Source organism: Antechinus flavipes, chromosome 6 (genome assembly GCF_016432865.1).
Source record: "Antechinus flavipes isolate AdamAnt ecotype Samford, QLD, Australia chromosome 6, AdamAnt_v2, whole genome shotgun sequence".
NCBI lineage: Eukaryota > Metazoa > Chordata > Mammalia > Dasyuromorphia > Dasyuridae > Antechinus > Antechinus flavipes.
In genome coordinates, this window is record NC_067403.1 from 87,229,944 (window position 1) to 87,374,122 (window position 144,179).

The 144,179-nt window shown below is 34.2% G+C and overlaps 1 protein-coding gene and 1 pseudogene across 1 annotated transcript; both read left to right on the forward strand.

The window, feature by feature from the left end:
- Nucleotides 1-5,905: 5,905 nt before the first annotated feature.
- On the forward strand, nucleotides 5,906-64,469 carry TMEM144 (transmembrane protein 144). The gene is made up of 12 exons (XM_051966689.1): nucleotides 5,906-6,154; nucleotides 10,358-10,546; nucleotides 21,746-21,868; nucleotides 25,505-25,604; nucleotides 27,136-27,216; nucleotides 41,558-41,639; nucleotides 46,219-46,295; nucleotides 48,176-48,294; nucleotides 52,770-52,889; nucleotides 56,341-56,438; nucleotides 59,201-59,254; nucleotides 64,137-64,469. The coding sequence occupies exons 2-12, from the start codon at nucleotides 10,432-10,434 to the stop codon at nucleotides 64,218-64,220; spliced, it is 1,053 nt and encodes a 350-aa protein (XP_051822649.1). The 5' UTR covers nucleotides 5,906-6,154; nucleotides 10,358-10,431; the 3' UTR covers nucleotides 64,221-64,469.
- Nucleotides 64,470-82,184: 17,715 nt separating this feature from the next.
- LOC127541090 (ribonucleoside-diphosphate reductase large subunit-like) lies at nucleotides 82,185-84,560 on the forward strand (annotated as a pseudogene).
- The last annotated feature ends 59,619 nt before the right edge of the window (nucleotides 84,561-144,179 follow it).

Sequence of the window (144,179 nt, forward strand, 5' to 3'; positions counted from 1 at the left end):
CTAAGGGTTTGTCTATTTTGTTGGTTTTTTCATAGAACCAACTCTTAGTTTTATTAATCAATTCAATAGTTTTTTTACTTTCAATTTTATTGATCTCACCTTTTACTTTTAGAATTTCAAGTTTAGTGTTTGACTGGGGGTTTTTAATTTGTTCCTTTTCTAGCATTTTTAATTGCAAACCCAATTCATTGACCTTCTCTTTCTCTATTTTATACAAATAGGCCTCTAGAGATATGAAATTTTGGGGAACACATTTGATAAAATATATTGAGCCTTTAGATCTAGCTTCCATTTTTTCTGTTTACAAGCTGGATAAATATGATCCAGAGCAGTGCTAAAATGACCCAAGAGACTGATAAGCCAGAGAGTGTCCTGAAAAATATGGATGGTGAAGTACCTTGAGTTCATAGCTGTTAAAAGAAAATAGGGACATTTATTCTGAAGAAGACCTAAAAGATGCAGCTTAAAGTACTTAAATGGATGCCCCTTATGTGAATGGAAGACTAGACTTACTCTATTTGGTATCACAAGTCCAAAAAGAGACTCTGCTATGAAGTTCCGGAAGCTATCATAAATTCATATATTAGGATGGTGCAAATGACTAATTATGACATATACTGACTGAGCCAGAGGTTATAGCAATGTCTAGAGTAGCTGTCTGGGTATCAAGGAGCTAAATTAAGGTTTAGAAGAAATGATTGTCTATTTTATAAATGGAAATGTTCCAATTTTATTGTTGTCCCTCTTCCTTGCTGTCTCATAATCTGTGATCCTCATTCATAAAATAATTTTTTATTTATTATTTATTGTATTACAAATAGTTACAAAGGATTTCTGCCTAGAATGGCCTATAATAATCCGGGCTCCATTTTCTGAAGAGATGATTTCAGGTGCTTGGTTTAAAGTATGATTCTTATAGTAAATGTTCTCTCCCTCTTCAAATGCGATCCCAAGTATAATGATAGCATTTTGATAACTTATTTTTCAATTCCACAATTCACAGCTATACTTTTGCCTATGCATTTCTGTGGTGTTCACTTGATTTAACACATTACTGGTATTTTTAGGGATGCCATCAGCAGTTCAGATGCTTCCCTGTCCTTCTCAAGTGAAGTGGAGTTGGAAAGTTGTTGCCATGGAAATAGCATTCAGCGCCTCTCTGTTACTATCTCACCATAAATGCAATGTGATGAGAAGGACTAATATATTACCTCCTACCTGAGCTTTATGGGTATCAAGATCCATTACCTAGAAAAGCTATAAGTCATTATGGGCCTTGACAGATTGACTTGATGAAGTATGGATTTGACAGCTTGTCTGAATAGATGGATCAGAGCTATCATCTGGAAATCATGCACTGAGCAGACCTGGGAAAATGTTTTACTACTTAAATTGATAAAAAATGCCAAGTCACGAGGAAGATTTTATTTTATGGGGTTTGAGGTGGTGATTTATTTGAGACCCATAATATGGCACAATGAGATAAGAACAGCAACATTTCCCAAAGTGCCATGTGAGAAAAAATCTATTCCCCAAAACATATGTGTAGAATCAAGGGCAAGTCCAATCAGAGCAAGGTAGAAGTGAAAATAGTGAATTCTGGAGGTTGCTGAGACTCAGGCTATAAGTATAGAGCTGGAGAGGGATGTTGATTGAATAAAAAATTAAAGTCTTTATATCTGATTCTGACTTCAGCTCAGAGTTCACAGATGGAAGGGCAGGGAAACCATTATATAGAAAAACTTGAAGTGTTTTTAGAGAACATAAATTTTAAAATGACCTGGGGAGGGGAGGGAAATAACATATAGAGGATGTATGGAAAGGAAGAATAACTGTGAAGAGATCTTTCTCAGGAAGGGAAAGAAAGTTAATGAAGGGAACCTTTCTCCCATATGATAACAGGGCTGAAAGGGACTTCCAGAGCCAACTAGGCCAATCCTGTCATTTTACACATGGCAAGGCTGTTTCCTCTCCTATTTTTAACCTCTTTTCTCTCCTCTCCTCCTAAATGCTTTCATATAGTTGGCAATAAAAGAAACTTTATCTCATCAAACTCATGCCATGTGTTATGAAATAATTCTATCACAGAACAGTATTATAGAATTAAAAAGCTAATGGCATCTTAGAGATCAATTAATCCAATTTTTGCATTTTAGAGATAAACTGAGGTCTAGAAATTTAAACTAATTTGTCCATTGTTATATAAAATATTCATTAAAAAGTGGCCATTTGAAACTGCCTCTCTAGGATCCAATTATTTTGAGGGAGCTGACATTAAAAACAAAGTCTCCTGACTCGCGGTATATTTTCCACTTGCCTTCTCTGGCTCATGACATATAGTCATTTGGAAATTATTCACCCCCAGTAAAAGTATTGCCAGTAATAATAGTAACTCAAAGTCATATACAGCTGTAAGATTTACAAACCACCTAGATAGCCCACCTGCTATTCTCTCTGATTACACCACTGGCTTATCTTCTTTTCAATCAAATCAGCTTTCTCTCTGTTCCTGACAAACATTTGATCTCTCAGATCTGAATCTTTGCCCAGGTTATCCCTCATTTCCGGCACTTGCTCCTTCCTTAAACACCACCAGCACTCCTTCCCCTGTGAATTTCTCTCTTCCTTTAAACTCAAACATCATTTTATGCATGAAAACTGTCTTGATCTCTTAACTATTGCTAGCATCCTCCCTCTTAAATTGTGTTGTATTAATTACTATTATTTGTATTTATTCTTTTTTATATTTGATCTGTATGAACTTATATATGGTCTCATTTCCTCAATTAGACTCTAAGATCCTTATAAGTAGGGGCCTGGCACAGTGCCTGGCATATAGTAATACTTTAATATTTGCAGATTCTATGAAATTTTAGTCTATTCTTATACATAATCATACATAAAATAAAATACAAAAAATAAATACATACAAAAATACAAGATATATAATATAGATTTATGTCCATCATGCATCTCAATATCACCTTTTGACTTTGATTTTGATTCTTCAGAGATTTTGGCAGGCCATGATTCACAACTATAAAGCATCACTGGGTGAATTTGGGTTTGGGAAGGTAACAGATTTGGATCATTGAAAGCAGAAGTCATGAAACTCCTTTTGATTCAGGAGAAAATATTGCATGTAATTAATTGCAACTTTAAAAAAAAGTTTCCAGTGTTCCATATGGACAACAAGCATAATAAAATGGAAATAAAGAAGAGATCCCCTCAATTAGGTAAATAATTTATGGTATATTAATGTAATGGAATATTTGTGTCCTATAAGAAATGACAAATATACTTAATATAGGAACGCAGGGAAGGATAAACTGATACAAAGTGTGTATGTGTGTATACACATAAATACATGCCATTTATATCTATCTTATATGTGTGTATATGTTCATATCATATTATATCCATACATATTATATAATGGATATAGGGTATGTGCGGTTGTATATTGTTGGGGTTCTTGTTTTTCTTTAATATAATATAAGATGATGGTTCTCTCTGGGAGAGAAGGTAGGTTTCTCGGGGGAGGTTTTCTTGGAGGCAGCTTTAGTATCAGTTCAGATCAATAATTATCCCAAATGCAGCCAGCTGGTAAAAATACAAACGTTTATTTTCTCCTTCCAAAGTAGCCTGGTCAATTGAGGCCTCTCTCTCTGCTCGGTTCCAAGAGCTCCCTCCTAATGTCTCCAAATCCAAAGGTTTTGTCCTTCAGCCTCTGCCTCTGCTTTCTTCAGCCTCCAGAGCCAGCACCAAGTTGAATCTGTCTTGCCTCTGAGAGAGCCTTCTCAATCTTCACTGGACTCTCAACTTGTAGCTTCTTCCTCTGAAAACTCTTCTTCCGCCACCAGCCAGCCAAGTGGAAAATATTCGAATGAATCACTCTTCCCTGGCTTATATATGACTCTTCTGAGAGAATGGGATTATGGGTTTTCACCCATAGTGTTCTCTGGCCCTAAGAGCTTCAAGGGAGGTGTGAATTCAGATATCTCATATTAAACCTGAAATTTCCCAAACGTGTGAACTCCAATGAGTAAAGGTGCAAACACAAGCATTGTATCAATTAGTTCTACTTAGTACCTTGTTTCGGGTTCTGGCCCAAAACATCTTCTTGTAAAAGCAGATCAATAATCTATCAACTCTAATGAGTTAGCAGTTTGTAAAGATTCCAACAGTATATCATGTATATGTATATATAAATACAAACCATTTATATTTTGAACATGTTTATATTTTGAACATGTATTTATATGTGTGTACATATTGTCTTATAGCTATATATATATATATATATATATATATATATATATATTTTATGATGTGGTATGTGTGATTATATTGTGTTGTGTATATATACACATATGTATGTGTATATATGTATGTGTGTATATATATATATAATGTTTATATTTATATAACTATATAGATATATTTGTGTCTATATGTATATATCATATTATATCCAAATATATTATATGGTATATATAGTATGTATGGTTGCCTATATGTGTGTATAAATATATACAATTTATATTTTCAATATTATATATAAAATGTGTGTATATGTACATATACCATGTTATATCTGTATATACTATATGATATATATGTGGTATGTGTGGTTGCATTGTATATATATACACACATATACATACCATTTATATTTATATATCTATGTAGTTATGGATGTATGTATATACATGGACATATCCTATTATATCCATATAGTGTATATATGTTATTGTGGTTGCATGCCACATGTATGTATAAATATGTGACATTTGTATTTTGAATGTGTTTATTATATATATACATATGTAAATACAATGTTATATTTATATATATGGAATATGTAGTATGTGTGGTTATACTGTGTGTGTGTGTGTGTGTATATATATATATAATTTACATATAGGTATGTATGTGGGTATGGTATATATACATGTGTACACAACATGATATACATACAAGATATAGATATATATGTATCTTATATGTAGCTTGCCTGTTATTTCACCTAGTTGAATTCAGTGAGCCTCCTGAGAACAAGGGTCTTGTTTTTGCTTTTTTTTTTTTTTTGTATTCATGTATTTAGGACAGGGCCTGACTCATAATAAGTGATTAATAAGTGTTTGCTAATTTGTGTTCTTGACTCTCCTTGTTTCCTGCACAAATACTTTGTCTTAACAAGTCATTGCATGGTCTGGTCCATGGTCTATAAAGAAAGGCTTAGTCACAGCAGGATAATGAACTGTGATGTCATAGAAAAGATCTGTTGAGTGACAACCAAGCGTTTACCAGCAGAAGAGCATGATCCAGAAAGGAGTGGAGTAGTGAGGGGGAAAGGCCTGCATTGGATCTCTCCTACCTCTGGGTGACTGCACAGGCTTTTCTTGTTTATAACAGAGTATGGTTTAATACCGAGCTGTAACCCTAGGAGGGTCGAGTTGGAAACCACTGTACCATCTCATCTGTGAAGCAAGATGTTAAGGCCACAAGCTTTGCAGATGTAATTGGAGGACCCTGACTGGCCTGGGGCAGCAATCAGACTTTAGAGATGCTTCGATCATAAAACAAATACTGAAGCATACAATAGCATTTTACCTTAAGGGGAGAAGGAAAAGCCCCCAGTCTTAGTCAGTGAAAGAAGTCTGGTGGATGATTCACTAAATTAGGACACTTTCAGAAAGAAAGGGGAAGATCAGAAAACCAAGGCTAGCCATTAACAACAGATGAAGGCCAGAAAAAATAATTATTTAATTAAAAAAATTAACAGAGAATGAATCTTTAGAAGAAATTAAGGAAATCAGCTGAAAGGAAAACTAAGTGGGGAGAGTGGCCCAAATCCTTTCAGCTGCAGCGCCTGCTCGCAATGTTAAAGTAGGAAGGGGAAGGCAGCACTGTATGGGTGGGAGGGGGGAACACTCACTTCATCTGGAGTTCAGATCCTGCCTCTGATTTTCTCTGCCCAAGGAGCGTAGACAGACTCTTCCCCTCTAGTTTCTAAGGCATTTTTTTTTAAATTTTAAACAAGGATAGATAGGACTAAATAATGTTGGATATTCCCCTCTAGCTCTATTATGAAGACACTGAGAACTCATTACTGGTGCTGGAAGTCATGGAATGAATTATTCAGTGGAATGTAAGCTGTTGCAGAAATGGGCCTGGTTATTGTTTTTTGTTTGTTTGTTTGTATTTTGTTTTTGCTTTTGCTTTAGTAGTAGTGGTTGTTTTGCCTTTATATCCTTAGTATTCTGCACCTGTGGTTTTTTTGTTTTGTTTTTGTTTTTTTGCTGTTTAAATGCATTCAGGGAAATGAAAGAAACTAATTGGAACCAACCTTTCATATATTAAAGATTTTAATGGTAGGTATTTATATGGCATTATAGAATTTTCAAAGTATTTTATGATACACTTCACAACATGGAATTGTGGGTAGGGAGGTGATAAGTATTCCCTTTTTGCAGAGGAAGAATTGAGGCTCAGAGGGAGATAATCAACAGAGAATCTAATTCTAAACAATGACAAAATTTGTTTTCTGTGATTTAACATTACATTATCAATGATAACCCCAATACATGTTTTTTTAATTTTCTACCAAAAAGCAACCTGCTTACATGAAGCTTTTTTTTAAATCAAATTGTCTTCAGTTTACAAAGGTGTTCCCTCCATGATCAAGAAAAAAAGTTTTAGCTTTCTTTTAGAGAGTAAAAAATTATCCATTGTCAATATACCTCACTTGAAATAGCTTGTGATGTTTCATACCTTTAAATTTGTTTATATCATAATCATTTCTGTAATGTCCCTGAACTATTGGGTAATAGGATTCAAAATATCCTCAGACACTAATCTCAACAAAAATGTGATACTTAACCTTGACTAATGGGCAATAAGTGGTCAGAATTGAGCCCAGGAGCTCTATTCCACTCTTTAAATCAGTTTCTCTAATGCAGAAGTGAATGTTGAGAGTTATTTTGAAATATTATTTATAACTCTACTTTTAGTATTATGCTTACAAAAAGCCTTTGAATTTTCACTGTGACCAAATGATTACTCACTTTAGGCTCTAATATTTTCTTTTCATTTCTTTTCTTTTCTTTTTTTTTTTTTTTTTTTCTTTTCTTTTCTTTTCTTTTCTTTTCTTTTCTTTTTTCTTTTCTTTTCTTTTCTTTTCTTTTCTTTTCTTTTCTTTTCTTTTCTTTTCTTTTCTTTTCTTTTCTTTTCTTTTCTTTTCTTTTCTTTTCTTTTCTTTTCTTTTCTTTTCTTTTCTTTTCTTTTCTTTTCTTTTCTTTTCTTTTCTTTTCTTTTCTTTTCTTTTCTTTTCTTTTCTTTTCTTTTCTTTTCTTTTCTTTTCTTTTCTTTTCTTTTCTTTTCTTTTCTTTTCTTTTCTTTTCTTTTCTTTTCTTTTCTTTTCTTTTCTTTTCTTTTCTTTTCTGCAGTGCAGGGAATGAAAGGTGGGGAGAGAGAGCTGCTGCAGGGCAGACCTGTGATTTCACTGGTGTATGGAATTCTACTTAAGGAAATTTCCTCTAAAAACAATTTTGACTGTTAGAGAGATGACAGAGATAGATAAGAGAAGTTAATTGACTCTTCTCTGACTTATTCAGCTAGTATGTGTCAGAGGAAGAATGTAAAACCAAGTCTTTTTGATTCCAAAACCATCTCTCTATCTTCCCTTTTTGAACGAGGAGGGAAACTGTTTCCTTTACTGAAACTGTTCCCTTTAAGATTATCATTCTGAAACTGTGTTCCTTTTTGATCTGTGATCCCTTTTAGAGTCTTCCCTCCAAATAGGGGATGCCAGACCCTTTGATTCAATTAGAACTCTTGGTCAAAAAGCACCCTTTTGAAGTGTTGTTAATTCCAATAGGAGATGTGGGCCAAATACTGATAATCATCTAGGCCTGGGAACTTTGGCTTCCTGAAGCCTCAAGACTCCTTTTAAAGGCAGTTTCTAAACTCACTCTTTGCAAAAGGTCCAAAGCAGCTTGCTAAGATCCTGCCCATTGGGAAGGCATTCTTTTCTCAGTGTCAGCCTCCATTTCCCTAACAGGACTTTGCCACTAAAGAAGTCAGTCTCTTAGCAGAACTGGCTTCCTGTCCAACAATAAACTTTCATTTCTGCCAATTAATAATGCAGATTTCATGAATTCTTTCATTAAGAACCTCTGTGCCAACCATAAGGGGATTTTAATAACTCTTACTGCCACTCACCTCATCACCATGATATCTTACCTCCATTTCTTATTTATAAAAATATAATGTAAGGCAGAGATGAGAGGTAAGCTGTATGCTCTAAAAGCAGAGGAATTGAAATAGTTTGTTATGTATCTTTTTAGTCTCACGATTGTCATAACTCTCATTTTCCGGATAATTTCCTATAACAGTTTCTACCAGGAGTCTTGCTCACTAAGTCAGGGTAAATCTGAAAGAAACATAAGCAACATTTAAAAATAGAACTGACATTAAAGCCAGCACTTTTCTAAAGGCAAATTATGTTGAGTTTTTAAATATATGTGTTCTGTTTTTTGAATGTATAAATCTATTGTGGCTGATTTTTTTTAAAGATAAATATGTTGCATTCCTGATTTTTTTTTATCTCAACTAGGCCCTTACCACTACACAGTAATAATTATTTTATTCCTGTTGTTTCTCAGTCATGTTTCTCCAAATATCTATTTTTATATACAATATTCACCTCTAGGTGAAGCAAACAGCTTTTTATCCTTAAAAACTTTCATTTCAAGTTTCTAATTAAGTCATTGGCCTAAACTCCCATCTTCCTTTTACTTTTAAACTCCTATAATGACTTATTATTAAATTTCTAAAATGATTTCCTCATTATTCTTTTCATTCCAATCACCTCATTTTCACACTGTTCTAAAACTGCTCTTAATCAAAAATTACCAAAATTTTATTTGAATAATCTTTTTCTGAGCCTTTTTTGAATTTTTTGCTATAGATTTTGGTTCTCTTAACTACTTCCTTATTTTGGAAATTCTTCTACCTGGGATATTGCACTGATGTTTCCTCAATCTCAGCCTACTTACCTTACAACTCCCTTTTAGTATTCTCAGATAAATCAAATAGCTTCCATTCTATAAATAGCGATTTCCCTTAAGGTTATGTCTTGGGCTCTCTTCTCTCTCTAAGCTCCCTCTTCCTTAATGATCTTAACTACTCTAGACGGGTCAGCTCACAAATCAATATATGCTTATCCTACTCTTTTTTTCTCCCTGAATTCCAGTCCAACAAACTTCCTTCTAAATATCTTAAGACCAGGATCTCCCAACACCTTTACTTCAAAATGGAACTCCTACTCTTCCTCCAAATGTCACTATTTCTATTGAGAATACCACTATCATATGAACTGCCTGCCTAGTTTCTTAATTATAAAGTTGTGCTTGGATCTATCTACTTTTTTATCTCTTTTTTAATCAAGATTTTTTATCAGTCCTGTCTGTTGTACCTCCTTAATATTTCTTGCCTCACTCTCATTATCTCCAGTCACACCACTACCTGGAACTAACATATTTAGAGAAGATAGAGATTTCAGTTTCAGATAGTGAGTTTGAGTGCGTTTAGGACTTAGGCAAATTTCTTAATTTAACCCCTTTATTTTTCAGTTGTAGAAACTGAAAGCAGTGGGAATCTTTTTTTTTTTTTTTTTTTTTTTTTTGAAATCTAGTGATTTCATAATGTATCACTAAATCTCTTTGGCCTTGAGTTTCCCAATCTGTAAAATGAGGTTGTTGCCCTCCATGTGCTATGAAGTCAGTATAGGTAGATAAGGAGTTAAAACTAGTGGCAAGGAAATGAGTTCAAATCCATCTATCCACTAGCTATAAGACACCAGACAAGACACTTAACTGCTTTCTGTCTCAGTTTTCTCATCTGTAAAATGGGTATAATTAGATCAAAGACTTCCCAAAGTGATGGTTTGGATCAAATGAGGTAATATTTGTAAATCACTTAACATAGTGCTTGGCACAGAGGAGGCCCTTAATTAATATTTGTTTCCTTCTTAATATTTTGAATAATTAAGCAAAACATGGAAAATTTGAAGTATGATAATAATAATAATTTGGACACTCACATGAATTATCATTGTTTTCTAAGCATCCATTACTGAGTAATATTGCAAAATTTCATAGAAGCTAACCCAATCTCAGACATCAGGGAGAACCATTGGATTAATTCTGACTTGGCTGTTGGACTTCTCTCATTTATTTCTAGATTTAGGATACATGACTCTAGAAAATGTAAAATACTAAATTTCTCTCCGTCACATTCAAGGTGAGATAATGCTTATTCTCTTCCATTTCTTCATTTTTTCTTTTCTCAGAAGAGAAACTACACCAAGCTGAATCTACATCAAACCTCAGTATCTTCGGTTGGCTCCCAGGCAGTATCACCACCATGGAACACAGCAACAATGGAACAGATCTCACTGTCGGCTTCATCTCCTCAGCTGCAGCTGTTATCTTATTTGGGTCCAACTTTGTTCCAGTTAAAAAATTTGATACTGGAGATGGTAATACACACACACACATACACACACACACACACACACACACACACACCCCTACCTGTTTAGCCAGGAGCATTCTGATTATTCTTGGAGATAGAGCTATAATTTATAATTTTGAAAATGACAAATCTCTAAAAATTATCATTGTGTTCCTTCAAGTACTCTTCATATGGTACATTTTTATGTCTTAATACCATTCTAATCACTCTGCTTTGTACTTGATATATTACCATTTCTCAGTATCCTTCCCAAAATATGGCACCTAGAACTGGACATAAAACTCTAGGTGTGGTCATCCTGGAGCAAAGAAAAGGAAAATTATCACGCCCTCATTCCAAATATTTCTACTATTGCAGCCTAAAATCATATTAGTTTTCCTAGCTGCCTTGTGATACATAATGTGAACTCATTTTGAGCTTGCAGACCACTAAAACTTTCTCTTGTTCTTTTTCATCTTAACCAGTTTCTAGCTATACTAATTCCTATCTCTAATCTCGTACATTTTCATTTGATTTTTCAAAATCCTAATGTCAAAATCTAGATGTATTCTTATTCATCATATCAAGCTGTTAAGAACTTACCATATCTTGATTTTTTTGGTATCTAACAATATCAGCCATTTTCCCCATGTTTTGTTATATACAGATTTAATAAAAATGACATCTACATCTTTAGATTTTTTTCTTCCTTATGTCTTCATCCAAATCACAGATTAAAAAAAATCTAACAGAACATAGTAAAGGATAGAGAACCACATAAAACCACTATGAACTTCTATTCAGGCCAACAACAATTAATTAATGGACATTTGGAGTTTAGTAGTTCAGTTCCTAACAATGTTTCCGTCTAATCCTGATTATATTGGCAATGATATCATGAGACAGTTGTTTGATGCCTTACCAAAATGCCGATAGACTGGTCTATGGAGTCTTCTCAATAAAACAATCTAGTAACCCATCCAAAAAAAGAGAATTATGATTAGCTAGGCATGATTTATTTTTGATGATTCTATATGCTGCCTTTGTAATTTTTTTCTTTTCCTTTTTAAGCTATTTCTTCAACAATAGTTTCTCGTATTTTCCCAGAAATTCCCTAATCTACCTTCTTTGCTCTTTAAAAAAATTGAATAATATTTTTCTACTTCTAAGCCCTTGAATCTCTCCTGAATATTCACAGCTAATTTTTAAAGTTCACCTACAGGTCAGCAATTCACTATGCCAGAAGATAAGTCCTAGGGGAAAGATAATGATAATTTGAACTCATGGAGCATACTTAGATGCTCTCTTACCATCTCCTTACTTATCTTCAATTTCTCTTCTCCATAAATCATTTTTATTCTGTCATTCTCAGTTTGAAGCTCATACTCATTATTTGAAGGGGGGGAGAAGTGGAGAATTGGGATTCAGTATTTCTACTTCCTTCTAATATCATCATCTTTCTCAGCCAAATGCAAACAATAGATTTGCCCCTTCTTTTTTAGGACTCTCAATACAACTTGAAAAAAAAAACTTTTATTGTATTCTCAGTATGTATCATAATAACCAATTCAGATCTGACTTTGACTTTCTTAAGGCTGTTGCTTTTGTATTCATTCTCAGTTATTTTTTATTTTTAATTTATGGGATAAAACAAGCACTTCCATAACAAAGTACATTAAAATATAAATTTCTTTTTTTTCTTCCCTCATCTTCCCTCATCTCCCATAAAGATGGCTACCATTAGAAATATATGTGTATGTATGTGTGTCTTTCTAATGGTAAACATATATATGGGTATGTCTTTGTATGAAGCTATATCTACGTGTATATGTATATATGTAGACAAACATATACACATATATGTATATATGTAAAACTGTTCTATACATAGTTATATCAGCTCTTTCTCTGGATACAGATAGAGTCTTTTTTCATATGTCCTTTTGAGTAAATGTGGCAAATAACTAATTTGCTCAGAATTAGTTATTCTTAAACAATATTGCTGTTGCTATATAAGATTTTTCTCTTGGTTCTTGCCTACATATATCACATATGTCATTAAAGATGTAAAATCATCTTTTTTGAGTTCCCTTTGCAGCCAACACTGGTCTCTTTTCACACATCCCTTTTTCCTTCTTCAATGAAATCTGTGATGAGCTGTAAATACTTTATAACTGACTTAGGAGAAAGGGAAGGTAAAGTGGTTTTTAAAAAATCTGCATCATTTGTATTTTCTTCATTACTTTCTTAACTTTAGAGTTCAATAACACAGTAACTCAAGCTCTAATTTGGAGTGTTTGTCCATTTCTAAGATATAAATTCTCATACTGAAAATATGTCTAATCTGATTTAGAGCTTCAACACAGTCCTTACTGGAATCAAATGCAACTGTAATTGAAATATTTCATTCTTGAGTACACAAATTCAAAGCCAATTTCCTTTTTTTTGAAAACACTATAAAATTGGGATTCTACCTTTTTTACTTCTGAACTCTTTAAGATCTGCTTTTCTAAAATCTATGTTTCCTAGCTCACTATCCTTAGCATTTACTTCCTCATCTCAGGTCCAGGGATATCATCTTATGTGCTTTGTCAACCAGTTCTTCTTCATATTTTGAAAGGTGAAATTAGTAGCAAGGCAAGTAGGAGATTTAAAGGGCATTATATAGAAAAAGACATAAGGAGGCTGCCACATATTGCCAGCAATGATTTATGTTCCAAGAACTATGAAATACCATTAAGGATTTTGTATACCTGGAAAAGTAGGTTAGCTAATCACTTTTGGAGAACAAGAGAAGACAAACTAACAGCCTGTGAGGGTCTGGTATTCCTAGAATGTTAAAAAAAAAAAAAGACCCTGACAAATGTCCCCAGAATGTTGAGTTTTTCCTGCGGAGGACATTTAAGGCACAGATAACATTACATAGGATAAGAAGAAGGGCATACATACGTGGGTTGTGATTTCTACCTTTGAAAGCAGTGTTGTTTTTTGTTCAATCACTTCAGTCATTTCTGACTTTCCATGACCCCAAACAGTTTCCTTAGAAAACATACTGGAGTGCTTTTCTATTACTTTATCCACTTTACAGATGAGGAACTGAGGTAAACAGGATTAAGTAACTTATCCAGATTCACATAGCTAATAAGTGTCTAAAAACCACATTTGAACTCAGAAAGGTAAATGAATTTTACAGATGCTAGGGCCAGTGCTCTATCTACTGCACCACCTAATGAAAGGAAGTACTTTAAGAGCAGATATTCACAGAAGCTTTGATGATAAACTATAAAATACTATATAAGCAAGTTTGAATTGTTAAAATGGGAGATAATACTTGTAATGACTAAGTTTACAGATTTCTGAGGATTAAATGAGATAAAGCATTTAAATTACTTAATAATTCTTTAGTTAGATTTCTACACAGCTATATATTATTGATGTATCTTGCTATTTCATTTCCCTCATGTTTAATCCTTACTTTTAAATGAGTATACTCTTTCATTGGCATATTCCAGTGTAATCACATCCTAGTTAAGTCTCAAGACATAATCATCAATCCTTAATTTTTTAAATTTTTATTTGCTATTTTCCCCAGTTACATTTAAAAGAATTTTTTATAATTGTCTTTAAAACTCTGAGTTTTAGATTCTCTCCTTTATGCCCAGTTTCCATTAAGAAAGCACATGTGAAGTTATGTAAAACATTTTCATAAAAGTCATGTTGTTAGAGAAAACATAGATATCCTTGCCTTTAAAAAAGTCAAGAAATTGAAGTTAGAGGAGAGGAAGAGAAGAGGACAGGGAGGGAGGGAGAAAGAGAGGAGGAGGGGGAGGGAGGAAAAGAGGGAGAAGAGGAGGGAAAAAGAGAGGAGGGAGCAAGTGAGAGAGAGATCTTTAATTCGTATTCAGACAATCAGTTCTTTTTCTGAGTATGGATAGAATTTTTCATTATAAGTCCTTCAAAGTAGTCATGGATTATTTTATTGCTGAGAATATCAAAGTCATTCCCAACTGATAATCCCAGAACATTGTTATTAATTTATATACAATACATTTCATTTTGTTTGAGTTTTTGAAGGATTTTCCAAATTTTTCTGAGAGCGTCCTGCTCATCATTCTCATAGCATAATAATATCCCGTCATAATCACATTTTTCCCCTTCCTCAACTGATGGACGTTTCTTCAGTTTCCAATGTTTTTGCCTAGGGAAGAAAGCTGCGATAAATATTTTTTGTACATTTTTTCTTTTGTAAAAAGCTCTTTTGGAATCTGTGCCTGGTATTGGTGGTATTACTCAAAGGATATGCATGATTTTATGGCTCTTTGGCATAGTTCATATCTTTTGATCATTTATCAGTTTGAGCATGGCACTTATTTCTTTTTATAAATTTGATGCAGTTTCCCTTATATTAGAGAAATGAGGCCTTATCAGAGATAATTGCTTCAAAAATCTTTTTCAATTAATATTTTAATTATTCCCCCCATTTATTCTCTCTCTCCTTTCACTCTGTGCCTCCTCAAAACTGTTTTGCTACTTACCATTCCCTTTTGTATATGCCCTTTCATCTATCAACCTCCCTCTTTCCCTTATTCCATTCCTCTCCTACTTTCCTGTAGGGTAAAATAGATTTCTACACCCATATTGAGTGTTATTTTTGTTATTTCTTCTTTAAGTTAGTTCTGAGAGAGTAAGGTTCACTCACTCACCCTAATCTACCCCTTTTCCCCTCCACGGTAAAATTTTTTTCTTACCTATTTTTATGGCAGATAATTTTCACCATTCCACTTCTCTCTTTTCCGTTCTTTTCTCTCACCCCTTAATTTCATCATTTACTGAAAAGTTAGTATCCTTTCATATTCAGTTCACACTATCCCTCTGTCTATATATATTCCTTCTAACTGCCATAATAATGAAAAAGTTCTGAGTTACAAATATTGTCCTTCCATGTAGGAGTGTAAACAGATAAACATTATTAAATCCCTTAGGATATCACTTTTGTGATTATCTCCTTGTGTTTCTCCTGAGTCCTGTATTTGAAAATCAGATTTTCTATTCAGCTCTGATCTTTTCATTACAAATGCTTGAAAATCCTCCATTTCATTGAATGACCACCCTTTCTATGAAAGATTGTGCTCCATATTGTTAGGTCAGTGATTCTTGACTAAAATCCTACCTCCACTGTTCTTCAGAATATCATATTCCAAGCTTTCCAGTCTTTCAATGTAAAAGCTGCTAAACCTGACTGTGGCTCCACTACACTTGAATTGTTTCTTTTTGAATGTTTTCAATATTTTCTCCTTGACCTGGGAGTTCTGGAATTTGGCTATGATATCCATGGGAGGTATTTTATTTGGGGATCTCTTTCAGGAGATGATTGTTGGATTCTTCCAATTTCTATTTTATTATCTGGTTTGAGAATAGTACAGTTTTCCTTAATAATTTCTTGAAAGATGATGTCCAGACTTTTTCTTTTATCATGACTTTCAAGTAGGCCAATAATTTTACAATTATCTCTCCTGTATCTATTTTCTAGGTCAGTTGTTTTTCCAATGAGACATTTAACTTTTTTTTCTAATTCTTTTCATTTGGGGGGTTTTGCTTTATATTGTATTTTATTTTTCATAAAGTTATATATCCAATTCCAATTTTTAAGGGATTATTTTCTTCAATAAGTTTTTGTATCTCCTTTCCCTTTGGAATTTTGCTCTTTAAGGCATTCTGCTTCTCATTAGTTGTTTTTTTTTTTTTTTTTTTGGTGCCACTCTCAATTCTTTTCCTAACTTTTTCCTCTATCTCTCTCACTTGATTTTCAAAATTCCTTTTGAACTCTTCCATAGACTGATTCCAATTCTATTTTTCTTTGAGGCTTTGAATGTAGATAAAAGTTTTGACTTTATCTTCTTCTGAGTGTGTGTTTTGATCTTCCTTATCACCATAGTAACTCTGTATGGTCAGAATATTTTTCTGTTGTCTGCTCATTTTCCTAACCCTATTATTTGACTTTTAACTCTTTGTTGAATTATGGCTCTATTTCCAGGAAGATAGTGCACTGTCCCAAGCTTCAGCTCTTTTGTGCAGCTGTTTTCAGAGATCCTTCTAAGGACCTGAAAAAAAGCATTCTTTTCTGCCTGAAATAATTAGGAGTTACCCTGCCCCACCAAAGCTATAAGATCTAGGATCCCAAAACAACAGAGTCCTTTAGTGCTAATGAGGAGACCTCTTGTGAGTTGAGGCCTTAGGAAGCTGCTACTATCACCTCTGTCCATGTCCACTTGTGGTTTTCCAAGGTCCTCCCATCCTACCGACAAACTTTTCCTGCCAACTTTCCAAGTAGTCTTTAGTGTTTATGGGCTGAGAGGTATCTGTAGTGCTGCTGACTCTGACTAGTTCCTGTTTTCCTGGCATTGGGATTGGGCCAGTGCTACACTGGTGCATCTTGATCTGGAATTGCATACTGAGCTGCCATCCTAGTTCCACAGATCTTTTCTGCTGACCTTCTAAGTTGCCTTTGGATGGAAAAATGTTCTACTCCATTTTTGTGTGTATTGATGCTCTAAAATTTGTTTAGAGTCATTTTTTAAAGGGATTTGGAGCAGTTTGGGGGAAAGATTGGCAATTTCCTGCCTTTCCTCCACCATCTTGGCTCTGCCATCCATAAAAAATTTTTACACATCTACTACATGCCAGCATTTAGCTAAGCACAAGGAATACAAAAAGAGGCAAAAGGCAGTGCCCTGCCATCAAGGAATTTACAGTATAATGATGGAGACAACATGCAAACAAATATATACAAAGCAAACTATATATAATATAAATAGAATATAATTAACAGAGAAAAGGTACTGGGATTACCAATGAGACTATACCTGTTAATACTTCTGGTTCCTTTTCTTACCCCTCTCAACACATTTAGATATAAATATCTGAGATCATATTATCATTTTTGCCCCCTATACAGCTGTCTCTTATAAAATTCCTGAGTTGAATTTCACCTTCCTATATCAGATCTCTGAATCACCTTTGAATCACTTCTCTGACCAAAAGAATTGGCTCATGTTGAATTTCAATGCATCCATTTCTTAATAATCAAATAAAAATTTCTGGGTCTTTGAAAAGTTGTTTTTTTTTTAATGCAAGATTTGACATAATGGGAGATAAAGTTGCTTCCTAGTTTACTTATTCATGTTTCTTTTTAGTGCCATGATCAAGTGTCTTTGATTTTTAAATATTTCTATTATTCTTCTTATTCTACTTACTATCTTAATGGTATCTGATTTCATAGTTATTGGTAGATACTGTTCTGTTACTCCCTTCTGTCTGAGTTTAAAATGTCCTTCAATCAGATCAGCAAATCTCTAAGCAAATATAATCTTTCCCAGTCCTCATTAGATGCACAATTATACTGACCAAAAATCTTCAATTCCTGTATTTTGAGCCATGATCTTAAGCCAAATACCATTCTCTGATCTCATCTTCTTAGTAAATGATTCACTTTCAATACTATGCTTTCTTTTAAGTTCTTACCACCAATCTAATATAATGGTAAAATGCATCTCTGACCCTAAATCCTTGTTTATCATCTACAGCTTTCTTTGTAGGTGCCAAATTGATATTTTTATTCCCAATTGAATAATCAGAAAAGGGTATTGTTTAGAAACTTTGAACAAGTCTCAGAACACAATTCATGATGTGTCAAATTCCTGTGTTATAAGAACATCCTAACTTTTCGTTTTAACCATGGAAGATCAAGATATGCATTCCTAAATAGTGCTGCCAAGATAAGTATCTATTCTCTCTGTGACTAGTAATAGATGATCTCATTTCTGTTGGCCTCTGTGGTACCTATTCATTTTGTGAACATAAAAGCTGTTCCTTTCCCAGGATGTCAAGATCAGCCATGGCAAGGGTAGAAAGAGAAGCTGGAGAGAATCAGAAATCTCATAGGTAGCCTCGAATGTACAGCAGAAATCTCTGTTCCCCCTTCCTCCTCTATATCATTTTTAGAGAAACAGAATTGTATAGTGGAACAAATGATATACTGACCAGTCCATGAAAGGATTGGGTTCAAATGTCTTTTGTCACATTTAGAGGCTGTCTGTTGACAAGTGAACTCATTACTTTGAGCTTCAATTACCCTATTTGTAAAAAAAAAAATTTGAGGGAAGAGGAATAGTAGTATTTTAACAAATATCTCACAGGGGTACTGTTTAGGCCACATGAGAACAACACACAGGATGTCCTGTGTTTAGACAGTTTAAACACTGTCTAAATCATAGAACATTATATGAATATCAGTATTATTTTTTCCACCCTTCAAATTCAAGACCATTGTGGATTTCCTTCTTCCTCCTCCCAGACTTTTTTCACAGAATGTCAGAAGGAGAAGCAACATCAAAAGTTATGTTCCTAACCCCTTCCCAAAAAAGAATTCCCACCAAAACATTTCCAGCAAATAGCCAGCTTTTGCTCAGAAATCCAATTGCAAAGAACCTGCTACCTTTTGAAACAGCTTATTCTATTTTTAGACAGCTATAATTATTAGAAATCTTTTCCTGAAATCAAGCATGAATTTGTCTTTGCAACTCCCCACTAGGATTCCTAGTTCAGCCTTCAGGGACCAAGCAAAACAAATCTATTACTTCTTTCCTATGATAGCTTTTAAAATACTTGAAGACTTCTATCATACTTCCCTTGAATCTTCTCTTTTTTAATCTATCAACTATTACTTCCTTTCACCCTCCTTCCAATGGAATGGATTCAAGACCTTTCTCCATCCAGATGGAAATCCCCTGGATGTTCTGCAGTTTGGCAGCATTCTTTCTAAAATTGGTTACAAAGACTTGAATACAATATATTCCAAATATGATCTGACCCATTGAGTGTAGCACAAATGCTGTAGGCTCATTCCTAAAACTTTGCCTCTCTTAATGCAATGTAATATTGACTTAGCTTTTTTAAGGCATTATGTCTCACTGCTGACTCATATTGAGTTGGCAAGCCACTTTTTAAAACCCCTAATTCTTTTTCAGACAAACTGCTGTCCAATCCTATCTTTCTTGTAAGCATGAAATCTTCTTGAAATCAAATATAAGATGTAACATATATCCTAAGTTCAATTTCCTAGAAAACAACCTAGTGTTTTGTTTGGTCAAACTCTTTCTGAATCTTCTCACATAATGCATCAGCTATCACTTTTGGCTTGATATCTTCTGCAGATTTGATAAGGATTCTGTGTATGACTTTAGACATGCCATTAATGGCATGTTAAATGGCACAACCTTAGATCCTTGGCATATTCTACCAAAGAGAGAAGAAAATAATCATTTATACAGTTTCTTCTATGTGCTAGGTACTATAAGTAAGTGCTTTTTTGCAAATATCTCTTTTGACACTCCAAAAAATACTGCTAGGTAGATTTTATTATTATCACCTTTTTATAGTTGAGGAAACTGAGATTTTGACTTGCCTAGGGTTACACAGATAATAAGTACCTGAGCTGGGTTTGAATTCAGTGTGACACTAGCTGCCTTTAGACAACTAGAAACATCCAGCTTGTTATGGATCATTATATGTTATGGAATCATTAATAACTACTCAGCTTACCTTTCTCCAGTTTCTCCAAAAGAAGAGCATAAGATACTCTGAAAAGTCTTTTTAAATTCTAGGTCTACTGTATTTTTCTAATCGATCAAATATTGCTACTTTTTAAAATGATAGGTTATTGTTTATTCCTTTTCTAGATATATACTAACCATCTATTTAATATATTCTACAAGCTATATAGTCACAGGAAAAAGGAGCTACCTTTACAATTAGACTTAAGATCAAATCTTTTCTCTAACACATACTAATTGTGGAGTCCTGGGAAAGTCCTTTGTCCTCTTAGTGATATGTTATTCAATAAGACTGTAAGTTTGGGACTTGTTAACTACTGGCACTTAGAAGTGAAAATTAATCAGCAAAATATGGCTGCTACACTGATGAAATCACGTCTGGTTTTAAATAATAATAATAAATAATAATAATAATTTTCTAAAATTTTCCCAGAATTGATGTCAAACTCATTGGTTTAGAATTGATAAATTTCATTCTCTAAACATTTTTGGAAATCAAAGCACATATCTTTTCAATTCTCATGATACCCCTTCTGTTCTTAGTTTCCCAACCTATAACATTTCTTACACCTTACTAGGAAAGATGACTTCACATTCCCTGGTAAGATGGCAAGAAAAGAAACCTTTTCATCTCATATAGCAGACAATTGAATTTGTACCCAATAAACACATAAGTTTGTAGCTGAGCTATTTCTGTTCCTTCAACAGGGGATAATCTTGTATAGCTTTCTGGTTTTTTCATATTTTAATGAGAACAACCTCTTTGATTCTCAATACTTCTACTGACCATTCTTTCTGCTAAATTAGGGACAAACTGCCATGTCCCTTTATTGTACTATACCTCTGTCTCTTTTATAATGAACTCTTTAAGTTTTTTCCTACCACATTAACTGATTGATACCTAGATCTAGGGTATGAGTATAAGAGTCCTAATAATTAAAGCCAATGCATACAACAGCCTACAATCAGCCACTGTCATTGTGGTAGTTTTCCACCAATTTCCATCACATTACTTTTCTTCTCTTCTTCCTTCTCAACTAGGCAAATGCTTACATATAAGCAAATTACTTGTTTATAACTCTAGCTTCTCCTTTTTAAGTGAACCTTTTGATTATGTACTTTCTTGCCTCTCTTTAAAGTTGACTTTGATTGTTTTTACCAATAGTGGATGAAATCTAAAGGACTAAGTGAAAACCTGCAGGAGATGCATTCACTTACTTACCCCCACATCACGAAAAGGCCGCTTAGAAATTAGAAAGTATATTTTCACTTACAAGAAGCTAACTCCCAGCTTTTTAAATGTCCCAGCCCACAAGAACTTAAAATAATTCAACTTTCTATGCATTCTTGCCTTAGTAAGAATCATAAAAACATAGGCTTTAGAAAACTGATGTATGAAATAATTCTATATCAATTTTCGTCAGTAAGCAATAGAGACCAGCATAGTACCAAGCTGGAAATGTAGAATCACTCACTAACTTCTAGTTATTAGTGGGAAGAACTCCAGTTTGCTTTGCATAATCAGGACAAATAAGCCCATAAATATTTCTAAGTATACACATGGTAAAATTCAGGTATAAACTATTAATAATAAATTATTGCTTTATTGACAGGAATGTTTCTTCAGTGGATTCTCTGTGCTGCCATATGGACAGTTTCCTTAGTGGTCAATGTGTTACTCCATTGTCCTAAGTTCTGGCCTCTTGCAATGCTTGGGGGTTGTGTTTGGGCCACAGGTAATGTATAGAAAATCTTTTGTTACTAAAAACCTTATTACTAAAATAATGCAAGTTTACATTTTAATGTTATAGATGTATTACCTTTTTTAATGTGTAGTCAAAGATTTAGAATTTGAAGAAACGTTAGAGGTCAAATCCAATCTCCTCACTTTGCAGAGGGAGGATAGTAAGATCCAAGAGATTAAAAGCCACACTTATGGTAATAGACAGAATATTACAGAATCAGAATTTGAACTCAAGTCTTCTAACTTGTGCTACCCTTTCCCCTCTAACACTTAGCCTCTACCCTTTCCCTGGGATCTCTTCAGTTTCCTTTGTGTATGCTAGTCCCAGTAGTGTTTAATGCTTAACACATACTTTCAATCATTTCTTGATATGAATCCTTATTGAATGAAATAAAAACTCAATAATTTAGTGAAGAACATCACAGTACACATTTTGGGCTTTTCTATTTGTCATATATTTGATATAACAAGAAGACTAAAAAGGCACATGTGGGTATCAATAAGTACATATATATATATACATATATATATTAAAAATTTGTGATAAAAACATAGAATAAAGTTATAATACAAGAGTTATATTCCTGACACAGAAAGGATGTTGGTCAGGAAACAAGAGAAACGAATAGGCAGTTAATAAACTTCATTGGTAGCTACACAAAATCAAAGAGGTTCCCAATATGTCAAATACTATCCCAATTACCCACATAGGATTTTGACAAGAGTTGGGAAAAATTGTGAGTGGTTAAAATCCTTCCTAGTAGAGGCAAAAGTGTATACATCAGTGCAATCCTGGACCCATCCAAGTAAGATCATAGAATTAGACCTAGATGTGACCACTGAACACTACCCTTTCATTTATAGACAAGGAAAATGAGACCTAGAGAAATGATTTGTCTTGGGTTACAAAGCTAGTGTCAGAGATGAAATTTTAATTCATAGTCTTTCCAATTCCAAAACTAATGCACTGTCCACTACACTATCAAGGAGGCAATGAATTAGAATCAAAGGACTTGGAGTTAGCATCTTGACCCCAATATTTCCTGCCTATATATATTTTAGGCAAGTAACTTTTCTGAACCATAATTACCTCATCTGCCAGATAAAGTCTAGATAACCTCTCAGATTACAATCTACTATACATTCAAGGCGGAGATACCTCTTATACTCAATTCTTTTGGCAGGAGATATTTCTTAGCATAAATCCATAAAGAATGTGTGAACTACAAAAGTTTATGCTATTTTTAAGACAGAAAGCCAAATTTCCCCAAATCAATGGGTCTATTTGTTTAAAAATGCATTTGTAATATATTTTCAAGTGGTCTTCCATTTTACAAGAAACATATGATTATATTGACTAATCAATCACTCAAACAGTTAATGATTGGGAGGCAGGAGCAATTCCAAAATGTTTATTTAAAAACCTACTTCTATAACAATCAGATATGTCAGGTTTTTGCTTTTTTTCCTACACAGTCAGGAACCATTAGCCCAACATTTTAATAATATTTTAGCAATATTTTTTGGATGAACAAATACATCTAAAAGTGCTGTTAGTCAAAATGGAAAGATGTTTTTTAAGGTTTTGTCAGAGTTAAAATTTTCAGTCCTTGAGCAGAGCTTCCTGGCCAAAGCCATAAAAATGAATTCCACCATATTGTTGCCCAATTCAGTTTAATTAGCATTTATTATTATGACCTCCTAAATACATATTAGGTATTTTCATCTACAACGACTAGCAACAGCAACAGTGACACCACAGATAAAGTGTTGGACTTGGAGTCAATTGGATCTGAGTTCAAATTTGAATTCAGATATTAGTTCTGTGACTCTAAGCAAGGTACCACCTCTGTCTCTCTCAGTTTCCTCCTTTGGAAAATATTCTCTCTCTCAAGGTTGTCATAAAAATAAAATGAGATAATATTTGTAAAGTATCATCTTTGTATTTGTAAAGTGTTTTACAATCCCTAAGTCACTATAAAAATGTGAGCAATTCTTATCATCATTATTCCTGTTCACAAAGAGCTTACATTCTGTTGCTGAGATAACTGAATTATAAATTAGTAAACACAATGTATCTACAAACTATATACAAAATAATTTCATGTTGGGAAGAAGATATCACTCATTACTCCCAATCCCAAGGATTAGGATAAGCCTTGAATATAAGATAATAATAACGATATCTAACACATATATTGTTTACTTTGTGCCCTGGCACTTTACAAGTAGTATTTCATTTGATCCCCATTTTATAGATAAGAAAGTTGAGACTAAAATGACCTGCCTTAGGGATACACAATTGGTAAGTGTCTGAGAACTAAATTTGAACTTAATGTCTTCCTGATTGTAGGTCAGATGTTGTACAGGTGCTATACTATTTGCCTTCCCCAGTTGGAAAGTGAATTAAGTCTAGAAAGGAGTTAAATATTATAAAAAACAGAAATGAGAGAAAGACCATCCCAAACCTGTAGAAATGTCTGCAAATTGGAGGAGGAAAGTCCAATATAAAAAGATCACCTTGGCAATGTCACTTCTTCCATTCTTCCTTTAGTTCTTCACTCTAATACCTCAGGTACTTTTTGTAAAGTAGCTTCCCCACTGGGAAAAAGCTTCCCTTCAGAGCAGGCATCAACAGGTGACAGAATGAAAAGCATCCCATTCCTCCCTCACTACAATACTCACAGGGCTGTTGTGAGAATTGAATGAAAAAAAATATATATGTAAAGTTAATATCTTTTTAAATATCTTTTTTTAAAACTTTGTGGGCCCAACATTAAGATCCCCTACTTTAAGGGCTCCTATAAATTATATTTCAAGTTACTCATTGTACAAATTAGAAAACTAAAAGTGGAAAGATTATAAATGTTTTGTCCAATGTTGGGTCTTTAAGCCTTAGACATTTATCCAGAAATGAAAATCCCATGGCAGATTTTGATAGGAAGAAATATAGAAAGAAAGAGGGATAAAAAAATTTAATTCACTTGTGTATGACTTTTGGTATGGATTTTCCCATGGGTTAGTTTCATCTCTAATAGTTTGCTTCAAGGTCAAATGCCTCAGTTTCCTCAAGTGTGCTATAAGTGGCTTGAACTGAATAGCATTTTAGATCTTTAAAGTCCCTTCCAGATCTAAAACTGTCTTTTGTAGAAACTACTATTCACAATCCAGATAATGACCTGTTTATAACTAACAGTCTTAGAGAATTGCATGACCTTCAGAAAGCTATGTCCAAGGTCAAAGACATTTTTCTGATAATAAATCCAACCCTACAACCTGCTTTACTTTTATGTAACAGCATAGCCAACATAAAACCACTACCATTTTCAGCATTAACAGTACTTTCTAAAAATAGTGTATGCCTGATCAAAGGCATGTACCAAGGCTGGAGAATATTTCTGCACCTTAGTAGTTAACTTTATCCAACATTTTTCTACAATGGGAGTTTTGCTTTTTGGACTTTATAACTTTAAGACGTACACAAAAGAAATAGGCTCTTGTTAATAAATAGGGAGAATCAAAATTATAGGTGTAACATAGGTATTCAATTACTAATGATTTCTTTGCATTTTCTGTACTTTTTATAATAGTAAAGGTGTTTTTTCCCCCTATGACTTTTGTCTTGCAGGTAACATCGCTGTCGTCCCAATTGTTAAAACAATTGGTTTAGGCCTTGGACTTTTAATATGGGGATCATTCAATTCATTAACAGGCTGGGCAAGTTCAAGGTAACGCAATTCAAACAGAATTGTCATGTGCAACCAATCCTCACAGAGCTTCTCCTCTGTGCAAGTCACCAAATTAGGCTTGTTGTTTGTCCTTCATTCTTGAAGAGCACCATGACATCAAAAAGGTGATATCATGACATGCAAGGGGCACTAGGGATGCAAAAGTTTATGAAACATTCTTTGAAAATTTACCTCCAAGGTCTGTTCCAGCTCCAAATCTGATCCTAGGATCCCCTCAGTATTCCCAAACAAGCCTCTTAAGATTTTAAATTGTAGCCTGTACCCAAACCAGTTCTTTCTGGAGAACACTGATCCTATCCTGTTTCTATTCATCTCCTTCTTCCCCAAATTCATGAATCAGAAGAAGGAACAGAATAAGAAAAGCTATGGAGATGGAGAAGCAGACATCCTCAAAACATCTAGCGAGGTTATACTGTTAGTTTGGGATTTAACCTTTCCATATGTTGAGAAAATAAAGAAATAAATTATCCCTCACCTTACTCTCCCCCACCATACACACACGCAAAAAGATTTTACCAGATTAATGACTCTACATGGTTTCAGGACAAATGTCAAATGGGAAGTGCAAAGAGTGATTTAATAAGCCTTAAGAGAAAAAATATTTTAATTAAATTTTCATTATAATTTTTAAAGGAAATTCACTAATAAGGTAATATATTTAAATTTTGGTCAAGCTATGGGAAAGGATTATCTGATCTGTCAGCATTACTTGATAAGATCAAAGCCTTAGTTGAGAACAGGAGGTAGGATATACTTGCTCTTTTGAAGTCGTCATCTAATGTTTAACTGAAAATTTACTTCATAAAACCAGAGCCTCAGTGGGGTGAAAAGGTCAGGTACATCTTCTACACTGAAATCTTCCTCCATTTTCCAGTGGTGGTGTGGAAATAACCCTGGGTTCCCAAAGACTACACTAGTAAAATTTCAGCTTTAGAAGGTCCTATCAATCTGGTCAAATGAATAAAGGTCCAGTAAAAAGAAATTAATCAATTCAAAAATTCTTATAAATTAGATCAGGTTATCACTCATTTTTAATATAAACTTCAAAGTCCTCCCAGCTTCTCTTCATTCTCAATCAGCAAGTAATATGAAATGGCCCCTACTACTAGACATTGGAAGACATAAATACAATGAATGAAATATTCCTTGCCTACAAGGATCTTACATTCCAGTATCACTATTGGAAATAAGGAATGTTTAAAGTGATTTGGGCCAAGCCAAGGACCATAGAGTGAGAAAGGAAATCAGGGTAGATGGATAGGATAGAGATTTTTATCTATATATCTATCCAGTTTTAAAATTCTTTAAACCATTTCAAGCATTGCCCAAGATTTATGTAACCATACTCTTGATTCCTTTTTCTGAGACTCAGAACAAAAGTCCCTTCTGTGACATCTTCTCCACCAACCAAATTGACCATAGAATCTTTCTGTGATTGTAAGAGACAAAATTTCAAAACTCTTGAACTTTTCAGAAAGACCTAATTCCACACATGTTGATTTTTTTTCAGGTTTGGATGGTTTGGAACAGATCCTGAAGATATATCAAGGCCCTTGCTAAATTACTTTGGAGCTGGACTTTCAGTGATAAGGTAGCCAATCATTTCTTTTACCTGCATTTTTAGGTCATCAAATGTTTTCAAAGCAAATAGACAAGGATAGCAGTTCAGGTTCTGGATGCAGAATCAGAAAGACCTGATTTTAAATTTTGCCTCAGAAATTTACTAGGTGTGACTATGGCATGCAAACACAATGGAATATTATTGTACTATAATAAAGCATGAGTTTTACTAAACATGAAAAGTATTTATATGAATTGACACAGAATGACGCAAACAGCAACAAAACAATTTATACAATAACAAAAAAAAATTAAACACAAGAAACTTTGAAAGACTCGAGACCTAGAGGTCTCATTTATGAGATGATTAATCATTTCCAAAGGACTATAATTGTATCATGCTATCCACCTCCTGACACAGATAAGATGGACTCATGGTATAGAATGAGACATATTTCTTTAACATGAACAAAGTGGATTTTGTTTTGCTTGACTAAATTTATTTGTTTCAAGAATTTTGTTGCTCTTTTTAAAATGGAGAGTGGAAAGAAGGAAAAATGATTTAATGGAACATGTAAGATTTGATTTTTAGAAAGTCAAAATAATATTAATGATGATGATAACATCACATACCTCACTGGATTATTGTAAGGATTAAGTGAGATAGCCTATATGCAAATCTCTGTGCAAATATTAGAGTTGGATGAGAGGAAGAAGAGGAAGAGAATGTTGAACTTTCTGGTAAAAAAAAAATCAAGTCCATTTGCCAGAAGTTTGCAAAAATCTGTATGAGATATACAAAAGAGAGAGCTAGCCTTGGAGTCAAATATCTGGATTATCTGTCTGTGAGGCAAATAGGTTCTCGTTCTCTGGTGCGCACTCTCTCGCTCTCTCTCTCTCTCTCTCTCTCTCTCTCTCTCTCTCTCTCTGTGTGTGTGTGTGTGTGTGTGTGTGTGTGTGTATGTGTGTGTATAAAACCTCTCCTTAATTTGTATAGTAAGTGGAGTCCTAGTGTGGGAATGAAAAGAGGTGGGCCATAAATTCAGTTTTTTTTTTCATTTTGTTGCCTGCAGATTCCCCAAAGACATCTCTAGAGCTGAAGTTTCTATATTGAAGAGTATATACCTTTTATGTTCAATGTTATTAACCTGTAATTGGCTTCCTTTGTATTTTATCTTATTCATTTAAATCATTTTTATAAGAATTTCATAGACTTCACTTGAGTGCCAAAGAAAAGTCCAAGAGACACACAACATAAAGTTTAAAAATCCCTATTCTAGATCCTTTTAAAGCTCTGTCTCCCTAGCAATTTATAGAATTTATTTTTGTGCCTAAAACTGAATGAACCAGATTTGGGTTGATATGAAATCATTATTACATAGTTTGAGGAATACTAAGGTTGTAAGTTGAAGAAGTTCAGAGTAGAAAGAGTTGAACTCATTTGATCAGTCTTCTTATAAGTTTTTTTTTCCTTTATTATCTCTATATCACAGATTTTTCTTATGCCCTGCTTTAAAAAATAAATCAACTTTGTAACTCTTTCCCATATACTTCATTTAATATTTGTAAATGAAATGTTTCCGACTATATTTTAGGCAGATTTCTTGGGGAGGCAGTTTTTTTTTCCTTTTTATTTTAAGGGAACATAGGTAACCAAAAAAGGGAGTGGGGTAGTTTTCATGATGAGAGAGGAGTATGTTTAAATGGGAAAAGAAATTAGTAATAAACTAGAAAATAGCAAATACTGACCTATAGTCCTACTTTCCCATTTATTTAAAAGGTTTGTGAGAATAATGTATACCCTTTTCGAGGACATTCTTTTTTAAATAGATTTTTATTGATTTTTTTCACATTACCTAGATTTGTCCTGTATCCCTCCCTCATTCTTTATAAGAGTTTTTAATGAAATAAATAAGAGGAAGAATTTTTTTTAAATCAGCAAAATGTATCAACTCTTTGAAAAGTTGTATATTAAATATAATGTTCTACACCTATAGATCTCTACAAAAGAGTGGGGAAGAGGGATGCTCCTTATATTACTAAGGGCATTATTTTTGAGATTATTAATAGACTATTTGTAAATTATATTATAGCACAGTAGAGCATATCTTCATCACCAATCAGAAATTGAAAGATGTGAATGCAAGATTCACTGGACTTATTTTTTGTTGACTAAGAGATAGCACTTGAATTAGTAGAACTAAACTTTATCCTAAAGGTTCCCATCCAGGGGGAAAAAAGCGGGTTCTATCCATCATTCTTCCTAATAACCAATGATGGGTTTTGATCCTTCAAACCACTCTAAATTCCTTTAAATAATGACTCTAAACAAATTTGAGAGCATCAGGACACCAAAAAGGATGGAATAGAACATTTTCCAATGGAAGACAACTTAGAAGTTCAGCAGAAAAGGTCTACAACACCAGGGTAGAAGTCCTGGGGCAGGACACTCTAGGGTGGTCCCAGATCCAGCCACAGCCTGGCCTGGGCCCAACCTCTGAATCAGAAGCAGTGTTGGAGACTTCTAGACCTCTCAGTCCAGGGACATCAGGGAGGAATCAGAAGGTCAATGGAGACAGTCTGTGGCAAAAGGGTGGGAGTCTGATGTGCAATCCCAATTCATCCCCCATGAGCACACTAGATCTTATAGCTATAGAGGGGTAGGGGATACACATAATAGCGCTGAGGCAGAAAAGAGTGCTTGTGGTCAGACCCTTAAAAGAGCTGCACAAAATCCCTGAAACTTGGGACAATGCACTCTCTACTCTGAAAACAGAGTCTTACTTTAACAAAAAGTTAAAAGCAGAGTAAATGGCTAGGAAAATGAGCAGAAAATTTTTAAAAATTTTGACCACTGGAAGTTATTATGGTGACAAGGAGGATCAAAACATACTCAGAAGATGATAATAAAGTCAAAGCTCCTACAACCAAAGCCTCTAAGAAAAATAAGAATAGCACTCAGGCCATGGAAGAGCTCAAAAAGGACTTTGAAAATCAAGTATGAGAGATGGAGGAAAAATTAGGGAAAGAATTGACAGAAGTGCAAAAGGATATCCAAAAAGTACTGAGGAGAAAATGCCTTTAAAAAGGCTCTCTTCCAAGATAATGTGTTTTATCCCCATATCAAATTTATACAGGTTTTCTTGAAAGATATAATGATCTAATCATCAATATTAAGAGGACCATAAAATTATGACATGTATGCTTGTCAGAGGTATTCACCACCATCATGGAGATCTAACACAAAGTTCAACTTAAAGAGGGAATCCCTTCTAGATGGTAATATTCTTTCAAATATTCCTTATTTACCAAAGATTTCATGATGATGATATCAAGCCAAAAAAATTGAAATGAGAGTAGTTTTCATCATGTGTTCTTTGGAACTGTCATGAATCACTGTAGAGAGTTGCTAAATCCTTTACATTTGATTGTCATTGTAATATTGTGGTTACTGTGTAATTTGGTCTTCTGGTTCTGTTCACTTCACTTTAAATCAGTTCATATAAGTCTTCTCAGCTTTTTCCATCACAACCATATATCACAAATTGTTTAACCATTCCTTAATTTATAGGATAGATGTCCTTTCAGTTTCCAGTTCTTTGCCACCACAAAATCATGTCATTTTTTGGTCTTCTTTGTCAGTTTTATATGAGTGGTACTTCAGCATTGTTTTAATTTGCATTCTCTAATTATTAGTGATTTAAAGTTTTTTTCATATTGATTGTTGAGTATTGATAGCTTTGATTTCTTCAACAAACTATCTGCTTGTATCCTTTGGCCATTTATAAATTGAAATATGAGTCTTATTTCTTTAATTTGATTCAGTTTCCTATACGTTTAAGAAATGAGATGTTTATCAGAGTATCTCTCTTTCTTTTTCTTCCTCTCTCTTTCTCTGTTTTCAAGAACTTTTCTCTTATCCATAGATTTAGTAAATAATTCTTCTATTTTCCCCTAATTTGTTTATAATATCACCCTTTTTGAAATCATATATTCATTGGTAAATGAAGTAAAATGTTGCCTTATACCTAATTTATTCAATGACATACTACTATTCAGTTTCCCCCAAAATTTTTTATCAAATATCCAGTTATTGTTCCAGTATTTTGGATAGTGAAAATGCTATATTATATTTATTTATTTCTATAAATTGTATACCTGTTTCACTGATTAACCACTATATTTTGCATCTAGTACCAGATTGTTCTGATGATTTTTTTGAGATCTGGTACTACTATATGGTCCATTTAAAAACAATATTATTCTACTAGTAGTGTGGTATGCCTGTAGGCTTAGAATATAGTCATCTTTGAAAAATCAAAAATGAACATCAGAAAGAAATCAGTGAAAAAGTGCATGATGAAAATGAGAAGACTGCAATATATCACAAATAAGAAACTCAGAAGAAGTGGAATAAAAAATATCTTCATTGGGAGATTCTATGAGTGGAAAAAAAAATGGTCTGGTTGTGAGACCAAGGGATACTTGATGACAAGTCTAAGCCACTCCAAAAAACATCTTATCAATATCAAAAAATAAGAAAAGCTTCCAGCTGTACAACACTTCCAATATCTTATCTGTGGCAAACTATGAGAAGACTTTGACAAGAGGCACACAAGATGGACCAGCATTAATGATGAATCAGAAATCTATTTTTGTATTTGAAGAGGTTGGAAAAGTGTTCATTCTAGTTAATTTACTTCTGAAAGCATGAGATATGTATATCATCTACTAAAAATGAGCAAAATGGAGAAACTGAGAATTGGTGGAATCTGGAGAAGTTCTTTATCATGTGACAGAATGCTCATGGAAATCCAACAAACAGATAGACACTGAGTAAAAAAAGAAACAGCATGAGTCTATTATGGTTCCTGATTTCTTAGTAAGCAATTATATTTTCTTCAAGCCTAAGAATTAACTTAGGTGCCTCATAAAAATACCCTACATTTATATCTATCTTTCCCCCCAATAACTTCTCTATTTTATATTTGTACAAAGACTTCCTTCAGAAGTGCCCAATTTCTGTTGATTCAAATTCCCATCTAAATACTTAAGAATTCCCACCCCCCTACCCCCACTGGAAAGCTTCCAGATAATCTGATGTCCACATTCTCACTTACAAACATAGTGGTCATAATGTTTCTAGATGAAATTTAATTGAGATAACCATCACCTACAATAATTCTTCATTGGTTTTTCTACCCTTTTATCCTTTACTAATGTTATTTTTTTCATTCCCTTACCTTCCTTGTACAGAAAGTCTTTTTCCATGATGGGGCCTCTGCCCAAGACCTGATTCCATCACTTAGTAGGGTTATGTGATCAACCAGAGGGAAAGAAGGTGGGTTCTATCCATCATTCTTCCTAATAACCAGTGATGGCTTTTGTCTCTAATATAAACCTGATTGCTCTTGTCCAGCATTTGCCACTCCACTTTTTAGCTCTTTTGAGGTAGGTTCTTTCCCTTAGAGCAGAAATAACATCATCACTACCTGGACAACTATGATAATACCTCGAAAGGTAGCATTGCAAAAGTTTTCTCCTCCATGCAAAATACCCATAGCTACCCCTCATCAACTAAAACAAATGCCCCTCATAAATCAGACTCTGCATTACAGGGCAATGTCTAGTAAGAGTCTCAACTCCCACTATTGGAATTTTGGGTGAGATAGAACAAGCAACATAGGATAGTCAGGCATGAATGATTATAACAGATGATAGAGGTTATGTTGACTTGTGGTCCAAAAAATCATCCTTTTTCTGAACCTCCTGTTAATATGAAAGGCTTCACCATCCTTTCAACCTCGATGCCATCTCCAACTATTTGTTGTTTCTACCTTCATTTCTCTTTCACATGTAATCCTTCATTCCAGTCACATTACTCTAGCTTGTCATCATCACATCTGGAGGACTGCTACAGATTCCTAATTAGTCTCCTCTGTCAAGTCCCTTCACTTTTCAGATCTATTCTCAATATAACTTTCAAAATGATTTTTCTAAAGAACAGCCTAACTCTGTCACTCCCCATGCTCACTGAGCTGCACTGGTTTGAAGAAATATAAATTTATCTTCATGTCACTTTTAAAATTTTTTATTTCTATGTTTTTATTACATATACTTATTAGTATAATACTACATGTGCATAAATAAATATACAGATATTGTGGGTAGTCTTTGCTCAAAAACAATTCACAAACATTTATGGATCAATTTAATTATTTTAAATTAATTAATAGGGGTGACAATTAGGTGGTGCAGTGGTTAGAGCTCCAGCACTGAAGTCAGGAGTACCTGAGTTCAAATCTGACCTCAGAATTGTGGTATATGAATGTTATGGAATATTATTGTTCTGTAAGAAATGACCAGCAGGATGAATACAGAGAGGACTGGCGAGACTTACATGAACTGATACTAAGTGAAATGAGCAGAACCAGGAGATCATTATATACCTCAACAATGATACTGTTTGTGGATGTATTCTGATGGAAGTGGATTTCTTTGACAAAGAGACCTAACTCAGTTTCAATTGATCAAAGATGGACAGAAGCAGCTACACCCAAAGAAAAAACACTGGGAAATGAATGTAAACTGCTTGCATTTTTGTTTTCCTTCCTGGGTAATTTATACCTTCTGAATCCAATTCTCCCTGTGCAACAAGAGAACTGTTCGGCTCTGCACAGTTGTATATTGTATCTAGGATATACTGTAACCTATTTAACATGTATAGGACTGCTTGCCATCTAGGGGAGAGGGTGGAAGGAAGGAGGGGAAAAATTGGAGCAGAAGTGAGTGCAAGGGATAATGTTGTAAAAAAATTACCCTGGCATGGGTTCTGTCAATAAAAAGTTATTATAAAATAAATAAATTAATAAAAAAAAAAATCTGGCCTCAGACACTTAACACTTCCTAACTGTGTGATCCTGGGCAAGTCACTTAACCCCAATTGCCTCAGAGAAAAAAAAATGCCACTTCCTCCTCCTTCTCATCTTCCTCCTCTTCCTCTTCTTCCTCCTCTTTCTCCTCTCCTCTTTCCTGTTAAAAGTTTAGAGACCACTTCTCTAAAGATCTCATAGGGAAACTGATTATAATCAGAGTCCCAGAGGGAAGAGGAATACTGGGAATCTGATAGGTAAGGTGAAGTGAGACTTGAGAAAGGTGACTGCCTCATATTCAATAAGTCTCAATTGGGTCAACTTTGAGTAGCAGCTTTTGGGCCCCTATTTAATATGACTCATGGTTCTCAGGGATGTATCTCTAAAGGTGAGGACTTACTGTATTATTTATTATGCCAGAGTCAAATTCTGGAAGTGCTAGATTCCACAGCGCAGTAGTGATCATTCCTCAAAGTCATTTTCCTAGATAAAGATCTTAGTCAACAAAGACTAAGTATCTGTACTAGAGATCATTACTGATCACAAAATAGAAAATTTTTATTATATCAAGTTGAAAAGTTTTTGTACAAACAAAATTAATACAGACAAGATTAGAAGGGAAACAATAAACTGGGAAAACATTTTTACAGTCAAAGGTTCTGATAAAGGCCTCATTTCCAAAATATATAGAGAATTGACTAATTTATAAGAAATCAAGCCATTCTCCAATTGATAAATGGTCAAAGGATATGAACAGACAATTCTCAGACTAAATTGAAACTATTTATAGACATATGAAAATATGCTGCAAATCATTATTAATCAGAGAAATGCAAATTAAGACAACTTTGAGATACCACTACACACCTGTCAGATTGGCTAGAATGACAGGGAAAGATAATGCAGAATGTTGGAGGGGATGTGGGAAAACAGGGACACTGATACATTGTTGGTGGAATTGTGAACACATCCAGCCATTCTGGAGAGCAGTTTGGAACTATGCTCAAAAAGTTATCAAGCTGTGCATACCCTTTGATTCCAGCAGTGTTTCTACTGGGCTTATACCCCAAAGAGATACTAAAGAAGGGAAAGGGACCTGTATGTGCCAAAATGTTTGTGGCAGCCCTGTTTGTAGAGGCTAGAAGCTGGAAAATGAATGGATGCCATCAATTGGAGAGTGATTGAGTAAATTGTGGTATATGAACGTTATGGAATATTATTGTTCTGTAAGAAATGACCAGCAGGATGAATACAGAGAGGACTGGCTAGACTTACATGAACTGATGCTGAGTGAAATGAGCAGAACCAGGAGATCATTATATACCTCAACAATGATACGGTATGAGGATGTATTCTGATGGAAGTGGATTTCTTTGACAAAGAGATCTAACTCAGTTTTAATTGATCAAGGATGGACAGAAGCAGCTTCACCCAAAGAAAGAACACCAGTAAACTGTTTGCATTTTTGTTCCCCCCCCCATATTTTTACCTTCTGAATCCAATTCTTCCTGTGCAACAAGAGAACTGTTTGATTCTGCCCATATATATTCTATCTAGGATATACTGTGTATTTTTTTTTAACATGTATAGGACTGCTTGCCATCTGGGGGAGGGAGTGAAGGGAGGGAGGGGAAAAGTCAGAACATAAGTGAGTGCAAGGGATAATGTTGTAAAAAAATTATCCAGGCGTGGGTTCTGTCAATAAAAAAATTATAATTAAAAAAAAAACTTTTTTAAATAAATAAATAAAATAAAATGATTTCTTTTTGTTTTTAAGAAAAAGAAAAGATCTTAGTTAAATGTAACTGTTTCTTCTTATAGCAGCCATGTCAGATTTTCATGTTCTTCTCCTGCCAAAATTGCTGCTGAATTTTGATTGGTTCTCATATGATCAAAAGGAATATAAAGAGCTCATCCAACTGATCAGTACTCTCCAGGAAAAGGAGAAAGAAGATATTTCTCCTAGGTATTTTTCTCCATAATTCTAGGCATTTTAGACAGATCATTCAAGGGCTCCAGACCCATTTTTACCTGGTCAACTCTCTAATAATTTCAATATAGAAGTCTTTACAAAGACTTTATAGATATTTTATAAAGAGAGGAGCCTGATAATATTTAGGAATTAATAGTTAAAGACTAATAAGTGTTTTTCTTCCAGAGTAGTATAAAAGTTTCATCTAGGTTAAATTCTAAATGCTTTTAATTTTTTTAAATTACCATTCATTTATTTTCTCTATCTCTTGCATCCAAAATGAAAAACAAAAAACAAACACACACATGCTGATATCGATTATACATCATCATATAAAACAAATGCCCACACTAGCCAAAATAATTTCATCATATACATTGAGTCTATAGCCTTCTGTCAGAATGTGGGAAGCATGTATCATCCTCTGGAATCATCATTGCTAACTAGATTGATCAGAGTTCTTAAAATTCTAGAACTATTTGTCTTCATAATGTTGGTGGTATTATATAAATTACTCTCCAGTTTCTGCTTACTTCTTTCTGTATCAGTTGACATGTCTTCCCAGATTTCTCTTGAAAGTATTCCTTTTATTTTTCCTAATAGCACGTATTCCATTATATTAACATACCATGATTTGTTCAGCCATCCCTCAATTGATGGGCACCTTACATGCACTTAGTTTCTAGTTTTTGATGTTTCTAAAAGGAAAAGCATGGAAATTTGTCTATTCCTACAAACCAATGTGCAGAACAACCAATGTGCAGGCAATCATCATATCTAAAAGAGTTTGAGATTATTTAAAACCTCAGTAGACCATAAGAGTACTGTGGGCTTAAAGTTGAAAGTTGGTACAGATATCATGATGCAGCACATAGAATGGAGCAAATCCCCTCCACTCTGCCCTCAGTGAGTATGTGGAATTTTTAAAAGCAAGCTTTCATTCTGGGGACAAGGAAAAGCTGAGGCAAGTGGAAATTGCTGCTGTGGGAACTTCCACTTGAGAAGTGAGGTTAGAGGGAAAGTACTAGAGAAGCTGTTGATGTTCCCACAAGTAGTTTGGTTCCAAATAAGACTGGTCTCTGTGGCATGAAGGAGTTTGATAGTGAGGAGAACACTTAATGCAGATGTTTTTATCTTTTTGGTATAATGGAAGTCTGAGGAAACCTGTGTACAATTTCACAGAATAATATCATAAAATTAATAAAATAAGATGACAAAAAGTCAATTACTTTGAAATGTTTTTTTTTAATTATCACATACTATTGTTTAAGAATAGAAAGTTTAATGTGAATAAGGAGACTTGCAAAGGAGGGTAGAGACTTCCACAAAGATTTTTAACTTGTGGTTCTTTGTGTTATCATTGTGATTTGTGGGGATGTTCTCGGAATTTATAATTAGTTCAGGTCATTCATCTTTTTCCTTTTAGAGCCCATATAGCTTACATGAGGAAAGAAAGAGAGTAAGCAGCAATTAATGTGTGAAATTTGAACCAGTCCATCCTGTTCACCTGAATCATGCCAACTGGGCTCTTTCCATTCCCATCCCTAAAGCTTAGAATCGAATCCTTTGGCTTTCATAACATAAATTGCACATCTAAATTTGCTTTTTTATTCATTGACATGATCATATCACCATTCTTTTTAAAATCCTAACTTTGAAGACTAGGCTCAGCTAATGTCATTTCAGCTATGTTCATAGCTCCCCGCCTCTGTTAATACTCCATATATTGGAAACAGCTGAGTTCACAGATGGTGGGCAAAAGCTGAATGCCAATTTAACAGATTATTACCCCCCAAAGTTTGCTGATTCCTTGAATTAAAATTTGCTGCTTGTCAGTTGTAAGAAGAAAAAAAATCACTTGCTCAAAGCAAGCCCTTTTCAGAATGTCTTTTGCAAGCCTACAGCAGACTGACCAATTTTTGATCAGTTCATAAACCTCTACAATCCCAGCCATCCCTAAAATAGAGCTTAATATTTCAGAAGAACAAGTAAATTTGCAGAGTAAGTAGTGTTAACTTTGTAGAGGATGGTATCAGAAATTAAATGCAAAAAAGCACATCTGTCCTTAGTGAAATCCTTCCATCAATACAAATATTTTAGTATTACCTGCCAGGAACCCATTTCCAGCTTAGTGCTCCCTCTAAACCAAGTCCATTGATTTTACCTTAGGAAACTATATGACCTCTGATAACTGTTCCAAGAGTTTACCTACAAAAACATATACAGAGACATGTACATATACATAAGATATATAAAGTATAGCCCTTCCTGAGTAATGAGTTCTCAGCAAATCCTTGGTCACCAGAATATTTTTTCTTCCATTTTATTTAGGAAAAAACAGGCAAATGCACATAGAGGAATTGTTTTAACATGTAAAGCAATCAACATTTATTTATGAAAATTTTGAGTTCCAAATTTTCTTCTTCCCACCCTGCCCTCACATATTGAGAATGCAAGCAATATGATATTAATTATACCTTGAAGTCATGCAAAACATTTCAATATTGGCTATGTTGCAAAAGAAAACACAAAAATAAGCCAAGTAAAATAAGGTTCAAAAAAGTATGCTTTGGTCTATACTTTGAGTTCATCTAAGTTCTCTCTCTTAAATATGTTTTTATCCTGAACCTTTTGGACTTGTCTTGGGTCATTATTTTGATCAGCTTAATTAGATCTTTTATAGTTGATCATCCTTACAGTATTGTTGTTACTACATACAATGTTCTTCTGTTTCTACTCACTTCACTTTGCATCAGTTCATATGAATCTTCCTCAAATTTGTTTTTTTTTTCTGAAACTATCCTGCTCATCAATTCTCATAACACAATCATATACAACAACTTATTCAAACATTTCCCAATTAGTAGGCATCCCCTCAATTATAATTCTTTGCCACAGCAAAGATAGCTGGTCTACATAGTTTTATACAAATTGGTCTTTTCTTCTCTTTTCTTTGATCTTTTTGGGATACAAACTTAGTAGTGTTGCTGGGTCAAAGTATGCATAGTTTTATAGGCATTTCAGTAGTATTCCAAATTGTTCCAAGAATGGATGGACTGGTTCACAACTCTACCATTGCTGGATTATTATCCCCATTTTTCCACATCCCCTCCAACATTTGTTATTTTCTTTTTCAGTGCTACTATTGGCATTTCATCCATTCATTCATTAGCTCATTCAGTGGGCCATTCGCCACCCCAATTTCACATATCTCTCCTTCCACCCTAACCTTTTATTAGATCTTCTACTTGAGAATTTTATTTGAGGCATTAGTACATGCTCTCAAAGAACTCATACTCTAATGATGAAAATAACAAGAAAACAGGTATATATGAACATGATATATATATATGAAGGATAACTTGAAAATAATACAGAAAAGGGGATGGTATTAAGGGGAATCAGGAAGGGATTTTCATAGAAGATAGAACTTTAGCTGGAGCTTGAAGGAAGCCAAGAGGCAGAGATGAGAAAGTCAAACCACATGTTTTTGTAATTTATCCTAGAAGTGATGTGGCAGGGGGACTGGAGTTGATTGAATATAAAGGAATGAGATTCAGAAAGATTAGTTGATTTATCCATGGTTACTCCACAAAAAGATGCCTGAAATGCAATTCAAAACTGTCTCCTCCAAGTATTTAGTAAATATTCATTAAACTATTCAGAACAATATTCAGTTCAATATTTAGTAAACTATGCTGCTTCTTGTGATATTAAATGCTAAAAATGTACACATTTAAGTGGATTTACACCTTAGAAAGATGGGTTTTTAAGGCTACTCATTAATGCATCACCGGTTACTAATAAATTGACTGGCAAGTGGTGTCAGTCTCATAATTTGTGTCCCAGATTAATTGTAATTAGGAAATGTTTAACAAAATAAATTAAAACATAAAAAGACATAGATAATGCTTATTTGTGATTTTGTAAGTTACTATTTGTCCCCAAAAGTTCTGTTTCTATTTGAGTTTAACAACACTGAGTTGAAGTACTGAATTATATTTTAGAGATTGTGGAATCACTGAAGTAATTTAGAGGAACTCCAACTAAGTAGAGGTGATAGTAATAGCTTTCATTTATAGAATGCTTTAAGGGTTGGCACTTTATATGTGCTAGCTCATTTGAGCCTTACAATAATACTGAGAGTTGGATGCTATTATTATTCCCATTTTATAGCTAAGGATACTTAGGCCAAGAAAGGTTAACTGACTTGCCTAGAGACATACAGATAATTAGTGCTGAGGTATAAGTTAAATTCCTGTTTTACCGACTCCAAGAATAGCACTCTATCCACGATCTAGCTGCTTTAAGTGGCCATCAAGACTCAGGAAAGAGGTAAGACTCAGCTGAACCTTATAAGGACTGAACAAGTTCAGAAAACTTTAAAGGGAGAAGCATACAGGAAATGTGAACAAATGTATTATAGATAGAAAGGAAACATGAGGGTCTATGGAGCAGTAAGGAAACACCCAAATTGTGTATGCAAGTAGGAAATAGCAATAAATAAAGTATGATAGAATTGCTCTGGCCAGATTATCTCCAATTATTTCTATATTCATCCTGTTGGTAGATTGTTGTTTGAATGTTTTCTGCTTCATAAGAATTTGATGTTCTTGTGATCACAGACTCTGTTTTGTCTTTCCCCAAGCTTAGCATAGTACCTGGAATTAGAGTAGGCAAACAATTAATAAATGTTTATTGACTAGCTTAGAAAAGGAAAATAATAAAATTTATTCTTGACCTACTATGTGCCTTCATACATCTTTCTACCTCAACACAATTTGAATCAACATTTGTAGGAATCTTAAAGAAAAAAATTTAAAATGTTACAAAACATGAATCAATATTTTAGAATGATCACTACAATAACTATTTCTCCTTAAGTAATCAAAGGGGACGTTGCAATGATCTTTAAGTAATCTTTCTGAATAGGAAAAAAGGACACTGCTTTGAAGCCAATCAGAGGACAGAAAAGAAAATGATCACAACTAGACAATGTACTTTTTTGTTCTAAATTTGTTTATGACTATGAATCCATCTTCTTGAAACCTTAGATTTCATTCTCAACTCTTTATACATTTCCTAAAACAAAAAAATCTGGAAAGGGTTTTAGACTGGAGAAATATTGTTTCTTTATATTTTCAAAAGGGACCAGAGAGAATGGAACAGCTATAAAAGACATGTCAGTAGAATAGAGTGGATTTACTGACTAGATATGACAGATAAGTCAAAAGTTTGAGTATATGTGACAGTAAAAATAATAGAACCACTAACAGGAAAGTTGGAAAGGAAAGTTCATTTTAGGGAAAAGATGATGAGTATAGTTTGATTCATGGTTAGTCTGTTTTGACTAGGAGACAAAAGAGTAGACAAGAGAAAAAGATAAGACCAGAAGTATGTTGATATTTATCAGCATAAAAGTACAATTTGAAATACCTGCGTGTTAATTTGTGCTTCCCCCATGAATTTTGATAAATATGACTGAATTAGGAGTATAAAATATTATTTAAATGTTTGTTTTCTTACAGTGCTGTCATATTTTTGTTTGTAAAAAGTGAAGTACCAAGTTTAACAAGTTCCTTGGACACTACACCATTATTAATTGAACGTGTAAGTATGGTTTATGTTATTGCCAGATAATACTTCATTTAGAAAGTCACTAGCTGAATGTGTGAGTAGGGTTTATGTTATTGCTAGATAATACTTCATTTATAAAGTCAAATTTAGCCCAAGGGAAAAAAGTATAGATTGAAATTCACAGATTTATTGTAGAGCAGAGTAAATTAAATTTCAGTTTTAGAAAATATTTTTGTATTTATTTGTTATGACTAGAAGCCTGCACAGAAAATCATACAGTTATGAGCAAAATTGATTAATTAGAGCTTTTGCAAGATGTTTTGCTACGAACAAAAAAACCTCTTCTTAGATTTATACTTTTCTGACCTGCAGAATATCAACAGAGAATAGATTCTTTTTACAAGACTTGATCTTCTCATATATATACATAATGGCAATGATAATAGCAAAGCTTAACAGTTATATTTATTTATATAGTTATATTAAATATAGATATTATATAACATGTATAAAGAGCTTTATATACTGAAATATGCTAGTATTAAGAAGTAAGGTCTAAGGATCTCAGAAAGTAGATGAATCTGAAGTTTTGAAGTTTATTGAAGAGTAGCCTTTTTCTTCTTCCATAATTTCCTTCTTTCAAGATGGATCAAGTAAGGATCTTCAAGAGAAAACTCTATTGAAAGAAATAAAATGGGACCACAGATAGACCTTGTGGCATCTAGATGACACAATAGATTAGAGTTTGCTTGGAGTCAGGAAAGTTCATCTTCCCAAATTCAAATCTAGCCTCAGGCACTTACTATGTAAACTTGAGCAAGTCACTTAATCTGGTTTGCCTCTGTTTTCTCATCTGTAAAATGAGCTGGAAGAAGAGAGTGGCAAACCATTCAAGAATCTTTGCAAAGAAAACTCCAGATGAAAAGTAAGAAACAACTGAAAAAGACTGAATAAACAAATAATTGCCATGGTTATTTTCAATTGTGTATTATGAACTTAATCTATTTCACTAATCCACCACTCTTTCTTACCTGGTATCAGATTGTTTTAATGACTACTACTTTGTAATATAGTTTGAAATCTGCTACTTCTAGACTACCTTTCCTTCACATTTTTTCTCTATTGAATTCTTTTATATTTCTGAGTTTTTGTTCTTCCAGATGAATTTTGTTTTTGTTTTTTTCTAGTTCATTAAAATAGCAGTTTAATTCTGAATAAGTAAATTAGTTTATATAGAAGTATCATTTTTATTATATTGGCTCAGTTAAATTATCAGAGTTTAATATTTCTCCAGTTGTTTAGATCCATCTTTATTCATATGAAGTTTTCTGTAAGTATATGATTTGTGTTTATCTTGAAAAGTAGACTCCCAAATATCTTATATTGTTTGCAATTATTTAAATGCAATTTTGGTGATTTATATGACTGTTGAAGGTTCTGATTGTTTTAACTAGTTTTTTAACCAATTCTCTAGCATTCTTTAATATTAGAGATAATACTAAATATCAATTGCAAACAATGATAATTTTGTTTCCTTGTTGCCTATTTTAATTCCTTCGGTGTCTTTTTCTTCTTTTATTGCTATAGCTAGTATTTCTAGTACAATATTGAATCATATAGATTATAATGGGCATTCTTATTTCACATCTGTCTTATTGGGAAGTTTATCCCCATTGCAGATAATGCAGTCACATTTTAGATAGATAATACTTATAATTTTAAGGAAAATTTCATTTATTCCTATGTTTTCTGGTGTTTTTTATAGTAAGGACTGTTAGTAGTAGTATATTTTATCAAAAGCTTTTTCTGTATCTATTGAGATAACTTTATGATTTTTGTTGTTTTGTTTATTGATAATGTTCAATTGTGCTGATCATTTTCTAAATTATTGAAAGAGCATTGCACTCCTGGTATAAATCCCACCTTGTCAGAATGTGTTATCTTTGTTCCTACAATGTCCTTGCTAGTATTTAATTTAAAATTTTTGCATTAATATTCATTAGGGAAATTGAGGTATAGTTTTCTTTGTGTTCTTCTTAGTTTAGGGATCAAAGCTATATTTGTGTCATAAAAGGAATTTGTTAAAACCCCTTTGCCTATTTTTCAAAAATAGTTCATATAAAATTAATTTTCCTTTAAATATTTGATAGTATTCATTTGTAACTCCATTTGATACTAATTTTTTTCTCATGTGATTCATTAATGACCCTTTCAATTTTTTTTCTAAATCAGGATTATTTAAATATTATTATTCATTTTCTGTTAATCTGAACAATTTCTATTTTTTTGTAAATATTCATCCATTTACCTTAGGTAATCAAATTGGACAAAATATCTTCTAATTATTGCTTTAATTTCATCTTTGTTGGTTGATTCATCCTTTTCATTTTTGATATTTTTTAATCAAATTAATGTTTTATTTTATTGGGTTTTTTCATAATAAAACCAGGTCCTAGTTTTGTTAATTAATTCAATGATTTTCTTATTTTCAATTTTATAACCAATCCACATTCCCTGGATGCATTCTAAAAGATCATTTTGGTATATCTCTCTTTCTCATCCCTTAATTTTTTTGAATGGATCATTCCATCTTACTGAATTTATACTTGTGCCATCTATGTATACTTCTTCTAACTGCCCTGATGATGATAAAGTCATCTTCCGACATAGAAATATAAACAGTTTAACCTTGAGTTTCTTACCATTTCTTTTTTATGTTTATATTTTTTATTAATTTCTCTTAAGTCTTGTATCTGAATTCAAATTTTCTATTCATCTCTGGTCTTTTCATTGGAAATGCTTGAAAATCTTGTATTTCATTAAATATCCATTTTTTTTTCCTTAAATGATTATGTACAATTTTGCTGACTAGGTTTTTCTTGTTTGTAAATCTAGTTCCCTCGCCTTCTAGAATATCATCTTCCAAGTCTTCGACTCTTTAATGGGGAATCAGTGAAATTTTGTGTGGTCTTAACTATAACTCTACAATATTTGAATTGTTTCTTCTTTTTTTTTTTTTTTTGCTGTTTTCAGTATTCATCCTTGACATGATAGCTCAGTAATTTGGTTATAATGTCCCTGGAAATGTTCATTTTGATACCTTTTTCCAGGAGGTGGTCATTGGATTCTTTCCATTTTTATTTTACCCTCTGATTCTAGGAAATTAGGGAAGTTTTCTTTGATAATTACTTGAAACATCTAGGCTCTTTGATTATACCTTTCAGATAGTCCAATAATTCTTAATTTCTCTTTCCTGGATAAATTATTTTCCAGGTCAGTTATTTTCCAATGAGATATTTCACATTTTTTCACCTTGTTTTATTGTTTCTTGATGTCTTTTGGAATCATGAACCTCCAATTATCCAATTCTAATTTTTAAAGAATTATTTTTTTCCACTGAGTTATTATGCTGCTTTTTCCAGGGTGATTTCCACATTAAAATTTCCTACCATTTAGCAAACCATTAAATCTAAAAAGACTTTGTCTAAAAAAGATGGATGATTAGAATTAAAAGTAGAAACATAAACTTAGTCCTAACAAATAAATCTGTTGTTATTTATGATTTAATTAATTTATGTAATAATTATGCTGAGTTCATATGCTCCCCCATATATAGTTGGAATTTTCCTTTGACCCTAGTTTTCTAAGTATAATTTGTATTACAATTGAACAAATGAACAAAGAACTACTTTTAATTGATGCTGATATCTCAATTAAAACTTAGCTATACCAAAGAAACTTAGACAAAGAATTTACCAAACCTGTAGATCATTCCCGAATCAACAGCACACCAGAGTTAGTGTGACTAAGGAGGAAATGAAATAAGATTCACGCAATCAAGTCAACAGCATTTATTAAATATATACTTTATGCCAGATATTATGCCTACTTGGAATATAAATGAAATTATAAATAAATACATACATTCCCTACCTTCAAGGAGCTTACATTTGGATGAAGGAAATTAGAATTTTAATAGGAGCTTAAAGAGTTGGACAACATGATGGAAAAGTCTACAGATTATCAGGAGCTGAACAGGGGAAAAGAGGGATACCAAAAGAGGGATATCTGTGATAGCAGCCAATTCATTTAACCACTCTGAACTTTACTTGCTTTGATATCAAATGAGAGATTGGATTCAATTGTCCCTGAGGTCCCTTTCAGTCCTAATAAATGATCCTATATTCACACAATGAGAGTAGAGCATGAAACTAGAACTTTCATATAAATATGTGAGAGGTATTTTTAAAGGAAAGAAAAATTTTGTGTGGTCCTATCTATGTCTACAATATTTGAATTGCTTCTTTTTTTTGCTGTTTGCAGTATATAGTTTCATACTTTCTGCACTGGAAGAAGGAACCTCAGAGGTAATATAGCCTAATCTCTTCCTTTTATCGATAAGGACATTGAGCAAAGAGGTTAATTAATTTGCCTAAAGACAAATTTGAGCTCGCATCCTTTCACTCCAGAACCTGAGTTCATTTCCACTGTATTGTGCTGCTTTTCCATCCCTCCCACCCACCTTCTCATGCTTCCCAAATCCAGGAACTGCCAAACATGAATTTCAAACAGATGGCTATCAAAAATGCTTTTTTGCTTGTCTTTTTGATAGGCAATCAACTGTACTCAGACCAATGGCCTGGATTATTTGTGGACCACAAAGCTTTCTCAATTACAAAACAGAATAATGTAAGGAACTATTTTCATTCTTCATTGTTACACTATGTCACACTTTGAAACATCTAATATGGAATTGCAGAGCGTAAAGAGTGATGGATTTAATAGCCAAGATCTGAACTTCAAATTTTGTCATCATTGATTTCCTACTTGACTTTGAACAAAATTACTTAACCCTTTAAGCCTTAGATTTTCATCCACAAAATAAATGATCTTTCTTTATATTCTGGAAGCAATGCATTCAACCAAAGGGCCCCTGGAGATTTTAAACTGCTGACTCATCTTCTACTCTCCACCAGGATCTCAATGCTAGAATTGGCTTTACCATTGATCAGATCAATCCCCTTGATACTGCAAATGTAGAAATGGGGCCCCCAATATTAAGTGAATTGACCAAAGTCAACTAACTTGTTAGTGACAAAGCTAAAATTGGTTCTAAGGTCTTTGGTCTCACATACTGCAGTAAAATGAGTACTGGATTTGAAGTCAAGAGGATCTGGATAATCTGGCTCTAATATTTATATAATGCCTATGCTTAGTACTTTACAAAGATTATCTCATGAGGTCCTCACAACAACTTTGGAAAATAAATTATCCTCACTCTAAAGATGAGTGAAATGAAACTGAGAGAACATGCAATTTGCCTGGATCATATAAGTATTAAATATCTGAAGATTTTAATTCAGGTTTTCCAAATTCTGTCTATTGTACCACATAGCTGCTTTTTATATTAAAGCTTTTAAAGCTCTAATGCTAATGTTTATAATAATAGTGCAGGGTTTACTTTATATATATTATTCTTATTTTTTATCACAAAAATCATCTAAAGTAGTTGCTATTATTATTTTGATTTTGCAGCTGAGAAAATTAAAATAAATAGATTAAATGATTTGTCCGGAACATATGACTAAAAAATATCTGAGGCCAAATTTGAACTTGTGTCTTCCTGAATCCAGATTCAGTGCTCTGTGTACTTCACCAACTATAAGCCTTTAATCCTGGTGCTTTTATTTAACTACCTGTTTTAACTTGATTAAGTCAAACTCTGAGGGGCTCAATCTTTAATCTATAAAGTAATTATAGAGTTTAGCTCAACGAATAACCACTTCAATAATCTAGGATTCATAATCCAGGGTATCCCAATTCCTAAAATTTAGACCAATTAACTCTAGTGATTAGTGACAATTAATTGATCTTTTTTGAGAGACCTTAATGGAAAATAATAAGGTTGTAGCACTAGCCATAGCCTAGAATAAAAATGTAAATACTATTCCATGGTCCAAACAAAAAATTAATTTTCCATGCCAACAAATTCATAGTTTTGAGCCATTATCATGAGATGAATGGGGAGAAAAACGGAGAGTTTGAGAAAATTAGAGTAAGCAAAGATGAGATATATTGACAGTCTCTGATGGGAGAGAACCATAGAAAGGAAGACAGTTTTACTCCTACCAAAACATAATTTCTTCACCACAATCCTTCCTTGATCAGTTGTGTGAATACTACTTGCTAGTCATTTTGAGACATTGTATCCATCCCCCCTTTCTGAATTACTTGGGGCAAAGAATATAACTGTGAAATATAGTAATAAAACTACAGTTGAATGCATAAGGAACACCTTTTAAGCTTCAAAGAAATTGCCTAATTTTCTGAATTTTTTCCCATTTCCCTAGCTGGTCTTCATAATAGGAAAGGAATGATAATTATCTCTTTCAATATCATGGTGTATCTTTCATATAGCCAGACTTTGTTCTGCCATTCAACGAGCTTGATACAGAGGTTATGATTTCTATTGATTGCTTGTGACTTGTATATTGTAGCATAACTTATTACTCTATATCCATGTATTTCAAAAATGCCATTATATAATATGGATTTTTTCTTTTTTTAAGAGGCTGTGTTCTTGCAGTTGCATCTGGAATACTCTATGGATGCAGTTTTGTGCCAATAATTTATATCAAGGACCATGGCAAAAGGAATGACAGTATATATAAAGGGTCTAGTCAATATGGTAAGATTCCATTAGTTCTATTATTTTACATTTTGAATAAACTGGAGTTTTGTACTCAATAATAGTAAACAAAAATAGCTAATCATAAGAGTAAATCAAACAACACAGATTTTATCTTGCTGCTCAATTTCATTTTTCTTTTTTTTTTTTGTTAAATAACTTTTTATTGACAGAACCCGTGCCAGGGTAATTTTTTACAACATTATCCCTTGCACTCACTTTTGTTCTGATTTTTCCCTTCCCTCCCTCCACCCCCTCCCCCAGATGGCAAGCAGTCCTATATATGTTGAATAGGTTACAGTATATCCTAGATACAATATATGTGTGCAGAACCGAACAATTCTCTTGTTACACAGGGAGAATTGGATTCCAAGGTATAAATAACATGGGAAGAAAAACAAAAATGCAAACAGTTTATATTCATTTCCCAGTGTTCTTTCTTTGGGTGTAGCTGCTTCTGTCCATCCTTGATCAATTGAAACTGAATTAGCTCTCTTTATCAAAGAGATCCACTTCCATCAGAATACATCCTCAAACAGTATCATTGTTGAGGTATATAATGATCTCTTGGTTCTGCTCATTTCACTTAATATCAGTTCATGTAAATCTCACCAGTCCTCTCTGTATTCATCCTGCTGGTCATTTCTTACAGGACAATAATATTCCATAACATTCATATACCACAATTTACTCAATCACTCTCCAATTGATGGGCATCCATTCATTTTCCAGTTTCTAGCCACTACAAACAGGGCTGCCAGAAACATTTTGGCACATACAAGTCCCTTTCCCTTCTTTAGCATCTCTTTGGGGTATAAGCCCAACACTGCTGGATCAAAGGGTATGCACAATTTGATAACTTTTTGTTGCTGCTCAATTTCTCTCTCTTCCTTCTGCTTTTCTTCTCCCTCTCCCTCCCCCACCCCTATCTGTCTGTCTTTCTCAATGAAAAAAGTGTCATGACTTTGAAGGCAATAAAGGACTCCAAGAGTCAGTTCACTATTTGAAATCATGAGAGATCTGGATTCTAATTCTGCCTCCACTAATTAGTGTCTATATAAAAAAGAGGGATGTATAGGATGTTCATGGAGGACTAGCTCCTCTAGTATAAGGTATTCCCAATCCCTTTGAAGAGCTGCTGCTATACCTTTGGTGTGTCCCCTTTCACTCAGCTCTCACTTGTAGCTCTAAGAAGCTGAAGCATGAATAGCAGACATATTTTGGTAAAGCCACCTTAGCTAATGGGCTAAATCAGGTTGAAGATAACTGACAGGTGATGGTGAATTAGGAAAATGTTTACCCCAAGCATCTGAAAACTTTCCCTGGTGGAATGACCAGCCAGATGAGAAAAATTGTTCTATTGGACATAAAGATAGCTAAAACAAGCAGATGGAGTGTTAGAAGTCAATATCAGACATTGAAGACTCCAAGATCAGCCACTGCACCAGGAGCATCACCAATAGTGCTGACTTTTGTCTTGACACTGGACTTGCATAAATTTATGCACTTTTATGTGAAAGAGAGAGTGAGGCTGATGACTTATTGTGGCTTTGCATCTCTTACATCCAATTCTCTCATAAATCAAGACATCACCCATCATGTAATTTATCTTCTTTAAAAACTAAGAACAAAAAAAAACTAAGAACAACAGCAGCAATATGACCAGGACAAGTCACTTATCTTGCTTATTTTCAGTTTTTGAGATATTTGAGATTGAGAGATAATTATCTCATACGATTTACTAAAATGTAATATTCAAGAGGTTTTTTTTTTTAATTTGGGGGGGGAGGAGGAAGGAAGACTTATGATCCTTAGACTCTTTAGCCTTCATCATCTTTGTTTTATATAGCACTTATATGTTCTAATCATATCATCTTTTCATTTTGCTCAATGAATTTTTCTTCTATCTATAATTTTGGAATTCAATTTGATGATTTTCTTTCTCAGAGATTCTACAGTTTTAGAGAGTATCCCTGTTAATAGTTCTACATTCTCTCCTTTTTAGTAAGAGTTTCAATTCTCAAGATCTGTAGTTTCTATCCTTAATTCTTTAATCTGGTCTCAATTCTTTTTGAGGAAATATGGCTTAGTGTAGATTTGGCCCCAGTACCAAAAAGCCATGCAAATCTTTCTCTTATATAGCCTAGATATATGATCCTGGGCATGTCACTTAATTTCTTGGTGTTTCCAGGCAACCTCCTCTAGTCAGGGAAAGTTTTAACATATAGAGAATATTTCCTCATCTAGCAGATGTCTATATTAATGAAATAATAAATTCAGTTCCTTTCTTTAATTCTTCTAAATGATTCTAGGGATTTTTAGAATTGTTTTGTTAGCCCTTTTAATGTCATAGATTCCTTTGGCAATCGAATAAAGCTATAAAATTACAAAAGAAACTAATTATGTTGAAATGCTTATTAATTGTTTTAAGTTCATGGGTACTAGTTTAAGAATCCCTATAATTTCTGGATGTTATGTACAATTTATTATAGTATTTATTCCTTTATCAAAAGTTACTTTGTCAATTTTGCCTACAAAGTATTTGTTTATTGTGTTAGAACTTTTCTTTACTTGTTTGCTCCTTTTACTCCCTTTGTCAGTTTTTATCAGTCGAGGTTGTTTTCTACAAAGTTAATTTTTTCTACTTTCATAATAAATTTTGAAAAAGGTCTATCCTCTTGAATCAGCTCTATACACACAACCTTTGTGCCTGTGTTTGTTTTCCTTTATTTACTAGATTGTGACTCTCAAAGGAAGCAAGACTGACCAACTGGCTCTTTGCTACAAAGACATCAAAGACCTGTTTTCCACCTTTCATGAGTTCTATTCTTCTGGGCTTCACTCTCATGATCTTTTATTTCTTTATATCTTGAAAATGGGCCAGGTTTATAGGCCCCAATTTCCTGAGAAGTGGGAGATCATTCTAGTAAGGACACTGCCATATGGAAATGTTAGATCTTTGAATCTAGGCTTCTTAACCACCTTCCATCTTAAAATAACTTTTCTATGCCTTGGAATTTAGGTCCTGCCCATTCTCAGGCTCCTACTCTTGCAATTGTGTTTTCCGTTTTCATTTTCATGTAGGATAATGAAGATCAGATTTAATTTTTTTTTCTAACTGGGATGCAAGTAAGATAATAGAAAGAATATCCAACTTACTATCCTGTCTCTGATATTAGTTGGACTATGGGAAAATCCCTTCACATTTCTGAATCTGAATAAGTTCATATCTAAAATAGAGGTAGTGATAAATTTTTTGACTTACCTCTTAGGATTATTATAAGCATCAAAGAAATTATGTATGTGAAATGCTTTATTAATCTCAAACCTTACATTTGTTTCCTATTAGTACAGGCAAGACCTCTTTACTAAATCCCTTATGTGACCTTCCAGACTTATCTTTATTTTTATTGGAAAACCTGAATTGTATCTCCTTTTCTCTTCAGCAATTTGGTTAAGCTTGTAAAGTTGATCATATCTGACTATCTTCCATATATTATCAAGTGGACACAATAACACATGCAAAGAAACTGGTTTTCTGATCTGATGTACTGAAATATTCCTTTGGTATACATTCAGGGGTTATTTGGTGGTCATTTGTCAATCAGATTCCATAGTCAACTAATTGACTGACTAATCTGACAGCAAGAATTTACTAAATCCTTCCTTTTTCTCCTTGGATTTTACCATAACTATAAATATCTATACTCCCAAAGAGTTCAATAAAAAGGAGGAATTGGAAGATAACAAAGTATTCTTAGCAGCAGTATTGCTAAGAGCAAAAAGAAAACTATAAATAAATAATGTATCTAGTTATTAGAGAACAAATGAACAAAGAACAGTATGTGGATGTAATGTGATATCATTGGCACCATAAGAAATTTAAAAATGTGAAGAATTCAAAGAAATATCTGATGGAAAGCTGAGAAAATAAACCAAAAGAATAATGTATGTATGTACTATCATAATATTGTAAATGAAGATGGCACTTTAGGGCCACAAAACTCAAATGATCAAACATTCATCCTTCCTTTCCATTAAAACATGTGAACTAGAAAACTGAAAAGTTTTAAAAGAGCAATTACTACTATTTGCAGCAGTTTTTCTTAACAGTTTGTTGTTTTTTAATAGTTCTGTGGTGGATTATTTATTGGGAAGTGATTTTTGTTTCAGAATAAGGTGTATAAATTAAAGAAAAAATTTACATCCTTATATTTATTTCAAATGCAGTATTACAATTGTGTATATATATATATAGTCAATGAGGAAAAGCTCATATATCTATATTTTTGTATTTTAAAAAAGATGTTAAAGTTCACAGTAAGATAGTTAATTTCCCTCTCTCCTTCTTTGACAATCGTCCATTTTCTTCTGGGTCTTTATTATCAAAACTTTTAGCATATTTTACACTCAGTTATTATATTGTAGTTACTTAAATGTAACATTTTTATGCTTTTAATATTTGAATTTTTCAGATTTGGACTATGTCTTTTCATACTTCAGTGGTATATTTGTTACAAGCACTATCTACTTCCTGGCCTACTGCATAATCATGAAAAATAATCCCAAAGTTTATCCTCAACTAATATTACCAGGTATGACTATTTAGTCCAGGGTTTCAAGTGTGTGTATGAGATGAGAGTGTCGGTGTATACATATGCATAAACTTTGTCTAATTATTTTAGCTTAGATGTCTTTTACTTCAAACAAAAGCAGCCTTTGATAGTCTGCTTTCCTTTGAGAATATGCTTCTTTTCATGTTTTGATGATCTAAAACTTGACATAATATGCTAAAAACTTTGAAAACTAGCATTTAATGATGTGAAATGGAAGTCCTATTTATAAATTTTATCAGGCTGTTTCATTAATGGCTCTGGGAAAAGAATACTTCTTTATGAGACTTCTGTGATTATTAACATTGAACTACTTATTTATTACCATTTTTATAATAAGATTAATAGGAACAAGCAATTTTTCTTTAACACACCCTTGAATATTTAGAGAATTGATTTAAAAAATTTCCTTGCTTACTACATGGCTGTCACAGAATGTCTGAGTTAGAAGGAACCCCAGAGATTTTCTAGCCTAACCTACACCTGAATAAAAATTTGCACTACCATATATCCCCAAAGCAATCAGTCAGTTTTTTTGATGTTACCTCCCTTGACATTTCATTCTTCTTTTGGATAGCCCTAATTATTAGGAAGTTTTTACTCTATCAATCCATTGCAACTAATTCTGTCCCCTGGGATCCAGGCAGCATCAGTATAACCACTCTTCCATGTAAGAAGCCCTCAAGAAGATAGCACTCAAGTGTCCCCTAAATCTTCTCTAATCAAAATATCCACCTAGTAGCTTCAAGCTATCATTCTATGGAATGTTCCTCTGTCTCCTCCCATTATTCTGGTCATGGCTCTCTACATATAGTATATTCTAATCTGTAAAGACTTTTTGCAGCCCACTTCTGGTAGTTATTCCTTTCAGTTTTGCTTTATCTATAAGTTTATTAATAAGTATAATCATCTGCATTTTTATCCAAGCCAGTGATTTTAAATAACAAATACCAGAGGACCATGCTCCCTAGGAGAATATTTTTCCAAAAGCCTTCCAAAATGATATCTGACCAGTAATAACTCCAAAAATAGAATTATTCCCTCAGCTCCAAATCTGCCTAATTATCTATGGAAAGAAATGTCTAGCCCATTATTTTATCATAATAAGATCTGTGATAAAAAGAAACTAAGCACAGATTTCTGAGTGGGATCAATTTATTAGCAAGGTTAGCAATTGCCAAAAAAAAGGATCTAAGATACTTCAGTAGCAAAAGACCAACTGAAGGGTTTACAGAAAGCATAAAATCAATAAAGAGGAACTAATTAAAATATATATGCATTAGATTAATATATATTCATGATATGTATGCATAATCATAGGAAATAAGGAATTATTGCAAGAATAGGGAAATAGGTCAATTTGTAACATTAAGGTTATTTGCATTCCCAATTCCATGTGATTTAAAATTAAAGCTTACTTTATCATTGATTCTGATGTCTGTGATTCATGAAGCAACTCATTGATAAACTATAAGAGAGCATCATGGAGTGTTTGATAAATTTTCATGAGCCTGAATGAGAAATTAACTTATGTACCAAAAGAGGGCCTTAAACAGAAAAGGGGATGTCTTACAAAATATGGAACTTAGGCTCACAAGAGTGGAAAAGTTAAATTCTAACAACTTACTCATAAAAGCTTCGAGTATAATCGTTCATATTCAAAGAACAAAAAAACAATTTACAAGAAAGTACAGAAAAATGGACATTCATGAATATAATTTCGTCAACTAACAAACTTTCTAGAACTGGTAATTCATTGTTATATATTTTGAATCCTCTCTAATGTTCTGCTGGGCACATGACAATGTTCTCTTTTGTTTTGTTTCATTTTGTTTTGCATTCTTTTTCTGTTTTTCTTTTTTGTTATTCTTTTTTTTAGATAAAATTTAAATCAGACTAAAAATTAAGTCTGATTATATTGATTGAATGCAGTTTTCAACTTCCTCTTCCTTTTCTCAGTTTCCCCGTTTTATCAATAAGGACAACTTGAAAAAATTTATCAAACTCTTTACTAAAATCTAGGTTAAACCATATTTATGTTTTTTCTAAGGTTCTAGTTCTAAAATTCCATAATTGTATTTATTTAATAATTTCCATTTTAAAAAATCAAGAGCATGTCAAATATAAGGCAAGTTCTAAAATTCCATAATTTTGCTTTAAAATTTCCTATAAAAATATAAAATCTAGAACATATTGAAATGCATTAGAGTAAAATAAAAAGATGGGATGATGAAGACATTTTTTTTCATTGGTCATATGCTTGGGAAAACAACATTTATTTCAGATTTAAAGTCAGAAGTCCAATCCCTGCCTGCTACATAGGACAAAAATGAGTCCTACAGTAGTTGTAGCTTAAAGTTCTACAGGTAAAAAAATGACAGAACCAGGATTAGAATCTAGATCCTCACTATTTTCTCTATACAATGTTGCTTCATTTTAAGAAGCAACAAAAAGAATAGGAAACAGAAATACAAACAGATAAAAATTCCAAGGGAGTGTTCCATTCATTTTGGCAAAAGCTCTTTAGCTGTATGATTTTGCCCCGTTAACATGGATACCAAAGTCACTTTGGCCAGGAATTTTAAGTGTTAGAATATTATGGCTGAGAAACAACATGGCACCAGAAGATAGCAGACTGACTCAAGTTCTGGGAAATCTGAGTTTCTCTGGCTTTTGACATACTGGCTGTAAGATCTCTTAATACCCCAGGCAATTCACTTAAACTATGATTTTCCAAGTCAGAAGTGGCAAACTCACAACACCATTTAATGTGAACCAGATTTAAATACAATTGGGAAATGTTTAATAAAATATAAGAATATTATATGAGATATATTATGTGGTATTTTAAAATTGTCAACATGAAGTCTAGAAGAATCCTGAAGTATACATATGGATTAATGGCTCCCTTTTGAGTATGACACCATTGCTCTAAGTCTCCAATGAGAGTTGGTGATCTCTATCAGTGGGATGGTGAGCTTTCAAATCAAGAAATCCCCATATTGCTAAAATTACAGTTCCAGATCAAATAAATAAATATTATGGTCCCAGGCTTTTTTTGGCTTTAACATACTTCTTCTGAAATTGCCCTAATACTTTATTTTTTGATAATATTCACAGTTCCCACTAAAAGCAGACAAGATTTTATAGATAATTAAATAATTCTCCAATAATAATATTCAATATTTAAATAATTTCCAATAATTTTCCTTCCTTTTAGAATCCAGTAATTCAATCTGATGCCAATCAGAATAGCTGAGAATTATACCCTCATTCAGCTGGTAAAAGAGTAGAGAAGCAGATTCATTTGCATTCCCAAAGAACTATAAATTCTGGCTCAAAAATCGACCGAATGGTACTGACAACAAATAAAATGATAGATATGAAGGCAGAGGTACAGTATAATAATTTCTATTTTCTTGTTACATTTCAGGGTTTTTTTCTGGAGTGCTTTGGGCAATAGCTAGTTGCTGCTGGTTCATAGCTAATCATTCTCTAAGTGCTGTGATCAGTTTTCCAATAATCACTGCAGTAAGTAAATTTATTTTCCCTCCTGAAGTTTTATTTTAAAACTGTCTTAATTTTTGCTGCAAATGTTATTCAAATAAATTGTGGTGATGCCATTTAGCTTTACAAATCTAGTAAATATCACCCTAATCAGGCTTATAATTTGCCTTTTTCTGAATATATCTAATTTCATTTGAGTAAGGCTATTTTTCTGTATCTCTTCAAGGAAAAATCTTCTCCTTTCTCCCTCTAAAACATCTCTTACATCTATAACCTAATCTCCATTCACATGTGACATACTATAATTCAAGCTCTCATCACCTCCCTTTCCAATTACGGTGGTAGTATTCTAACTGTACTCCTTGTTTCTCATCTCCAAAATCATTCTCCACACAACTAACAAAATAATCTCCCAAAAACATGGGCTGGACCTTATCTCAGCTCAATAAGTTAAAGTAGGACTTCATTGCCTGGAGAATAAAATACAAATGCCTTTGCTTAATATATAAAATATCTCAATTTAGCTCCAGCATACTTGTTATTTTTTTCCTTATTGCTTCCTCTTCATACATTCTACATTTTGTATCAACTAGCCCATTACTATTCCTTATACACAATGTTCTAACTTATCCCCATCCCCATTATTTCCCCTCCCCAATCTATCCCTCTTCCAATCACCTAAGTTCATAACCTCAATCCTTCAATGTCACCCTACATGTGCAATAACTTGTGAGATCTTGTGATCTATATTTCTCCAGCAAGCCTACTGTATATAACCCCTTTTCTTTTTGAAGATCCTAGTTCAGGTCTTCAGCACTTTTGACTGAATTAACATAATAGCCTTGTAATTGATCTTCCTGCCCCAAATTTCTCCCCTTCTCCAATCTTCCCTCCATCCAGCTGCCAAAATAAGCCTTAAATACAGGCTTTACCAGATCACCATACTGTTCTCCATTATCTCCAGAATCAAATATAACTTCCTCTATCAGGTACGCAAAGCTTATTATAAGCTAAATTCCTACTGATCTTCCCAGTTTCCTATTGTTTTTTATAGGGCTAGATAGGTACTATTTGATTAAGATCCTTCTTCTCCCCTCTTGGTTTACCAAGGATTCAGCTCAATAGAAAGATAGATTTTTTTTTTTAAATAGGAAAGCAATTTTCCTAATTCTCACACTGAAGTCCTCTGCATTCAAATCTGTTGCAAATACTCTGGGGGCAATTCTGTTTGAGTGCTCTGGAGTTTCTGCTTCTCTAATTCATGGAGTTAAGGCAAGCCCAGAAGTTCTTCTCAACAGACTGATAAGAGCTTAGAATCAAGATGCTCCGAGTCCTAAGAGTAACCTTCTACCTTCTTCCTTCTTCCCTGTCTTCATCTGAAGATCACCAAGCTTTAGGCTCTTTTGTGACATCTATGATTGTATCCCTTCCTTTCCTTGATCCCCCTCTCCTCTTTAGAAAGGGAGTTGTCAAGCAGGTTGTTTTATTTCAGAGATGTCATCCCCTATTAATCACCAGAGGGTTGATTAATACCTAAAATGTTTCTTTTATTCCCTATGCCTCTCTTCTCTTTGCAAAATGGCAGGTAAAAGAAAGGAGAGAGGGAGAACTACAAAACAATATCCAGCACATGATATGAATTACTATCATATAAATAGTCAGCAGTAAAGTGTTTCTGTGGTTAGCATCCCCAAAATAGAGTCAGGAAGACTTAAAAATCAAATCTTAACACAAACACTGTGACCCTGGGCCCCAATTAATTCAGCCCTAATTATCCTAATCAGCAAATTGAGGATAATAATATAATTTACCTTACAAGATTGTTGTGAAGCTAACATGAGATTATTTTTAAAGTACTATGATGAATATAAGACAGCTTGTTTTATTTCCACATTAACCAATATTTAGAAACTCAGATTTTAGGCAGGTTATAGACTTATAAAGTTGTGGGAAGATGTGAATTTAAATTCCACTTCTGAGCGATACTGTTTGATCCTGGTCAGATCACTTCATTCCATGGTCCCTCCAAACAATTCTCTAGGACAGTAATTTGCAGAGAAGCTCCCAGCCTGGACCTGTAATGGCAGATGGAATTTTCCCCCTAGGGAATTTTTTATTAACCAGAGAAGCTACAGATCTGCTCCCTCCCTTTGTCTCTATCTGGTACTTTTCATATCACAGGCTCATTCTTTGTCTTGTTTCATTCTTTATCCTATAGACTTTCTTCATTCTTTCCTTGCTATGTTCATTTTTCCTCCTCTATTTTCATCTCTAATTTTTCATACTGGGATGTACCTCTAATTTACCTGATTTCACTCACCTTAGCACAATGCCTAGCATATTGTTGTTGTTGTTAGCTAAGATATTGGAACAGTTTTCCATTTCCTTCTCCAACTCATTTTACATATGAGGGACTGAGACAGATAGGATTGAGTGACTTGCCCAGTGTCATACAGCTAACATCTGACAACAGATTTGAATGCAGTAGATGGATTCCTGACTTCAAGCCTGACAGCTCTATTCACTATGCTAGTTAGCTGCCCATATAAATGTTTATTGAATTGAATTGAAGCAATGTCATAGATCAACTTCAGCTGTCCAAGAACCCTAAAAGCGTACCTACAAAGTGAAATGCAGAAATGAGCCACTTGTCTAAATGATATCAACAAAAGAATGGCTACTTCCTTCAAATATCTAAATATTTGGAATATCACTTCGGTTGCCTCTGTATGTCTCAACCCAGCCTTAAGAAATGAACCTAATGTTCATATTTATCCTTCTTTCAGGGCCCAGGACTTATAGCTGCAATGTGGGGTATCTTTGTATTTAAAGAAATAAAGGTAAGAAGAAGAAATGGTAAGACTTAGGAAAAGGAATATTCAGAGAGGAGCTATAATGGGGCAGATAGATATTGCCATGCATAAAGCACCAGTACTAGGGTCAGGAAATTTTGTCTCAGTGGCTTAGTAGCTGGGTAACATAAGGCAAGTCACTTTACCTCTATTTGCTTCAGTTTACTCATCTGTAACATAGGAATAATAATACCTCGCAGAGTTATTGTGAGGATCAAATGATAGACTAATTGTGAAATGGCATATAGTAGGTACTATACAAATATGATCTCTCATTTACTAGAGTTATAATTTAGTATTGATTTTTAGAGACTTACACATAGCAATGAATGTTAGCAGAGATGATCTTCTAAATTATATATTCAAAATCTTACCTCTCTATAAATGAGAAGATATGAATCTTTTGTTTTATAGCAGTGGGGAGAATCACTGATGAGCTTCCATTCTTTTGAAGTGTCTTTAGGGGCCATATGTTTTTTTTAAAAAGGAAGAAAAAATTCTTTAGAAGGTTGTTGTACATTATGAGAGCAATATTTTGGCCTCCCAAAAGAAAATTTCATGAGGCAAGCTGATAACTGAGTGTAAAATAACATGTTTGGGACCTTATTGCTTGTACTTCCATCAACAGTTTTTTTCATTATTATAGATTCATAAAAATCCTAGTAATGGGTGTCTAATAGACCTGGAAGGGCCAGAAGACAAGAGAGGGAGTAGAAGTGCTTTACTAAATACTGGTTCAGAGACTACTTTTTATCTTGTTTTATACACAAGAAGAATGGGTAGAATGAGTCAGGAAGACATGTTCATATCCTAGTAGTTCTGTGAGCACAGGCAAATTCACAACCTTGCTGAAGCTCAGATAGTTCTAAGACCAAAACTTAAAGACAGACTGCCATCTTTGTTGTGGAAGGAGTTTCCCACACTGGAAAAATTATAGATCTTTCTCAAGTAGAGCTATTACCATACTTCAAAATAGCAATGCTAGAAATAAAAGTGGAGCCCATTTTGGAACTATTTGTTCCCCATTTATCCTAATCTTTAATTAAAAGGAGAAAAAAAAAACTTTCAAAACCTCTGGGTACTGTTTCAGAGTAGGGTTATAGAATACAACATAAATGCAAAATTGTTTTACCAAAAATCAATAGCCATAATATTTTCTCCTTAATATGAAGCTGTAATACAAAACCTTGCCTGGTTTTAATAAGTACTGATGCTATCTCTTTGTTCTGGGAGCTGTAAAGTGAATTTGTAGAACTGGCCGATCCTCAACATGATAAATCACTTCAAGGCTTTTTAAGAAATCATTTCATTCCTGCTAAATGAGAAGAAATAGAGTTAACAAGTCACGCTTTGCTAATATGGGCAAGATTCTTGGGTTTAAATAAACAAAAGAAGCCATTATTAAGAAAACTCTTTGGAGCACAATCCAATTTTTTAAGTACACAGAAATATGCTAATAGGATTTCAGACTCAAGGTCCTTTCTTGCACATGGTTCTTATTTCTTAGTTAGAATTACCTCACAAAGTAACTCCATGCCCCAAATCAGTTGCAAAGCTATGAGAGTGGGATCTGTCTACCTTACAGGGAATAATGGTTCCTATTAAAGTATGTGGTACCTAATAGCCCTTGAGAAGGTGTTAAAGACCTTAGAAAGACATGGGAAAGTGAGATATTAGAACCATGCACAAAGGTATAGCTAAAGAGTAAAGGTTGCAAAGACATTTTAAAATTAGTTTGGTCATAAGTGCATTTAAATCATCTGCACCAGGTGCCAAAGACATAACTTGAGAACTGGGTACTGCTTAAAAATTAGACTTAATAAGGGGTCCTGCATGCACAGAAATACAATTTATTTGTACATTGAGGGCTTCAAAAAGTTGAAATCATTTGTGGAGAGATGCCAGAGCAAAGATGGGATACTTATTCTGTTCATTGTTTACTGTGCAAAATTTAGGTTGGCTATAAGAAACAATTTCCTGAAAGAGTATTAGAAAACATTAAAATTGGTTACCTATAATTCTTAAAAAAAAAAAAAAATTCATGGAGCCAATGGGAGACACTATGGTGTAGTGGATAGAGAGCTGGCCTTAAACACTTGAAGATTTGAGTTCAAATCCTACCCTATGACACACACTGGGCAAATCAGTTAACTTTTCATAGCTCCAGGACAGTAGTGTCAAAATTACATAGAAAAGGAAGCCAATAAACCAAATAAGACTCCCTGGGGTTACATGTTGACTTAAAAAAACTATATATTAACATTATCTATGTTCTATTATGTTTTATTTCCTTTGGTAAATATTTCCTTTATATTTTCATCTGTTTCCAAATCCTGTCTCCCTGTTCATCTCCTCTTTTATAGGCTCTAGGCAACTCTTTTAAGACTTTAAGTTGCACAGAAGGTACTAGCCTGCATTAGAAGAGGGACTTTCCTCACCTGGGAGTTCCCTATGCCAATAAAATCACAAGTCCCTTTCTTTATCCAGAGAAAATTAAAGAGTAGGTCTCCCTGAAAGCTGAAGAATATACTAAAATGATCTCTCAGGACCCTCAAAAAATTTTAACTCTCTGATTGGATAAGTTAGCTGCTGGTGATTTCCAAGCAGCACTCTTTATTCTAATGCAAAAGTGCCTAACAGGTTACAGAAATATTTCAAATACTTCACATGCCAGTCAGGTTAAACACAGATACACAAATACAAGAGTCAAAGCACTAAGTCCAATAGGGCTCCTAAGGAAATTTATCACTATCAACAAATACATCATAGTTAGTAAGAGCCAGTGTAAACTTATTAAGGGAGCAATGGCTTGGCAAAGCCTGAAGTCTTCCTCTGACACAGACTAGCTCCCAATCAAGAAAAAATCCATATTCCTTCTCTATTCCCCTCCACATAACTCTCAAAGTCTGAAAGTCTCAAAGATTGAAGTTATAGATTTGTTGTTGCCCTGCCTCAGTGGGGAGAGTTTATCCACTTCAGGAGTTTCCTATACCCATAAAGCCACAGACTTAGACACAAACAAAAACTACTTATAAATCTTAGCTTTCACCTCTGGCTGTGGACTTCATGAAGAAATATATCTGTCCATCTAAATGTTCCTTAGGCTCTAAGCTATTTTGCAATAGTGTTCTTTGAAGCAAACTTTGAAGTAGCTGGTCTACCATAAAAGATAGAGAGGCTTCCATCTCCGATCAAACCACATGGATTTAAAAGCAGAATAGGTTTTCTTTATATTTGATGGTGCCTGGAAAATAAATTTATTTATTCATTAAACACATACTGCACATTTTATCTGTTTTTATTCCAGGAAGTTTGCTTTGAAATTTTACATTTGACAACTTTGAAACCAGATATAATTGGTTGGTTTGTATTTTTGAAAAGAATGTTTGTCAACTTATTTAGGGGAGTGACTTTTAAGCCCTAAAGTTCTATTAGGATAATGCTTCCAACCTAATTTTTCTTTGCCTGTGTAGAGAAAAGTACTGAATGATCAGGTAGCAAAAATCTGCTCGGGCACAAGTGGCCAATAGAAAAATACCAAAAACGGAACCTGCCACAGTTAGCTACCAAAAGCTATTTGTGGGATGTTAGAAGTTTTTGGAGGTGGATTAAAGTGAGCTGTTCTGCCCTGGATATCTACTTCCTACATCTGTTTTTCTTATATTGAGTTCTTATTTCACTTCTTTAATATAAAAAAATCCTTTATCAGTTTCCTAGTATTCAGAAAATAAGGTTCAAACTCATTAGCTTGGCATTCAGAGGATCATAGCTTTATATCCGAAAATAACTTTCAGAATCCCTGAAACACAAATAAAAAGCGACTCACAAAGAATTTAAGATCTTGCCCCAGTATCGCACAGTTAGTAAGTATCTAAGGTAGAGTTTGAATTCAGGTCTTCCTGACTCAATGGTCACTTCCCAATCTACTCTACTACACTGCCTACGTTCAGGATTTTCTGTAATCTGGCAATGTTCTCCCTTTTCAGATTTATTTCATACAAATTCCTACTATAGGCTCTACCTGTCATCCAAACTGGATCAACTCATAGTCTTTTCCATTCATCTAGCACTTTGTTTTATCTTTAGGTTTGCATATTTCATACTTTGTACCTTAAATCTACTCTATCCATCCCATCATTTCCTTTTAAAATCCTATCTATCTTTAAAGGCCTGACTTATAGATCATCTCCTCCAGGAGAACTTCTCTCACTCCTTTGATCAAAAGGATCTTTTCTTAATATAATCTTGTATATAGTTTGTATAACTCACATGTAGGAGCCTGTTTTTGCAATTTTTCTGCAGTATATAGTGTATTTATTGTGTAGCACTATATCTTTCTTTGAATATCATTTTCCCTACCTCTGATGGATTATAAGCCCCAAAAGAAAAAGAGCCCATCTTCTATATTATTTTGTATCTTCCCAAAATCCTAATCTTTGCATATAAGATTATTGAATAAATTTATTTATTTTTTCAAAAACCATTTCATAGGTTTTTCTATGAATTAGAAGGAAATTCAAAGACCAAATAGTTCAAACTCTTTGTGTTAGAGATGATGAAAACAATAATTTGAACTCATTACCTTTGGCTCCCAAACCAGTGCCCTCACTAACTTATTAAGTAGTTACTATGTACAAAGCTCTGTGCTAACTTCTAAGACAGATATTAGCTTTTATAAGTCAGGATCCTTGCCCTCATTGAGTTTACAATCTAATAAAAGGATAAGGTAGACTTTATTCACATGACAGATGGTCTGGCCTAAAAAATCAAAATCTTTGACCCAGATTTTTAATATTAAGTTGTATAGGAGGAAACCTTCCTTTTATGGGGTGGTTTGTATTAATATCTTTTTCTCATTTCTTTGCCACAGGGTATTAAAAATTATATATTAATTACGCTTGCATTTTGTATCATATTAGCTGGAGCCTTCGCCACTGCCTTTTCTAAAGTTTAAATGAGTCACCAGCAGATGGCAGCAGTAATTAATCAAAGTCCCATGATGTGGCAGTGCTAGAAAGACTTGATATTTTTAAAGAAGAAACAGAAGTTAATTTTCTTTACACAAGAAGAAATAAACTGCTGCTCTCTGTGACTGTAATTATAAAACTTTTTTTTCTACTTGTTTCAAGAACATGGGAAGGAAGAAAGTCACTTTGTGTGAAATGTTTATGAACAAAAGAAAAAGTCATCTGACCCACCAAATGGAAAGAACATCTGTAGGGCTTTAATGAATGTCCAAAAGATTATTTTCTGGATTATTTTCAGAAGCTTTAGTCATTTATTTTTCTCAGGGATGGATAGCCCAAATATGGATTCTCTTATCCTTATGTCCATTTGGAGGGAGGGGGGGAGAGGAGGGAGGGAATGGTAATTCAACAGTGTGGAACCATGATGTGGTTCTATATATTGTTAAGTCTCAACTCTGTCCATAATCAGAGAGTTTATAGTTTGAACTATCTCAACTCAATAACTTAGAATTTATTATTTTCTTTTTTTTCAAATGAGGTAACAATATATTAGGGTGACTAAAATTTGTCAAAGAATACGCTGGGATTTGGTTTTAGAAATAGATTGCAGGACTTCCGGTTAAGATGGCGGAGAGGAGGCTCACAGCTGCATAAGCTCCGCGCTTTCTCTCACTATCCACTTCATTACAAGCCTCTGAATCAATGCTTGACTGAAAAAAACCCACAAATAGTTACCAAGAGAAGCCATCCTTGAGATCCGCCAAGAAAGGTCTGTCTTTACTGGAGGGCTGGGGCGGTTTTAGATCGGGCGCAGGCGGCGGGCAGCGGCAGTGAAAGCACGGGAGCAGACTGGAGAGGGGGTGGGGAGTGATCGTAGCCATTTCTGCGGGGAGAGCTTCGCTACAGGTTTGGATACTTTCCTCTGGCAGCAAGTCAACAGCCCAGCAGAGAAGCTAAAAACACCGGGGCTGAAGAATACAACCCCAAACAGCTGGAGTCTCTCAGGACCTGGCCGCCCCCCCCTTCCCCCCCCTCAGTGACTCAGCACGCTCTGGGATCTCAGAGCGCAGGCGCAGCACAGTCCTGCTAGTGCCTCACTGCTGCCCCCTGCAGTCTGTAGAGGAAGCTCGATAACACACCCAGCCCCCCCCCAAAGAAAGACTCCAGTTTTTTCTGTTTTTCTTTGGTAGTTTGTCCCTGATTAATAGACAGAATGAGCAAGAAGCTGAAGAGGACTTTAACCCTTGACAGCTTCTACACAGATAGAGAGCAGACTCTAAATCCTGAGGAGACTAAAAACAGGCAGTCCCCAGGTGATTCCCCAAAGGAGGAGATTGTCTGTTCCTCAGCACAGATGAACCTCATAGAAGTGATTAAAAAGGCTCTCACAAGGGAGCTAGAAGAAAAATGGGGAAAGCAGAGTGAGGCTTGGCAAAAGGAGAGAGAAGCTTGGGAAAAGGAGAGGGAGGCTTGGCAAAAGAGCCTGGAGAAAGTTAAAGAGAGAGTGGATAAAGAAGTAAAATCCTTGAAAAATAGGATTAGTGAACTGGAAACAGAAAATAGCTCTCTAAAAAACAAAATTGGCGAAATGGAAAAAAATTCCACAGAACAAAAGAACTCAATGGGACAATTAGAGAAAGATTTTAAAAAAGTGAGTGAAGAGAATACTTCACTGAAAATCAGAATTGAACAAGTGGAATTGAATGACTCGAGGAGACAAGAAGAATCAGTCAAGCAAATCCAAAAAAATCAAACAATGGAGAAAAATGTGAAATACCTTCTGGGGAAGACAACAGACCTGGAAAACAGATCCAGGAGAGACAATCTGAGAATCATTGGACTCCCAGAAAAACATGATGAAAAAAAGAGCCTGGACACTGTCTTCCAGGAAATTATCAAAGAGAACTGCCCAGAAGTCATAGGAACAGAGGAAAAAATAAACATTGAAAGGATTCATCGATCACCCACTGAAAGGGATCCTAAAATCAAAACACCAAGGAATATAGTGGCCAAATGCCAGAACCCTCAGATGAAAGAAAAAATATTGCAAGCGGCTAGAAAAACCCAATTCAAGTATCAAGGAGCCACAATAAGGATCACCCAGGATCTGGCAGCATCCACATTAAAAGATCGAAGGGCCTGGAATATGATATTCCAAAAGGCTAAGGAACTTGGTATGCAACCAAAAATAACTTACCCAGCGAGAATGAGCATCTTTTTCCAGGGAAGAAGATGGACATTCAACGAAGTAAGCGAATTTCATCTATTTCTGATGAAAAAACCAGAACTTAACAAAAAGTTTGATCTACAAATATAGAACTCAAGAGAAATCTAAAAAGGTAAAGATTAATCTTGGGAACTATATTTTGACTATATAGATGTATAAAGAATACATGTATACCTTGTTCTAGAAATTGATGTGGAAAGGACATTGTACCAGAAAAAGGGTAAAGTGGGGGTAGTACATCTCATGAAGAGGCATAGGAAACCTATTATATCTGAGAGAAAGAATGGAGGGGGATGAATATAGTGGGTATCTTACTGCCTTCAGAATTGGCTTTAAGTGAAAAATCTTAAGACATATTCAATCTATGGTGAAACTTCTCCCATCTCATTGAAAAGTGAGAAGGGAAAAGTGGAAAGGGAAGGAATAAGCTAAGCGGAAGGGAATACGGGAACTGGGAGGGAAAGGGGTAAGATAGGGGGAGGAACTCTAAGGCGGGGGGAGGGACACTAAAAAGGGAGGGCTGTGAGAAGCAAGGGGTGCTCACAAGCTTAATACTTGGAAGGGGGGGAAAGGGGAAAGAAGGGAGGAAAGCATAAACCGGGGTTAACAAGATGGCAAGTAATACAGAATTGGTCATTCTAACCATAAACGTGAACGGGGTAAACTCCCTCATAAAGAGGAAGCGGTTAGCAGAATGGATTAAAAGCCAGAATCCTACAATATGTTGTTTACAGGAAACACACCTGAAGCGGGGAGATACATGCAGGTTAAAGGTAAAAGGTTGGAGCAAAATCTACTATGCTTCAGGTGAAGCCAAAAAAGCAGGGGTAGCCATCCTGATCTCAGATCAAGCTAAAGCAAAAATTGACCTAATTAAAAGAGATAAGGAAGGACACTATATCTTGCTAAAGGGTAGCATGGATAATGAAGCACTATCTATATTAAACATATATGCACCAAGTGGGGTAGCATCTAAATTCTTAAAAGAGAAACTAAGAGAGCTGCAAGAAGAAATAGACAGTAAAACTATAATAGTGGGAGATCTTAACCTTGCACTCTCAGAATTAGATAAATCAAACCACAAAATAAATAAGAAAGAAGTCAAAGAGGTAAATAGAATACTAGAAAAGTTAGATATGATAGATCTCTGGAGAAAATGTAATGGAGACAGAAAGGAATACACTTTCTTTTCAGCAGTTCATGGAACCTATACAAAAATTGACCATATATTAGGACATAAAAACCTCAAACTCAAATGTAGTAAGGCAGAAATAGTAAATGCATCCTTTTCAGACCACGATGCAATGAAAATTACATTCAACAAAAAAGCAGGGGGAAGTAGACCAAAAAATAATTGGAAACTAAATAATCTCATACTAAAGAATGATTGGGTGAAACAGCAAATCATAGACATAATTAATAACTTCACCCAAGAAAACGATAATAATGAGACATCATACCAAAATGTATGGGATGCAGCCAAAGCGGTAATAAGGGGAAATTTCATATCTCTAGAGGCCTATTTGTATAAAATAGAGAAAGAGAAGGTCAATGAATTGGGTTTGCAATTAAAAATGCTAGAAAAGGAACAAATTAAAAACCCCCAGTCAAACACTAAACTTGAAATTCTAAAAGTAAAAGGTGAGATCAATAAAATTGAAAGTAAAAAAACTATTGAATTGATTAATAAAACTAAGAGTTGGTTCTATGAAAAAACCAACAAAATAGACAAACCCTTAGTAAATCTGATTAAAAAAAGGAAAGAGGAAAATCAAATTGTTAGTCTTAAAAATGAAAAGGGAGAACTCACCACTAACGAAGAGGAAATTAGAGCAATAATTAGGAGTTACTTTGCCCAACTTTATGCCAATAAATTCGACAACTTAAATGAAATAGAAAAATACCTCCAAAAATACAGCTTGCCCAAACTAACAGAGGAAGAAGTAAATATCCTAAACAGTCCCATCTCAGAAAAAGAAATAGAACAAACTATCAATCAACTCCCTAAGAAAAAATCCCCAGGACCAGATGGATTTACATGTGAATTCTACCAAACATTTAAAGAACAATTAACTCCAATGTTATATAAACTATTTGAAAAAATAGGGATTGAAGGAGTCCTACCAAACTCCTTTTATGACACAGATATGGTACTGATACCTAAACCAGGTAGGCTGAAAACAGAGAAAGAAAATTATAGACCAATCTCCCTAATGAATATTGATGCTAAAATCTTAAATAAAATATTAGCAAAAAGATTACAGAAAATTGTCACCAGGATAATACACTATGACCAAGTAGGATTTATACCAGGAATGCAGGGCTGGTTCAATATTAGGAAAACTATTAGCGTAATTGACTATATCAATAACCAAACAAACAAAAACCACATGATCATCTCAATAGATGCAGAAAAAGCATTTGATAAAATCCAACATCCATTCCTAATAAAAACACTTGAGAGCATAGGAATAAATGGACTTTTCCTTAAAATAGTCAGGAGCATATATTTAAAACCATCAGTAAGCATCATATGCAATGGGGAAAAACTGGAACCTTTCCCAGTAAGATCTGGAGTGAAGCAAGGCTGCCCACTATCACCATTATTATTTAATATCGTATTAGAAACACTAGCCTCGGCAATAAGAGTCGAGAAAGATATAAAAGGAATTAGAGTAGGCAATGAGGAAACCAAACTATCACTCTTTGCAGATGATATGATGGTATACCTAGAGAACCCCAGAGATTCTACCAAAAAGCTATTGGAAATAATTCATAATTTTAGCAAAGTAGCTGCCTACAAAATAAATCCCCATAAATCCTCAGCATTTTTATACATCACCAACAAAACCCAACAGCAAGAGATACAAAGAGAAATTCCATTCAGAATAACTGTTGATACCATAAAATATTTGGGAATCTATCTACCAAAGGAAAGTCAGGAATTATATGAGCAAAATTATAAAAAAGTCTCCACACAAATAAAGTCAGACTTAAATAATTGGAAAAATATTAAGTGCTCTTGGATCGGCCGAGCGAACATAATAAAGATGACAATACTCCCTAAACTAATCTATTTATTTAGTGCTATACCAATCAGACTTCCAAGAAAATATTTTATTGATCTAGAAAAAATAACAACAAAATTCATATGGAACAATAAAAAGTCGAGAATCTCAAGGGAATTAATGAAAAAAAAATCAAATGAAGGTGGCCTAGCTGTACCTGATCTAAAATTATATTATAAAGCAGCAGTCACCAAAACCATTTGGTATTGGCTAAGAAATAGATTAGTGGATCAGTGGAAAAGGCTAGGCTCACAAGACAGAATAGTCAATTATAGCAATCTAGTGTTTGACAAACCCAAAGCCCCTAACTTCTGGGAAAAGAATTCATTATTTGATAAAAACTGCTGGGATAATTGGAAATTAGTATGGCAGAAATTAGGCATGGACCCACACTTAACACCATATACCAAGATAAGATCAAAATGGGTCTATGACCTAGGCATAAAGAACGAGACTATAAATAAATTAGAGGAACATAGAATAGTTTATCTCTCAGACTTGTGGAGGAGAAAGAAATTTGTGACCAAAGATGAACTAGAGACCATTACTGATCACAGAATAGAAAATTTTGATTACATCAAATTAAAAAGCTTTTGTACAAATAAAACTAATGCAAACAAGATTAGAAGGGAAGCAACAAACTGGGAAAACATTTTCACAGTTAAAGGTTCTGATAAAGGCCTCATTTCCAAAATATATAGAGAACTGACTCAAATTTATAAGAAATCAAGCCATTCTCCAATTGATAAATGGTCAAAGGATATGAACAGACAATTTTCAGAGGATGAGATTGAAACTATTACCACTCATATGAAAGAGTGTTCCAAATCATTATTGATCAGAGAAATGCAAATTAAGACAACTCTGAGATACCACTACACACCTGTCAGATTGGCTAAGATGACAGGAAAAAATAATGATGAATGTTGGAGGGGATGCGGGAAAACTGGGACACTAATGCATTGTTGGTGGAGTTGTGAACGAATCCAACCATTCTGGAGAGCAATCTGGAATTATGCCCAAAAAATTATCAAATTGTGCATACCCTTTGATCCAGCAGTGTTTCTATTGGGCTTATATCCCAAAGAAATACTAAAGAAGGGAAAGGGACCTGTATGTGCCAAAATGTTTGTAGCAGCCCTGTTTGTAGTGGCTAGAAACTGGAAAATGAATGGATGCCCATCAATTGGAGAATGGCTGGGTAAATTGTGGTATATGAATGTTATGGAATATTATTGTTCTGTAAGAAATGACCAGCAGGATGAATACAGAGAGGACTGGCGAGACTTACATGAACTGATGCTAAGTGAAATGAGCAGAACCAGGAGATCATTATACACTTCGACAACGATATTGTATGAGGACATATTTTGATGGAAGTGGATTTCTTTGACAAAGAGACCTGAGTTTCAATTGATAAATGACGGACAAAAGCAGCTACACCCAAAGAAAGAACACTGGGAAACGAATGTAAACTATCTGCATTTTTGTTTTTTTTCCCGGATTATTTATACCTTCTGAATCCAATTCTCCCTACGCAACAAGAGAACTGTTCGGTTCTGCAAACATATATTGTATCTAGGATATACTGCAACATATCCAACATATAAAGGACTGCTTGCCATCTAGGGGAGGGGGTGGAGGGAGGGAGGGGGAAAAAAATCGGAACAGAAACGAGTGTCAATATAATGTAATTATTAAATAAAAAATTTAAAAAAAAAAAAAAAGAAATAGATTGCAAAGGTGTCCAGATTCTTTTCTAGATAAAATATTGTGTTAGCAAGTGAATTTATTTTATTATTTTCAAATGTATAAGCTCTATTATGTATCAACAAAAACATAAATACCAAAACTTATATTTCTAAGTGAATATAGTCCTTCAAAGTAGTTCGCTTCTGAGTCTGTACATTTATTCTAATGAAGCTGCAATCACTTAAAATATTTTTGAAGCTCTTATTTTGGAATTTTCTTCAAAGACAGTTGATGTATTCATACAAGAAATTGTCCAACCTAATCACCTACCTCATCTGCTAGCAATAATTCCAAATTCATATTTCTAACATTCAAAAACTTCAAAAGATAAGAATTTGACATCATTGAAAATATTTAAAAGAATGTACCATTTTTCTCTTAAGAAAATTCTAAAAGAGGTCTTCTTGAAAATTTTCAAGTACCATTGAAATCATTGAACTTTTCAACATAATTCCCATTATAGTCATATGAATAAATTCTAATAGTTTTCTTAAAATGTTCATTTCATGTAATAATCAGATTTCATAATCTTTAACTTACTAATTTCTGCTGCAGAAAAATGGGATGGGCATATATTGTCTTAAAATTTATATATGAGCTTGAAATAGTAAAAAGATAAAAGCTATGTTCGAATAAGAATAGTTGATATCTATATTCAAATATTTTAAATTCACATCTTACTGTAAATTAGAACTGTGATAATGAATTCTTTTGTGTTTTTGCAAGTTTAAATTAAATATGTTGATGATCTGTGAAGACAGTATTTTAACTTAGAATGCCATGAAAATGATCAAAATATCTTTTTCCTATTTTGTCAGCTTATTCAAGGTAATCTTCTTATTTATATATTATTCAAAACTGTCTATTTGACAGGTATGGTAATATAATAAATGTTCTGTTCTTGCAGACTCTTTAAATGGTCACATTGTTTATCTTTGCTGTTGCTTATCCTAAATTGTTGTATGACCACCACCCTTCTATTGTTCCCTCCCTCCCTCCTTCTCTCTCTCTCTCTCTCTCTCTCGCTCTCTCTCTCTCTCTCTCTCTCTCTCGCTCTCGCTCTCTCTCGCTCTCGCTCTCGCTCTCGCTCTCTCACTCTCCCTCTCTCTTGCTTTCTCTCTCTCTCTCTCTCTCTCTCTCTCTCTCTCTCTCTCTCTCTCTCTCTCTCTCTCTCTCTGAATGGAGGATTGCTGCTAATGAAAATAATATCAAGTACTTTTCAAAATGATTAGAAAGCTAAAAAGCTGCCTAACTACAGTGATCAAATTAACTGTGCAATTGTAAAACCTGTACTTTGTTCCTTGAAGAGAGATTTATTCAGGTACCAAACAATACAATCTATAATTCTTATAACCTACTGGTATAAAAGTTCTCTTGCTCATGACCCAGTCATAAATAGAAAATTTTTACCTTCGGGACAAGTGGCAGAAAAAGTACATTCATTTACACATACAGAATTACGAAGGAGTTCATCCCAAGATATCATCAGCACTAAAGTGTTTAACAATTAGCTCACTCAAGGGGAAAGAAAAAATTTTAGTTTAAAACACATTATTATTTTCTCCATCACTTTCTTAAGTCTGGACAGTGAGAATATCAATAAATCAAGCTGTAGTTTGTCCTTTGCCTATTTCTGAGGCATAAATTTGTTCACTGAAATTTGTACTGAAAATTTAATAATCACCTCTCACAAGACAGTTCAAACTGGCTCCAGCATACTCTTGATGGACATACCTGATAACTTTCTATTTAAAGTGACTGCTGTTGTTAACGAAATACTAAACTCTGTTGTTTCTATACTACAGAAAGACCACAGGTGATGTCAATGATCATCCAACATCACTATAATCCAAAATCCCAATCAAGCCAGCCTAATTACAGCTTTACTTGTGACCCTATATAGCTATAGTCCTCTATTTTTAAAAGTAATTTCCATTAGACTACTAATCCACTTTTAACAATTGGTAGCTGAAAAGTATTTCAAAACAATAATGAGAGTAACAAGGAGTTATTACTGAACTTGATCAACTTGGGTGTAATAAGACAAACAGCTTTAAAAATATATTTTAGTCTTTCCCACAAATCTAGATTGAGGTTTGAATGTCATTTTTGAAATAATTTATGCTAATGGAAGGGAGAGGCACTTATCATTCAAATGGTAGATAATCTTTTTTTGTGATTGGAGGAGGGGATTGTGAGTGGATACCTGGGAGTCTAGCAGTAAAGCATCAGAATCTAGCAGGGGGATAACAAAGACAACTATACATTTCAGTTCAATTTTTTTTTCCTTGCTCCACTCTTCAATGCTCCCTCTGGTGGAGAATGAAAACATCACTTGAAAAACTAATGAATAGTATTTCCATCCAAATTACAAAGTCAATGTCACTTTATAAACGTCTATATTTGTGGTTCAGATCTTTAATAGTATAGAGAAGTTATTTAAGTGTTTTGATTCAGAAGTCTTTCTATCTAATTCTTTGTGAAATGCAAAAAATTGAGTAAAGCAATTATTTTGGTTTACAAATGAATTTAAATAAAATAGATTGATTGGATCAAAAAAATTTTGAAAGCATGATTTTTCAGAAATAAGATAACAAAAGTAGTTTCATAACCAATAGTCAAAATAGATATTTTAATGTTTCTAAAATACTCAAATCCTTTTGAAAAATAAAATGAAATTACATCCTACAAAATGACTCAATCACATCAAATTTCCTTATTCCTAAAATGAGCGGATTGGACTATTTGACTTCTAAGATTCTTTCTAGCTCTTAATGGAGAATATATTATAGACCAAAGATAAATGATATAAATGAATACATTATATCATGAACCCCTATGGTATTCTGGTAAAGCCTATGGTTCCATTCTTAGACTAATATATTTGTTGGGAGAATAGAATTAATTCATTATTAAATTAAACTACATTTCAATTATAATTAGTGAAGATACATATAAATTTTTCCCATCCAATTTCATGGACTACTTCATCTATCTAGATACCCCTTTTCCTTTGAAATCTATGGAACCTAAATTAAGAACTTCTCTTCTATAGTGGCTAGTTGGTTGGTTGTCTATTAGGAAAGTGTGGGAGAAGAAAGATATTAGATCGACTACCAAAATGAAGATCAATAAATCCATTGCACTCGAAGAGGACCAAAATGACATCACTATTTTAGAGTCAAGTTACAGCTGTGACTATGAGTTTGGAATGCTCTGCCACAAGTTAGACACAAAAAGTCCCTGTAAACATTTGGGATGGACTCTTTAATTTTGCACATCTCACATTTCTTTTAAGCTAATTAAATTCTGCTTTGCTAGTAAAGCACAGCACCTTCTTTGATGGTGGGCATATCATGCTGGACAGTTCTGTACTAATATATTATTCCAATGTCATAAAATAGATTCTAATGTTCTTAAGAGAGATCTTGAGAGTGTCTTTGTATCTATTTTTCTGACCATCTTATGAGCACTTGCCCTGTATGAGTTCTCCACAAAATAGTTTTTTTCTTTTGTTTTGGCAAGCGTACATTTGGCATTTGAACAATGTGGCCAACCCAGCAGAGTTGTGCTCTTCTTGGCAGTTAAGTTTGAGGAGAAAGGACCTCAGTGTCTGATACCTTATCCTGCCAGTGATTTTCAGAATCTTCCTAAGACAATTCAAATGGAAGCAACTAAGTTTCCTGACATGGCACTGGTACCTTGACCAGGTTTTACAGGTATACAACAATGAGGTCAGCACAATGGATTTATTGACTTTCATTTTGGTAATCAATCTAATACCTCTCTTTTCCCACACTTTCCCAATAGACTATATAAAACTATGCATGATCTTTAATCTCCTCAGTGTCACTACAGAATCTGTATCCTAAAGAGATCATAAAAGAGGGGAAAAGATACACAATGTGCAAAAAGGTTTGTAGCAGCCTTTTCTGAGGTGGCAAAAAATTTGGAAATTGAGGGGATGCCCAATAGTTGGAGAATGGCTGAATAAGTTATGGTATGTGAATGTAATATAATATTATTGTTTTATAAGAAATGATTTCAGGCTGATTTCAGAAAATCCTGGAAAGACTTACACGAACTGATTAACAATAAGTTGTGTTGATCAACTATGATAGATTTAGCTCTTCTCAGCAATATATTGATCCAAGACAAGTCCAATTGACTTGAGATGGAAAATTCCATCTGCATCCGAGAGAGAACTATGGAGACTGAATGAGATCGAAGTATACTATTTTCACTTTTTTGTTGTTTTTTTTTTCTTATGGTGTTTTTTCTTTTTGTTCTGACTTTTTTCACAACATCACTAATGTAGAAATATGTTCAAAATGATTGTGCATATATAATCTATGTTAGATTGGTTCATTCTTGAGGAAGGGTGAAGGAAGGGAAGAAGAGGAAAAAAAATTGGAACTCAAAACCTTACAAAAATGAATGTTGAAAATTATCTTTACATGTTATTGAAAAAATAAAATATTATTAAAAGAATGCTATGAAGAAATAAATAAAAAGAATTTTCATTCGATTTCTTTTCCAGGTGGTATGCACCATCTATTTTGAAGGGGAAAGTAATTATCTTTGTTTTAGTCCTATTTAGTTCAATCTAATGGGAGAGAGAACATATAAACAATTAGAGATATACAAGTCATATAAAGAGTAGATGAAAGGTAACTGTAGAGGAAGAGATTAGTACCTGGGGATAAGGCAACTCTTCTTGTCAATACCTAATACTTCTTGCTTCAAAATCCATCTCAAAAGTTACTTTCTCTAGGAAAACGCCCCTGATTCTCCAAAAAAGAAATGACTACTCTATAAATAATGCATAGCTCTCTGACTTTTTAACATACATTTATCCCATTCTAACTTTTTTACTCTTTTTAATATAAACAATGAACACAAATATTTCAATATACAAAACATACCAATATATAATAGAAGTCTCTCCATTGTACTTTTATTTCATATTGTTGGGATTCTCCTAGAAATAGCCTAGCCTCTTCCATTGCAGAAGTAGCATCAAAGGTGCTTTGTACATGTGTCACTCCATCATTACAATTGTGTTCATAATTACATATTTTGTAAATCTTAAAATAGACAATTTTAAAAGTCAGAGATAAGGATGAAATTATATTTAATCATATAATCATAAGGAGCCCCTAAAGTTTATTGAGTAGGTACTGACACATTTAGACTTATATTGTAAGTAACACTAATCTTAGTCTGCATGCATCAGAGATGTAGTGTTGGCCCACAAAATTCCCAAGTGCTATTTGAACCACCAGAGTTTCATGGATTTCTTCATCTCTGTTCAACAGCACATAAATAAAGTGAAGCATGTAGATGAAGGGGGAAAAAAAAGATTGGGTAGCACAAACTTGAGTGGATCCATCCTTAATTTGGTTGTGAGAACCTAAAAAAAATTCTTTGGGTAAATCTAAGACATGGGAGAACTAAAATAGCCATCCCCAGCTTTCCAGGGGAGTTACTGTGTCAAGAGATATTCTGGGTGCAATCTTTACTCACATATGGTTAGATTTAAATAGTATGATTTTTTCCCTTAACAATAAAATAAGTATCCCTATATATGTCAAGTCACAGATAGGTAGAGTGGATCTGAAACTCAGGACCAACTGTTACTAAGTTCAGGGATCTTTCTTTCCACTATACCATACTGCTATATAAGAATATATTTATTTTAAATAGCTTTCTAGTACAACCAAGTAATCAATCATAATTCCCTCATGGAGTTCTGATAATGGATTTTGAGAGGACAATATGGTTTAGTGGAAAGATCACATAATTTCAGGAGACTTGTGAGAAGAAATAGACAGCACAACTATAATAGTGGGAGATCTCAATCTTGCACTCTCAGATTTAGAGAAATCAATTCACAAAATAAATAAGAAAGAAATTAAAGAGGTAAATAGAATATTAGAAAAATTAAGTATGATAGATCTCTGGAGAAAACTGAATGGTGACAGAAAGGAGTATACTTTCTTCTCAGAAGTTCATGGAACCTACACAAAAATTGACCATATATTAGGACATAAAGACCTCAAAATTAAATGTGGGAAGGCAGAAATAGTAAATGCTTTCTTTTCAGATCACAATGCAATAAAAACTACATTCAACAAAAAGTCAGGTGTAAATAGACCAAAAAGTAATTGGAAACTAAATAATCTCATTTTACAGAATGATTGCGTGAAACAGAAAATTATAGACACAATAATTTCACTCAAGATAATGACAACAGTGAGACATCATACCAAAATTTATGGGATGTAGCCAAAGCGGTAATAAGGGGAAATTTTATATCCTTAGAGGCTTACTTGAATAAAATAGAGAAAGAGAAGATCAATGAATTGGGCCTGCAATTTAAAAAGCTAGAAAAAGACCAAATTAAAAAACCCCAATCAATTACTAAACTTGAAATTCTAAAATTAAAAGGAGAAATTAATAATATAGAAAGTAAAAAAAAAAAAACTATTGAACTAATAAATAAAACTAAGAGTTGGTTTTATGAAAAAAACAATAAAATTGATAAACCTTTGGTAAATCTGATTAGAAAAACGAGAGAAGAAAATCAAGTTAGTACTCTTAAAAATGAAAAGGGAGAACTTTCCACCAATGAAGAGGAAATTAAATAAATAATAAGGGGTTACTTTGCCCAACTTTATGCCAATAAATTTGATAACCTAAGTGAAATGGATGACTACCTCCAAAAATATAGGCTTCCCAGATTATCAGAGGAGGAATTAAATTGCTTAAATAGTCCCATCTCAGAAAAAGAAATAGAACAAGCTATTAATCAACTCACTAAAAAAAAAAAAAAAATCCCTGGGACCAGATGGATTTACATGTGAATTCTACTAAACATTCAAAGAATAATTAGCCCCAATGCTTTATAAACTATTTGGAAAAAATAGGGAAAGAAGGAGTCCTACCAAATTCCTTTTATGACATAGACATGGTATTGATACCTAAATCAGGTAGGTTGAAAACAGAGAAAGAAAATTATAGACCAATCTCCCTAATGAATATTGATGCTAAAATCTTACATAAGATATTAGCAAAAAGACTACAGAAAATCATCCCCAGGATAATATACCACAATCAAGTAAGATTTATACCAGGAATGCAGGGCTGGTTCAATATTAGGAAAACTATCAGTATAATTGGCCATATTAATAACCAAATTAACAAAAACCATATGATCATCTCAATAGATGCAGAAAAAGCATGTGATAAAATCCAACATCCATTCCTATTAAAAACTCTTGAGAGTATAGGAATAAATGGACTTTTCCTTAAAATAATCAGTAGCATCTATTTAAAACCAGCAGTAAGCATCATATGACACAGGGACAAACTGCAACCATTCCCAATAAGATCAGGAGTGAAACAAGGCTGCCCACTATCACTATTACTATTTAATATTGTATTAGAAGTGCTAGCTTGGCAATAAGAGTTGAGAAAGAGATTAAAGAAAGAAGAATAGGCAATGAGGAAACCAAATTATCACTCTTTGCTGATGATATGATGGTACACTTAGAGAACCCCAGAGATTCTATGAAAAAGTTATTAGAAACAACCCACACCTTTAGCAAAGTTGCAGGATACAAAATAAATCCACATAAGTCATCAGCATTCTTATATACCACTAACAAAATCCAACAGTTAGAGTTATAAAGAGAAATTCCATTTAAAGTAACTACTGATTGTATAAAATATTTAGGACTCTATCTGCCAAGGGAAAATCAGAAACTTTATGAGCAAAACTACAAAACACTTTCCACATAAATTAAGTCTGATCTAACCAACTGGAAAAATATTAAATGCTCTTGGAGTGGGTGAGCAAATATAATAAAGATGATAATACTACCTAAACTAATCTATTTAGTTAGTGCTATACCAATCAGACTCGCAAAAAAACTATTTTGATGACCTAGAAAAAAATAACAAAGTTCCTATGGAAAAACAAAAGGTCAAGAATTTTAAGGGAATTAATGAAAAAAAAATCAAATGAAGGTGGCCTAGCTGTACCAGATCTAAAATTATATTATAAAGCAGCAGTTATTAAAATCATCTGATATTGGCTAAGAAATAGACTAATTGATCAATGGAATAGGTTAAGTTCAAAGGACAAAACAGCTAATAACTTTAATAACCTAGTTTTTGACAAACCCAAAAACCCCAGTTTTGGGGATAAGAATGCATTATTTGACAAAAATTGCTGGGAAAATTGGAAATTAGTATGACAGAAACTAGGCATTGACCCACACTTAACACCGTACACCAAGATAAGGTCAAAATGGGTTCATGACCTAGGCATAAAGAATGAGATTATAAATAAATTGGATGAGCATAGGATAGTTTACCTCTCAGACCTATGGAAGAGGAAGGAATTTATGACCAAAGAAGAACTAGAGATCACTATTGACCACAAAATAGAAAATTTTGATTATATCAAATTGAAAAGTTTTTGTACAAACAAAACAAATGCAGACAAGATTAGAAGGGAAACAATAAACTGGGAAAACATTTTTACAGTCAAAGGTTCTGATAAAGGCCTCATTTACAAAATATATAGAAAATTGACTCTAATTTATAAGAAATCAAGCCATTCTCCAATTGATAAATGGTCAAAGGATATGAAACAGACAATTCTCAGACGAAGAAATTAAAACTATTTATAGCCATATGAAAATATGCTCCAAATCATTATTAATCAGAGAAATGCAAATTAAGACAACTCTGAGATAATACTGCACACCTGTCAGATTGGCTAGAATGACAGGGAAAGATAATGCAGAATGTTGGAGGGGATGTGGGAAAACAGGGACACTGATACATTGTTGGTGGAATTGTGAACACATCCAGCCATTCTGGAGAGCACAGGGAAAGATAATGCGGAATGTTGGAGGGGATGTGGGAAAACAGGGACACTGATAAATTGTTGGTGGAATTGTGAACACATCCAGTCATTCTGGAGAGCAATTTGGAACTATGTTCAAAAAGTTATCAAACTGTGCATACCCTTTGATCCAGCAGCGTTTCTACTGGGCTTATACCCCAAAGAGATACTAAAGAAGGGAAAGGAACCTGTATGTGCTGAAATGTTTGTGGCAGCCCTGTTTGTAGTGGCTAGAAGCTGGAAACTGAGTGGATGCCCATCAATTGGAGAATGGCTGAATAAATTGTGGTATATGAATGTTATGGAATGATATTGTTCTGTAAAAAATGACCAACAGGATGAATACAGAGAGGACTGGTGAGACTTATATAAACTGATGCTAAGTGAAATGAGCAGAACCAGGAGATCATTATATACCTCAACAACGATACTGTATGAGGATATATTCTGATGGAAGTGGATCTCTTCGATAAAGAGAGCTAATTCAGTTTCAATTGATCAAGGATGGACAGAAGCAGCTACACCCAAAGAAAGAACACTGGGAAATGAATATAAACTGTTTGCATTTTTGTTTTTCTTCCTGTGTTATTTATACCTTCTAAATCCAATTCTTCCTGTGTAACAAGAGAACTGTTCGGTACTGCACACATATATTGTATCTAGGATATACTGTAACCTATTTAACATGTGACTGCTTGCCATCTGGGGGAGGGGGTGGAGGGAGGGAGAGGAAAAATAGGAACAGAAGTGAGTGCAAGGGATAATATTGTAAAAAAAATTACCCTGGCATGGGTTCTGTCAATAAAAAGTTATTAAATTTTTTCCTTCTCTGATTTAATTTTTGAATCAACAGGAATAATTCTTTGAAAATCAAAGGTAGCTATATTATAAAAAGACAGAGCAAGAAATGTATGCTGAATCAAGAAAAAGTAAAATTGACTTTTCTAAAATTCAAACATTATTCATAACTTGTTGAAGAATTTAATATGTCATGTTAAAGTTCTATATTTTTTTCACTTTGCCACCATTACAGGACATGTAATCACTATCTTTTAGAACTCATCTATTGAAGTGTTTTTTTTAATCTGCCTTATGCTCAATAAAGTAAGATCAAAACACCTTTAAAGCACAACAATGTTTCAAAGGTCAGTTTTTAAATGTTCTTTTAGCAAAACTCCTTGTTTAATGAATTGAACTAGGTTTCTTATAATAATAGCTTACTTGTACATATCACACCACTGTTTGTAGAGTACTTACTACATATATATGACTCACTATGTGAGATATTGTAAGTACTATTATCTCCATTTTATAGAGATAGAGATAGAGAATCAGTGTTCAATGAAAACTACAAGAGTAAAAAATGGTAGATGTAGGATGGGCAAATGGGGTTTCCTTACTCCAAGTATCCATTGTCTTTCTAATCGGTGTCACTACTGCCTATATATACACCATTGCAGTTCCTATCAATAAAAATTTAAAGAAATCCAAGTTTAAACATTTGACTAAATTATTCACTAAATTACTTTTTAGGAATTACTATATTTTATAGCCTAAAATTAAAATTTGGTGAAAACAAGATATATTCATTGCAAACTTGTGAATTGTTTCTATATCCTGTGGAACTCCAATCTGAATGATATTTTTATTTTATGTTAATTTTGATTTAATTGAATCCTGTTGATTTCAAATGGCCATAGAAAAAACAAAATTTTGTGAGAATTTTATGACACTTTCCAACAAATGTAGGAAAAAAGAGGACTATTTTAGAGAAGTATTATATTTCTGGTTCTTGGCTCTAAGAGAGGATGCGTAGTAAATTAGGAAAATGGGAATTTGAGGCTTCTGTTGTATTCTGAGCTTACAGTTGTTTCAGCCCAGAGCTTAGGTCCCAGCCCAGCCCTGTAGCCCAGCTGTGCACTCCATTCTTTGGACTTAACAATCCAAGATTCCAACCCTCAACCATTACTGGATCCCAGCAGCTATAATGCACTTCATTAAATGAGATGGCCATCAGGAGTAGGTCATGTTTGACAAGATTACTTCTAGGATACAGAAACTCTACTATGGACTCAACATGGAATTTGTTGATCATGTTCAAATCACCATGAAACTTATGCAAGGATTATATAGTGGGGTGACCACAGTAGAATTAGATACCTTGGCTGTAGAAATAACTGCAACCTTGACCACCAAACACCCAGATTATGCCATTTTAGCAGCCAGGATTGTTGTTTATAATTTGCTTAAAGAAACAAAGAAAGTGTTCAGTAATGTGATGGAGGATCTTTATAACTAAATAAATCCTTCTAGTGTCAGGCTTTCTCCAATAATGGCCAAATCAACCCTAGATGTCATTTCAGCCAATAACGTTTGGCTCAAATCTGCTATTTATTTTTATGAGCCAATTGAGATTGTGACTTGCCCAGAGTCCCACAGCTAGGAAGTGTTAAGTGTCTGAGGCCAGACTGAACTCAGGTTCTCCTGACTTCAGGACTGATGTTCTATCCACTGCACCATCTAGCTGCCCCTCTCTAATTATTTATGATCAAGAATTTTCTTATAATTACTTTAGCTTTAAGATCATAGAATGTTCCTATTTTTTGAAGATCAATGGAAAGGTGGCTGAATGATGTCTGTGGGGAGAACATTGACACTGCTATTGAAACCTAAAACTTCTCTCTGAGAGATGAGTTACTCATGCTTCCCCCACCTTCTTTAGAGCAGGTTCCAACCATCCCCAGCTTTCTAGTTGTTTCCTTCTGAGTATAAATGATAGTGTTGAAAGTATTTATGTTATACTAAAGCTTGATTTCCAAGTCAGCTGGTGGCACTGGAGTTGCTGTGAGTTGTATCAAACCTACAGGAAGTTACATTGCTAGGACAAATGGCCATTATAATGGCTCACTATGTGAATCAAAGGAGTAACAAGTGGCCAGGGGCATTTGCCATCTACTTGGAATCCTGGCTCTTCGACATCTTTGAATTCCTTGATTTAAAGAAAAACATTGGAAAAGAAGAGCAGTGAGCCAGAGATATTTTCTTTATCCTTTGGATCCCAAATCTCTTTATCAAACATTTGGAAAATAATCAGATTGCTCCCTGATGTGTCCTAATGAGTGATCTGGTCTGGATGTTTGGGGAGAAAAATTTGAGATGTCAATGAAAATTATGAGAAACAAGATCATGTCTGTAAAGTTGTAAAAGCCCAGTAACTGGGCTATCATTGAATATGCTATCATTGAGTCCCAGACAGAGACAGGGATTCCTTATATTTTCTACAAAGACAGCTGTAATTGGAAAAGCAATCAGCAAAACCTGGAGGCCATCAAATGCAACAATTTATGCACAGAAATAATAGAGTATTATTAGAAAAGAAGAGGTTGCAGTCTGTAACTTGGTTTCTTTGGTCCTGATTATGTTTGTCATGTTGGAGCACATATATGCTTCCAGAAACTGGCTGAGGGTACCAAAGTCATTGTTCACAACTTAAATAAAATTATTGACATCACTATTAACTAGCCCTAGAGACAAGTTTGTCAAATAAATGTCATCACCCCATTTGTATTAGAGTTCAGGGTCTAGTTGATGCTTTTATCCTGATGAGAGGCCCAGTTGCTAAATAAACAGATCTTTGAAACCATGTATTGTGGTGACTGGGAAGCCAGCTGTGATTTGGCCAAGGAGCATAGCCCATATGAAATATATGAAGGCTCTCCAGTTTGCAAAGGAATTCTTCAATATGATATGTGGAATGTCACTCCTATAGAACTGTGGAATTGGAAAATTCTCACAAATATTGCAAAATATGGCATCAGAACCAGTTTGCTGCTTGCCCCAATGCCAATTGCCTCTCAGATTTTAGAGAATAATCAGTCCACAGAACCTTACACCAGCAATATTTATACTCACAAAGTCCTATTGGGAGAAGTTCACTTGCTGGAAGATCTGATAGAGGAAGGACTATGGAATGAAGAGATAAAAACCAGATAATTGCATGTAATGGCTCTATTCAGACTATGCCTGAAATTCCTGAAGGCAGTTGTATGTGTTGGAAATCGCACACAATATGGTGGCTGATAGAGGGATGTTCATTGATCAAAATCAGTCTTTGAATACCCACATTGCTGAGCCCAATTAAAGAAAAATCACCAACATCCACTTCTATGGTAGGACACAGAGTCTGAACCCTGGAATGTATTATTTGAGGACAAGACCAGCAACTAACCCCATTCAGTTTTCTCTGAAGAAGGGAAAACTTAAAGAGAAGGAGAAAGTGTTGAAGGATGAAGAAAAGGAGAACACAGCAGACATGGTTTGCTCTTTAGAAAACAAAGATAAATGCCTGATGTGTGGCTCCTGAGAAGGAAGAAATCAAAGAGGAGCCCAGCACTTCTTTGGAAGCCATGCTGTATCTTTGGTTGTAGTAAATTTGCTTGAAGAGTTGAAGTTTTGCTGGACTTAGTGTAGGAAATGATCCATTCATCTCACGTATTATTTCAGTGCAGAATGAAAATATTTTTTCTGCTGATATCTGTCATGGTGTGACCTTGAGTCTTCAGTCATTTGACTCTCCTGGGCTTTCCTCTTCCCTAGGCTTTCAGAATTGAACTGGATAGCCTCTGAGATCCTTCCCAATTCTTAAAGTAGCCTCTGATTACTTTTTGCAACTCATGGCCACATCTTCTTATCTAGTGCGGCTTTTCTTATTTTTTTTAAATTCATAAATCATCCATGGAAAATCTTTATAACTCATTGGGTTTATCTTCAAATTAGTTTTTGGATATATTTTAGGTTGAATAAATGATGCCCAAACACATTCCCATTTTCCAGCTTAAGATTTCAAATCTATTACTGTCCATGGCTGCCCATGGCTCTAAGATCACAAGATTTAAAGCGTTGACATTCTTACAAGTTCTCTACTAAAAGCCCTTTGCTCTGTACATGAGGAAAAAGGTCTAGAGAAGTGATGGTATTTGCTCAGGATTATGGAGTTATGAAGTAAACAGTTAAATCAACTTCTCTGATTCCATATTTCCTTTTAAATAGAATTCTGTTTCTAAAGTTTTTCCAATTACCTTCATTTTGCAATAATAATATTAATGCTATTAGATATCCCCAAAAAAGAGTCTTAAGGACATTTTCTTCCTTGCTTCAATGAGCGCAGTGACTGATTCATAGTCTTTATCAATATCCTATTTCCTGCCCACATACTACAAGGCTTCAACATTCATATCTATGCTCTCCTTATCCTTTTAACTTCCTAGGTCCTTAATCTATCCAGTTCCCACAGCCTTCTTTTCTTCTGCCTAGAGAGTTCACTCACAAGAGATGACCTTGATCACTCACAAGTGTTCTATTTCCATGTACATAAACTCTAAATACCATTATCTAATTATGAGCAATATTATTTCCTTATGTTTTACAATTGCTAATCTGTTCTTAATTATCATTGTGCCCTCCAATCCTTCCACTGCTCAATTTTTTCCCAGGCCATCACTTCTACATTATCTACAAACTTACTTCCCTATTTTGATTGCTTGACTAACTCAATTCTACCCTATTTCCTACCATCAAATACCTTTTTGACTATCCTATCACCAATCATGTGAAATACCAATCCTGAATTACTCTCATCATTTATCTCCTTCACTCTTTTGCATATGCTATTGAATAGAAATGGAGAAATCCATGAAACTGTGCTGATTGATCAAATTACAAATTGATTTTATCTTATCTCCATTGGGTCACCAAGTCAGAAAGTATTTCTTCATAACTGAGTCTCTAGTCCACTCACCTAATTCAGATAACCATTGTTTCTGAACAAACCTTTTCATCTCTTTTCCAGCCTTCTACTGTATGTATCCTCCCACCCCACCCTCTTCTCAGCCCCCAAATCACAACCTACTTCATATTTTACTTAAAAATTGAGAATATTCACTCAGAACTTGTTGTCCTTCCTTTTTCCTTAGAGCACGTCACCATGATGTCTCTCCCATCATCTCCTCTTCAGTTTTCAATGAAGGCCTTCTCCTTCCCAAGACCAACCCCACTATAGGTCCCTTTATCTCAGTTCTTTTCTCTTTTGCCTTCTCTAGCAGATTGCTTCCCCAATCATCGCCATTCTCTTCTCCAAGAGAATAAGAAAGGAGTCAAATGGTTTTAAATATGATAATTTAGTTGAGTTTGTAAAACAGTAATCATTGCCCTGCTCTTGGTATACTCTGCAAATAAGAACTCAGAAAGCTTTAGGCATCAGATAATATAGTACTGGCAAATGGAAACAGATCTTTGAAGATAGTATGTTGTATTGCTTTTTCATTTTGCTAAATATTTTCCAATTATTTTTCATCTGGTTCAGGTAGCACTTGGGAAATTTACGGGACAAAATTGATACCTCTGATACAGAAGACTTTCTTAATGTTACATAAAAAAATAAGTCTAAATATGTTAGTACACTACTCAATAAACTTTAGGGAATCCATATAGACTCTACTATTAAATATCATTTCATTCTTATCTCTGCCTTTTAAAATAGTCTTTTTCAATATTTATAATATATAATTATGAATAAAGTTGTAATGATGGAGTGACACATGTACAAAGTCCTTCCCATGCTACTTCTGCAATGGAAAAGGCTGGAAGAATCTCAGTGATGTTTGATAGGTAAAATCAATTCTGAAATGATCCCATGTTTTAACCTTGCTTGAGTTTGGCTACCTGCAAAAGAGTCCACTAATGGTATCTCCAATCCCATCTCCTAGTAATGAATACCTAGCAGATAACCAGTAAGTGATGACAAATGTGCCTTCTCACTCTATCTTCTCATTGAAAGTGTACAAATCCAAATTCATAGGGAAAAGCTGAAGTGGCACTTATCGCATTTCCTCATGGAAATGTGAATGAATCAGGATTGTTTCTCCCTTATATGAGAATTGTTTACTCTTGTCTATAAAAAACCAAGTTCTCTGAATTACAGCTGGCCCATCCAATGCTTACTGCTTTGGCTGCTGAATAAAATCTTTTTAACTTTCTCTTCTGGAGTCATCTTATTAGTCAAGGTAAAGCCTGAAAAATTACTTTTAACAGTGCCATGAAGAGATTTCTATTATATATTGACATTTTGAAAATAGTTCTATTTTACTAATCTTTTTGATGGATGGCAGCCTCTTTAATTCCAGAATGAACATTGAAAATAGCTTGCCCATTGTTTTGGGGTCACTCCCTTGACATATCTGTGCTCCTGGGGTGACTCCTTCACTGCTATTACCTGGTGAGAGAAAATACTATAAGGGGGAGATTCTGATCCCTCTCTTTCTGAAGCTAACATGTAGCCCCAAGGAAAAAGTCCTTTGGTTTTTTGTTTCACTGTCTGTTTTTTCATTTTAAGTGAAGGAGATTAATGTGAAGACTGCAGTCATGTGAGCTTCAAAGGATCCTGTTATGTGCCAGAAACAAGGATTTTTACAAGATGCTAAGTGGGATTGATAAAACAATGGTTATCTAGTTTAGCATGGTGATTAATAGTTCTGTAGTTCAGTACATGAACTTAGTACTGATTATATATCTACAAGATTCACATCTACAATGATGTAATTATAATAGAGTATATAAGCCGGGACAAACTCAGCCAGATTCATTTCATCTCCCACCTTTGTGGTGGCTGGAGGCTGGAGCACAAGTTCTCGGACTGAGACAGACTTCAAGACAGAGACTGTGGTGATGGTCCTTCTGCCTCCCCTACAGAAACCAAGACACATTCCAGAGGACCTCAAGAGAGCTGACCCAGGCCCTAGGCAAGGAAACTAGACTGTGAAGGAAATAATAAATAATTTGGACTTTATCCCTGGCTATTCTCCTGGTGATTATTCAGCTGAAACGAAGGCTGGTCCAGAGACCTCCAGAAAACCAACCAGAACACTACAGGATTCAGAGAGCAAATCTCAAGGACTTGAGTCCATGATCTTCAGCCAGGTCAACATCAAGCTTGGAAGATTAAGGATTGATCTTCAGAACTCATTTCAGCAATAGCTGAGACTGACTCATCTGACAGTAATACTACATATAGACATGAACTTCATGGAACTAATGCTATGCAAAAATTGTTTCAGGTTAATTCTTCTTAAATCAGGGTGAAATAAGATACATCTCCAAAGTACTACATGGAAATGTTTGTACCTTTGTTCTTGCTATCTTTTAAGTAAATATCTCTTTCTAAAAGCTAATTGATTGGGACACAAATTATGAAGTTTTAAACTGATGATATGAGTGTAAAACCCCAATCCCTCAGAATACTCCTAGAACATTGAAATGGAGATCTTTGTAGTCTCATTCAGGGATAATGGATCAAAGCTTGTTTGCTCCATAGCACTACACAAATATGATTTATAAATAAGCAAATACATGTATATTGGGAAGTGATCAAAATACTTTAACAAAAGTGATATCAGAGTCAAGATCTTATTTCAAGGCTTACATATATTGGCTGTGTAAACCTGAACAAATCATTTAACTCCTTGGTGCCCCTGAGCAACTCCTCTTATACCATAAATTGCAGAGACACTACCTTGATAATAGTAGTTCTGCATCCTCAATGAAATCAAAGATCTAGATTGAATCACAGCAAGCAAAAACTATCCGCTTTTGGTTCTACAGACATCCGACAATCCTATAACTTCAGCATTCCACAAGGGACTTCTTGCCTTAGTTTTAGGACAAGACAAAGGTCATTGTTGGCAAACACTACTTGGAATTGGGGATTTGTAGGTAATGTAGAAAACTTGGATAACAAAAGAGAATAAACAATCTGGATTATCATATCATCCTATATACAACTCCATTTCTTTCCTTAAGAAATAACCATTTTGTTTAACTCATCTAATTTTGCATTCCATTCTACTTGCCAGCCTTGAGAAAATGCTTGTTAAAAAATAAATGCCAATTCCATTTCTGAGTAACCAGTTATAAGCAGCAATACACAGAAATAGATTTTTTAATTTCATTTTCATCCATTTTATGTTAGAGTTAAAAAAGAAATATCAAGCAAGATAAATTTATATTCTATATTTAACCCTTTGACACTATCATTGGGAAATACTGATCAAAGATCATTTTGATCAAAGGTATTTGCCTCTGTCACTATGTATGTGTGTGTATATATATATATATAATATATATATATACACACACACACATATATATATATATTGCTTTTAGTCTAATTCTTTATCTAGAATATAATGCTACCTTATGGCTTATAAGACAGCATTGTATTCTAGATAAAGAATTAGACTAAAACTAAGCAGACCTAGTCTTAGGTTTTACTTCTGACAAAAACTATCCATGTGGCCCAGTTTTCTAGGCAACTAAAAGTGCCCAAGAAGATGCAAGCCTAGAGTTTTTTTTCCTAGGAGAAGATACACTAATATCAATGAAAAAAATCTATTTCCCATCCTTATGTTACATATATATATGGATATGTGTGCATGTGTATTTTTAAATGTGATTTAATGTTTTTCAGTTAACAAATATTTGTTTATAACAAGTTATTTTGTGGTGATTAAGAAGTGGGAATCAAAAGGATACCCATCAATTAGACAATGGCTGAACAAGCTGTGGTTTATGATAGTAATAGAAAATAATTGTGCTACAAGAAGTGACAAGTAGAAAGATTTTTTTAAAAACTGGAAATGTTTACATGAACTGATACAAAAAAGTAAGCAGAACCAGAAGAATGTTGTACACAGTGACAGCATTATTATATGATGAATAGCTGTGAATGACTTAACTATTCTCAGCAATATAATGATCCAAGGCAATCTCAAAGTACTCATGAAACATGATTTCCTCCTCCAGAGAATGAACTGATATTGTCTGGGTACAGATGGAAGCATACTATTTTCTCTTTCTTTCTTTTTCTTTGAGGTCTAGTACAAAATGATTAATGTGCAAATGTTTTATATGATCACATGTATATAATATCAAAGTTCTTGCCATCTTAGGGAGGAGGGAAGGGAGAGAGAGAAGCACAGAATTTGGAATTCTAAACTTTAAAAAATGTTTTAAAATAGTTTAACATGTAATTGTGGGAAAATAAAATATTTTAAAAAGAGTAAAGAAAAATTATTTGTTTTTCTTCTTAACACCTTTTGTCCTCCTCCAATAAAAAAGAGAAAAAGACATATTAACTTTAAATGTGTGTGGAGAGACATGACCAATGAAGAAATGTTAATGGCTTGATTAGTCATATTTGCAACAAGGATTTTCTTTTTTCTTTTTCTTTTTCTCTTTTTCAGTTGAGGAGAGGGAAAAGCTGGAAGGGGAAAACAAGTATTTCTTATTATAAAAAGAGTAAATTAAAATTTAAAAATATATCTATTCTGTTGGTGGTAAGAAGAAAGAAGATGCATCAGGAAAACTGGTTCCATCACAAAGATCATTTAGTCCAACCTCCTTATTTACAAATCAAAAAACTGAATACCACAGGGGTTATCGAATTCAAACAATACTATTTCTTCCACTTCGCTAAAATGAGATGAGTTTTTTCCACTTTCTTTAAATAGGCAATTTAAATGGGCAAATGAACAATTAAACAGTGTTTTTCTATCCTCAGTAATTGTCATGGAAAATAATTTAGGATGTTTGAACTGAGTCATGAAGGGTGGGGCACATTAAAATTTCAACGTTTTAGCTTTAAAAAAAAAACACATCTCTTCTATTTTCCTAAAGTTTGTGGTCAGAGTAATAGTGAGATTTTCCTTCATGTTCTCAGACTGCATTACTATTTACAGGATGGCTTTTTGAAATAGACCAAATCACCTCTTACATACCCTTACTGAAAATCTGCTTTATCCAGATTAGTTCCCTAGTGGAAAGTCCCTATGCAATAGCAGCCAAAAAAAGAAAGGCCTTCAGTTTGAGGAAGACAATTGACTGAAGGAAAATCATTAAACTTCAAGATCAAAGAATACTAAGAAGATGCAATATGTGTCATTGTATCCTTTATAGCAGGGAAAGACTAATCTGTATTCCTCATTTTTAAAATTGACTGAGACATGTGACCAAAACATTTTCCCCTCATGTTATATCAAAGTGACATATGTGGTAGAAAAATATATTTTTAAATTATTTTATGGCTTTATGGTTAAGTATCCATTATTCACTGAGAATTAAATTAGTTTTTCTTTCTGAGTTCCATTGTAGTTTTTTTTTTTCCAATTGATAATCTTCATCAAGCCTCAGTGAAATTCTGAGAAAACATTCTTTTTCCCATGCCATAGTTACACTTTTCTTCTCCCCTAGCATTTTTGTTATTTTGTTTATTTAATTTTCCCCAGTTATATTCAAAACAATTTTTTTTACATTTTTTAATTTATTTTTTATTTACAAAGCATATGCATGGGTAATTTTTTCAACATTGACTCTTGCAAAACCTTTTGTTCCAAATTTTCCCCTCCTTCCCTCCACCCTCTCCCCTAGCAGTCAGGTAGTTCAATACATGTTAAATATGTTGAAATACATGTTAAATCCAAAATATGTATACATATTTATATAGTTATCTTGCTGCACAAGAAAAATCAGATCAAAAAGGAAAAGAAAAACTGATAAAGAAAACAAAATGCACACAAAAAACAAGGGAGAGGGTGAGAATGCTATGTTGTGTTCCACACTGTTCCCACAGTTCTCTCTATGGGTGTAGATGGCTCTCTTCATCAATGAACAAGTGTAACTAGTTTGAATCATCTCATTGTTGAAGAGGGCCATGTCCATCAGAACTGATCATCATATAGTCTTATTGTTGCCATGTACAATGATCTCTTGGTTCTGCTTGTTTCACTTAGCATCAGTTCATATAGGCCTCTCCAAACCTCTCTGAAGTCATCTTGCTGGTTGTTTCTTATAGAGCAATAGTATTCCATAGCATTCATATACCACGATTTATTCAACCATTCTTCAATTGATGGGCATCCACTCAGTTTTTACTTTCTAGCCATTATGAAAAGGACTACCACAAACATTTTTGCACATGTCATTTTCCCTCCTTTAAGATCTCTTCAGGATATAATCCCAGTAGAAACACTATTGGGTAAAGGGTGCACAGTTTGATAATTTTTTGAGCATAGTTCTGAAGTTGCTTTCCAGAATGGTTGGATTCATTAACAACTCCACTAACAATGCCTCAGTGTCCCAGTTTTCTCATATCCCCTCTAACATTTGTCATTATCTTTTCCTGTCATCTTAGCCAATCTGACAAGTGTATAGTGGTATCTCAGAGTTGTCTTAATTTGCATTTCTCTGATCAATAGTGATTTGTAGCACTTTTTATATGACTAGAAATAGTTTCAATTTTTTCATCTGAAAATTGTCTGTTCATATCCTTTGACCATTTATCAATTGGAGAATGGCTCGAACTATTATAAATCTGAGTCAGTTCTCTATATTTTTTTAGAAATGAGGCCTTTATCAGATCCTTTGGATGTAAAAATGTTTTCCAAGTTTATTGCTTCCCTTCTAATCTTGTCTGCATTAATTTTGTTTGTACAAAAACTTTTATACATAATATAATCAAAGTTATCTATTTTGTGATCAATAATGATCTCTAGTTATGCTTTGGTCACAAACCCTTCCTCCTCCACAAATCTGAAAAGTAAACTATCCTATGTTCTTCTAATTTGTTTATAATATCATTCTTTATGTTTAGATCATGAAACAATTTCAACCTTATCTTGTTATACAGTGTTAGGTGTGGGACTTTGCCTACTTTATGCCACACTAGTATCCAATTTTCCCAGCAGTTTTTGTCAAATAGTGAATTCTTATCCCAAAAGCTGGGGCCTTTAGGTTTGTTAAGTACTGGATTGCTATAGTCATTAACTATTTTGTTATTTGAACCTAACCTATTCCACTGATCAACTTCTCTATTTCTTAGCCTGTACAAAATGGTTTTGATGACCCCTGTTCTGTTACATAGTTTTAGATATGGTACAGCTAGCCCACCTTCATTTGCTTTTCTCTTCATTAATTTCTTTGAAATTCTTGACATTTTGTTCTTCCTGATGAATTTTGTTGTTATTTTTTTCTAGTTCAATAAAATAGTTTTTTGGGAGTGTGATTGGTAAAGCACTAAATAAATAGATTAGTTTAGGGAGTATTGACATCTTTATTATATTTTCTCGACCTATTCACGAGTACTTGATATTTTTTCCAGTTGCTTAAATTTGACTTTGTGTGTAAAATGTTTTAGATTCCCAAATATTTTATACTATTGACAATTATTTTAAATAGAATTTCTCTTTGTATCTCTTGGTGTTGGATTTTCTTAGTGATATATATAAAATACTGATGATTTATGTGCATTTATTTTGTATCCTGTAACTTTGCTAAAGGTGTGGATTATTTCTAATAGTTTTTAGTTGATTCTCTAGGGTTTTCTAAGTATATCATCATATCAACTGCAATGAGTGATAATTTGGTTTCCTCATTACCTACTCTAATTCCTTTACTCTTTTTTTCTTCTCTTATTGCCAAAGCTAGCATATAATGCTAATACAATGTTGAATAGTAATAGTGATAATGGGCAATCTGATTTCATCCCTGATCTTATTGGGAATAGTTCCAGTTTATTCCCATTATGTATGATGCTTGTTGATGGTTTTAAATAGATGCTACTGACTGTTTTAAGGAAAGGTCCATTTCCTATATTCTCTAATGTGATGGGTGTTGGATTTTATCAAATGCTTTTTCTGCATCTATTGAGATAATCATATGTTTTTGTTACTTTGGCTATTGATATAGTCAATTATGCTAATAATTTTCCTAATATGAAACCAGCCCTGCATTCCTGGTATAAATCCTACTTGGTCATGGTATATTATCCTGGGAATGATTTTCTGCAATCTCTTTGCTAATATTTTATTTAAGATTTTTGCATCAATATTCATTAGGGATATTGGTATATAATTTTCTTTCTCTGTTTTGGTCCTACTTGGTTTAGGGATCAGTACCATATCTGTGCCATAAAAGGAATTAGGTAGGAATCCTTCTTTCCCTATTTTTTTCAAATAGTTTATACAGTATTGTAGTTAATTGTTCTTTAAATGTTTGGTAGAATTCACATGTAAATCTATCTGATCCTGGGGATTGTTTTAGGAAATTGATTAATAGTTTGTTCTATTTCTTTTTCTAAAGTGGGACTATTTAAGTGATTTATTTTCTCTTCTGTTAATCTGGGCAAATCTACATTTTGTAGGTATTCATCCATTTCACTTAGGTTGTCAAATTTATTGGCATAAAGTTGGGCAAAGTAACTCCTAATAATTGCTATAATTTCCTCTTCATTAGTGAATAGTTCTCCCTTTTCATTTTTGAAACTAACAATTTGATTTTCCTCTTTCCTTTTTCTAATCAAATTAACTAAAGGTTAATCTATTTTGTTTTTGTTTTTTTTTTTTCATAAAACCAACTCTTAGTTTTATTTATTAATGCAATGTTTTTTAGTTTCAATTTTATTGATCTCTCCTTTTATTTTTAGAATTTCAAGTTTGGCATTTGATTGGGGGGTTTTAATTTCTTCTTTTTCTAGCTTTTTTAGTTGCAAGTCCAATTCATTGATTATCTCTTTATTTTATGCAAGTAAGTATATAGAGATATACAATTTCCCCTTATTACTTCTTTGGCTGAATCCCATAAATTTTGGTATATTGTCTCATTATTGTCATTTTCTTGGATGAAATTATTGATTGTATCTATGATTTGCTGTTTCACCCATTCATTCTTTAGAATGACATTATTTTGTTTCCAAATACTTTTGGGTCTATTTTCCCCTGACCTTTTATTGAATGTAATTTTTATTGCATCATGATCTGAAAAATGCATTTATTATTTCTGCCTTTCTGCATTTGATTTTGAAATCATTATGTCCTAATATATGATAAATTTTTGTATAAGTTCCATGAACTACCAAGAAGAAAGTGTACTCCTTTCTGTCTCCATTCAATTTTCTCCAAAGATCTATCATATCTAGCTTTTCTAGATTCTATTTACCTCTTTAACTTTTTTCATATTTTGTGATTTGATTTATTTAGTTCTGAGAGAGCAAGGCTGTGATCTCTCACTGTTATGATTTTGCTGTCTATTTCTTCTTGAAACTCTCTTAACTTCTCATTTAGAAATTTAGATGCTACACCACTTGGTACATATATTTTTAATATTGATATTGCTTCATTATCTATGGTACCCTTTAGCAAGATATAGTTTCCTTCCTTATCTCTTTTAATTAGAACTATTTTTGCTTTCATTTGATCTGAGATCAGGATGGCCACACCTGCTTTTTTTTTTTTTTTTTTACTTCACCTGAAGCATAATAGATTCTGCTCTAGCCTTTTACTTTACCCTGTGTGTATTGCTCTGCTTTAAATGTGTTTTTTGTAAACAACATATTGTAGGATTCTGGTTCTTAATCCAGTCTGCTATCTGCTTACATTTTATGGGAAAATTCATCCCATTCACATTTACAGTTAACACTACTAATTCTGTATTTCCTGCCATCTTATTAACCCCAAATTATATTTTTCTCTTTCCTTTTCCCCTTTTTCTTCTCCCCAGTATTTTACTAATGAGCATTACTTGTCTCAAGCAGTCCTCCCCCTTTAGAGACCTTCCCCTTCTTTATATCTTTCCTCTACTATTTCTGTTTTCCCTTCTATTTTGCCTACTTCTTCCCTTTTTCCCTTTCCTCTCCCACTTTTCTATAAGGTGAGAGAAGATTAATGGTGAAACCAAATATATCTAATATTCTTTATTTGAGCCAAATCTGAAGATTCACACAATATTCATCACCCTTTTTTCTTTCCCTCAATTATACTAGGTTTTCTTTGCCTCTTCCTGAGATGTAATTTCCTTCATTTTATCTCCACTTTCCCCTTTTTTTCCTGTTACAATCCCCTTTCCAACATCTAGTTTCTTTTTTATATTATAACAGTAAATTCAGATTATATATATATATATATATATATATATATATATATATATATATATATATATATATATATCCTCTATGTATTCCCATAACAGAAATAGTTCTCAAGATTTTTTTTTTTTTACCTTTTTATGCTTCTCTTGAGTTCTATATTTGAAGGTCAAATTTTTTTGTTTATCTCTGGTCTTTTTATCAAAAATAATTGGAATTTACCAGTTTCATCGAATCTCCATCTTCTTCCCTGAAAGAAAATGTTCAATTTACAAGGTAATTTATTCTTGGCTCCATTCCAAGTTCCTTCATCTTTTGGAATATCAGATTCCAGGCTCTTCAATCATTTAAAGTGGAAGCTGCTAGGTCCTGAGTAATCCTTATTGTAGTTCCTCGGTATTTGAATTGTTCTTTCTGACGGCTTGTAATATTGGTCCAATAGTTCTGAAATTTAGCCACAATATTCCTTGATTTTTTTAATTTGGGGGTCTCTTTCAGGAAGTGTTCAGTGAATTCTTGCAATGGTCATTTTGCCTTCTGATTCTATGACACCTGGGCAGTTCTCTTTGATGATTTCCTGAAAAATAGTGTCTAGGCTCTTTTTTGAATCATGGGTTTCAGGGAGTCCAATAATTCTTACATTGTCTCTCCTAGATATATTTTCTAGGTCAGTTGTTTTCCCAATTAGGTATTTTACTTTTTTTCCTATTTTTTCTTTCTTTTTTTTTTTGTTTTGCTTGACTGATTATTATTGTCTCATTAAATCATTCATTTCCATTTGTTTAGTTCTGAATTTTAGTGAATTATTTTCTTCATTTACTTTTTTTCCTTCTTTTTGTATTTGTCCAATTGAATTTTTAAATGAGTTGTTTTGTTCTATGGAATTACAAATTCTATTTTTAATGAATTACTTTCTTTTTCCATTTCGCAAATTCTGTTTTTAAGGAATTATTTTCTTTTTCTATTTCACAAATTGTTTTTCTGGGAGCTCTTTTCTCTTTTTCATTTTATCAAATGTATCTTTTAATAAGTTATACACCTTTTCCAAACCTCTTGCAAAGTTTTCATTTTATTTCCCCATTTTTCTTCTAAATCTCTTTTAAGATCCTTTTTAATATCTTCTAAGAGAACTTTGTGTTATTTGAACAAGGTTATATCACCTTTTAGGGCTCCATTTGGAAACAATCTGTCGCTATCTATCATCAGAGTCCTCTTTATTTTTTTACTCATTTTTTTTTTAAAATGAAGGCCTGCTTTTAGGGCAGGGAAGGTTTTTCAAGCTTCCTCTGCAAGCAATGGCTTCCTCTATAAGTGGCTGTGACTGCTCAGGGTCATTGCTGATTCACTCTCTGTGCTGGGTGGATGTGGCCAGGTCCCCTGAGATTCTGGCATTTCAGGTTTCACTATATATCTTTTGGGTTTGTGTTGGATGTTTTCTAACTTCTCTACTAATCTACTGGCTTGCAGCCAGGGCAGAGTAGCCAGCACTGGTGCTGTAAATTGCTCTCTGTAGATTCTCCCCCACAGAGTCTGCACCTCCCCACAGAGTCCACACAGCCTGTGGAGTCTGCACTGCATAGGGACTCAGCACTGTCTGTGCTGACATTTGTGCTCAGCTGCTTGTGCTGGCTGCCTTCCTCCCATTTCCAATTGAAATAGACTTTTCTAGCGATTTTTGAAATTATCTTCTGCTGGTAATTTGTTGCACTCCCAATATTTGTAGGTTCTGCTGGTCCAGAGCTAATCCAGAGACTGGATTTGCTAATTAGTTTAAGGGTTGTAGGAGAAAGTCAGAAAGAAATGCGTGTCATTTCTGCCATATTGGCTTCACCCCTCCATTTATTTTTTTTAATTTTTGAGTTCCAGGTTTTGTCCCTTATCCCCACCCACAATAAGAAATCACATGTGAAATTATGCAAAACATTTCCATAAAAATCAAGTTGTGAAAGAAAATATAGATCTCCCATTCTAATGAAAATAAAAATCCTCAAGAAAAATTAAGTTAAAGAGAGAGAAAGCGAGATTCAGACAGAGAGAGAAAGAATGCTTCAATCTATATTCAGAAACAATCCGTTTCTCCTTTAGGTATAGAAAGGATTTTACATCATAAGTCCTTCAAAGTAGGTGTGGATGATTGTACTACTGAGAATAGCAAAGTAATTTGTAGCTGGAAAATGTTGATTGAATTTAATTCCCACTGAATGTTCAATATGATGAAGAACTTACCATGGCATTCAAGTAATATTTTTGTCCATTAAATTGTATTTCCAGTTTGTTCATCTAGTTTGTAAGGGATTTCTTACACCTGATTTAGGGAACTCATGGATGCCATTCAAAACGGTGTCAACATTGTGCAAAGATTTGCTAAATTCCCTTCACTGAATTGTGCTGAATTTCTCTTTCTGGTCTCATTAGGAGGATATATAAAAATGAGAATGTGCCTTGAGGGCTGAAATGACCTTGGAGACAGCACAGTGCACTGGAAAGAACACTAACTAAAGAATCTAAGGAATTGAATTCAACATTTACCTTTTATAATTTTACTCCTGCCAATTTGGGCAATCTATTTAATCTCCCTTGATCTTGGTTTCATCATCTCTAAAAGGAAGAGATTGGAATTAATGACCTTCAGTCTGTTACATTCTAGATCTTAACCTCAGTTCAATTTCCTCATCTGTAAAATAGAAATAGTAATGATATCTACCTCCAATGTCATATTGGAGTTGGCAATGTTCTCTTCTCTAAAATATAACTTTTAGCACTTTGTAAGAATCCTAACAAGAGTCAAATGGGATAATAGTTGGAAATTGCTTACTACAGTGCCTAGAACATAGCAAACACAATGATGTTGAAAATGCTGATGATGACAATGATGATTACAACAACAATGTTAATGTTGATGATAATTTTGATGCTATGCTCTGGGAGTTCCAGAAGGACCTATTACTATATATACACTCTTTTAAATGGATGGATTTGTTTCATTGACTATGAATATTTGTTGCAAAGGTTCTGTTATTTTTTTTTTCATTTTTTAGGGGAGAAGGAAGGAGAGAAAATTAAATACTTGTTAATTGGAAAAAACTTAACTGGATGGCGATATTCTGTGTCCCATAATCAGAATCTCAGAGTAAGAAAGAACTTCAGAGACCTTTTAGTCCAACATATACTGAGGAAGTATTCAATATAAATATCCAGGCTTTGCTTGAAATCTAGAATGATTAAAAATCTCTTAAATTAATTTCATTATACATTTTAAAAATTCTGACTAAAGAGTAAATCTACCTCAGCCCAACTTCCACCCATAGTTCTGTCCTCTAAGGGTCTCTTTGATGTAATCAAATCCTTCACATTTTCCTACTTCTCCCTAATATCTCTTTTTTTTTTTCAGATTAAACATACCTTCAACTAATGCTTAACTCACATAATTTTTGAGGACATTCACCACATTGGCTACTCTGCTCTGTACACTCTCAATATTATTTCAATAACGTGGCAGCCATAATGGAACAGAATATTTTAGATGAGTTGTCACACACACAAAATATAATAGGAACTATCACTTCCCTAATCCTACACAATTCACTTTTCATAATTCAATTTTGCATAAATCTTCTGGCTGTCATAACACACTGTAATGGGATGGCAATTCAGCAAAACCTCTAGTATTCCTCAAATGAACTGTTGTTTAACCACACTTTTCCTGTCTTTTATTTGTAAAATTGACTTTCAGAATCCATTTTTTAAATTTTCAATAGTATTTTATTTTCCAAACACATGTAAAAATAGTCTTCAACATTCACCCCACAAGACTTTGTGTCCCAAATTTTTTCTCCCTTCCTCCCCATCTCCCCATCTCTCCAAGACAGCAAACAATCTGACACAACTTAAATATGTGCAATTCCTCCAAACATATTTTCATATTTATCATGTCATGCAAGAAAAACCAGACCAGTTTTTTTTTCCTCTGCTAAATTTTGTTTCATTAGGTTTGACCCAATGTTCTATCTTTTCTAATTCTTCCTAAGTCTTATCTCTGCCATTTAACTATCTCTAGCTTTTTGTCATCTATCAATTTAGAAATTTTAGAAATTTTCTTCTCTCTCTTGAAAATTAAACTAACAACTTTCTATTTACAATTCTGCAGTCCCTGTAAGCTTAAGCTACCATTTCTCTCATTACCCTGAGAGGTATTTCTTCCATGCCTGTTGACTTGACTTTATCAAGGAAAGTGAGATGTTCTCTTATTACCACCCTACTTACCTTGGGTTTAAACTCCATATTAGTCCTTCTATCCTATGTTTTTTCCAACCCATATGTTTTCCTTCTTGCAAAAGAAGAGAGAAAAAAAGTTAAAGTTATATAGTTTACTTTACCTCTGTCATTTATTGTCATCATTCCGTTTACCCCAAGCCACTACTATCCTTATTTCTCTCTTTTTTCCAATATAGAAAAAGCTAAACTCAGTCCATTCTGAGCTTTATTTCTCTATATGCTATTTTTAAATGACTATACCATGCTTCATTTTAGAATTCATCTTTTTTACACACAACCCAAACTTCTATTCTGGGCTCTCTTTTCTTTTCTTTCCATGGCCTTTCAATTGTCTTCCTCATCAGCTTCCAAGGATTCAACTATCAGCTCTGTGTTAAATGACCACCAGAGTCATAAATAGACTCTCTCCAGAGGTTCAGTCCTACATAAATAATAGCTTATTGGTAGACTCAGGATGGAAATGCCATCCACATCCAGAGAAAGAACTATGAAGAATGAACATGGATTGAAGTATAGTATTTGTTATTTTTTCTTTCTTATGTTTTTTCCCCTTTGGTCTGATTTTTCTTGCAAGATATGATAAATATGAAAATATGTTTGGAAGAATTGCATATATTTAACCTGGGTCAGATTGCTTGCTGTCTTGGGGAGGGGGAGGAAAGAAGGAGAGAAAAATTTAGGACACAAAGTCTTGCAGGGGTAAATGTTGAAGACAATATTTACATGTATTGGGAAAATAAAATACTGTTGAAATTTTTTTAAAAGAAAAAGTTTAAAATAATAATTGCTTATTGGGCTTTTTGAACCAGATATCCTTATATACCTTTTTAACTCAGCATGTTCAGAAGAAACTAATTTTCTTCCCTCTGAAATCCATTCTTCTTATAAATTTTCCTATTACTATCAAGGTCTTTGTTTCCCTACTAGTAATCCAAATTTGCATCTTTGATGGCATATTTGATTTCATGTTCCAATTCACTCCACACAACTCCAGACAATCAAAATAGGAAAGTATTTATAATATTTTATTTTATGGTGCAAATAGCTGATATTTCCTGATTTTACTTCATTTATCTGAGCCACTAAAGCAATAAGTTGGGTCTAGAAAGAATAAGGATATATAGTAGGTCCTCCTGAAAGGACTGAATAGCATAGTGAATAGAATATAAGGTTTCCAGATTTGAGAAGATTCGAGTTTGAATCCCATTTCAAATCATTTAAACTAAAACTTATTTTCTTCAATTGTAATACTAATAATATCTAATATTTCTTCTATGTGCCATCCTATACTACGCACTTTTCAAATATCTCACAACAACCCTGAAAGTAGATATTATTATCACCTTTATTTTACGTATGAGAAAACTGAGGTAAACAGAAATTATTTGACTTGCTCAGGATCATACATCAAATTAGCACACTAGATTTGAAGTCATGGAAAATAAATAAAATTACGGAACTGAAGTAGATGACTTCTGAAGTCCCTTTTATCTCCAGTTTTCTGATCCTACGTAAACCTTAGCAAAGTTTTATTGATTTTTTTTTGTAATTCAGACTTGTAATTTGACAGGTATGATGAACTCAGTACATGCATAGGATGGACTGCAGATCTGTCCAAGTCATTTATTGATATTTTATCATATTATATATGAATATGTCTATTATGTATGTGTAGCTGTAGAGGTATCTATTGACATTTTTAAATTCCCAAGTCTGAGCACAAGAGGGCAGTGCAGGTTTGCTCACTACAATCCTTTCTAAAGATATTTTTAACATTACAAGTCTTTTTCCTTTTTGTTTTCCCTTCCAAAATAACTAAATTTGAAGATTTCATCTACATAATTGTGAAGCAAATAATTTAAGATCCTATATATTTCTAATTGCTTTTGTTTTGTTTGTTTTTACTTTTAGATGGTTTATTTTTATTACCTATCTCATCGTTCTTGACTTTTTTTTGTTGTTGTTTGTTTGTCAAGTACTCTTCAGCAGCATGGTGCAGCCTGTGGACCCCTTATCAGAATAATGTTTTTAAATACATATGATTAAATACATAAGACTATATATAATTAATAGGAATGTTATTGTCCCCTAAATATAATTATCAAAACTTATTTGTCTAATAAAACTCACAGACCCCAGGTTAAGAAACCCTTCTCTAGTAAAACTTGGTTCTTTGAGTTTTATCATTTAGTCATATCCTTTCATTATCATTTTAGATGAGCCAAGGAGAAACTATCAGCAGGCACAGAGCATCTTGGGCAGCTACTTTGCACAATTCTATAGTGCATCTAGACCTGGAGGCAGAAAAAAACTTCCAAAAACAAATCTAGTAAATACTTATTAGCTACGTGACCCTAGGTAAGTTCTTTAACCCTGTAAAATGAGTTAGAAAAGGAAATAGCAAACCACTGGTATCTCTGCCAAAAAAATCCTAAATGGGTTCACGAAAAGTCAGACACAACTGAAAAAAAAAAAAAAAAAAAAAAAAAAACCTGAACAGTAATGATGTATCTTCTAGCAGGGGGAATGTGCTCATTGTCTTAAGCAAATCAGTGAAATTAGTGGCAGTAAGAATATTTAGAAATCTCCAAAGGAAGAAGTGTTATTATTCATTAAACTATCAGAAAAGACAGGCTTGCTAACATTAAGAGTGAGAGCAACCACTAAAACACCCCTGCTCCTTGCCCCAGAGATAACACTGTTAGGGATCAATGATAGAAAAGTCTCATCTAAATCAAAGTTGTTATAGAAGAAATTGTTGTAGTAGCCAAAAATTATTAACAAAGAGCATACGTTTCCAGAACTTATGGGAATGGCTAAACAAGCCATAAGTACATGAACATAATAAGAGTTTTAATGGGCTTTAAGAAATGGTGTATATAACAAAGCATGGGAAAACAGGTGAATTGATGCAATAAGAAACAAGCAGTACCAGAAAAACAATATATACAATGATTGCAACAACATAAATGGAAATGTAACAATTTACATTAAATATTGTGAAATGATAATGACTAATTTTAGTCTAAAAGAAGAAATATAAGATGGTACCTTCCTCTCTTACTAATAAAAGTAGGAGATTGTAAAGGGAGGACACAGGAAATGTCAGACATTTTCAATGAATAAGTTTTACCAGAGGGTTTTTCCTCTTCTATTTTATTCCTGGTTATAAGTAATAGATGGTTGATTAATATGTAGAATAGGAAACAGATTTTTTGATATAACCATTGTGAGAATTTGTTTTGCTTGACTTTTATCATTTAGTATTTCCATTTTTATTACAGGTGGCCAAAGAGAAACTATCAGCTAGCACCTAACATCTTGGATAGCTACTTGGCAAATTGGATAGAGAAACATGTAGTTCTTCCTGAATTCAAATATAGCTTCATACACTTACTGACTGTGTGACCCTGGGCGTTGAACACTGTTTACCTCAGTTTTTGTCTGCAAAAATGACACAGAGAAGAAAATGTCAAACCACTCCAGAGTCTTTGCCAAGTAAACTCCATATTGTTCCATGAAGATTCAGTCGTGACTGAACAACAACCAATTTTTTTATACTCTTTTCCCACCTAGATTCCATTCAGGAAACCTAATGTACTGGATTACAAATAACTTACATAAAATTCCTATCGGTAAAATTCTGCTGAATATGTACAGTTCTGAATGTTTCAGCACCTAGGTTTTACACATTTGGTCCTTCCTCCTTACTAATCATCCATTATAGACTAATTCAGATATCTGACTATAAAGAAAAACCATTGTTTGTTTCATAGCCCACATTTTCTTCTTTTGTTTGTCTTCTCCAGATATGATTTTATTACTGTGGGAACTTATGCTGAGAAAACTCTCCACCTTATATATATGTTAATTATTTGGCAAATTCCATTCTTAAAGTTTGACTCTCTAAATGTACCTTTAATATACATAAAGAAAGTTTACAATGGTATAAACAGAATATCATTAGAAAAGAACATCATATTCATGTCTAAAAGGCTCAAATAATAATAGACATATTTTTCCAAAAGGCCAATTAATAAACCAAAAGTCAGTGAATCTCTACATTTACTGAAGATCATACCATATGGTAAGAACTGAAGATACAGATGAAACAAGACAAAACCTTGTTCAGTATTTATCCTCATATATACATTAGTGCAATTTTGGTAACTTGCCTCCTGCCACTTTTTTAATCTTCAGGTGTCTAGAATAATATTAAGATCAATATTCAAAATTACATTTCATATGTAACTGGCAATATAATCAGCCATCAACTTTAATAAGGGAGTTGAATACCAGACTGGCCTCCATTTTTATGACATGTTTTTCACAACATTCTAAGTCATTAAGAAGTTTCCCCCCCCCCAACCTCCCCCCCATCCTTGACACATATCTCTGACCAGTCTTTTCCTTATACAAAAACTTTGTCCCAGAAAAACTCTCTCTTTCGACAGTCACACCTCCATTGAGAACTTTGGCCCAGTACCAGCAAACAAGGGTCAATAGGGGAACCTCTCTCTTCTCAGGAAATGTTCTCTTATGCCAGAAAACTATCACAAGATAGTAGGCTATTCAAGAAGATAATCAGCTCTTCTTGCTCCTTATGTTGGTGGAAATTCTGTCCTGAAAGATCAGACCAAGTAATTCAATCTTGAATTTATGATGTGTTAGGACCATGGAAAAGGAGAGGTAATGAGAACTGAGACTCTAGTTCACCTCACTCCAGAGTTGTTCTAATAAGTTGCTTGCCATATTTAGATTTTGTCTTTAATTCTTCCTTTGTGACGTTTTGATTAAAGAAATACTGGAATAATCTATCATTTGTATCTAGAAATTATGGGTGAAAGGAAGTGGAAGGTGAGGAAGTAGAGAATAAGATTCATTATTATTTTGAAAAAAAAAAAGAGAAAATAACTGTAAACATATATCTTCTTGGAAGAGAGATGATAGATTATAGGTGAAGAGGCCTGTAGTTGACAGCAACAAATTGGTTTGTTTTGCTTAAATTACACTTATTTGTTCTACAGAATGTCTGTCTTGGAACCAAGATGGGAAAAGTCAGTATGCAATGAGAGAAATATGAAAAAGTATCAATTGGATATTTCTTTTAAAAATAAAACAATGGCATCAATGTACTTTTTTGCTACTAAGATCGATTAATGTGCACTTTTAATAGATTGCAAATTAAATCACTTTTATACTTTTTCTCATAAATAATAGGAACTGATATATAAAAAGAAATCTACCAAGTAGAGAGGGCCATGTTCCTTTATTATAGAACCCTGACTAAAAGTAATATATGAGTGTGAAAGTAGGTATAACACAAATATGAATATATGTATAGGTGTAAATGTAGTAGTAGTTTTTAGTGTAGTAGGTTTTATTGATGCCTTCAAAACCTCCCTTATAACACAGAAGAAAAAAAAAAAGATAGGCAAAATCTATCAACACAATGACTGCTTCTGGAGCATATGTAACTTTCTTTATCAGTAGTCCCCCACCTCTCTATCCAGACTAAGAAAATATGTTTCATCATCTTTCTTTTGCAACCAAAATTGATAATGCAATTAATAAAAGTTTTCATTAACATTCCTATAGTCATTGTATGTACAAAGTGTCCCAAAAGTCTTAAAGCAATTTAATTCAGGACACATTATATTGTTTTTATTTATGCTTATTCTATTCTACATCACTTTAAACAAGCCTTCCCCTGCTTCTCTGAATTCTTCATAACTGTTGTATTTTACAGCACAATAATATTCAATTATATTACTATAAATTCTAAATTATATTTAGCTAAAGTTACTTGTATGAAAGATCCATTTGGTGTGAAATACAAACAAAAAAGGAAAATCAGTGAGGGAATATTTGGTATTTAGAAAAGGCAATTAATTCCAGATACTAGTTTTTTCATCATTAATTTCTGTTTTTATGAATCTACTTAAAAAACACTAAACTTGAAATATCTAAACACATGTTGAAGAAATGGAAGTATGGAGGGAAAAAAAAGAATGAAAAGTACTGAGTTGGAACTAAAAGGAAGACCTGGAGTTTCTGCTGGGATAACTGGAAATTAGTATGGCAGAAATTAGGCATGGACCCACACTTAACACCATATACCAAGATAAGATCAAAATGGGTCCATGACCTAGGCATAAAGAAGGAGATTATAAATAAATTAGAGGAACATAGAATAGTTTATCTCTCAGACTTGTGGAGGAGAAAGAAATTTGTGACCAAAGATGAACTAGAGACCATGACTGATCACAAAATAGAAAATTTTGATTATATCAAATTAAAAAACCTTTGTACAAACAAAACTAATGCAAACAAGATTAGAAGGGAAGCAACAAACTGGGAAAACATCTTCACAGTTAAAGGTTCTGATAAAGGCCTCATTTCCAAAATATGTAGAGAACTGGTTCAAATTTATAAGAAATCAAGCCATTCTCCAATTGATAAATGGTCAAAGGATATGAACAGACAATTTTCAGATGATGAAATTGAAACTATTACCACTCACATGAAAGAGTGTTCCAAATCACTATTGATCAGAGAAATGCAAATTAAGACAACCCAGATACCACTACACACCTGTCAGATTGGCTAAGATGACAGGAAAAAATAATGATGAATGTTGGAGGGGATGTGGGAAAACTGAGATACTGATGCAATGTTGGTGGAGTTGTGAATAAATCCAATCGACTTCCGGGGGCGGAGCCAAGATGGCGGAGCAGGCACACAAGACTCTCTAAGCTCCTCTCATCCCCCTCATAACCAACTATTTAATGCAGCCTCAAAAATAACTCTTCACTACTTAAATTCATGAAGATTAGAAGCACTACAATTTACCAGCCAATCCGGAAGATCACCAGGAAAGGTTTGTCCTAAGGGGCCGAGAACAGACTAGCACAGGTAGTGAGAAGCTAACATCGTGAGCAGACCTGGGGCGGGGGTGATCTCTGTGGCTAGAGAAGTTATAGGGACCATCGTGCTATAGGCTAACTGCTCTGCCTTAATTACAAAGCAGTAAACTGGCAGAGAATTAAAGCCAAAAACAGAGGGTCCTCTAAAAAACACCAGAACCTAACGAGATCTGGCTGTAACCCCTCAAACCCGGAAGTGACTCAGGCAGACTTTACTGCAGCCCTGCGGCCACATCCGGCAGTTCGGGGCTTTTGCAGGGGCAGTTACTAATCTGCACGGCAAGGGGGCACAGCCTGGGCAGCCTCTGATCGGCAGAGTGGGGGCCTCAGCTTTGGGTAATAGAACCTCCCCAGCTGACTGTGCTTCCCAGGCAGACACTTCCTATTCACTGCTCAATTGCTAGCACCCACAGCCCCAGGGCAGGATTTGGCTTGGGAAGTGAAACTCTCACTGCTCAGCGTCTAGCCCCAGGGCAGTCTTTATCTCACACAGCCTGGGTTCTTTGAAGGGCACTTTCCCAGCCCGGCCCTGCAGGCCTGAGTTACTTTCGGGTGGGGAACTCTTTCCCAGAGCACTCCAGTATCTTGCTGCTTTTTGTAGCAGGTTGGCAGGACAGCTGCCCATCCATATATCTTTCACTGCTCTGCAGAGGAAGCTGGTAGCCTCCTGGCTAAGGTTTTTGTTAAAACCTTACAGGCTTTAACAAAATGAGTTAAAAAATCAAAAGAACGATTGATAGTTTCTACACAGAAAGAGAAAAGCTTTTCAACCCTGAAAAGACTAATAGCAGACAGGCTCCAGACGACTGTTGGTCTCCAATACAAAAGGCTCTCCTAGAAGAGACTATTAAAAACCTTAAAAGAGAGCTAGAAGAGAAATGGGGAAAGGCACATAACTCACTAAAAGAAAAATTTGATAAAGTGGAAAAAGAAAACAACTTCCTGAAATGTGAATTGGAAAAGGTAAAAAACTCCCAAGAAGTGTAGGGAAACAGAATTTGTCAATTGGAAAAAGAAAATGACTCACTAAAAAAAAAAAAAAAAAATAGTGAAATGGAAAAAAATTTCATAGAGCAAAACAACTCAATTGGACATATACAAAAAGAAGAAAAAAAAGCTAATGAAGAAAATAACTCACTAAAATTCAGAACTGAACAAATAGCAATGAATGATTCATTGAGACATCAAGAATCAGTCAAGCAAAACCAAAAAAATGAAAGATTGGAAAAAAATGTCAAATATTTACTTGGAAAAACAATAGACCTGGAAAATAGATCTAGGAGAGATAACCTGAGGATCATCGGACTACCAGAAAATTATAATGAAACAAAGAGCCTAGATACTATTTTACAGGAAATCATCAAAGAGAACTGTCCAGAAGTAATAGAACTGAAAGGGAAAATAGGCGTTGAAAGAATTCATCGAACACCTTCTGAAAAAGACCCTAAAATAAAGACTCCAAGGAATATTGTGACCAAACTTCAGAATTTTCAGATTAAAGAAAAAATTTTACAAGCAGCCAGGAAAAAACAGTTCAAATACCGAGATGCCACAATAAGGGTCACGCAAGATCTGGCTGCCTCAACATTAAAGGATCAAAGGGCCTGGAATCCGATATTCTGAAAGGCAAAAGAACTTGGGATGCAGCCAAGAATAAACTACCCAGCTAAGCTGAGTATTTTTTTCCATGGAAGAAGATGGACATTTAATGAAATAGAGGAATTCCATCTGTTTCTAAGGAAAAAACCAGACTCAAACAAAAAATTTGATCTCCAACAACAGAAATCAAGAGAAGTAGAAAAAGGTAAAAGGAACTCTTGAGAACTGTATTTCTGTTGTGGACATACATAAAAACCATACGTATAATTTGATTTTGCTGACATAACATAAAAAAGGGAAGTAGAAATGGAAAGGGGATAGTGTCAGAAAAAGGGAAGAGGGGAGATAAAAAGAGGGAAACGACATGTGACAGTGAGGCAAAGGAAATCTATCATATCTGAGGGAACTTAGAGAGGGGGAGGAACATTGTGTGAAACCTACTCTCATCAGAGTTGGCTCAAAGAGGAAACAATTTACATTTTGTTTTACAGAGATTCTTCTCTCACTTCATTAAAAAGTGAGAGAGGAAAAGGGAGAAGGAAAAAGAGTAATAAGGGAAGGGTACAAGAAAGGGGAAGGGATTCAAAGGGAGGAGGGAGGGAAACTAAAGAGGGAGAGCTGTGTAACGTTAGTGGGACCAATAAGTTTAATACTAGGGAAGAAGGGAAGGAGGGCAAGAAAAAGAAAAGTATAATCTGGGGATATTAGGATGGCAGGAAATATAGAATTGGTTATTTTAACTGTAAATGTGAATGGGATGAACTCTCCCATAAAGAGAAGGCGGATAGCAGACTGGATCAAAAGTCAGAACCCTACTATCTGTTGTTTACAGGAAACACATTTAAAACAGGGAGATACATACAGAGTAAAGGTAAAAGGATGGAGTAGAATCTATTATGCTTCAGGTGAAGTCAAAAAAGCAGGGGTAGCCATCCTTATCTCAGATCAAGCAAAAGCAAAGATTGATCTAATTAAAAGAGATAAGGAAGGAAACTATATCTTGCTTAAGGGTACTATAGACAATGAAGCAATATCAGTATTAAACATATGCACCAAGTGGTATAGCATCTAACTTCCTTAAAGAGAAGTTAAGAGAGTTGCGAGAAGAAATAGACAGCAAAACTATAATAGTGGGAGATCTCAACCTTGCACTCTCAGATTTAGATAAATCAAATCACAAACCAAATAAGAAAGAAATTAAAGAGGTAAATAGAATATTAGAAAAATTAGGTATGATAGATCTCTGGAGAAAACTGAATGGTGACAGAAAGGAGTATACTTTCTTCTCAGCAGTTCATGGAACCTACACAAAAATTGACCATATATTAGGACATAAAGACCTCAAAATTAAATGCAGGAAGGCAGAAATAGTAAATGCTTTCTTTTTAGATCACAATGCAATAAAAATTACATTCAACAAAAAGTTAGGTGTAAATAGACCAAAAAGTCATTGGAAACTAAATAATCTCATCTTAAAGAATGATTGGGTGAAACAGAAAATTATAGACACAATTAATAATTTCACTCAAGATAATGACAATGGTGAGACATCATATCAAAATTTATGGGATGCAGCCAAAGCAGTAATAAGGGGAAATTTTATATCCTTAGAGGCTTACTTGAATAAAATAGAAAAAGAGAAGATCAATGAATTGGGCCTGTAACTTAAAAAGTTAGAAAAAGACCAAATTTAAAACCCCCAATCAATTACTAAACTTGAAATTCTAAAATTAAAAGGAGAAATTAATAATATAGAAAGTAAAAATACTATTGAACTAATAAATAAAACTAAGAGTTGGTTTTATGAAAAAACCAATAAAATTGATAAACCTTTGGTAAATCTGATTAGAAAAAGGAGAGAGGGAAATCAAATTAGCAGTCTTAAAAATGAAAAAGGAGAACTTTCCACTGATGAAGAGAAAATTAAAGAAATAATAAGGGGTTATTTTGCCAACTTTATGCCAATAAATTTGATAACCTAAGTGAAATGGATGACTACCTCCAAAAATATAGGCTTCCCAGATTATCAGAGGAGGAAGTAAATTGCTTAAATAGTCCCATTTCAGAAAAAGAAATAGAACAAGCTATTAATCAACTCTCTAAAAAAACATCCCTGGGACCAGATGGATTTACATGTGAATTCTACCAAACATTCAAAGAACAATTAGCCCCAATGCTTTATAAACTATTTGAAAAAATAGGGAATGAAGGAGTCCTACCAAATACCTTTTGTGACACAGACATGGTACTGATACCTAAACCAGGTAGGTTGAAAACAGAGAAAGAAAATTATAGACCAATCTCCCTAATGAATATTGATGCTAAAATCTTAAATAAGATATTAGCAAAAAGACTACAGAAAATCATCCCCAGGATAATACACCACGATCAAGTAGGATTTATACCAGGAATGCAGGGCTGGTTCAATATTAGGAAAACTATCAGTATAATTGGCCATATTAATAATCAAATTAACAAAAATCATATGATCATCTCAATAGATGCAGAAAAAGCATTTGATAAAATCCAACATCCATTCCTATTAAAAACTCTTGAGAGTATAGGAATAAATGGACTTTTCCTTAAAATAATCAGTAGCATCTATTTAAAACCAACAGTAAGCATCATATGTAATGGGGACAAACTACAACCATTCCCAATAAGATCAGGAGTGAAACAAGGTTGCCCACTATCACCATTACTATTTAATATTGTATTTAAAATGTTAGCTTTGGCAATAAGAGTTGAGAAAGAGATTAAAGGAATAAGAATAGGCAATGAGGAAACCAAATTATCACTCTTTGCTGATGATATTATGGTATACTTAGAGAACCCCAGAGACTCTACTAAAAAGTTATTAGAAACAATCCACACCTTCAGCAAAGTTGCAGGGTATAAAATAAACCCACATAAGTCATCAGCATTCTTATATATCACTGACAAAACCCAACAGTTAGAGATACAAAAAGAAATTCCATTTAAAGTAACTACTGATTGTATAAAATATTTAGGAATGTATCTGCCAAGGGAAAATCAGAAACTTTATGAGCAAAACTACAAAACACTTTCCACACAAAGTAAGACTGATCCAACCAACTGGAAAAATATTAAATGCTCTTGGATTGGGCGAGCAAATATAATAAAGATGACAATACTACCTAAATTAATCTACTTATTTAGCACTATACCAATCAGACTCCCAAAAAACTACTTTGATGAACTAGAAAAAATAACAACAAAGTTCCTATGGAAAAACAAAAGGTCAAGAATTTCAAGGGAATTAATGAAAAAAAAATCAAATGAAGGTGACCTAGCTGTACCAGATCTAAAATTATATTATAAAGCAGCAGTTACTAAAACCATCTGGTATTGGCTAAGAAATAGACTAGTTGATCAATGGAATAGATTAGGTTCAAAGGACAAAACAGCCAATAACTTTAATAATATAGTGTTTGACAAACCCAAAGACCCCAGTTTCTGGGATAAGAATGCACTATTTGACAAAAATTGCTGGGAAAATTGGAAATTAGTATGGCAGAACTAGGCATTGACCCACACTTAACACTGTACACCAAGATAAGGTCAAAATGGGTTCATGGCCTAGGCATAAAGAATGAGATTATAAATAAATTGGAAGAGCATAGGATAGTTTACCTCTCACACCTGTGGAAGAGGGAGGAATTTATGACCAAAGAAGAACTAGAGATCACTATTGACCACAAAATAGAAAATTTTGATTATATCAAATTGAAAAGTTTTTGTACAAACAAAACAAATGCAGACAAGATTAGAAGGGAAACAATAAACTGGGAAAACATTTTTACAGTCAAAGGTTCTGATAAAGGCCTCATTTCCAAAATATATAGAGAATTGACTCTAATTTATAAGAAATCAAACCATTCTCCAATTGATAAATGGTCAAAGGATATGAACAGACAATTCTCAGACGAAGAAATTGAAACTATTTATAGACATATGAAAATATGCTCCAAATCATTATTAATCAGAGAAATGCAAATTAAGACAACTCTGAGATACCACTACACATCTGTCAGATTGGCTAGAGTGACAGGGAAAGATAATGTGGAATGTTGGAGGGGATGTGGGAAAACAGGGACACTGATACATTGTTGGTGGAATTGTGAACACATCCAGCCATTCTGGAGAGCAATTTGGAACTATGCTCAAAAAGTTATCAAACTGTTCATACCCTTTGATCCAGCAGTGTCTCTACTGGGCTTATACCCCAAAATATATAAATAAATAAATAAATTTAAAAATTAAAAAATAAAAATAAAAATAAATTCATACAAAAAAAGAAAAAAAAAGACCTGGAGTTTCAAGGAAATGAGACTTTGCTTCTTTGGTTATCCAAAAGAAAAAGAAAGAAAGATCTTGTATTCCAAATACTGGTCAACTCAAAGATGGAACTAAGAAATGGCTCTAAAAGCTAAATTATTATATTAAACTCTCTTATTAAAGTTGATGGCTGATTATATTATCATTTACATATGAAATCTGGCATTTAGATTACAAAACTTCTTTCTTTCATCAGAGGAAAAAATGAATCATCTTTGAGGGATCACTGTCCTTCACACTGTAAGTTATTAGTTCATTTTTTGCTAAGAGCTCCAAGGACTAAACTTCCAAAAACCTCAGCACCCACTCCAAGCGCCCAGATCATATAATGACTAAGGGACAACAGAAGAAATATCCAGAAATTCCTTCTCTACCTCAGCCTATAATAACAGAAAGAGCACTGAATCCTGCTATATACCTTAAGTAATACTTTTCCTTTCTTTTGGCATTAGTTGAGAAGCATCCTGATAGTGTAAATAAGATATTGATCTTAGAATCAGAAAAATCTAGGTTCAAATAATGCTATAGAAACTTACTTGCTAGGTGACCCTGCACTCTCTGTGCCTCAATTTTTTCATATTTATAAATGTGAAAATCTGTGGAAAGCTAGATTCTCCTGCTGGGTAGATTCATTTTCAGTTTCCTATTATTTCCCCTCCAGACACTCTCTCAAATGAAAACCTTGTCTCCTATTTTATAGGGGAAAAAATGAGGTCATTCACTGTGAGCTCCCTCTTTTCCTCTCTTGCTTATCTCATACCACTCAAATGCTTTCTGCCACTATCTTCTCCTTCATCCCTGTCTTCCACAAAGAAAAAAGTCTTACCAAAGGATAGTTTGTCAAAGTCTTTCTCCAGCAAAATCAATCTCATTCCATCCCATCTTCTTCAATAAATGGCTGCCTCTGTCATCTTCACACTTATTTTCAATTTTTCCCAGTGAATTGGATCTTTCCCTACCGCCATTGAACATGCTTTTGTTTCTCCTCACCACACACACAAAAAATTCTCACATCATCCTTCTATCTCTGCTAACTATAGTCCTATATCTCTTCTGCCTTCTGTAGCTAAGCTCCTTGAAAATTCTATAATTTCTACAATAGATGCCTCCACTTTCTCTCTTCTTACTTCTTAACCCTTTATAATCTAGTTTCTGATCTAATCATTCCAACCAAACCACTCTCTCCAGTTACTGTTGAACTCTTAATTTCCAGACTCATGGTTTTTTCTCAGTTCTCATCCTCTCTGCTGATATTGATATTGTTGATCACCTTTTTTTCCTTGGTACTGTAATGCCGGAGAAACTGAGGCAGAAGAGAGATTAGAGAGTTTTAATATTTTATTAATGGGAGAGTAAGATTGACTGGACAAGACTCTCATTTGGAATTATCCAGTCAGACAGAGATAAAGATATACTGGCACCAAGGAATCCATGTTGGTCCCAGGGCTGGAGGAGACTGCCATCCCAAAGAATCCAGCATCCAGCATCCAGTTGCCAGCCGCCACCAGCCTCCAGCAATGAATGGAGGAACCCCAATTTCTTAAATACCTTTTCTCTAAACAAAGGAAGGGGTAAGAAGTGAGGGAAAACCTCTATCAGGATAGGGAGGCCATAAATCCTAGAAACCCAGAGACAGGATGTCTGAATACAAAAGAAGTAAAGATCTCAATGAGATATCTTGGAATATTTTAGAGGGATATTGTAAATCCTTGAGGATAGAAAAGAGTCGGGGGGTCTACTCTCTTGTTTATCTTGCTAATTTATAACCTTTGAACAACTAGTCCCCAGTCTTACTGGGTCAGAGGGGGATTTACAACTAAAGAGACTGAGACAGAACAGTTAAGGAAACTGAGACAAGAGAAACTTGTACAGGGAAACTGAGTCAGGACAGTTAAAGAGAACTGTAGCATAACGGGATGTTGGTAGGCATTTGAAGTAAGCCAGGAAAGTCAGTAAGTGGAGATGAAGAAGGTGGAAACACTCCAGATTGAGGGAAGGAGGATGGTCAGAGAAAATGCCCAGAAACAAGAAATAAAGTGTCTTGTTTGAGGAACAACAAGAAGTGCATTGAAGAGTAAAATATAAGAAGACTAGAAAGAGAAAGGTGAGCTCTACAGGTAAAGAAATGCTTTGAATGCCAAATGAAAGATTTTATGTTTGAGTCTGAACGTCATAGGAAGCCACTAGAATTCATTGATTTGGTTGAGGAAATGATGGCTGGAACTGTGTTTTAGGAAGACCATGTTAGTGGTAAAGGAAGGATGGATTTTAGGGGGAAAGATAAGACAGATAGATCCAATGACAGGCTGTTAGTCTAGGGGTAAGTTGATGATGGTCTGCACCAGGTTGATAGCAGGATCTGAGAAGAGATATGAGAGTATTTGAGAAATGTTGCAAAGATGTAACAACAAAGCAACAGACTTTGGCAACAGATTGGTTATAGAGAGATAAGAGATAGTTTGAAGTCAAGAATGACATCTAACTAATGAGTGGGAGGTAGTAGGAGAATGGAGGTGCCCTGAATAGTAATTAGAAAGTTAGAAATAAGAGGAAGGTTTTTGAGGAAAGATAGTGAGTTTAATTTTGAACATGATGAATTAAGGTGTTTACTGGAAATCCAGTGGAGATGTATGAAAATCAGTTGGAGATGCAAGATTCAAGGTCAGTAGAGAGGTTACGGCAGGATAGATAGGTTGAGAAGCATCAACATAGCGTAATTAAAATTCATGGAAGCTGATGAGATCATCAAGTGAAGTAGTATAGAGGGAGAAGAGAAGAGAGCTTAGGACAGAACTCTGTGGGAAGCCTGTGGTTTCACAGCATGAATCAGGAAAAGGATTCTTCTAAGGAAACGGAGAAAGAATGATCTGATAGGTAAGAGGAGAACTTGAGGTGTTGTTCTGAAAACCAAAGAGATAAGTATTGTTATGCCACAGTTCTCTTTATCTGTCCTGACTCAGTTTCCCTGTACGAGTTTCCCTTGTCTCAGTTTCCTTAATTGTTCTGTCTCAGTCTCTTTAGTTGTAAATCCCCCTCAGACTCAGTAAGACTGAGGACTATTTGTTCAAAGGTTATAAATTAGCAAGATAAACAAGAGAGTAGACCTCCTGACTCTTTTCTGTCCTCAAGGATTTACAATATCCCTCTAAAATATTCCAAGATATCTCATTGATATCTTTACTTCTTTTGTATTCAGACATCCTGTCTCTGGGTTTCTAGGATTTATGGCCTCCTTATCCTGATAGAGGTTTTCCCTCACTTCTTACCCCTTCCTTTGTTTAGAGAAAAGGTATTTAAGAAATTGGGGTTCCTCCATTCATTGCTGGAGGGTGGCAGCTGGCAGCTGTATGCTGGACGCTGGATTCTTTGGGATGGCAGTCTCCTCCAGCCCTGGGACCAACATGGATTCCTTGGTCCCAGTATATCTTTATCTCTGTCTGAGTGGATAAATTCCAAAAAGTCTTGTCCAGTCAATCTTACTCTCCCATTAACAAAATATTAAAACTCTAATCTCTCTCCTGACTCAGTTTCTCCGGCATTACATTTTGGAGGTCCCCCCAAGATAATAGAAACTGAGAACTGGATTAGAGATTAGAGACCTCTCTGTCTCCACCTAGGCCGGAGGATTTTGGTCTATTCCTTAGGAAAAGATCAGCACTCTGGATAGAAAAGGAAGCAGTTTTTCAGCCTCAGTCTGGCCTACAGTGGACAACGAAATCGATTCGGCATTTGGGAGAGTAAGTCTGTCTGGGTACCTTTTGGGGTACCATCTGGTTCTGGTTCTGGTCTGGTCTGTTGCTAGCAACCTGTGGTCTCAGAATAAATACTGATGGGTTTAAAAGTTCTGAGACGGGTATTTTCTGGGACGCTGGAAAATATCCTCTGGGTATGTGTTATACGTTTGTTTAATGTTGTAATTGTGTAAGTCTGTTCTATGTTCTGTGTGATTTGTCTGTTGGTTGAAAAATTTTTAAGAACAATGTTGCAACTGTGCTTAGTAAAATGGAGCTCCACGTGTGTCTGTGTATGTCTGTGTTAAAAGTTAGCAAGCTTGTAAGAGATAAGTATTCAGCCTCTGTGTTGCAGGCTTAGAAAATATCAAGAAGTTTGAGAAAAATCTTTCTCTCTCCCTCTCTCTGTCTCTGGATGACTGCAGCAGCCTGTGAGAAAAAGGGAGAAAAGGGAGAGAAAGGAAGAAATAAAAAAAAAAAAAATAGATTGAAAGGGATTTGAAAGTTTGGGAAAGTTAAATATATATAGAAGAGCAGTATGCTAACATTTAAAGGAAAGAAGTTTGAATGGAATATCTAGGCATTCTCTGTCAAGGCAGAGAAAAGCACTGAACGAGCTTGGAAGTTCACAGAAGCCTCTTTGGATTCTGGAATGGGAAAAGGGAATTCAAGGTGAAACAAACTTCTCTCTGGGGGTGAAGGTCCTGGAAACAGCCCCTAGTCTGTTTGCTGATTTAAGAGCTTTGTTAAGTTTTAAGAACAATGATTAAAGAAAATTTGCTTGTGATTTTAATTTTTTTTTTTTTAAGGAAAAGCCTACTAGAGTAAAGAGCAATAAACTTCAAGCTTAGCCTGGCCTGGGCAATAATAAGCTTGGAGAGAAGATGCTAATATCTGTTAGAAGAAAAGTGGTGGAAAAGAAAAGAAAGAAAAAAAAAACTTTTAAAGACAGCTGTATTTAGTTTGATTCAGTTTGTTACCTTCTGAAATATATTGATTTATTTGTTAACATAAGTTATACTTTAAATCCAGCTCTGCTGAACAATCTGCCTTTGATCATCTCAGGACCGCCCTTACTAAGGCCCCCACCCTAGCTCTTCCCGGTGTCATAAAGCCCTTTCATCTTTTTGTGGCAGAAGCTAGAGGTGTTGCGAAAGGTGTTCTAACTCAAACACTTGGCCCCTGGCGTCATCCTGTTGCTTATCTCTCTAAGTGCTTGGATTCGGTAGCTGCTGGGTAGCCCTCCTGCCTTAGGGCCATAGCTGCAACTGCTCTCCTGGTAAAGGAAGCTGACAAGCTTTCCTTGGGCCAGTCTCTCTCTATCTCTGCCCTCACTCTGTTGAGGCTCTGCTCAGGTCTGCCCCTGACAAGTGGCTCTCTAATGCTCACATTACCCATTATCAGACCCTTCTTCTCCTCCTGGGTCTCACTCCTGCCATTAGCATTACTGAGGAGTAGATGCACTCCTAACAAATTAGAACTAACTCCCTTTGAGATTCTGTTCGGGAGACCCCCTCCAATTCTGCCCTTGGTCAGGGAAGACTTGATGCCTGAAATTTCTAACTCTTCCCTTATCAAGTTTTTACAGGCCTTGCAGAAAATTCAGAAAGACATCTCACACCTCTTCTGTGAGGTCCTTCCCGTCCCTCTCACTGACCCTGTGCATCCATTCCAGCCTGGAAATGCAGTCCTAGATAAAATTTTCTACCCCCAGCCTGGAGCCCAGGTGGAAAGGACCATATACTGTGATCCTCACCACGCCTACTGTTGTAAAAGTTGAATCAATCCCTGCCTGGATTCACCACAGCAGAGTGAAACCAGCTGTCACCACTGAATGGAAAGCAGAGATCGGTGAAGATCCCCTGAAACTGAGACTGATTTGTTCCTCTGGTCCTTGATTTCCCCTAAAAGACACTGGATGGGAAAATCCTGGGGAGTTCAATCCTTGTATTTACTTTGTTACTGTTTGTGATTACCCTAATCTGTTTGCATAGTCTCCCCTAAAAGTCCCTTTCCCCTTCTCCGTTCCTCCTACTGTATTGTCATTATGGGATTTTCCTTAGTCCTTCTCCTCCTCCCTATGCTTTCTAAGGCTTTGGGAAACCCATATGCCCCAAAGACCATATGGACAATGACCTTTAGGAATCTTGAGGGGGGGGTCCCACTCTTTCTGCCACTTATTATTCAGGTTTAGAACCCTCTATGACAATAGATTCCTCCCTAGCTCCCTGTTTCTACTTTAGGGCCCTGATAGAACCTCCAGCCCGACTGTGCCCTAATGCCTGGTGGTGCTCCCTCCCTGACGATTCCTTTAGGCTGACTATCCAAACCTTTGATCAGCAGACCCAGACCTCACTGGATCCCCCCCGAATTATCCTACAATCCAGGAACCGTCCCACCAGAAGTGGAAGCAGTCCCGAGCTTTCACCCTTTGGTCCTGGATAGATAGCGGTCTTCAATTCAGCCACTACCTCACAGTTCAGTGTAAAGATCCACCCCACTCCAAGCCTGTGGGACCTCTGACTGCTTTACTAGTCCCACCTAGACCACCAGTCCTGGCCGATCCTATCCTGCCACCATCATTCCTGGCACCACAGGACCTTGTCATGACCCCCTATTCTTCCTGACCCATTAGTGCCAATTGATAGCCCCTCTGAATCTTCTGCTTCTCCCTCTATGCTTGAACTGTTGCCAGTAGTGCACTCCTATTTGAACTCCACAAATCCCCAGCTGGGCCGAGATTGCTGGCTCTGCTTTAACTCTGAACCCCCTTATTTTGTTGGGATTGCCCTGACAGACTCGGTTCCTGGAACCACCTCTCAGTCTACCTGTTCCTGGGAACAACCTAAAATCACTCTTGGAAATATCCAAGATCTAGGCACCTGCCTGGTGACTGCCTCCACGAATCTCTCTGACCCTCTCCTCCAGTTCTGTAACCCCAATTCTTTGATTAACATCTCAGCTTCCTCATCAGACGTTGCAGTCTGGTATCAAGCCCCTGAAGGTTCATGGTTTGCCTGTAGAGATGGACTGACCAAGTGTGCCTATTCTAGTACCCTCCTCAGAAGGATGGATTCATTCTGTGTCCTAATAGCAGTGTTTCCCAGCCTGTCTGTGCTTCCAGGTGGGGAGGGATGGGCCTCTTCCAGTCCCATTTCTCTCCCTTGAAGATTACTAGACAGAAACGGGTTCTGCCGTTCCTTCCCCTCATAGCAGGGCTCGGGCTGGCAGGGACTACCGCCCTCAGCACTGCAGCCCTCCTGAAGGGCGATTCTGGGTATGCTGAGTTAAGTGCACAAATGACCACAGACCTGACTCAGATCGAGTCATCCATCTCAAAACTGGAAAGCCAGGTTGACTCCCTGGCTGAGATGGTACTCCAAAACCGAAGGGGACTTGACCTGCTATTTCTGCAACAGGGAGGCCTGTGTGCTGCCCTAAACGAGGAATGCTGTTTTTATGCTAATAACTCTGGGGTGATCAGGGAAAGTCTGGCCCTGGTTCGTAAGAATCTTGAGTCTAGACGACTGGAGCAGGGGCAAGGAAGGAACTAGTACCAGTCACTGTTTAATTCTTCCCCGTGGCTGACAACCCTTGTTACATCCCTCATGGGACCCTTGATTCTCCTTCTCCTGGCCCTTGCCATAGGTCCTTGCATCTTCTCTAATCTTGTCCATTGTATCCGCTCCCAGGTGGAGTCCGCCAAAATTATGGTGCTAAGACCACCTGGGTATCAAGAGGAAGTTGTTTCAAAGATTTGAATATTTAGGAGAGAGAGTATGGAATGTTATACCACAGTTCTCTTTAACTGTCCTGACTCAGTTTCCTTGTACGAGTTTCCCTTGTCTCAGTTTCCTTGTACGAGTTTCCCTTGTCTCAGTTTCCTTAACTGTTCTGTCTCAGTCTCTTTAGTTGTAAATCCCCCTCGGACCCAGTAAGACTGAGGACTATTTGTTCAAAGGTTATAAATTAGCAAGATAAACAAGAGAGTAGACCTCCTGACTCTTTTCTGTCCTCAAAGATTTACAATATTCCTCTAAAATATTCCAAGATATCTCATTGATATCTTTACTTCTTTTGTATACAGACATCCTGTCTCTGGGTTTCTAGGATTTATGGCCTCCCTATTCTGATAGAGGTTTTCCCTCACTTCTTACCCCTTCCTTTGTTTAAAGAAAAGGTATTTAAGAAGTTGGGGTTGCTCCATTCCTTGCTGGAGGCTGGTGGCTGGCAGCTGTATGCTGGACGCTGGATTCTTTGGGATGGCAGTCTCCTCCAGCCCTGGGACCAACATGGATTCCTTGGTCCCAGTATATCTTTATCTCTGTCTGACTGGATAATTCCAAATGAGAGTCTTGTCCAGTCAATCTTACTCTCCCATTAATAAAATATTAAAAACTCTCTAATCTCTCTCCTGCCTTAGTTTCTCCAGCATTACAATCCCATCTTCTATCTTGTACTTTCCCCAACTCCTCTTAATTATAATACTTTCCCACTTTTTTCTAAATTTTCCCTATATATAGTTTCTTGGCATATTATGTTTTCTTGCTCTTTCTTCTAAGCTTGTGAGCTTCTTGAAGGGAAAAACTATCTTTTGCTTTTTTTGTATCCCTAATACTTAGCACAATGCCTGGAACAGAGCAGTAAATTAATAAATATTTGTTGACTAACTCTAAAACCATTTATTAACCATTTTCTATGTACCAAGCACAGAAGAAACAAATTTAAAAGATAAAAATAAAGATAGTTCCTTACCTCAGGGAGCTTAGATTCAATAGAAGGATATAGGCACATTGGGGGTTAATGGTCATGGAAAATTATATTAATGGTGAGAGGGGCTATAGGATAGTAATGATAGAATTAATTTACTCATGGTTCCACAACTAGAGATTGGGGATCATAGAGATTCCAAAATATACTTATAGTGGCAAGACAAATGGTAAGAAGATGTCAAAGAAATAGGGAGCAAAGTGAAATACAGTTGTGTCCTACTTGAAGTAGTAAATCAGGTCAAGCAGTCACCAAGGAGGACAATGGCTATAAGTGTAAAAGTTATAGAGTAATAGTAAAGAGATATGAATAATTTATATACATCAATGGAGAATGGACTACTCCCTGCATAGATTAAATCATAGATATGGCTCCAGACTCAATCCTAACCAATTTTAACATTCTCACTGATTTTGTCTTACATAATTGTGAGCAATTCACATCATGAACCTTAAATACTACATAAATGTGAATGGCTTATTAACATTTTTATAGTCTACTATTAGTAAAGAGAATGTTTTGCTCTTATAAGTGATTTTAGTGTTCTAGAAGGGGCAATGGATTCAAATCCAGATCTTGTCACTTATTTCCTCTATGGAAGTATAGAATTACATTACCTCCTGGATATATTCCAGCTTTAATCAATGATCCTAGGAACTATTTCAAAAGAAGCTATAAAAGCAAAGCTTGGCATCTGCTCTGGAAGGATATTCAAAAGTCATGAGAAATAACTGATAAGAATATAAGTGATCTTGGGAAAATTTTAGAAGATTGAATTGATAACTTGCCAAAATAGCAAAACTATTCAGTACTCCTTAATTATATGGGGAAATTATATTGCCTTAAGTGTTTGATTTACAACCAAGGAGGTGTAGGATTCCTGGAAAACTTGTGCTTTTGAAATGTTTCCTTATCACTTATATTAGTCTTACAGTTGCCATTTAAAAAACTCATTTGAGGTTGATATTAACTAGAATATAACATCATTAGGGCTATTAGGTAAGGTCATGTTAAGCAAATAAGCAAATTTGTCACAACTATACAAGGGTAGTCATCAAAGAGAGTTCACTGCATGTGTTACGAGTAAACCTGACCAATATTTTTTTCTAAAGCGGCTTAAAGTATTTTAAAAGAAATAAAACATCTTTCATTTGCATATGTGTCAATAACTATTATACAAAATAGAATATGGTAAGTGCATAAGAGAATTACAATGTCATAAGGGAATTAAGAGAAAAAAATCAATTTCATCTGAGGAAATCAGCAATGACTTTATGAAGAAGGCATTTCAATTTCAGCCAGCTCCAAAATTTTTGTTATGAATTGGAAAAGGCAGATCTAAAAGAAAGGAAAGGAGAAAAGGAAAGAGAAAAGGAGGAAGGACCTTATGGTTTTCCCACTTGACTAAGCCTGGGAAACATTTATTATTAAACTCCAAGGCAAGTTAGAAATCTCAAAAAATGTTTTCATTTCACATGGTTAAACTGAAACTGATAGGTGTAAAAATGAAAAAGGTCTCATTCCTTTTGGCTCCTTATATAAATTCCTTTCTGCTTTCTTTCACTTTGAAATGAAACTAATAATAAAAGGTCACAATATTCTATAGTGAGCATTGTAAAGTAGTCACAATGATTGATTATATCCAAGCAAAATAGTGTGTCTATTGTCTTTAAGCTTATGCTAGGACAAAGATATTTGAATGCACTGTTGGGCAATGGCTAATATATTATGTAGCCCTGCTCAACTAGATTAAGGAATCCAAAACTTAAATGGCATCCCCGCCCTTTCCAGGAAACAAGTACCTAGAACATAACATATTTTCAGAGGTACTGAGAAGTCAGCTTGACTAGGAGTGGAAGATGGGGGTTGGGACTGGAGAGTCAAGTATGATGTGTTTTTATCATTTGATGGACAAAAGTGATCTGATCCTGGTCCTCCATTGCTTAGAGAAAGTAAACTGGGTTTCAACAAGTAATTGGTCAAAAAATATGATCAGAGAGTACCCAAGAGAAGAAAGGTAAGCCATTGAAAACCACATAAAACAATGTTTCAAATCATTAATAAAAAGAAATGCAAATAAAGATAATTCTGAAATTCCACCTCACATTTGTAAGATTGACCAAAAAAAGGAACAAAAAAAGGAAAATGGCAGTTATTGGAGAAGCTATGGAAAAAAAAATTATTTTCATTGTTAAATTTCTATACTATCACACTTTAGAGGTGAAACTGACAGGCACTGGCAACAAATTAAAAATAGGAATGAGCAAAAATGTTTGTAGCAGCCCTTTTTGTAGCGGCAAAAGACTGGAAACTGAGTAGATGCCCATCAGTTGGAGAATGGCTGAATAAGTTATGGTATATGCATGTTATGGAATATTATTAATAAATAAATAAATATTATTAAAATAGCGTGTTGCTCAGTCTTTGTGTCACAAGTCTCTTCCCATTGCAGTTCATTCTATCAAAGTGATCTTCCTAAAGAGCAAGTGTGACATTGCCATAATCTATTCAATAAATTCCAGTGCCTAGTCATTATCTCCAAAAGCAAATATAAAATTCTATTTTCCATTTAAAGTCTTGCATAATCTGTTCTCCCACCTCCAACTTTCCAGTCTTCTTATACTTTACATACTCCCTACCAATGATACTGACCTCCTTGATATTCCTTCATGAGATATTCCATCTCCCTCATTTTCTCCAGCTATCCACCATGCATAAAAACCTCTCATCCTCATCTCTATCTCCTCGATCCATTGGCTTCCTTCAAGTCCCACAGGAAGTTTTTTTCAATCTCTCTTAATTCCAATGCTTTCCTCCTATGGATTATTTCCCTTTTATCCTACATATAGCTTGTCTGTAAATAGTTGTTTTCATGTTGCCTCTTTCATTAGATTGTGAGGTTCTTGAGGAAAGGATAGACTTTTGCCTTTCTTTGTATTCCTGACACTTAGTATAATGCCTGGGATATAGTTATCAATAGAAGGTTGCCTACAGCACTGAGAAGTTAAGTAATTTCCCAAGAGTCTTGCACCTAGTATATATGTTAAAGGAACTTCCTAATTCCAACAACAGTTCTCTATCCACTATGCCATGTTGCCTCTGAGAACATGGGAAATCTTTTTTATTTTATTATAACTTTTTATTGACAAAACATATGCATGGGCAATTTTTCAACATTAACCCTTGCAAAAACTTTTGTTTCAACTTTTCCCCTCCTTCCCCCACCCCCTCCCCTAGATGGCAGGTGGTCCCATGCATGTTAACTATGTTAAAGTATATGTTAAATACAATATATGTATGCATATGTATATAGTTGTCTTGCTGCACAAGAAAAATCAGATTTAGAAAGAAGATAAAAATAACCTGGGAAGAAAAACAAAAATGTAAGCAAACAATAACAGGAGTGTAAATGCTATGTTGTGGTCCACATCATTTCCCAGTGTTCTTTCTCTGGGTGCAGCTGGTTCTGTTCATTATTGATCCATTGGAACTGATTTGGATTCTCTCATTGTTGAAAATAGACACATCTATCAGAATTGATCCTCATACAGTATTGTTGTTGAAGTATATAATGATCTCCTGGCTCTGCTCATTTCACTTAGCCTCAGAATATGTAAGTCTCTCTAAGCCTTTCTGTAGTCATCCTGTTAGTCATTGGGTTGTGGGCAAGGATAATATATATCACTTCTTTTAAATATTATTGGTCATGGGGGTGTAACTCTTTAAGGTTCAAGCCAGATTCTTGTTCACAATTAATGGGGAAAGGGAATCCCAAACTTTATCCAAGGTCTGATTGATTTAACACATAGCAAATAGCAAAGAAATACATTTATCTGAGACATTAGAAAAACAGAAATCCAAGAAATTATACATAGGAGAATACACATTAGAAGATACATATTGATTGTACTATGCTTAGCATTGGGAATACAAAAAAAAAAGCAGAAGATACTTATTGTTCTTAAGGAGCTTACAATCTAATAAGGAGGAAATATAAAACTAACTATGTATAAACAAGCTGTATACAGGATAAATTAAAAATAATTAGCAGAGGGAAGGTACTAGAATTAAAAGGAATTGGTCAAGATTTCCTGTAGAAAGTGGGGTTTTAGCTAGGAGTCCCAGACAGAAGCTCTCCAAGCATTTATAAAACTCCAGCAACTATGTGCCAGAGACTCAGTCACTGTTCACAATGGCTTCTCCTGTGTCCATGATATCTGGACTCATTTCTGGACTTTAGGTCAGATATCTTGAAAACAGCAGATCCTCGAGTTACAAAAAAAAAAAAAAAAAAACCCACCAGAAAACTGGACTTTACTCCTCAAGTAAATAAAGAAGAGATTTAGTAAGGATTGAGACCTAGTTTTTAGTAGCAGGAACTAAAGAAAATCACTTCATCTCTCCTGGCCTTAGTTTCTTAATGTATTAAAATTGTGTGATTATGTGAATAATTTCAAGTTCTTTATCTTATTAGAAGATATTGATCAAAAGTATAATTTACAATTCTTCTAGTAGCATCTTATTAAGATAAATCCCTATTCAGACAAGAAAGCTGCAAAGGATTTAAGTTAGCTTTTTTTTTTTTTCTTGTTCCTTTTCCTCTAATCAAGTAATAAAATGTTGGACTAAATAAAGAATTCACCTCAGAATCAAGTCAACATAGGCTGAAGTCTTGTCCCTGACACATATTGGTTATGTGATCTTGGGAAACCATTTAATTTCTCAGTGCTCTATACAGCTCTCTATATAAGTTCCAGAAAAATCATTGACCTAAATTGGTAGTAAATTATCAATTAATGTTTATTAAGTGCCAACTGTGTACCTGGTACTATGCACTTAGCACTATGCTAAGACAGAAGATACAAATAAGAAAACAAAAGATAGTCTTAGCCCTTAAACAATTCATAAATCTTCTAGGGGATGAAAATACACAAATAGAAGATGAAAAACTGAAAAAAGAAAGGACAAAGACTATCATAAAGTACATGTGGTTGGATGAAGATTAGAGAAAAATGATGATGAAGTCTATTTTTTCTCAGTAATATTTTATTTTTCCAATTACATGCAAAGATCATATTCAAGATTCATTTTTGTAAGATTCTGATAGCAAATTTTTCTCCTTCCTTCCCCTACTTGCCCTTTTTCCAAGACAGCAAGCAATCTGATGTAGCTTATACATCTACAATCATTTTAAAGATAATTCCCTATTTATCATGTTGTAAAAGAAAAATCAGAACAAAAGGTTAAAAAAACAGAAGAAAGAAAAAACAAACAAAAAAGAGTGAAAATAGTATGTTTGATCTGCATTCAATCTCTACAGTTCTCCCTTGGGAGTCCTAATCTATTGGAATTGTCTTGGATCATTGCATTACTGAGAAGATCTAAATCCATCATAGTTGGTCATCATACAATCTTGTTGATGTATACAATCTTGTTGATCTCTTTGGGATACAGACCCAGGGTATCCACAGTTTTATAGCATAGTTCCAAATTGTTCTTCAAAATGATTGCACTATTTCACAACTCCACCATTAGTGTCCCAGTTTTCCCATATTCCCTCCAACATTTATCATGATCTTTTTGCATCATCTTAGCCACTCTAATAGGTATGAAGTGGTATTTCAGAGTACTTTTAATTTGCATTTCTCTCCTCAATAGTGCTTTAGAACTTTTTTTTTTCATATGACTCTAAATAACTTTAATTTTTACATTGAAAAGTTGTCTGTCTCCTTTGACTATCAATTTGGGGAATGACTTGTATTCTTAACGATTTGACTCCATTCACTATACATTTTAGAAATTAGGCCTTAATCAGAAATATTAATTGTGAAAATTACTTTCTGACATGTCTTACAAAAATAAATGTTGAAAACTATCTTTACATGTATTTGGAAAATAAAATACTACTGAAAATTTAAAAGAAATAAAAACTAAATTAAAAATTACTTTTCAGCTTTCTGCTTCCTTTCTGTTAACTGCATCATTTTGTTTGTGCAAAAACTTTTAAATTTAATGTAATATGACACAGTCTAAACCAGGCAGAACATCTGATGGAAAATGAAAATTACTTTGAATATTCTGAGTTTTCTAGAAAAAGAGGCTTTAGGGAGAGTCTATTGTTCCCCCAAGAGATGGTGCAAGAAGTTTTCTCACTTTGGAGTTCCCTAGACTAGTGGATTCATAGGCCTATTTTCTCTTCCTACAATTATTAGGGTGGCTAATTATGCCATCCAGTCTCATGGGTCCCAGTTTCCATCTTGATACCATGAGCGGTTGACTTTTCCTGTTCCATAAAGTTTTGATCATCATGATGTAAAAAGATTTCATGGCACTTTTTCCTCTATTTTTCTACTATAGCTTCTGAGTCCACAAGAAGTAGGCAAGGTCTAGCTAATGATTATTATACATGATAGGGTTTGTTTGCTTGTTATCTTGATGTAAGAAAAGCCGTATTCCTTAAAGTAAGAGTAATGTTTGAAACTGATCTATTAAGACTAAGTAATGATCTCCATTCTTTCCTTCAAATGTAAGAGAGCATGTATTTAGCTTTCTAGGCACTCTGAAAAAAGAAAAGTAACCACAGTTGCTGGAGAACATTCTTGGCTTGAAAAATAATTAGGAATAGAAAATTGTGAAAAGGCAGGAAATTACCTATTTCTCTTAAATTCCCTTTGAAATAACTTAAAATGGATTTTAGAGTGGAAGAAATAATAAAAAGTCATACAGTAGTCTAATCCAAGATAACTTGGGAGGACATTAAGAAATATCTAACCTCACAGGGTAGTGGCTTGGCCCACAATTACATATAGACATTTATCACAAAGAGCAAAGTTTAAGAATAACTGTGTCTGTGGCAGTTATGACTTTGAGAACTTTTGCCCCTTTGGGGCAAAATTTGGGGCAGGACTGTGTTCACTGACTAGTTGCTGCCAGGTTAAGACTACAAGTGAGAAGGGGTGAGCATTCTATCCTGTTTGGGTAGAAAGGACTAGTTTTGATCACTTGCAGAAAATCAGAGTACCTAGTTTTGGTTCCAGAGGGCAGGAGGGTTAATGAATGCTTGTGGCTGGAGAAGAATATAGACTGGTGGTAAGTTTCTGGAATCTTGGAGAGTCAGAACATTTTTGTGGCAATAATGCAGGACATAAAACAGTGGCCATGTGTGGCTTTGTACCATAGCATATTGAAATAACCAAAAATCAAAAATCCCAAGATGGACCTCTGAAAAGAACAACAGGAAAAATCTGAAACCTGAGATATTTTCCCCAAAACTCCAGGTACAGGACAAAATTCTCATATAAATTTAATAGCTAAGAAATTGATCATTTTTAAGAATGAGTAAATAACAGTAAAAGAACTTGACCATAGATTATTACTATGGTGACAGAGAAGATCAGGTTCAAATTCAGAAGACAATGAAGTCAAAATAGTTACTTGTAAAGCTTCAGAGAAAAATGTAAAATTGTCACAAGTCCAAAATAAAAACTTTTAAAAGAGTTTTAAAGAGACTAAAAATGAAATAAGAGTTAGTGGGGAAATGGGAAAATAATAAAAGTAGTATAATAAAATCATGAAAAGAATGTCAACCAATTGGAAAAAGGTATTCAAAAATTTATCAAGAGCATCATCCCTTAAAAATCAGAAGTATGTAAGGAGAAGTTAATAACTTTTTAAAACATCAAGAAATGAAAAAAACAAAATCAAAAGAATGAAAATATAGAAAAGAATATGAAATATCTCATCAGAAGAACAATTGACCTTGTAAATATATTGAGAAGAAATAATATTAAAATTATTTGGATACCTAAAGGTCATGATTAAAAAATCGTGATTGTACTTCAAGAAATTATGAAGGAAAATTGCCCTGAAGTTTTAAAGCTAGAGAATAAAATAGTAATTTTAAACGTCACTTATAACCACCTGAAAGAGATGCCAAAATGAAAACTTACAGGAAGATTATAGCTAAGTATCAAAACTCCAAGTCAAGAAGAAAATATTACAAGCAACCTGAAAGAAACAATTCAAATATTATGAAATGACAGTCAGGATAAAACAAGATTTAGCAGCTTCTACATAAAAGAGATTGAAGGGCATAAAATATGATATTCCAAAGAGCAAATAAGCCTAGTTTGGAACCAAGAATAATCTGTCCAGGAAAACTGGATATAATTCTACAAAGGAAAAAAGAGATATTTAATGAATTGAAAAACTTTTAGACATTTTTAGAGAAAAATCAGAACTCAATAAAAATTTGATTTTAATTACAAAAATCAAGAGAAGTTTAAGAAGATAAACATGAAAGACTTTAATAAGATTAAATTTTTTACTGTCTTAGATGAGAAAATATTTGTAACAAGAATTTTATTATTAGTGTAGTTTAAAAAGTATATATTAAAAGAGAGTTTGGGTTTAAGTAGAATACAATGGGATGCTGCTTGAAAATTAAATTGGTTTAGGGAGAGATTAAAATGTAGCAAATGCAAAAGGCACAAAATACAGCTTCATACAAAGGAGGCACAGATTTCCAATGGAGGGAAAGATAGGGTAGAAGACAGGAATCATACCAACACTATTCAATTTCTTTATCTGAATTTGTTTGCCACTTAAAATTATTAAAAGTTACTTATCTAATTGTTGGAAATTATGAGCATATTTATCGATGATTATTGTTAGCTTGTAAAAGTTATCTCATAAAATTTTAGTGTCCTTATCTACAAAATTAAGGGTTTGGACTAGATACCTAAAATTCCTTCTGACTTCATTTGTTAAATGATTTATAGATCAGTTCACTTTTGATGTCAAGAAAATGTTAACTTCTAATTAGCTACCATTTAGGAATTTAGATATTAATACCTGAAAATAAATATTTTATTTATTATTAAGTGTCAGGTTACATATTTCCATTTGTTTCAACAGAAACATACCTTTCTCCTTTAATATTCATTTTTGTTAACTTTTCAGTTCCTGGTTGATTCCCCTCGCTGTATCTCAGATATATATATATATATATATATATATATATATATATATATATATATATCCATATATATGGAACCGTACAATATATACTTTCATATATCAGTTCTTTCTCTGGAGGGGGAAACCATCTTCCTTCATCAGTCCTTTGTAGTTGATGTGAAAGTTCATATACTCAGAATACCTATCATTCAATTATTAATTGAAGAACTTGAACAATACAATATTCTCATGTTTTTGCTCATTTTATTATGTATTTTTTCACACATTTTTCCATGTTAATTTTTAAATCAAATTTCTCATAATTTTTAATATAGCCATACACCACAACCTATTTATTCATCCATTTCCCAACTGATGGCATACTCTCACTTTCCAGGTCTTTGACACCACAAAGGGAGGAGTTATAAATTTAGAACATAGGGATTCTTTTTCTTTTCCCCTGATCATGTTGGTAAATATAACTAATAGTGGTATTGCTAGAGCAAAGGATACACAGAATTTTAAAACTCTTTGGGCATAATTCCAAAATGTTCTCCAAAATGGTCAGATTAACTTACAATTCCACTAGTGTACTGATGCCCCAATTTTTTCATATCATCTCCAATATTTGTCATTTTCCCCTCTTTTATTTTAGCCAGTCTGATAGGTATGAGATGGTACTTCAAAATGTGCATTAAGAATAGGGCAGTTTTAACAACTATATATACATACATACATACATACACACAGCTTTAATTTCTTCTTTCAAAAACTGCCATTCATATTTTTGACCAACCATTTATCAGTTGGGGAGTGATTCATATTCTTATGAATTTAACTTCTCTATATATTTGAGAAATGAGGTTTTTATTTGAGAAACTGTCTATACAAATTCTTCCCCAATTTTCTGTTTTCCTTTCAATTTTGGTTACCTTAATTTTATTTGTGAAAAAGCTTTTCAATTTAATTTAAAATATTCATCTTTCATTCCACAATGCTCTCTATTTCTTGTTTACTTATAAGTTATCATTTTATTCACAAATCTGATAGATATTTTCTTCTGATTTAGTAATATATCCTTTTTTTCCCTAAGTGATGTATTCATTTTGACCTTATCTTGGTAGGTGTAAAATATTGGCAGTCCCCTAGTTTCGCCCAGACTGCTTTGCAGGTTTTTCAAAAATTTTTACCAAATAGCTAATTCTTATTTCATAAACTTAGATCTTTGAGTTTGTCAAACATAATGTTACTATAATCATTGAATAGTCCAAATTGAATACTGCTCTAGTCCACTGAGCCATTCTATTTCTTAGCCAGTACCTTATAATCCTAAATATTACCATATTGTAATACTGTTTAAGATCTGGTACTGCTAAACCTCTTTCCTTTACATTTTTTCATTAATTCCTTTAACATTCTTCTCAATGAATTTTATTGTTTTCTTTGATTTTGATAATGATATATCATTTTCCAACAAAATTTCCTTGGGTACAACAAACCCAACACACTCACTCCAAAAATATTATGGAAGACAAATGGTAAAGGCTACAGATAAGAAGTGGTTCTAATGTTTGCAAAGAGACCACTGTGGGAGAAACAGCCATGTATTTTTCATTTGATTCTCAGCTATTTGAGTAAAAGCCAAATTGTGCATCCACATTTACTTAGGCCAAGGGAGTCATCAATACCAAATGCAATTGTGCTTTACTGTAATGGAGCACAAAATAGATGGGGAGCAGAGTTTCTATCTCTATTTAGTAATGATTAGGCTGCTCAATGGGCTTTTGCCAAAAGTAAAGTCTGGTATTAAAGGATTATCCTCTGACTATAAAATTTGGTATCTTAATGAAGGTATGTACAAATTCTGTATTATCTTAGAAGAACAAAACCAAAAGTAAACCTATACTTTCTCCTTAATATTGTCAAACTTAATCATTTAAAATTCTGCTATATTTCTAGCTATTGAAGCATACTATCCCATTTTGTCCGAAATATTAAGCCAATATACACAAAATACCTTAAATTATCTTTCTAAGAGCTTGGCATCTACCAACTATATCAACAAAAAAATCACGTAATTATGTATTTTCCTTTTTAAAATAATTTCATTATTATTTTCTTGATTTCCATGAAGTTTAATTTTAATTTAATATTATCTTGGGTGATGCAGTGGATTTAGTGCCAGACCTGAATTTAAAAAAGCTAAATTCAAAGTGTGCCCCATAATTACTAGCTGTATAACTCAGCATAAGGCATTTGATCTTCTATAAAATGAGAGGATCATATTCAATAATCTCTAAAAATTTTTCTAATTCTAAATCTATAGATTTATAAATTTATAAATGAGAGTTGGTTGTAAGGAATGAACTTTCTAAAGATTGAATATATGTAGATAAAACTTAATTAAAACCTTCTTGAGAGCAGAAACTGCTCCATTCTTTATGTTTGAAAGTCCATTATCTACTATAGTACTTGGTACCTAGCAGTTGTTTAATAAATACTCCTTAATTTGTTTATTATTTCAATGACTATACAAAAAATTTAATAATCAATAGGTAATAGCTACTTAGCACTATTTTCCATTTTCTCTTGTGATGACATGTAGTCTTTATTGGTTTTGTTACTTAACTAACTGTATGACTTTGGTCAGGTCATAAACTCTCTGAACTTCAATTATATGATCTATAAAAAGAGATGAACTTGTGATCTCTTTTATTTTGCATTTTTTTCAAATTCAAGAAATTTAATTTGAAGTTGGAAAGATTAAATACATAGAATTTAATTCTGTAACTTGAGGCAGCATGATATAATAGATAACTACCATTGAAGACAAGACGAGTCCAAATTTTGTCTGTGCTACATACTATATTATTTATGAAGCAGGGCAAGGCACTTAACTAGTCAGTACCCCCAGGCAATTCTGTACAACTCTTAAATTATAAGAAGGTGCTTTGGTAGAAGTTTCTCCACTGGCTATTCCCTATCTCATTCAAATAACAGATAAAGGTCTTAATTAAATGAAAGATATTTCAATAGCATTCAAAACTTGAAAGTTCCAAAATAAAGAACATGAAACTTAAGCCATCAAGAGATTAGGAAAAGATGGAAACACTAGTGAGTAGCAGGAAAAACCTATTAAAGTAGAGCAGTTTTCAAAAGCCTTTCAAGGACCCCAAGGGCAAAAAGCAAATGATCCATGGTTTTCTCAGAGGTGGCTGTCCTGAGGAACTAGATCCAAAGAGGAAGCAGCAATTATGACCCCAAATGACCAATGAGGATTCCTACAATCAAGGTCCCATAGTATCAAATCAAGTCTTGGTCAGCAGATCTAGGTATAATTCTAAGGTTAGCTCTGACAAGATTAAGTTGATAATTCACAGATCTCAATTGCCTTTACTTTAAAGATTTTCTCTCCTTGAATCTTCACAATAATCCTGTAAAGTAAATAATGCAAGTATTAAAATGAAACACTGAAATCCCACTACTCTGACTCTAAGACAAGGCTTCTTTATAGTGCACCATATGTGAGAGTAATAAGAGTGATAAATAAATAATGGTTAGATGGGTGGGAGGGAAAGAGGTAATAAATGATTAACAATTACCTAAGGGGATAGATAATTAAGGGTTTTTCATACTTTAAGCCAATATGATTTAAATCAAATGTCTGGGAGGCTGTCAGAAGTTTGGTTAAATAACCATTTAAGCTGGTCAGCATGGTACATTATAATCCTTAGGTCTTAAAAGGATATTTCCTTTCAATTAAATGTAAATTGAGGCAATTAATATTTAATATAGTAATTTAAAAGATAGTTTAATATTTGATAATATTTCCATTCACATAACTTAAAAGTTTATATATATATATATATATATATATAAAATCTCATTTGATCTTCACAATTATTCAATGGGATGAGTAAGACAAATATTATTGTTCCCATTAAATGGATAGATCAAGAAACATAAAATGAGCTGGGGAAGGAAATAGCAAACAACTTCAGCATCTTTGCCAAGAAAACCCCAAATGGAGGCACAAAGAGTCATCTGAGACCACTGAACAACAATAATAAAAGAAGGGTGAATAACCTCACCATTATTATTTGAACTAGAACCCCAAACTAGGTATTTCGAATCCATGTGCAGGCTCTTTCCACTACAGTACAACTCATACTGCAATTTTAATAAATTTACATATCTTATATTTAAGACTGCTTTGAGGTAAGTAGAATAGATAGAATACTAGGCCTTGAGGCAGGAAGATCTGAGTTCAAATCCAACCTGGGACACTTACTGGCTATGTGACCTTAAGATTCCTCAACTGTAAAAATGAAGATAATAATAGTATCCTACCTCCTGTAAGTATTCTAAGGATCAGATGAAATGATATTTGTAAAGTACTTAATCCAATGTCTGGTACATAATCAGTTCTATACAAATGCTAGCTGTTATTGTTATTATTACAGAAAATAAGCATTCAAAATTGAAGATACTCTACTCTACATAGTTTCCTAATTGACCTCCTTCTTCTAGTCTCTGTTCTCTTTTGAACTCTTTTGAACTCTTTAAGTTTCTTTTGAAGATTATTATGCAAATAATCTTCTTCCCAAGGTACAAATATAGTAATGTTATCTCTCTGGATAAAAATCTTCAATGTCTCCCTATGGCTTTTAATATAAATTGCAAAATCCTTACCTTACATTTAAGACTTTTTGTAGCCTCTATCTCTAGCCGCATTTCATACTATTTTCCTTTACATATTCCATGTCTTAGCCAAATTAACAGTTTCCCAAATATGACATTCTAAATCTCATTGCTGTATTTTCATGTATACCCCATTCCTTTATCCCTGAACTTCTTAGGATTATCTTCCTTTAAGGCTCAACTCAGGTGTTCCTTCATCTTTGAAATTTCTCTTCATCTCTACTTGCCAATTTTTAAGTTACTATTTCTCTCTACCTCTTAAATATTTTTGTGATATTTTATCTATTTGTACTTGCCCCCTTTATTATCTCTCTTGTATCATTAAACTTTTCCATGTACATGTCCTATTCTTCCTCTATCACGAAGTAAGTTTGAAGCTTGTTGAAGGTAAAGACCTATAATGCTGACCTTTTATCTCCAGGACCTAGAACATAATTTTTCAAATAGAAAGTGCTCAATAAAAGGTTAAGAAGAATTTGATAGTTTGTTATAGTATCAAGAAGACCAAAATTGGAATCCAAAAAATAGGGTTAAAATTTCATTTTCAGCATTTCCTAACCATGGGACAGGGTCATTTTTTACATCTTTCTTTTTCTTTCCACTCATAATCAATACTCTAATTCAGGACCTTGTGACTTGTTACCTGATCAATTGAAATAGATTACTAATTGTTCTGTTTGCTTCTATTCTCTTCCTTTCTTAGTCATTCTTCCATACAGATGTCAAAAATACCTTTTAAAATTCTATCATGTAACTACTCCCTTATTCAAACAATTTTCAATAGCTCCCTATTGTCTCCAGGATAAAATATTAATTTTTTATTCTTAGTTCTAAATTGCTCTATGATCTGATTACAATCTAATGCTCTAACCTTTCTCTGTTCTTTACCTTCTATGTCCAATTAAAAAAAAAAAAGCTTACTTGCTGTTCCCTTCGCTCTGTATTCCATTTCCTGCTATACTCTTCATGCTTATAATTCATGCTCTTTACCCTCCGCTTCTTAAAATTTGCACCAATATTCAACTCATTTATAGCTCCTAATCACAGGTTTTGTCAATCTTTGCCCCCCCCCCCCAAATCATTCTACTTCTTGTTAAATGTTTGAATAGAAAAACACAACAGATTATTATGGTTAAATTCTTACTGTGAGGGAGGTAGAAGACCCTTACCCAAAATGACTACTCAGAGATCATTCACTAAAAAAGCAGAAAAGCTGTTTATTGAAAACCTCCTGAGGATGAGCCATCCCATAGCGAGATAAGAAAAAGAAAGCTCAAGGTGGGAGGGCTAAAGAAGTAGTAAAGATACATAGCTTTTATACAAGAAATTACATCACAAGTAAGAGAGCACTGAGAAGGGGGAAGGGGAGGCATCTAATTGGTTGTTGCTATTTGGAGCGATTGGAATGAAAGGTTTCTGTTTCCCTGAAATCTCCTGATTTCACGAAACAGAAAATCAGGCCTTCAGGCTTAATCAAGCAGACAGTGGTTCAGCTAATAGACTAAATATCAATAAATGTCAAATACCAATAAATGTCATCAGCTCAGGTTAAGTAAATATGTTTCTAGCAGGCCAAGGCTCAAGTAAATATGAGCCTGCACATATTATACAGGTCATAGGGGAAACACAGAAGTAATGAAAATAAAATACAGAAAAAGAATTCATACTTCCTGTAAGTTCTTCACCTTCTCTCTCTCTCTATTCCATACATTTCAATTGTGTCAAACCCTTTATGATTTCATTTTTTTGGCAGATATTTTGATATTTTCTTCTTCGATTCATTTACTAGATGAGAAACTAAGGAAAAAAGCATGAAGTGATATACTCAGGGTTTTGTGGATCATAATTGTCTGAGGTCAGATTTGAACTCAGCTCTTCCTGAGTCTAGGCCTGACTCTATATATATTGACTCACCTAGTTACCCCTTCACTTTGACATCCAATTTCAATTCACAAACAAAAAGTAAGAAATTCTCCCTCCTTACATGACCTTATTTTTGCTTAACCACCCTGATTCTCATTGGCCACCAATAGGTCCCAAACCAAGCTCCATTTCATAATTGTTTGGATCAGATTGACTCAGATTGAATGTAAATAACAGTCATTTCTGTTTTGGCCAGAAACCCTGAGGATCTTCCCCTCCCTGATTTATTGATTTAGATTTTTTTTAACTAGGTGAAAGAGGAGATTATTTGCCTTAATTGCTACCTTGCCTAACTCACTGGGTGGGTGTGTTTCAGTCAAAATGAGATCTGTTGAACCTTAGCTTTAAAAGGCCAAGGTCTCCCATTGTAATCAGGGCCATCTCCAGTCATCCTGATCTGTATCTGTCCATTGGACCCAGATGGCTCAGGAGGGGAAAGTGAGGCAGGTAACCTTGCACAGCCCTCCCTTACTTAAATCCAATTCACTTGCATGTCATGGCATCCTCTCCCTGATGTCATGGTCCTCTTCAAGAAGGAAGGAGGAATAACAATAAAATCTAAATCCTAATCTCCCCATACTAATGACAGATGCTAATTCCCCAAGGTAGTTAAATTTACTCAATTCCCGAATGCTACCCTGAAGATCAAATACAAATTTCTCTAACCAAATATATCTAATGATAGGCCAAGACTGACATCCAATCCAGACATACCACAGAAAACCAGGGTCCATTCAGGCATTTGGCCATAGTCATAACCATCTTTTCCAGTTCTTACTCAGAGAACAATAATCAAACTAATACTATCATTTCTACATAAAAATTCAATAATTACTGTTTGCTCCAGTATATGAAGAAGACCCTAAATGGGATAATGAAGAATTAGACCCAAATGAAAATCAGCAATAACAAATTAGAATGAACTTTCCTTGAAGGAATGGCATTTTTACTTTTATATTTGTTTCACAATATCTAGCACAATAGTTGGTACAAATTTAACAAATATGTTTTTAATTCATTAAGAATGGATTTTTAAAAAAATTACCCAGTCATGGGATCTGTCAATAAAAAGTTATAATTATGAAAAAAAGAAAAGAATGGATTTTTAGAGTACACTATAAGCTCCTTGACAGAGGGACTTTAGTTTTTATATAGGTAACTAGCTCCTAATACACTGTCTTGAAGTATCAGGAACTAAGTTGAGCAAGTCAGTTCTCAAAGTATCAGTTTCATCATCTGTAAAAGAGAAATAAAAATATTTACACTATTTGCAGCCATCCAGCAGAAAGCATTTTTAATAAACTGTAACATCCTTTATACAATAAATAGAATATGTTATTTAACTGATGACCATACTTGGGAAGAGAGCCTAGTCATGACTCATTTACCATCTGTCAAAAGGTGATAGCTGGTGGAATTACAAGTAGAGATAATTGAAAGCAATATAATGGTAATATAATCTCTCTGTGCCTCAGTTTCTTCATCTGTAAATAAGGAGGCTAAGATGTTCTCTAAAATTTCTTCTACCTTAAACATTCTCTGATTATAGTTTTACAGTATTTCTCTTTATGTAATTGCTTTATTGAATCTTACTACTATTTGAGTTGTGTGCCTTTGAGTAAGTCACTCTCTGAGGCTTATTTTTTGGATCCCATAAAATGAAGAGATCCTTGAAAATCTATGAGTAACTGTTGAGTTCTTTATACTAAATTATAATTTCATTACAAATATAATAAAGTTGTCAGGATTACTATGAAATTTCATTTTCTGGAAGACAATTTAATATGCAATATAGTCTAATTAGCTATTGTCAATGGCAACCATTGGAGTAAAAAATGTTTTTACTTTCCACTAAACATAAAGTACATATTTAAAGAATATGCTAACATTTAAAGCTAGATTAACAGAATAGAAGCTAATGTGAGATTCCCACAAGTCATCCAGAAAACTGTTCAACAATGCCAAAAGTTATTCTGAAGATTAGTTATAGATTCAAATTCTATATCAAAAGAAATTTACTATTTTTTTAGGTCTCACTAAAGGTTAAGTTTTGTAGTCATAAGGTTTGACTTAATTTCCATAAAATTTGGTTGGAGGCTTTGGCTAAAACCAACATGCCTCTGCTAACTGCCAGTCCTGAGACAGAGAAAGTGTTACTTTATCCCAGATGGTACTAACTACCTGTTGATGTTTGGGGTGCGAATATAATGCCTAACACTATGGAATGGAAACCTGGAAGAACTTTTAGAGGTTTAGAGGTTTTAGAAGAATTTTTCCAAGTCCCATGGAATGTTATAGTGAGGTTCTGGTGCTTGTGCAGACCCTAATAATTTTTTTCTGATTGGTATCTTCACATAATGCTTAGGAAACTGATTCCAGGAAAATCATGATGATATATAAAGGAAATAAATACCCTTATGCAATGCAGAGGCTGAAACTTGCATGGGCATTCTATAATTCATTCTGGTTTTCCTGCCATATGATTAGAAAGAGCCTTTTTCTATTGGCTAAATAACTGAAACTCTTGGAATCTTCAAAAATGCCTCAGCTTCAGCCACCTTTTGGATGGTCTTCCTTTGATTGTCTTCAGGTACACTCTAGAGATGTGACTTCTTGTGAAAAACTCATTCAACAAGGAGAAACGCATTAGAGAAACCATGTGGCCTCTGAGAAACAGGGCCTCCTTAGTCTTTGATCATTCTTTCCCATGCAGAGAATGGAGTTTCTAATCTGGATCAAGAGCATGTTAGGGAATCTGGAAGTTAGTTATCTGTTTTATCTGATTGAGTTGTGTTACAACTGAGGATTCTACTGGGAAGAAGGGAAGGGAGCCTTCTGAAGGAATAGTGATATAAAAATGAACCAGCATCAAAAACTTTTTAATGGAGGATGCTCTAGAATTTAGTTTTGTCATCAAAACTCAAAAGCTTATTAGAAAATACAATCATTTTATAGTAGTAAAAAAAAAAATTGGCAGTAGCTACGATAGTGACAATGGTAGAACTCAGTATGTTGTCTCACACTATTTTGTTGGTACAAACTACCAAGAGGCCAGAAAACCAAACTTATGCTTATTATGAATTGGTGAATGAATGCATGGAAGGAGTATGTAAAATGTATAAAGACATATGAAGAAAATTGATTCCAAAAATTCCTCTATCACATATGACAGCAATCAGATTTCTTTAAGTCAACTAGTTGACTTGTATTGTAACATGGAGGTTAGCTCATCTGATCTACAATGAAAACAAACCACACAGTTTCAAGAATTTTTCCAGCAGCACTCAGGGCCTGTGAAGTATAGAGAAGCATAGAGTACTTATTGGTGATTCAAGATTGAGCATTATCTGGAAAAAATTCAAGAATTAGTATCTGACCAAGAACACAGGAGTGTCCAGGTTAAAGATTAGTTTTTGGAGTCCAGAGATTTCAGGTTAAGTTCTATCACAGCAACTAATATGCCTGTGATTTCATGAAATTCATTTCTGGATGGATCCCAGGTTCTTGATAATAATAGGAATAATATTTTAGTGTTTTAAGATTTACAAAGCACACTACATGTCTTATTTGATCTTTACAAAACTTTGTGAGGTAAATCTGGTATTGAAGAAGGGACCCCAAAACTCTTAAAACTCCTTGAAGAAGAAAATCTCCTTCAACTCTGCTTCAGTGAGGGACCCCACCCGAGGGTAACAAGATAAACAGCTTCATTCTGTTATCTAGGTGGGGTTGGTTCAGTCCTGAGCTAAAAGAATTCCAATCCTATTCAATTAAAGAAACTCATTCAATTCTATTCAAATTCCAGCTCAAGCTGAAACCCAGCTAATAGATGATTCAACTTGGAACTCCACCCACTAGTCCCCTTCAGCTTGTAGCCAAAGCTCCTATTATAAAAGAGCCAATCTAAAATCCTCTCTTTGCAGAGATTCTAAACATGCCATGCTATGCCATGCTATGCCAAGGAAGCCTCTGCTTTTTTTCCAGTGCTATCCTCTCTTTATCCTCACCTATTTCCTTAATAACTTTATGCCTCTCTGTCAACATTTCTAACCTTTACTTCCCAATCCCTATAATAAACCTCTTTTATCAATCTAGGTTTGGGGGCTTGTAAATTCCTTTACAGAGAATCTCTGTGCCACCAAAAGGGGGTTCCCCCAAACTCCCTATCTTTGCACTGAATCCCAGGGGGGCTCAGGGGAGTCAAACCTCTCCATTTGGTTCCCTGAACCCTGAACTTGCCACTAGACCTCATTATTTAACTCCCTGACCACCAGAAAACCTAATCTCATTTTGATTTCCTAAATCTATTTGGTTCCCTATAAAAGAGGACCCTAAAACTTAAACCTCATCATATTTTTGCTTCCCTGAAAGGGAATCTCCAAAACTAGACTTCACCTTGATGAGGACAATACAGCCTCTGCATTCCCTGGGAAAGAATTTCTTCCCACATATTATGCACCTTTTGGATGCAAAACCTACATTCCCTGGGAAAGACTCTTTTCTCACACCCTATCTCAGGTATGTTCCTTTTGGATGCAAAACCCAAATTGTTTTGTTTCTGTATAAAAGTAAGCCCTGAGAAAATGTCTCTTGGCAATTCTTTGACATTGCCCACCAAGAGAACATCTTGGTGTCTCTCTCTTTAACAAAGTGCCTTTTCTTATCACAACCTTTTGTGTAGCGTTTCTCGCTGCAAATCTGCCCTAACTTGGTGTTCGGGAGAACTAGGAGACCAACCCACATTCCTGCCATGATCCATACCTCATCAACCTCATCATATTTTTGGTTCCCATATCGGGAACTCTGAAAACTAGACTTCACCTCATCAGTATTATCTATATCACACCATTTCTCTGTCTTTGACCTCTTTGATGTATATACCTTGCTATGCTATCTCTGCAAAAGGAACAAGAAGCATTTTAGGATGTATGAGGAAATTTGGGCTCATAGAGGTAAACGATTTGCTGAAGGCACCCAGGAAATATCATAGAAAAAGTATTCAAATTCAAAATTCTGTTGTCCCTAAGGCTAGAACTTATTTCAGTACCTAACAATACCCTCTTCTGCAAAACCATACCTTTGAGCTAAGTGATCTGTAAGACAATAAGGTCAGGTTCAAAGAACTAGGGCCATGAGATGGTACATAAAGAACCCTCTGAACCACATGTTGATTTGGAAAAAAAAAAAACCATACCAATATTATCCATGTTTTATTCATATTTTCAGTTATAGCATTAAATATTTCTCAACTACATTTTAATCCAGCTCCGGCCACATTTGGAAATGTTGCAAGACCTTAGTGTTGTATGTTTGACATCTCTGTCCTATTGCATTTATTTTGCTAAATATTTTCTAATTCCATTTTTATCTTGTTCTGATGGCACTCAGGAATGTTGTACATATAGTCAGCCAGCAAAGTATATGACAAGGTTTCTTGTAATTCTAATATTTCTGTTAGAAGCTGGTCTTATCTGTTGGAGCCTGTCTGGACTTTTAACTTATTTATCAAGATTTCTAGTTCTATCTTGTCCACAGAAGTGACCTGCCAAACTTTTTATTCATTCTCACCTAACCTAAGCTACTATTTTACCCAGTGAATTCCCTGCTAGGACAGGAATAAGGCATTTGTTCACAGAAGGTAAGCTTTAAAAATCATTTTGTTTTACTGTTCACTAAGAATATTAAGCCCTCACTATAGTAACATGACTTTTACTTATTACAAAACATACACCTACAGATTTTGGAAAATAGAATTTTATTTCACTAAAATATGTATATTTGTTCTCTAAAAGTACTTTAAAAGCATCCCTTAAACTGCACATTTTCAAAGATGACAGAGTTTTGACATCATGAATGGTAGAGTGTTTAAGGAAACACAGGAATACTATGCACACTGTTATTGAAGCTATAAATGTCTATAATGACTCTGGAAAATAATTTAGAATTATATTCATAAAGTATCTAAAATGCCTCTTGACCCTTATGTGTAGATACCATTGGAAAGCATATAGCCTGAGGAGGTCAAAACAGAGAAATTGTATACTATATAATGTTGATGCCATAACAAGACAGCAAAGAATTTATAGTAGTAAAGAATTTTGAGCAGAGATAGAGGACCTATGGGTTAGAGAACAGTTTAACTGTGGTACATGAATATATATTTTTTTAATTTTTTATTTAATAATTACATTATATTGACACTCATTTCTGTTCCGATTTTTTTTTCCCCTCCCTCCCTCCACCCCCTCCCCTAGATGGCAAGCAGTCCTTTATATGTTGGATATGTTGCAGTATATCCTAGATACAATATATGTTTGCAGAACCGAACAGTTCTCTTGTTGCGTAGGGAGAATTGGATTCAGAAGGTATAAATAATCCGGGAAGAAAAACAAAAATGCAGATAGTTCACATTCGTTTCCCAGTGTTCTTTCTTTGGGTGTAGCTGCTTTTGTCCGTCATTTATCAATTGAAGCTCAGGTCTCTTTGTCAAAGAAATCCACTTCCATCAAAATATGTCCTCATACAATATCGTTGTCGAAGTGTATAATGATCTCCTGGTTCTGCTCATTTCACTTAGCATCAGTTCATGTAGGTCTCTCCAAGCCTCTCTGTATTCATCCTGCTGGTCATTTCTTACAGAACAATAATATTCCATAACATTCATATACCACAATTTACCCAGCCATTCTCCAATTGATGGGCATCCATTCATTTTCCAGTTTCTAGCCACTACAAACAGGGCTGCTACAAACATTTTGGCACATACAGGTCCC

Coding starts and splice junctions, on each gene's coding strand:
- TMEM144 (XM_051966689.1), top strand. CDS start 10,432: ATGGAACACAGCAACAATGGAACAGATCTCACTGTCGGCTTCATCTCC. Junction 27,217..41,557: donor GCTGGACTTTCAGTGATAAG/GTAGCCAATCAT, acceptor GTTTTCTTACAG/TGCTGTCATATTTTTGTTTG. Junction 41,640..46,218: donor CACCATTATTAATTGAACGT/GTAAGTATGGTT, acceptor TCTTTTTGATAG/GCAATCAACTGTACTCAGAC.